The following is a 144179-nucleotide window of genomic DNA, read 5'->3' on the forward strand; positions in this document are numbered from 1 at the left end:
TTTGTTCCTCTGTTTCCTTCATAAGCACCCCAAGGAAACAAGGCCCCTGTACTGGTGTTTTGCAGCAAACCTCATTTCTTTCATGGCTTTCTGTAAAAGAATTTGATACAGGGATAGAAACTAACCTCAGTGAGTAAATGAAATATTGATCCATGCTCCTCTGGCCTTGCCTCCACCTTGTCCCAGGGCGGTGAGTTACTGACTTTTCCGTTTTGGCTGTAATAGGAATTATTACAACAGGCCTGTGCAAGTAATTACTTGGCATGGTAAAAAAGGAGGGTCCATCATATATTTCTGTAGAGACGTTCATTTCCATCAGCCCAGCAGTCTGCTTTTTTGGCTCTGTCTTTCCTACTCTTGATTCAATTCTTTTAACCATCATTAATCACACTCCTTGTCAGCAGAAGTTTATCAAAAGTATTAAGTGAGCAAGGTTGCCTGGCCTCCTTAAAAAAAAAAACCAGCCAACACGGGGCAGTAAATTTCAAAATATGGAAGGTTGGTTCCGTGATATATATGAGTGTCTCTTCAGCTAGAATGAGCCGTTTGTTTTAGTGATAGATATTGTAGTTTGAGCTGTGATAGAATCCTTCTCAAGTTTATATGTCGTGGGCTATCGTTTATGAGAGACCATGTGTTTCTAAATGGTGAAGGTCATGGCTGATGGCAAAAGTAAAAGCAGTGGTGATTCATTAAAAATAGTTAATAGGGCTTGCAGCTGACAGAGATAAATAAGAGCATGGGGTTTGCCAACCCGCCAGCACATAAATTGACATTGTGTTTCTTCAGCGCCAGCTTGCCACTTCCAATTGCCAGACAGCTGTGAGTGGACAGACAGTAAGATCCCCTCCTGTTAAAAACAGATGCAGAAGAACTCTTTGGAAACACAAATGCAGATGATGCATTGAAACTCACTTCCCTCCAGTGTGGTGTGGCTAATATTTATTTTAAAATTGGTGCTGATTTTTTTTACTGATCACAAATATGTTCATTATAGAAACACATGATGTAGAAAAATGAAAACCTTTTCTATTGTATCTGAAATGTTTAATTTCTTTAAAAAATGATCTGAAACAAAGTGTGGCACGATATTAGGATTTGATTAAGCTGAGAGATGGTTCTAGGGTATTTCTTATGTTACTGTGTGTACTATCCCTGCTTTTTGTTTGAAATAGTCACAACTAAATTTTTTTTCCCATTTTCCTAACTAAAATGAAGCAGCCCCCACCTACTGAATCCCATCTCCCGGAGAGAATCGGTTTTATCAGTATTTGTATATCCCTCCAGTTTATTTTTCTTTCCTATATATGTACATATACAAAAATAATATATTCAATATAATAATATATAAGCAATCCATTTAATACAATAATATGTAAAATAATATATTCAACATAATAGTTGAATATATACAAAATAATATATATTTAAATATTAGATCATGTTGAACACCGCTTGCAACTTGCTTTAACAACATTCTAATATTTAAACGTGAATATTTGGTTAAACTCATGGATTCATTCATTCATTCAGAAAATATATGGACGGTTAACCTACAGCAAAATATGCAAACCTTGAAGGGAGCATAGGGCAAGAGGTCTACTTCCAGTTTGCATTAGCATTTATCTAATAAATGTTTCTGCTCCTGGTTTTAATTTTTTGAAACCATACATTCTCCTTGCAAAACTTCCTGTGTAATTTGGAGATTCCTAAGAACCAGAAAACAAAGACGATTTTGCTGATTAAGATCAATAGAGTTTGACGATTCATTTAAGAAGTGTAAATCAACTCAGGAATGTGTAGAAATGGATACAACCCTTAGGCAATTTCTAAATGAGCAAGTATGGATTTTCTATACATTACTTCTAACAAAAAAGGTTTTAAAAACAGCATTGTTTGAGGATTTGTTGGGGTTTTGTTATTTGTGTGTTTTTGTTTGGTTTTTCCTCTCTCTCTCTTTAACTTGAGAAGACAGTGAAAAATGGCACAGTGGCTTGAAGTAATACTGGGAGATAAACATCTTCACTTTTCACTTTAGATTGCCTCTTTTCCCTAGAAAAACAAATTGTCTAGGATAGTTAGAGAGTGGTTGCTTCCTCCAATGGAAAATCATAATAACCAAACGGCATGGGGAAACAGTTCCTGAAGCCATTAGACATTTCAGAGCATAAAACAAAAGCAAAAACAAAACTACAAAATTTTACGTAAGGATATATGATAGAAGGAAAAAAAGTAGTAAAGAAAAAAAAAGAAGCGGGTCTTTAACTTCCCCACTTGGCAACCACAGCTTTTGTCTGCCCTGCCGGCAGAATCCACCTAGATAATTCCAGGCGGCTCTGCTTGTGTTTGCAGTCTGGGTAGCAATTCTGCCCAAGGAACACCCATCTCACAGAAAGGACCATCCCTTTCCATGATTTGAAAAGGCAGGGTCTTCCCTTGTGGCCCAGTGGTTAGGAATCTGCCTGCCAATGCAGGGGACGCGGGTTCAAGCCTTGGTCTGGGAAGATCTCACATGCTGTGAAGCAACTGGGCCCGTGCACCACAACTACTGAGCCCGCGTGCCTAGAGCCCATGCTCCGCAGCACGAGAAGCCACTGCGATGAGAAGCCCGTGCACCACACCAAAGATCCAAAACAGCCAAAAATAAATAAATAAAATAAATAAATTTTAAAATAAAGAAAAGGCACAGGTAATCCCACAGTACAAATAGGTTGAGGTTTTGCAAAATAAGTCCTCAATCTAAACTTGAGTTTTATACTGTTGACAATTTAGGTTTGGGGGCCACAATCATTACAAGAAAACTGCCGGCGTAACAGCAGTGCATTCAGTGGAGAAGGGTTCAGCAGTAAGATAGAAGAGCATTGTAAATGAACATGTTTACAGGGAAAAGCACTTAGCATCAAATCAGCTAGAGAGGACAGGGGAAATGTATTTTTCTTAATTCAAGGCCAAGTGACTATGGGCACAGGGGATGTTTTTGGATGCCATCATCTTGAAGAAGACAGTCACAGTGGTTACAAATTGACTTTTTATGGAGAAACTAAGACTGTTCCTAATCTATTGTGCTGATATGATACTTAGTTAATATTTCATGAAAGAAAAGTTCTCCCATTAGAGGTTGCAAATTGCTGTATAGTTATAGTACTTCACAGAACAGACTGTCTGCTTCATTTTATGGCAAAAGCACAAAATACAACCACCTTTCCCACATAACTTCTTTTGCAGAGTCCTTGTGGTAAATGCCTCTCCCTCCCATTATTTTTTTCTTTATTTCAAATATTAGTTTAATTTGAACAGAAAATCATATTGCATATTTGGTATAGGTTAATGACATAACAATGTAGAAATTTCACTGAAGCAGAGCTGGGGTACACGGGGGAGTACAGGTGAGCAAAGATACAGCCTTCATCTTCCAAACTCTGTTCTGTCTCCATGCCACTTTGACTGTGACTGCAAGCCATTAAACATGATGGCTATTTGGGAATCATGACAGTAATGAATTGGTGGGTAGAACAGCATCGAGTTCTCATCAGAGAGTATAGACTGAATGGGAATGGAGATTGAACTAGTTTCTCTTCCTCTCTCTTTTTCCGCTTTTCTCCATAATCTTTAATGAGAAGTAACAGAGCTAAGTTTCTAGCAGGCAAGGAACATGTTGTATTTACTTCTGAATTCCAAAGAACATCACAGGTTGGCACTAAATAAAGGTTGCCATGAAAAAGGCTTCCTTTGATTGAAATGTGCTGTGTAGCAGAAGCTGTTAGCACCCTGACATATCCCATTAGTGGTCCTCATCCCTGTGCACACCGACGGAGTCTTACTTCAGGCGCCTAGGACTCTCTGCCGGGGGCCTTCTCTGGCCACTGGGCCCTGCTCCACTGGGGGATGGAGGTGGGGACCATGGCCAGCTGGGATTGCCTCGGGGAATTAGTGCCTCAAGAAGCTACTCTCAACCAGCGATGAATGGGAGTTGGTGAATAAATCCCCCCCCACACCCCTCAGGATGGACAACTCCAAGGTGTATTTTACAGACTTTTCCAGAAGTCCCCAGTAGGACTGAACTTCAGTTACCCACACAGCAATCTGCTCATGAACATACCCTGTTGTCACTTCCTTTCCTTTTTTTTTTTTTTGTTTTATTTTTTGAGTTGATTTACCATGTTGTGGCAATCTGCTGTTCAGCAAAGTGACTCAGTTATACACATAGAGACATTCTTTTTTAAATATTCTTTTCCAATATGGTTTATCACAGGACATTGAATATAGTTCCCTGTGCTACACAGTAGGACCCTGTTGTTTATCCATCCTGTATATAATAGTTTACATCTGCCAACCCCACACTCCCAGTCCTTCCCTCCCCCGCCCCGCCCCCTTGGCAAGAACAAGTCTGTTCTCAACATCACTAATTATTAGAGTAATGCAAATCAAAACTTCCTTTCATTTCTTGTCTCACCTCCTCGTGGCGCCTCTACCAGGGATGGCATCTCCAATAAACTACTTGCGCTCAAATCTTATCTCAGGTCGTGCTTCTGGGAAACCCAATCTAAGACATGCTGCTATCCCAGGTGACCTGGGGAATCAGTTGATAAGAAATGATAGAGAGTCTCCTGTGTGCCTAACCTTGTGCCAGGTACCATGGGGCTATTAAGCCATTTAAGATATTTACTCTTATGCTGCTCAGAAATCCCTTGCAAATTAGCTTGGAAGGTAAGACATACAAATTTAAAACAATTAGTGGGCCAGACAGAATTATGTAGGGCTATAACAAAGTGTAAAGTGTGTTTTATAGATAATTGGAGACAAGGGCAGCGGAGCAAGGTTCTACAAGTGCAGTATGGATGAAAGTCATAAAAGAGTGGTTTGACTCGGCGGAGGCTAATGGGAGCTGATGCTGTGGACGATTCGGAGGCACTGGTGCATTTAGCACACGGGATGGGTAGGGCCCCAAGTGTAGTGTTCTGCATGCAGTGGGGGCTTCATAAGTGCTGTGTGGATGGAGAAATGAGCAGGCGAATGAAAAAGTCATCGAAACTGAGATAAGCTATGCTATATATGCCCCCTACTAAACTTTTGGTTTATATTATATAAATGCATAAGTGCAATCCTCTCTCACATGCTGGGACTTTATTTTAAGTATTAGCCTTCCCACTTTTCATCTTTTTCTCTTCTCCACCTACATCAGCGTGTCTCTCCCCATCAGGAGATCTGCCATTTCCTAGCTGGATGACCATAGCAAGTGATTTATTTAATCTCTTTCATCCCAGGGTCCTCATCTGTAAAATGTCCAAAGGTGGCCTATGACCCTGTGGTTTATTTGACTAGTGTCTCCCCCATCCCCCAAGAAAAACAGAATCCCAACCTCTCTATGTCATCTTATCCTCAACCCTCCCCTATACACTTTCATTGCCAAGCTCCTAAAAATATTGGAATTTGCCATCACTGAATTAGATGACATATAAAATTCTTTATAACAAAAAGTTTGGACCTAGGATTTTATGGCCTTGAAGAAGTCACTTAATCTTTCGGAGGCTCAATTTTCACTTTCAAAACACAAAGCTGTTGCTTTTGAACTAGAGATAATTATGTAAAGCACTTGGCTCATGAATGCTCAGAAAATTGTACATTTTTTTCATCAACTATATTGAGATATAACTAACATATAATAAAATGCACGCATTTTAAGGACACGGTTTGATGAATTTTGAAACGTGTGTACAGTCATGTGACTATTCCTGTCAACATATGGAATATCTCTATCACCTCCAAATGTTCCCTTGTTCCTCTTTGCAGTCAATCTACCCCTTCACCCCTGCCTCCAGGCAAGCACTGATCTGCTTTCTGTCACTATAGATTACATGTGTCTTTTTCTAGAGTTTTATATAAATAGAAGCATATAGAGTGTGCTCTTTTGTGTCTGACTTTGCTCAGCATAATCTTTTCGTGATTCATTCATGTTTTGGTGTGTATCAGTGGCTTGTTTCCTTTTAATAAATGGTAGATCTGGGGCTTCCCTGGTGGCGCAGTGGTTGAGAATCTGCCTGCTAATGCAGGGGACACGGGTTCGAGCCCTGGTCTGGGAAGATCCCACATGCTGCAGAGCAACTGGGCCCGTGAGCCACAGCTACTGAGCCTGCGCGTCTGGAGCCCGTGCTCCGCAACAAGAGAGGCCGCGATAGTGAGAGGCCCGCGCGCTGCGATGAAGAGTGGCCCCCGTTTGCCGCAACTAGAGAAAGCCCTCGCACAGAAACGAAGACCCAACACAAGCAAAAAATAAAATAAATAAATAAAATAAATGGTAGATCTTATTTTACTAGTGTAGCAAGAATGTTTTTTCTTTCTAGGGGCCTTTGGATATTATATATTTTGCAGATATAACTGTGGCCAGAAAGAGACAAACAAAATAGGCTGGAAAGATGAACAGAGGCCAGATCACTTTGGGCTTGCAGACTATGGGAAGGAGTTCAGATTTTATTCAAAGGGCAATAGAAAGTGTTTTAAGCAGGACAGTGGTGTGTTTTAGATTTTAGAAGATGACTCTGCTTGCCATGTGGATAATAGGTCGAAGAGAGGCAACGATGGCGTGAGAAGACCAGTTTGGAGATTACAGCAGGAATCCAAGCAGAAATCCAAGAAGTTGGCTGAGGGTGAGGGAGTGAAGGTGAAAGGAAGTAGATAGATTATAGAGAGGTAAATAGGTGCTCAAAAGTATAAGACTTACTCATTAGATGTGGAGAATAAGGATAAGGAAAAAGGAAGACTCAAGGATAAAGCCACTGAACTCAGAATAGTCTTCCTCAAGTAATTGAAAATCCCATTCACTTTAAGTATGGACTTTATCCATTCTGGTACCTTCAAACTTAGAATTCTTTGTCACTCCCTATTGCCTGTAGGAAAAAATCCACACTCCTTAGCGCAGTATAGGGCCAGCCTCCATCAGTCCCTTGTTTAAATGGCCAGCCTCACCTCTTCGCCTACATCTAGTCATACTGTTCATCCTCCTGGGAACATGGCACAGCTAACAAAACACATTCCATCCCCTCTGCCTGCAATGTCTTTCCAGCTGACATCCATAAAGCCTTCCGTATCAGCAAGGTGTTTCAGCACCCCACCTACTTGGCTCCCATAGCATCCTGCATACCTCTCTCTTTGTTCTTATCCCACTGTGTGTTGATTATCTATCCCACCATATAGGTCTGTATGTTCCATTAACTATGGGCCTTCTGAGATTAAAAAAAAAAAAAAAACAAATCTAATTCTTATTTTATATCTATATTTGCTCCCAGCACATCTCTTGCACATTGCAGTGACTCAAAGTTTCTCAAAAGAATAACAGAGATGGGGGAGGAATATTTGACAGTTAGTGGTAAATAGAATTATTTCTGCTGAATATCAAGATGTCATTTTTTCTCCCTAAATTAGAATCAAAGAACCCCAAAGACCCATCAGAAAAGACAGAAATATGATTCACACATTCACTAAATCATTCATTTGACAAATACTTACTGAGCACCTACTATGTGTCTATCATGGTTCTAAGTGTAGGAAGTAGGATCAACAAGGCCTGAATTCTCATAGATATGACATTCTTTTGAGAAGAGACAAAAAATAATCAAACATACAAAAATGTGAATAAGGTAACTTCAGACCATCATAAGGGCTGTAAAGAAAATAAAACAAGGGTGATACAGTTGAGATGAGTGACAGTCTCTGACTGGTGGTCAGAGAAAACTTCTGTGAGCCAGCCATGTGGAAATCTGGGAGAAAAGTTTTCCAGTCAGACAGACCCTGACTGCAAAGGCCCAGAGTGGGAGCCACTGCAGTGTATTTGAGGGGAAAAAAGTCAGTTATATACACTAAGCTCTATTCCCAAATGCCATGGCAGGGTTTATATTTAAGAAAATCAAAACAAACAAAATTGTTAATATATTTTAAAATGAATTTGAAATGTCATTAAAATTATACTGTATATCTATATATCCCCTACTCCCCTTTCTTAACTTATCTTTCATTACCAATAGGTTTGTTTTAAAAAATTTTATGGGCTGTATAGTATTTCCATGGATGTAACTATAGTTTAATCATATCTCTATGATAAACATAGATTAAACAAACTTCTACGGTAAATATCTTTAATTCTGAATATTTTGCACATACATGATTATTTTTCTTGTGACAGGTTCTTAGAGGAGAAACTGCTGAGTCAAAGTTTAATCCACATGACCAATTTGCCCTTTAAAAAGTTTGTAACAGTTTACTGCCCCATGAGCTGTGCACAGGTAAGTGGGCTTCCTTAGCAGCAATAATGGAGGTTAGACACCTGATCAGAGTTAGCTTGTTTTGTATCATATGCACAGAAGGAGAATTGTGCAAGTTACTTCCAAGCAAAGCCCCAAATATGATTGGAGCTGCCATCATTCAGGTTGCCTCCATGAGCAACTTTCCATTAGCAATTGTTTCTACCATTATTGGGGCTGTAGGTTCAGCCCTGAGCTATTTGAAGTAGCTCAAAATCAGCCAAATCATTCTCTGTGGACAGAATGAGAGGTACCCCATCCAATGAAATGCTCACATAGCTGTTTTCTGATTCAACTATCAGTTTTCTTCAAGTACATTATCTAGACAAGGTCTAAGAGTTCCTAAGATTTTTTGAAACTGATCACCATTAGTATAGGAAATAGCCAATTTATGCAAAGAAAAAAAAAAATCACTGAGGGCTCAAAGAGGAGCCATTGCTAAATCTACCAGCTTCTGCTTCTCACTGACTACCCTAACAAAGAATTGGGGCTTCACTGTCCTTGCCCAAATAAAGTAATACATGATAGTTCTATGTTTGAGTAGGAAAAAGTAATCAAAAAGCATTGCTCCTGGACATGAATCCAGGGTGCAGACGCTTGTCAAGCCCAGGCAGAGTCCCTGGTGTGCTGGGCAGTGCGGGTGGCGCAGATGGCCTGGTTCTGACCCCGAGGACACCAGGCTGCCTTGTGCACCTCAGGCCACTGCCCTGCCCCTCCGGCGGCTCTGGGTCCCCATCACCATGCACCAGCCAGGCGGCTCCAGGGATTGGGATGTCCGTGCCTCTGGGGGACCATTACTTCGCCTGCCACATGCTTGCGGGATCTTGGTTCCCAGACTGGAGGTTGGGCCCAATATCCTGTGGTGGGAGCTCCGAGTCCAAACCTCTGGACTAACAGAGAACCTCAGACTCCAGGGAAATCAGTTGCAGTGAGGCTTCTCAGAGGTCCTCATTGCAGCACCAAGACCCCACTCTATCCAACTGCCTGCAAACTCCAGTGCTGGACGTCTCAGGCCAAACAACTAGTAAGACAGGAATACGGCGCCACCCATCAAAAAAAAAAAAAAAAAAAAACTGAAATGACAAAACATATGTTACAGAAAAAGGAGCAAGGTAAAAACCTATAAGACCAAATAAATGAAGACGAAATAGGCAACCTACCTGAAAAAGAATTCACAGTAATGATAGTAAAGATGATCCAAAATCTCAGAAACAGAATGGAGAAAATACAAGAAACATTTAACAGGGATCTAGAAGGACTAAAGAGCAAACAAACAGTGATGAACAACACAATTACTGAAATTAAAAATACTCTAGAAGGAATCAATAACAGAAAAACTGAGGCAGAAAAACTGGATAAGTGAGCTGGAAGATAAAATAGTGGAAATAACTGCCAGGAAGCAGAATAAAAAAAAAACAATGAAAAGAATTGAGGACAGACTCAGAGACCTCTGCGACAACATTAAATGCACTAACATTTGAATTATAGGGGTTCCAGAAGAAGAAGAGAAAAAGAAAGGGTCTGAGAAAATATTTGAAGAGATTATAGTTGAAAACTTTCCTAACATGGGAAAGGAAATTACCAATCAAGTCCAGGAAGCACAGAGGATACCACACAGGATAAACCCAAAGAGAAACATGCCGAGACACATATTAATCAAACTATCAAAAATTAAATACAAAGAAAAAATATTAAAAGCAGCAAGGGAAAAGCAACAAATAACATACAAGGGAATCCCCATAAAGTTAACAGCTGATATTTCAGCAGAAACTCTCCAGGCCAGAAGAGAGTGGCAGGACATATTTAAAGTGACGAAAGGGAAAAACCTACAACCAAGATTACTCTACCCAGCAAGGATCTCATTCAGATTCAATGGAGAAATTAAAACCTTTACAGATAAGCAAAAGTTAAGAGAATTCAGCACCACCAAACCAGCTTTACAACAAATGCTAAAGGAACTTCTCTATGCAGGAAACACAGAAGGAGGAAAAGACCTACAAAAACAAACCCAAAACAATTAAGAAAATGGTAATAGCAACATACATATCGATAATTACCTTAAATGTAAATGGATTAAATGTTCCAACCAAAAGACATAGACTGGCTGAATGGATACAAAAACAAGACCCATACATATGCTGTCTACAAGAGACCCACTTCAGACCTAGGGACACATACAGACTGAAAGTGAGGGAATGGAGAAAGATATTCCATGCAAATAGAAATCAAAAGAAAGCTGGAGTAGCAATTCTCATATCAGACAAAACAGACGTTAAAACAAAGACTATTACAAGAAACAAAAAAGGACACTACATAATGATCAAGGGATCAATCCAAGAAGAAGATTTAACAATTGTAAATATTTATGCAGCCAACATAGGAGCACCTCAATACATAAGGCAAATGCTAAAAGCCATAAAAGGGGAAATCGACAGTAACAAAATAACAGTGGGGGATTTTAACACCCCACTTTCACCAATGGACAGATCATCCAGACAGAAAATTAATAAAGAAACAAGCTTTAAATGACATATTAAACAAGATGGACTTAATTGATATTTATAGGACATTCCATCCAAAAACAACAGAATACATTTTCTTCTCAAGTGTGCATGGAACATTCTCCAGGACAGACAATATCTTGGGTCACAAATCAAGCCTTGGTAAATTTAAGAAAATTGAAATCGTATCAAGTGTCTTTTCAGACCACAACGCTATGAGACTAGATATCAATTACAGGGAAAAAACTGTAAAAAATACAAACACATGGAGGCTAAACAATACACTACTAAATAACCAAGAGACCACTGAAGAAATCAAAGAGGAAATCAAAAAATACCTAGAAACAAATGACAATGAAAACACGCGATCCAAAACCTATGGGATGCAGCAAAAGCAGTTCTAAGAAGGAAGTTTATAGCAATACAATCCTACCTCAAGAAACAAGAAAAATCTCAAGTAAACAACCTAAACTATACCTAAAGCAATTAGAGAAAGAAGAACAAAAAAACCCCCAAAGTTAGCAGAAGGAAAAAAATCATAAAGATCAGACCAGAAGTAAATGAAAAAGAAATGAAGGAAACAATAGCGAATATCAATAAAACTAAAAGCTGGTTCTTTGAGAAGATAAACAAAATTGATAAACCATTAGCCAGACTCATCAATAAAAAAAGGGAGAAGACTCAAATCAATAGAATTAGAAATGAAAAAGGAGAAGTAACAACTGACACTGCAGAAATACAAAGGATCATGAGAGATTACTACAAGCAACTCTATGCCAATAAAATGGACAACCTGGAAGAAATGGACAAATTCTCAGAAAAGCACAACCTTCTGAGACTGAACCAGGAAGAAATAGAAAATATAAACAGACCAATCAGAAGCACTGAAATTGAAACTGTGATTAAAACTCTTCCAAGAAACAAAAGCCCAGGACCAGATAGCTTCACAGGCAAATTCTATCAAACATTTAGAGAAGAGCTAACACCTATCCTTCTCAAACTCTTCAAAAATATAGCTGAGGGAGGAACACACCCAAACTCATTCTACAAGGCCACCATCACCCTGATACCAAAAACAGACAAATATGTAACAAAAAAATAAAACTACAGACCAATATCACTGGTAAACATAGATGCAAAAATCCTCAACAAAATACTATCAAACAGAATCCAAGAGCACATGGAAAGGACCATACACCATGATCAAGTGGGGTTTTTCCCAGGAATGCAAGGATTCTTCAATATATGCAAATCAAACAATGTGATACATCATATTGACAAACTGAAGAATAAGAACAATATGATAATCTCAATAGATGCAGAAAAAGCTTTCGACAAAATTCAACACCCATTGATGATAAAAACCCTCCAGAAAGTAGACATAGAGGGAACCTACCTCAACATAATAAAGGCCATATATGACAAACCCACAGCCAACCCCATTCTCTATGGTGAAAAACTGAAACCATTTCCACTAAGATCAGGAACAAGACACGGTTGTCCACTCTCACCACTATTATTCAACATAGTTTTGGAAGTTTTAGCCATGGCAATCAAAGAAGACAAAGAAACAAAAGGAATCCAAATTGGAAAAGAAGAAGTAAAGCTGTCACTGTTTGCAGATGACATGATACTATACATAGAGAATCCTAAAGATGCTACCAGAAAACTACTAGAGCTCATCAATGAATTTGGTAAAGTAGCAGGATACAAAACTAATTCACAGAAATCTCTTGCATTCCTATACACTTATGATGAAAAATCTGAAAGAGAAATTAAGGAAACATTCCCATTTACCATTGCAACAAAAAGAATAAAATATCTAGGAATAAACCTACCTAAGGAGACAAAAGACCTGTATGCAGAAAACTATAAGACACTGATGAAAGAAATTAAAGATGATACAAACAGATGGAAAGATATACCATGTTCTCGGATTGGAAGAATCAACATTGTGAAAATGACTCTACTACCCAAAGCAATGTACAGATTCAATGCAATCCGTATCAAACTACCAATGACATTTTTCACAGAACTAGAACAAAAAATTTTACAATTTGTAGAGAGATAAAAAAGACCCGGAATAGCCAAAGCAATCTTGAGGAAGAAAAATGGAGCTGGAGGAATCAGGATCCTGGACTTCAGACTATACTACAATGCTACAGTAATCAAGACAGTATGGTACTGGCACAAAACCAGAAATATAGATTAATGGAACAGGATAGAAAGCCCAGAGATAAACCCACACACATATGGTCACCTTGTTTTTGATAAAGGAGGCAAGAATATACAATGGAGAAAAGACAGCCTCTTCAATAAGTGGTGCTGGAAAAACTGGACAGCTACATGTAAAAGAATGAAATTAGAACATTCCCTAACACCATATACAAAAATAAACTCAAAATGGATTAAAAACCTAAATGTAAGGCCAGACACTATAAAATTCTTAGAGGAAAACATAGGCAGAACACTCTATGACATAAATCACAGCAAGATCCTTTTTGACCCACCTCCTAGAAAAATGGAAATAAAAACAAAAATAAACAAATGAGACCTAATGAAACTTAAAAGCTTTTGCACAGCAAAGGGAACCATAAACAAGATGAAAAGACAACACTCAGAATGGGAGAAAATATTTGCAAATGAAGCAACTGACAAAGGATTAATCTGCAAAATTTACCAGCAGCTCATGCAGCTCAATATCAAAAAAACAAACAACCCAATCCAAAAATGGGCAGAAGACCTAAATAGACATTTCTCCAAAGAAGATATATAGATTGCCATCAAACACATGAAAGGACACTCAACATCACTAATCATTAGAGAAATGCAAATCAAAACTACCATGAGGTATCACCTCACACTGGTCAGAATGGCCATCATCAAAAAATCTACAAACAATAAATGCTGGAGAGGGCATGGAGAAAAGGGAATCCTCTTGCACTGTTGGTGGGAATGTAAATTGATACAGCCACTACGGAGATCAGTATGGAGGTTCCTTAAAAAACTAAAAATAGAACTACCATATGACCCTGCAATCCCACTACTGGGCATATACCCTGAGAAAACCATAATTCAAAAAGAGTCATGTACCACAATGTTCATTGCAGTTCTATTTTCAATAGCCAGGACATGGAAGCAACCTAAGTGTCCATCGACAGATAAATGGATAAAGAAGATGTGGCACATATATGTAATGGAATATTACTCAGCCATAAAAAGAAACGAAATTGAGTTATTTGTAGTGAGGTGGATTGAACTAGAGTCTGTCATACAGAGTGAAGTAAGTCAGAAAGAGAAAAACAAACACTGTATGCTAACACATATATATAGAATCTAAAAAAAAAAAAATGGTTCTGAAGAACCTAGGGGCAGGACAGGAATAAAGATGCAGACGTAGAGAATGGACTTGAGGACACGGGGAGGGGGAAGTGTAAGCTGGGACGAAGTGAGAGAGTTGCATGGACATATATACACTACCAAATGTAAAACAGATAGCTAGTTGGAAGCAGCCACATAGCAGAGGGAGATCAGTTCGGTGCTTTGTGACCACCTAGAGGGGTGGGATAGGGAGGGTGGGAGGGAGACGCAAGAGGGAGGAGATATGGGGATATATGTATACGTATAGCTGATTCACTTTGTTATACAGCAGAAACTAACACAACACTGTAAAGCAATTTTACTCCAATAAAGATGTTAAAAAAAAAAAAAAAGCATTGCTCCTGAAAGTTTTAAAAATTAATAGTCAAGTCATTATCTTCTCTCTTGCAATCACAGAAATATACAGCTGGGAGGGTTTTGAGATTATCATCTTGACTTACGATTTCTTAAGTTTGAAGAAGCAAAGGCCCAATTTTAATCTAAAAATATTTTCTGGAGTCCTGATTTGATAGTAATAACTTTTAGTTTGTTGTTTGAGAACATGCATCATGACAGTCTATAAATTCAGAAATAATTTTTAAGTTTATTTCAATATTCCAGAAAGAAATCTACATCCCTCTTAAAAAGAAGGATGTATATAAGCAAAACATATCACTTATTCAGTTAACAACATGGGTCACTTGTAATGACCTTCAAACGCATTTCCTGCCCCTTCTCCACTTAAGGAGGTTGTTGACTGCAAATTAGGTATTACTGAGCTCATAATTTAACCGATGAGGAAAATAAGTGCATGAAAGTCTTGTTAATTATCCAAATCACAGAGTTAGAAAGGAGCTAGAAGTGGACCCAGAATGCCTGGTTTTTCCTCTAAGGCTCTTTCCTGGGCTGAGCTGGAACCACAGCTAAACCATTTATTACCAGTGTGATCTTGGGCAGGTCACTTAACCTCAGTAAGCCTCATTAGCTTAGTGCATGAAATGAATAACGAATTACATAAATCATGTGGGTGCTTCCTCAGAAAGCACAATGCCTGACCCAGAACAAGTGCTCTGTACACATCTGCTATTTATTATTATTATTATTATTTTGATTATTCTAATTTCCACAATATCTCTGCTTCAGGCTTTGTAATGAACAAATTAAAGAGCCCCAACCTGCTTTACAAGTTCCTTGCCAGGACTCTTTGCTTATCAATTTTTTAATTACCCGATACAAACCTATGTAATTCAAGGCTGCAGAGATGCCTTTTAATTTGTTGAGTGGGAAGCAGTTCCTTCTCTGCGACTTACAAGCTAACCTTGCCTCCTGGGTATTTACATAAGAACACAAATTCATTTGTCCAGAAACTGTGGGAATAAATTGCCTTTAACTCTTCTCCTGCAACTATGTGCTATGCCTTTCCATCATTTGCACCTATCTCTTTGCAGAGTGAAACTGTTTTTTAAAAAGTAAAACCTTGTATGTCTTGTCTTGTAGGATCATGAACTTCGCTGAAAAAAATGCTATTATTTCTGCTATGAAAATTGTTCTATTTACTGGGTTTTCATTTAAATACATTGTTAAGGTAAAACAAACAAACAAAGCATAAAACAGCAACATTCTGATTTCTCAACACTACCGTTAGAGCATAGAGAAATTCGGAGATTTCCTCTCCGAATTGTTATGGTCAATTTTGTTGTTACGGTCATTAGAACTACATACAAGCAAAATGTGACTCTAAAACAAAGCAAAGCAGGAGCTAAGAATTGTGTTATATTTTGCAAAAGACTCTTGTGACTTTATTTCCAATTGCTTTTCTATATGCACAAGTGACAACATATCTGGAGCTTTTTTTTCTGGACCATACGTGCATATCACAAACTATCATATACGCTGGAGAAGTGCTTGTCGGAAACAAAAATAGGTATGAGAGAGAAGTATTCACTATTCCTTTGATGTAAATCTTAAACTAAACTGACACAAGTCATACTGGTTAAAAGGTTCGTGAATCTGATGCAATAAAATAGTTTGCCAGCATGGGACACGGTGAGCTCTGCGGTGATGGAGTCAAAAACTGAGTTAAGTGAGAAAAGAAAGGAAAGCCTGTGAACACGTGCAGAGACAATGTCCCAGCTGTGAATTCTGGAGAAAAGGACTGCATTTTGACGTAGAGAATGGACTTGAGGACACGGGGAGGGGGAAGGGTAAGCTGGGACGAAGTGAGAGAGTGGCATGGACATATATACACTACCAAATGTAAAATAGATAGCTAGTGGGAAGCAGTCGCATAGCACAGGGAGATCAGCTCGGTGCTTTGTGACCACCTAGAGGGGTGGGATAGGGAGGGGGGGAGGGAGATGCAAGAGGGAGGAGATATGGGGATATATGTATACATATGGCTGATTCACTGTTATACAGCAGAAACCAACACAACATTCTAAAGCAATTATACTCCTATAAAGATGTTAAAAAAAAAAAAAAAAAGACTGTGTCTTGCCTCAAACAGGGGCAATTTGATCTGAGACTAATCACTTCACCTCTTTGAACATTGTTTCCCATTTATAAAGTGGGAATAGTGATCATCTCAGCCAGTTTTACCTTTCAGGGTTGTGACGAGAATCAAACGAGATGATGAATGTAAACGGGTTTTGTAAATTATAAATGTTCACAAAATCATATAAGTAAAGTTATAGCGATTTAAAAGTCTCTCTTAATTTGTTTTCACATTCCAGGGGAGAAATTCGGTAGGACATAAAAGCAGACTCAATTCTAATTCTTTATTTTCACACATAGTGAAATATGTATCATCTGAGAGAGAAATAAAACAATGCTTTGATTCTTGCATCATAAAAAAAATAAAATAAGACCTCCTCTCCCTGCACATTGTGATCTAATCAGACTTTGCTGAGTTTCATTTCCTCTATGGTGGACATTCTTATCTGACTATCAAAGGCTGGGGTCACAATGTTGAAACTCTGTATTCACTTTTCTCTCCCACCTCTCCAACAATCTGCTTGATGTGATCAATATCAGGTCTGCCTTATCTGCCCTCTAAAATATTTTTCTGTTAATCACCAGATAATTCAATTGAGACAGTAATTGCTTCTTAAAAATAACTGAATGTATACAGTTTCCTTTTTGATGTGTACTAATACCCAAAAGATAAAGTTTCTGTTTTTTTATATATCCCTCTGTGACCTTTTAGAAATTATCAGCAGCTTTAAAAATATCACTTTTTGCATAAGTTTTTAGCATAAATTATCTAAGAAAGACAAACCATAATAAAATATGGTATTTCCAAATTTTAAACTAATGATCAACTTAAAAAAAAGAAAACCTTTTCATGCATGTGATCAGGCTGGGGATCAGACAGGGTAAGAAATGTCTCTTTAACAAGAGTCAGAGTATTCGGAAAGGAGAATATTATTTATTCTTTTCAGGCAAATCTGAATTTCTTCGTGTTCATGGCTGTCATCAGTTATACTTAATTTAAATCTCTGGTTAATATACGAGGTCCCTGGCTCCTGGGGGACATATTACTTTCTGAGCATTGTTTCAGAATGATTCTAGTGCCTATCTGCTCACAATAGAGCAAAAATAAAATAAGAAAAGAACTGAAGAATAAAATCTTACAGATGAGTTCTACAATCAAACTCAGATACAGAGTGTTTTCTTAGTGATGCTTGCATGCTTTTAGCTCACAGGGTGACATTCATGGCTGCTGTACCAGCAGCCAGTGTGTGTTTGGTGGCAGCACCCACATGTTATAACCCAGCAGGCACAGCCAAAATCATCACCGTGTGATTTACCGGGGAATCAGACTGCACTTGGTCCTTTTAAGAAGAATAGTGACTGTATGTGAAAATCACGAAGCACGCACTGCTGGGTGCACTTGGTGGCTTATTCATTATTCTGTTTGGTGGACTGGTGAGGTAGAAGAATAAAAAGAGTTATTGTTCACATTTCCATATGATTGACTCAGGCATGTTTAAAGGGTAGTTTTTGTACCATGGAGATGAAGATTTGATCCTACATGGCTCCTAAAGTAAATATTTATACTTAATTTTATCTAAATGAACATTGGACTCAACCATTTTTTTTTCTCCTGGTATTTTCTCTTCTCATTAAAATCTCTGATGCTGCTTTGTCATAGTTTCCACCCCAGCTCAGGGTCTCATGCTCATTATATGCTGGCTCTGAGTTTTAGGACAAAGGTCACTTAAAGAAGAGAAAATCATGTTGTATAAAACTTGGGGAGAAAATTTGAATATGGCAACCACAACTACAAATCTTTTATAACTATAATGAGTTTTGACTACTTTTGCTCTAGAGAAAAATTCAAGATGTCAAAGAAAATTCTTTAACTGGTAAACTTTTATTTCATAAAACACTGTCTTTTAACTTCTCACTGATTTATCTTCTTTTGGAAATGTAAGTGATTGCTTGATGACATATTGACTCTTGCCCAAGCCACAAGCCAATTACTTATCTTTCCAAATACTGTAGATTTATTTCATGGAGGTATAGGGATTGGGATGTATAGAAGATATATATAAAATTTAAAATTCATTGGGAAAACAGAATAAAAGCCATTTAAATGTGAAATCAGTTGTAAATGACAAGGTTAAAAAAAGGAGGTGAGTTATATCTTTTATGAATCAAATGTAAAAATTGAACTAGATTAATGAGAAAGATGTAATAGCAAAACTGTGACAATAACACCAATTGCCATTTATTGAACATGTTCTATGTGCCAGGTATGTACTAAATATAGTGTTTATCTCATATATAGACACATCCACAGAGCCTATTGGGATTATAGCTCAACTTCTTGAGCCATTTCATTTTTTTTTTTTTTAAGTCAATTTGCAAACCATTGTTATTTATCTACAGTGGCTAGGAAAGGAATAGGTTTTTTTTTTTTTTTAAGACAATCAGATGGGTTTTTAAAATTTTCTTATTTATGTATTTATTTATGGCTGTGTTGGGTCTTCGTTTCTGTTCGAGGGCTTTCTCTAGTTGTGGCAAGTGGGGGCCACTCTTCATCGCGGTGCGCGGGCCTCTCACTATCGCGGCCTCTCTTGTTGCGGAGCACAGGCTCCAGACGCGCAGGCTCAGTAATCGTGGCTCACGGGCCCAGTTGCTCCGGGGCATGTGGGATCTTCCCAGACCAGGGCTCGAACCCATGTCCCCTGCATTGGCAGGCAGATTCTCAACCACTGCGCCACCAGGGAAGCCCTGTCCATTTTTTAAGAGACTATGTGGTTCAGGAAAGATAACACAGGGACATAAGGAGAAATTTATTTCTCTAGAAAATTTTTCTGAAGGGTAAATTCCATAGGAGACAATGGGATAATGTATTCAAAGTGCTAAGGGAAAATAACCATCAACCTAAAATTCTATACTCAGTTTATTTATCATTTAAGTAGGATATAGAAACTTGCTCTCTGGCAAGATCATGGGGCAGGCAGGGGGATGGAAGTTGAGAAGAGTAGGATCCTCGTAGGTAGCAGTCAGTGATGATTAGGCCAATTGAAGGAACTATGGGCAACTTGCAGAAAGATTTCTAAGGGAGATCCCGAGATCCTGACAGTCACAAATATATCCTGTCATTTGTGATGAGTTCTTGGTTTGAAAAACTACTTACATTTTCTTTTTCTCCACTTTACCTTCTTTCCCTGCTCCCTGTTTCAGGCAGGTATTCACCAATTCTGTTTTTTGCTTCAGGAGAGGGATGAGGTAAATTGCTTATCAAACACTTTTCATGGTAGATTTTATTTCTAGAAGATCAAGACTCTAAAAATATTCATAGGCATAGACCAAAAACAAATGGACAAGATATAATGATATGAGGGAGAAGTTCTCTAAGCCTCAAAAGAAACGCCTTACCCCAGTCTCCCCATCCTGTCCTCTTGCCCCTATGACTTCTCATGCTAAGAGAACAGAAGGTGGGAGAGAGAAAGAGAAAGATTGAGGGAGGTCTGGAAGACTCAGGGTAGAGTGGAACTCCACTTCACCTCCTATGAGAGGTAGAGATAATGCAAGTCCTTAGAAAGGTTTGTGGAACTCAATATAAGAAATAACTTGTCTCCTTCTTTCTAGAAATATCACCAAATGGGCAACACATCATCACAGAGGCAACAGCTATGGTGTAAGTAGAGGGAACCATGGACAGCCTTATAAAAAAAGTTTCCTGTGGCCAAAAAAATAAAATCAGAGAATTTCCAGATCTGAAGAATTATGCTGCCTGGTGTGAAGGATATCTCAGTGGTAATCTGTGTGGATATATGACCTATTAGCATGACAGCACACTTCTCCCAAAGTCTTGGCACTGCAAGGCATTGTAGAACTGTGGAACCCAGTTTGGGGTTTAGAGAGGAGTAGGTAGGTTGTTGAAAAAGTGAAGAGGAAGAGGAGAAAGAAAGACAGTAGAAGGACAGAGGTTAAATCTTTGCCTGAGAATGAAAACTTAGGTATAATTATAGAAAATGAATGTGATAGTTCTTGCTTACCTGAGTTTTCATAGTGTGAATCATATCCTAAACACACTCAACCTGTCCAAGACAGGCTTACTTTTAGCTCGGTTGTCCCCTGTTCACATTAAAAAATAGTCATGGTTTTAAAGATTTAATAATACTTATAATGTAATTGATTTATTTTAATATTCAAATCGCACAACTCTAGACTTCAAGGAAACATGGTAGACTGACTGAGGGACAAAGGATGCCCTTCCTATTAAAAATACTTATAAATGAAGAATTAAATATCTCATAGCTGATTTTGAAAGAAAGAAGGGAAATTCCCAGGTGCCAGAAACAAAGAAATACAGGCCAAATAATAAGTTTTTTGATGCAGCAGCAATCAACAGAAGCTTTGGATGCACTTATTGTTCCTGAATGCTGAGGCCTGGGATTCTGATGTTCTAGGGGATAATGGAGACATAGGTCATGGAAGCTAGAATTGCATTTCCTGAAGAATCCCTGGAGTCTTAAAGAATCTTCCATTCAGGAAAAAGAATGTAGCTTAAGAATATAGTTTCTAGATCTCTAGATCAAGAAGGTTTACTTGGGTGAGAAAAAAATGTTACATGTGTGATGGAAAACCCGAGTTCTGCACCTCACCCTGGTATGTTGAACACATACACAGTGCCTTCAACGTGAAGGAAAACCAGATGGAAATTTAAAATTTTTTAATTCCAGGAATGTTAAGATCACTAGGGCTCTGGCAGAAGTGATTATAAAATCTTTTTATGGACGTTTTCACAGCACAGGATTCATAGACGCCTATTTACAAAACCAAGCAACGAAAAAATTCCCTCAAAAGATGAGCTCACAATAAAAGAAAAAATTAAAAATGAGATGAAAGTATTATAGAGACAGTAAATGGAACAAACAAAAGAATCGGCACTTAAAAAAGAACAGATAAATTCACAAAACTCCTAATATATAAATATATTTTCATGGAAATCAAATGCTCATAGAATATTTGTGAAAGAATCCATGGAAATCTGGCAACAGTTTGTTTCTGAGAAGGGAAACCTAGGGAATGGGGGCGGGAGTGGAAAGGACACTTATGTTATGCACACTATCTTTTAACAATATTTGGATTTTTATGGCATGTGTCTTTTAAAAAAATGCACCTTTTACAAAACAGTCTGGTGTAACAATATTATTATTAAGCAAAGTGGAGTTTCAGGGAAAAAAGATGATCATTTCTGATAAATTCTTCTTACCAAGGGGAATATAACCATCCTGTTTCTGGGTGCCCCCCAAATAGTTTCAAAATACATAACAAAAAACCCAAATACATTATCATAATAGATTTTTAAATTATACTTCTAGAAATTACTAAGTGAAATAAACAAAAATCAATTAAGGATACAGAAAATTTGAACAACACAATTAACAACTTTGATCTAACGGACATATGTAGATCCTGTACTCACCAAACAAAGATTATGTACTCCTCTCAAGGCCATTTGCACATATAAAAATTAATCAGTAATCCTTGGCAAAGGCATGTCAACATGTATTAATGAGTCATTTTCCTGTAGACCACACTCAGTGATGTAATAAAATCAGAAATCAATTAGGAAAACAAGGGAAAAAACCCAGTATTTGGAAACTGGAAAATACGGTTCTAAATAATTCATGAGTTAATGCAGAAATCACAGTGGGATTCATGAACTATTTGGAACTGAATGATAGTGAAATCGTTCCATATCTAAACTGCCAGCATGCAGCTAGAGAAGGACTTAAAAAGGACATTATAACCCTAAATACACAAATTTTAAAATAAGAAACACTGAAAATAAGTAAAGCATTGAGCTCAAGAAGGTAAAAGAAAAGAGCAATATACATTTAAATCAAGTGGAAGGAAACGATAAGTGCAGAAAATAACACAGAAAACGAAAAAAGACTTGAGATCTGAAAGTTAAATGCTGTGTCTTTGTAAAGACTAACACACTATATAAACTGACAAGATTTATCAAGGGAAAAAGAAATAACACGTAGACAAACAATATTAGGAACAAAAAGAGAATAATATTAGACATTGAAGATGGTTAAACAAAAAAAAATCATGAGCTTTGAAATTTTAGATGACGCATATAATATACCACCCCAAAAACAGGAATTACCAAAGTGAAATCAAGAAGAAACAGACTATTGTAACGTACACGCAATTATTGAAGAAACTAAACTAATGGGAACTTTATTCACCAAAAGAAAGTATCAGACCCAGACAGGTGCCTTCAATATTGGCATATAAGCATCATCTTATAGAATTATTCCAAATATTAGAATGAGAATGAAAGCTGCCCACCCATTTCTTTTGGGTCTATCAAAACTGGACAGAAATAGTATTTAATGGGAAAATTATAGACCTATCTCACCAATGAACACAGATGCAAAAAACTTAAATAATATATTAGCAGAATAAATACATTATTGTATTTAAAATACATAATGACCAAGCAGGATCTGTTTCAAGAATACAAAAATGGTTATAATTGAAACTTTGTCAGTTAGAAGTGCATTCAGGTTCAAGGAATAGGAAACTTGTAAACTTGTCTAGAATGGCTCAAACGAATAGGCATGTCCTTTACTCATGCCACGAGAATCTGGAGTTAGACGGTTGCTAGTATTGGATCAGTGGCTCATCAATATCAGGACTGATGATCTGTGATTCTTTAGCCTTTTTTTTCATGGTCATACGAGTACTGCTGCCAGCTCCAGCACTGGACCCAGGTCCAAGAAAGGAAAGGGAAGGAAAAGTGAAGGGATCGGTCTGCCATGTTTTCTCCTTTTATTTTCCTGGAGTTTTCCTGGCAGAATTCCACTTCCAGGTCAGCCAGACTGGCCAGAAGTCCACTTGTAGCTGAAAGGGAGGATGCTAAAACAGTAAAGAGTAAGCAACCTAAATGTTCATCGACAGAGGAATGGATAAAGAAGATGTGGTACCTATTTACAATGGAATATTAGCCATAAAAAAGAATGAAATAATGCCATTTGCAGCAACATGGATGGACCTAGAGATTATCATACTAAATGAAGTATGATAATACTTCAGACAGAGAAAGACAAATATCATATGATACCACTTATATGTGGAATCTAATTTAAAATGATACAAATGAACTTATTTACAAAACAGAAACAGACTCACAGATCTCGAAATCAAACTTATGGTTACCAAAGGGGAAACGGGGGTGGGGGGGAGTGATAAATTAGGAGATTGGGATTAACATATATACACTACTATATATAAAATAGATAACTAATAAGGACCTACTCTATAGCACAGGGAACTCTACTCAATATTCTGTAATAACATATATGGAAAAGAATCTGAAAAAGGACGGATATATACATATGTATATGTATAACTGATTCACTTTGCTGTACACCTGAGACTAACACAACATTGTAAGTCAACTATACTCCAATAAAAATTAAAGCAAACAAACAAACTTTAAGTGCATGAAAAAAAAAAACAGTGAAGGGAATAATCAGAATTAGCCTCCATCACTGCTACTTTGAACAGAACCAGGATTCTGTTTGGAAGAAAAAGAAGAATGAATACTGAGTAGACAACTAGTTGTGTCTGCCTTAAATTAAAAAAATTCATTATATTAACAATTAAATGAGAAAATACATATGATCATCTCATTAGTACAAAAAAATCATTTGGTAAAGTAATAAAAACTCCTAGTGAACTTGAAATGTTAGGAAATTTCTTTACCACGATAAAGGGCACATGTCAAAAACCTCTAGCAAACATCATACTTAGTGCTGAAATTTTAGAAATAATATTTTTTTAACATTTTTATTGGAGTATAATCGCTTTACAATGGTGTGTTAGTTTCTGCTTTATAACAAAGTGAATCAGTTATACATATACATATATCCCCATATCTCTTCCCTCTTGCATCTCCCTCCCTCCCACCCTCCCTATCCCACCCCTCTAGGTGGTCACAAAGCACCAAGCTGATCTCCCTGTGCTATGCAACTGCTTCCCACTAGCTATCTATTTTACATTTGGTAGTGTATATATGTCCATATATACACTACCACTCTCTCACTTTGTCCCAGCTTACCCGTCCCCCTCCCCTTGTCCTCAAGTCCATTCTCTAGTAGGTCTGTGTCTTTATTCCCGTCTTGCCCCTAGGTTCTTCATGACCTTTTTTTTTTTTTTTTTAGATTCCATATATATGTGTTAGCATACAGTATTTGTTTTTCTCTTTCTCACTTACTTCACTCTGTATGACAGACTCTAGGTCCATCCACCTCACTACAAATAACTCAATTTTGTTTCTTTTTATGGCTGAGTAATATTCCATTGTATATATGTGCCACAACTTCTTTATCCATTCATCTGTCGATGGACACTTAGGTTGCTTCCATGTCCTGGCTATTGTAAATAGAGCTGCAATGAACATTGTGGTACATGACTCTTTTTGAATTATGGTTTTCTCAGGGTATATGCCCAGTAGTGGGATTGCTGGGTCGTATGGTAGTTCTATTTTTAGTTTTTTAAGGAACCTCCATACTGTTCTCCACAGTGGCTGTATCAATTTACATTCCCATCAACAGTGTATGAGGGTTCCCTTTAGAAATAATCTCTTTAAAGTGATGAACAAAACAAGGATACCCATAATCTCTGATATGGCAGGGAATAAATAAATTACAGTCTCTTCATTCATTCACTCCTTCATTCATTCATTCATTCATTGAAATGCTATTCATCACTTAAAATAAATGCATTAGATCTTTATCTATCAACGTGGATACATCACAAACGTACATAAAAATATCAAGTGGCCAGAGAATGTATATTGTATGATGCCATTCATGTAAAGTTTGAAAATCTAGAAAATATTACTACATACTTTTTATGAACATCTGAATTTGTAGTAAATATAGAAGCCATAGCACCACTTCGTCTAGGGAGAGAAGGAAGGGAAAGACACAGGTGGTGGCTACAAGAAGGCTTTTATTGACTTGAAATGTTTTCTTTCTTTATTTTTTCAAAGATGTAAAGCAAATATGTCAAAATGTCAGAATGTATTAAATCTGGATTATGGGTACATGGTTGTGTCTTTTAAATTCTTTTCTGCACATTTCTGAGTTTCACATATTTTATAAGGATAAAACCTTAAAGAATGTCTTTCTTTTGTCCTGAGGTCCGTGGTCTGTAACAAGCCCTAGAAATCCAAGGGTGTTTTGCTGGTTTGTCTGATGTCCCTCCCATGTGAGACACCCAGACGCCAAGCTGTAAGGGAGTACGCGGATCTCAATTGCCCTGCCGGTTGCCCTGGACTTTTTACCTCTCACTTCCCACCCTCAACCAGCTTAGGCCCCTGAATTAGGAAACTACAGTTGGTCCTGATTCTTGCTGCTTCTACAGAACCCCGTAATAGTTTTCCTAGGTGGAAGGAAGGTACTTATCTCTTAGTTTCACTCCCAGAAGAGCAATTTATAGCAGAAACTAATTGCTTTAGGCCCCAAGTGTTATAACTGTGTACTACCCTTGTCCCTTCCGTTAGGCAGACGCATTGCCATTTTCTCCAAGACTGGATCACATTTCCCAGGTGGACGAAGCAGGAGACGCCCTATTAGCAATGCCTGAAACCAGCCGCTCCCTCCAACCCGCCGTGACCCCAAGGCCCCAGGAAAGAGCCTGCTTTCTCTGGGGATAAATAAGTACTGGTTCCTCTCTGCTTTTAGGTGCTTCCTGAAGCTAGCACCTCTGTTGTTACCACCACTGCCGCCCAGCAGGGGAGTGACAGGAAGTGGAAACTAAGCACAGAGGGTTTGAATACCTTACCCAAGCTCACATTGCTAGTCAGTGAGCTGGGATTTGAACTCTAGGAGTCTGATTCCAAAATGCTTACTTTTGACTACAAAGCTCTACTTCCTCTGGGTAATTCAAAATTTAAACCAATTTAGACAACACAAAATCTGCTTTAGAGTTGTAGAGGACATGGATTTCTCACCTCCTCATCATGCAAGGTGTTCCTCACACTCTCTTGCTTTCAGCAATGGTACTCTGGTTCCGCCAGGTACTTCACCTTCAACCAACGTGGTTTGAATTGGGGTTGACCTGGGCCTGCTTTAAAAATACATCCAGATTGTCTTAAATTAGCTAGCCTATCTCCTCCCTTGGATGGGTTTGGGGATTGGAGTCAGTGTGAGGAGAAGTTAGCTGGTGTTTCTGGGGAAAGAAGGATTCTTTGTTTACCACTCTAATTGACAGAGTAAGGATGTGAAGCCTGGATCTGCAGCCGCCTTAACACTCCTTGGGTCAGGACTGAAATTCACAAAGCCTGAAATGGAACCAACCCACAGGAAGCAAAGCCAATGAATCAGATGATCCTGTCTTTGCTTGGACCATGATCAAGCCGTACCTGCAGGCAGAGGTACCTGTGGACCTTTGAGTTCCCTGAGCCAATTAATTCCTCTTTTCACCTTAATCCATTTTGAGTTGGTTTTTCTGTCACTTGCAGCAAAAAAGCTTCTTAACTCATACAAAAGTAAACAGAACAAACAAGAGCAACAATAAAATACACTATGTTCTATAAGAGGTATAACCTATTTATTTCTACTCAAGGGGTGATGGTCAATCTGAATTAGTAAAATGACTGAATTCATCTGAAACTAAAAAATTTTTATTCAAGTATACTTGATTTACAATGTTGTGTTAAAGGCTGAATTTATCATTATTCAACAGCGAGAACAATAACAAAACAGCAGGAACTCCATTTCATTAACTTTGGGGATACACTAACAAAGTATTTAATGGCAAAGGGAGACATCCTGTGGATCTTAAGTAACTTATGTCTGTTTTGTTTTTAAGCAAATGACTAAGAATCACTTATAACTGACACCATTAGTCATTGTTGTAGTACAAGGGGCCCTGCTCAATGTAGTTTCAAGAATTTCAATTTCTAATTTCAAGAATTAGATTTATTCCTTAGGATGGCTAAAATGTATTCTGTTATATCATTAGGCTTCCCTTTAAAAAAAGTAACTCTGGGGGCCTTTTCAGGACAGAAGTTATATTTATTATTTGCTGGTTGGATGACCCAAAGCTCCTATGAATTTAATAAAGCTTTTAAATAAAGTTTTATTTTATCTATCACACGGCATTCATGTGCATTTGGAAAATAGTCACAAATAAATGTACTGGCTTGGTTCATGGCAAAGCTTGCCTCATATACAGATTCTCAAATCTAGGAGCTAACTCTATAAACACCCCCCTCCCCAACTGATGCTGAAGCCCAATTTCTTTCCCAGCTTTCCAGTTATTACCGTTGTTGAATCGGTATGGTCTACAACAGGGATTGGCAACTTTGTCTGTAAAGTCCAGGTAATAAATATTTTAAGTTTTGTGAGCCATATGATCTCTGTCATAACTACCCAACAGTGTTGTAGTGTGAAAGCAACCACAGACAACAGGTAGACCAATGGGCGTGGCTGCGTTTCAATAAAAGTTTACTTACCAGAGCAGGCTTGGCTGGTTTGGCTCATAAGCTGTGATTTGTCAACCGCTTGCCTAAAATAATGATATTTTAAGGTGCTGGGCAGACATCTCAAACCTGTGAGATTTCTGTTGCCTAGGTTTGAGTGGTTTTAAGTGGTCAGATCATTTGATTTGGGAATAAAAAAGCAAATATCTTGAGTCCTATGGACTATTTCTCTGGTTCGTATTGACTCTAATTATTCTTCCTTGTCAAATGAAGAGAGTATGAAGATAACAATTTAATGAGTACCACATGTACTTTATTTATATGACAGTCTTCAGTTCTCCCTATAACCCTAAGAAAGATACATGTTTAGAGATAGAAGAGCTTAGTGAGAAAGAGAAAATTTATAGATGTGAGGCAGTGAGTTTTGGATGCATAGACTTGATATCAAGTCCTGGCTTCACCACAATACTCCATGTGACCTTGGCTAGATCTCATGCCCCTCTCAACTTTAATTTCCTCATTTATAATTGAACGTATAAAATATGATGAAATTATATTGTAATTATCTTTGATAACATCACCTACATTTCAGAGACATTGTGAGGGTTTATTGAAGTGAGCAAAGAAAGCATGTAGCACAAGAACATGGTAAGCACTCATTAAACGTGAGCCCTGCCATGTTTTACACTGACGATGCAGTGGCTTGCTGAAGGTCATACCGTAGGATGGGGTGGAACTAGGATTTGCACTGCAGCCTGTCTGACCTCAAAGCTTGTGAACTTTCCATGGCATTAGACTGACCCCCAGCTATAAATTCGAAATGGTGGTATTTAGCTCATGTATAGAAATTGCCCAATCTATTAAAATACAAAATTTCCAAAGCTAGTCACATGAGGTGGATCCCCCGTGTTGGGCCATGGAGTTGGGTGCATGTTTCTAGAAGTAAACACGACATATCAGGTATACCTCGTGGCTCAAGCTGCCTTGGAATACTTGATCTGTCTTTCCTCCTCACACTGACACTGTGGGACATACTGTTGACCTGCTAAGTCTAGTTCAGATTCTCTTGCTGCCAAATTCCGAAACAGCCATAAAATGTGATCTGCACTCTTAGCCTCTCAGGAATCTCTCCATTACCTCAGAGGGTCTGGCCATAGACAGATGGGGTGGAAACAGGCCCACTTTCTTGACTACTGCTCTCTCCACAGAGGCAGGATAAGATCAGATCAACAGCTCCCAACTGTGGCTCATGACATGCCTTTGGTGATGTCAAGGACATTCTCAAACAAGACGAATTTAATTTATGAATACTACAGCTGGAGACGAGTAGAGAGATGATCTGGATTGACCCCCTCATTTTGCAAATGTGAAAACTGAAACCCAGAGCTGTTACTAACAAGCCCAACTCTTCTTAATTCCAGTCTCCGACCCTTTCCTCACACCACCTATAATTTTGGAGGAAAAAAGTCTAAATTAGGGTTGCCAGATTTAGCAAATAAAAACACATGATACCCAGTTATAGTTGAGCTTCAGGTAAATAAATACTTTTTAGTATAAATATATCCCATGTGATATTTAGGACAATATTTGGGACAGATAGTTACACTAAATAATCATTCTTTATCAAAAAATTCAATTCGAACTGAGCATCCTGGATTTTATCTGGCAAACCTAGCCTAAATCAAATAAACAATGTTAAGATTTCTACCTTCTGAAAAAGATTTGAAAGTGATCAGTTAGAAATCTGGCTGAAGTGGCAAAAAACTGAGTGGACAGGAAAAACTCAAAACCTCACTAAAAGAAGCTGAAAACAATCAATGGCTAGAAAAGAAGTAACATGAAGCTTAAGAACCAGGAAGGAGGGAAAGAAAGAAAGATGGGAACGGAAGGAACAAAGAGTGGAAGGCAGAAAGAAAAGACTCTAAGTGTGGTAGTCTCTCCTCTCTCCGTGTGAGCTCTGCAAAATAATGCTCAGCTCACTGTCTTTTCCTCCTTTGTCCCATTTACCACCTGCCCTTCCTACTCCACTGCTTTTTTTTTTTTTAACATCTTTATTGGAGTATAATTCCTTTACAATGGTGTGCTAGTTTCTGCTTTATAACAAAGTGAATCAGTTATATGTATATATATGTCCCCATATCTCTTCCCTCTTGCAGCTCCCTCCCTCTCATCCTCCCTATCCCACCCCTCTAGGTGGTCACAAAGCACCGAGCTGATCTCCCTGTGCTATGCAGTTGCTTCCCACTAGCTATCTATTTTACATTTGGTAGTGTATATATGTCCATGCCACTCCCTCACTTTGTCCCAGCTTACCCTTCCCCTCCCCATATCCTCAAATCCATTCTCTAGTAGGTCTGCATCTTTATTCCTGTCTTGCCCCTAGGTTCTTCTGACTATTTTTTTTCTTTTTTCTTTTTTTTAAGATTCCATATATATGTGTTATCATACGGTATTCGTTTTTCTCTTTCTGACTTACTTCACTCTGTATGACAGTCTCTAGGTCCATCCACCTCACTACAAATAACTCAGTTCCATTCCTTTTTATGGCTGAGTAATATTCCATTGTATATATGAGCCACATCTTTATCCATTCATCTGTCGATGGACACTTAGGTTGGTTCCATGTCCTGGCTATTGTAAATAGAGCTGCAATGAACATTTTGGTACATGATTCTTTTTGAATTATGGTTTTCTCAGGGTATATGCCCAGTAGTGGGATTGCAGGGTCGTATGGTAGTTCTATTTTTAGTTTTTTAAGGAACCTCCATACTGTTCTCCATAGTGGCTGTATCAATTTACATTCCCACCAACAGTGCAAGAGGGTTCCCTTTTCTCCACGCCCTCTCCAGCATTTATTGTTTGTAGATTTTTTGATGATGGCCATTCTGACCAGTGTGAGATGATATCTCATTGTAGTTTTGATTTGCATTTCTCTAATGATTAATGATGTTGAGCATTCTTTCAAGTGTTTGTTGGCAATCTGTATATCTTCTTTGGAGAAATGTCTATTTAGGTCTTCTGCCCATTTTTGGATTGGGTTGTTTGTTTTCTTGATATTGAGCAGCATGAGCTGCTTGTATGTTTTGGAGATTAATCCTTTGTCAGTGGCTTCATTTACAAATATTTTCTCCCTTTCTGAGGGTTGTCTTTTCGTCTTGTTTATGGTTTCCTTTGCTGTGCAAAAGCTTTTAAGTTTCATTAGGTCCCATTTGTTTATTTTTGTTTTTACTTCCATGTCTCTAGGAGGTGGGTCAAAAAGGATCTTGCTGTGATTTATGTCATAGAGTGTTCTGCCTATGTTTTCCTCTAAGAGTTTGATGGTGTCTGGCCTTACATTTAGGTCTTTAATCCATTTTGAGTTTACTTTTGTGTATGGTGTTAGGGAGTGTTCTAATTTCATTCTTTTACATGTAGCTGTCCAGTTTTCCCAGTACCACTTATTAAAGAGGTTGTCTTTTCTCCACTGTATATTCTTGCCTGCTTTATCAAACGTAAGGTGACCATATGTGCGTGAGTTTATCTCTGGGCTTTCTATCCTGTTCCATTGATCTATACTTCTGTTTTTGTGCCAGTACCATACTGTCTTGATTACTGTAGCTTTGTAGTATAGTCTGAAATCAGGGAGCCTGATTCCTCCAGCTCTGTTTTTCTTTCTCAATATTGCTTTGGCTATTCAGGGTCTTTTTTATCTCTCTACAAATTGTAAAATTTTTTTGTTCTAGTTCTGTGAAAAATGCCAGTGGTAGTTTGATAGGGATTGCATTGAATCTGTAGATTGTTTTGGGTAGTAGAGTCATTTTCACAACGCTGATTCTTCCAATTCAAGAACATGGTATATCTCTCCATCTGTTTGTATCATCTTTAATTTCTTTCATCTGTGTCTTATAATTTTCTGCATACAGGTCTTTTGTCTCCTTAGGTAGGTTTATTCCTAGATATTTTATTCTTTTTGTTACAGTGGTAAATGGGAGTGTTTTCTTAATGTCACTTTCAGATTTTTCAACATAAGTGTATAGGAATGCAAGAGATTTCTGTGCATTAATTTTGTATCCTGCTACTTTACCAAATTCATTGATTAGCTCTAGGAGTTTTCTGGTAGCATCTTTAGGATTCTCTATGTATAGTATCATGTCATCTGCAAACAGTGACAGCTTTACTCCTGTTTTCTGATTTGGATTCCTTTTATTTCTTTGTCTTCTCTGACTGCTGTGGCTAAAACTTCCAAAACAATGTTGAATAATAGTGGTGAGAGTGGGCAACCTTGTCTTGTTCCTGATCTTAGTGAAAATGGTTTCAGTTTTTCACCATTGAGGTTGATGTTGGCTGTGGGTATGTGGTATATGGCCTTTATTATGTTGAGGTAAGTTCCCTCTATGCCTACTTTCTGGAGGGTTTTTATCATAAATGTCTGTTGAATTTTGTTGAAAGCTTTTTCTGCATCTATTGAGATGATCATATGGTTTTTCTCCTTCAATTTGTTAATGTGGTGTATCACGTTGATTGATTTGCATATATTGAAGAATCCTTGCATTCCTGGGATAAACCCCACTTGATCATAGTGTATGATCCTTTTAATGTGGTGTTGGATTCTGTTTGCTAGTGTTTTGTTGAGGATTTTTGCATCTGTGTTCATCAGTGATACTGGCCTGTAGTTTTCTTTCTTTGTGACATATTTGTCTGGTTTTGGTATCAGGGTGATGGTGGCCTCGTAGAATGAGTTTGGGAGTTTTCCTCCTTCTGCTATATTTTGGAAGAGTTTGAGAAGGATAGGTGTTAGCTCTTCTCTAAATGTTTGATAGAATTCTCCTGTGAAGCCATCTGGTCCTGGGCTTTTTTTTGTTGGAAGCTTTTTAGTCACAGTTTCAATTTCAGTGCTTGTGATTGGTCTGTTCATATTTTCTCTTTCTTCCTGGTTCAGTCTTGGAAGGTTGTGCATTTCTAAGAATTTGTCCATTTCTTCCAGGTTGTCCATTTGATTGGCATAGAGTTACTTGTAGTAATCTCTCATGATCCTTTGTATTTCTGCAGTGTCAGTTGTTACTTCTTCTTTTTCATTTCTAATTCTATTGATTTGAGCCTTCTCCCTTTTTTTCTTGATAAGTCTGGCTATTGGTTTATCAATTTTGTTTATCTTCTCAAAGAACCAGCTTTTAGTTTTTTGTTTTTTTTTTAACCTGCTGTCCTTTTTTTTTTTATTTTATTTTTTATGGCTGCGTTGGGTCTTCGTTTCTGTGCGAGGGCTTTCTCTAGTTGTGACAAGTGGGAGCCACTCTTCATCGCGGTGCGCGGGCTTCTCCCTATCGCGGCCTCTCTTTTTGCGGAGCACAGGCTCCAGACGCGCAGGCTCAGTAATTGTGGCTCACGGGCCCAGCTGCTCCACGGCATGTGGGATCTTCCCAGACCAGGGCTCGAACCCATGTCCCCTGCATTGGCAGGCAGATTCTCAACCACTGTGCCACCAGGGAAGCCCCAGCTCTTAGTTTTATTGATCTTTGCGATTGTTTCCTTCATTTCTTTTTCATTTATTTCTGATCTGATCTTTATGATTTCTTTCCTTCTGCTAACTTTGGGGTTTTTTTTGTTCTTCTTTCCCTAATTGCTTTAGGTGTAAGGTTAGGTTGTTTATTTGAGATGTTTCTTGTTTCTTAAGGTAGGATTGTATTGCTATAAACTTCCCTCTTAGAACTGCTTTTGTTGCATCCCATAGGGTTTTGGTCATTGTGTTTTCGTTGTCATTTGTTTCTAGGTATTTTTTGATTTCCTCTTCAGTTTCTTCAGTGATCTCTTCGTTATTAAGTAGTGTGTTGTTTAGCCTCCATGTGTTTGTATTTCTTACAGATTTTTGCCTGTAATTGATATCTAGTCTCATAGCGTTGTCGTCGGAAAAGATACTTGATATGATTTCAATTTTCTTAAATTTACCAAGGCTTGATTTGTGACCCAAGATATGATCTATCCTGGAGAATGTTCCATGAGCACTTGAGAAGAATGTGTATTCTGTTGTTTTTGGAAGGAATGTCCTAGAAATATCAATTAAGTCCATCTTGTTTAATGTATCATTTAAAGCTTGTGTTTCCTTATTCATTTTCATTTTGGATGATCTGTCCATTGGTGAAAGTGGGGTGTTAAAGTCCCCTACTGTGATTGTATTACTGTCGATTTCCCCTTATATGGCTGTTAGTATTTGCCTTATGTATTGAGGTGCTCCTATGTTGGGTGCATAAATATTTACAATTGTTATATCTTCTTCTTGGATTGATCCCTTGATCATTATGTAGTGTCCTTCTTTGTCTCTTGTAATAGCCTTTGTTTTAAAGTCTATTTTGTCTCATATGAGAATTGCTACTCCAGCTTTCTTTTGATTTCCATTTGCATGGAATACCTTTTTCCATACCCTCACTTTCAGTCTGTATGTGCCCCTAGGTCTGAAGTGGGTCTCTTGTAGACAGCATATATATGGGTCTTGTTTTTGTATCCGTTCAGCCAGTCTACATCTTTTGGGTGGAGCATTTAATCCATTTACATTTAAGGTAATTATCGATATGTATGTTCCTATTACCATTTTCTTAATTGTTTTGGGTTTGTTATTGTAGGTCTTTTCCTTCTCTTGTGTTTCCTGCCTAGAGAAGTTCCTTTAGCATTTGTTTTAAAGCTGGTTTGGTGGTGCTGAATTCTCTTAGCTTTTGCTTGTCTGTAAAGCTTTTAATTTCTCCATTGAATCTGAATGAGATCCTTGCTGGGTAGAGTAATCTTGGTTGTAGGTTTTTCTCCTTCATCACTTTAAATATGCCCTGCCACTCCCTTCTGGCTTGCAGAGCTTCTCCTGAAACATCAGCTGTTAACCTTATGGGGATTCCCTTATGTGTTATTTGTTGTTTTTCCCTTGCTGCTTTTAATATTTGTTCTCTGTATTTAATTTTTAATAGTTTGATTAATATGTGTCTTGGTGTGTTTCTCCTTGGATTTATCCTGTATGGGACTCTATGTGCTTCCTGGACTTGATTAACTATTTCCTTTCCCATATTAGGGAAGTTTTCAACTATAATCTCTTCAAATATCTTCTCAGTCCCTTTCTCTTTCTCTTCTTCTTCTGGGACCCCTAGAATCCGAATGTTGGTGTGTTTAATGTTGTCCCAGAGGTCTCTGAGAGTGTCCTCAATTCTTTTCATTCTTTTTTCTTTATTCTGCTCTGCAGTAGTCACTTCCACTATTTTATCTTCCAGGTCACTTATCCATTCTTCTGCCTCAGTTCTTCTGCTGTTGATCCCTTCTAGAGGATTTTCAATTTCATTTATTGTGTTGTTCATCACTGTTTGTTTGCTCTTTAGTTCTTCTAGGTCCTTGTTAAACGTTTCTTGTATTTTCTCCATTCTGTTTCCAAGATTTTGGATCATCTTTACTATCATTATTCTGAATTATTTTTCAGGTAGACTGCCTATTTCCTCTTCATTTGTTAGGTCTGGTGGGTTTTTGCCTTGCTCCTTCATCTGCTGTGTGTTTCTCTGTCTTCTCATTTTGCTTAACTTACTGTGTTTGGGGTCTCCTTTTCACAGGCTGCAGGTTCGTAGTTCCCGTTGTTTTTGGTGTCTGTCCCCAGTGGCTAAGGTTGGTTCAGTGGGTTGTGTAGTCTTCCTGGTGGAGGGGACTAATGCCTGTGTTCTGGTGGATGAGGCTGGATCTTGTCTTTGTGGTGGGCAGGTCCAAGTCTGGTGGTGTGTTTTGGGGTGCCTGTGGCCTTATTATGATTTTAGGTAGCCTGTCTGCTAATGGGTGGGGTTGTGTTCCTGTCTTGCCAGTTGCTTGCCATAGGGTGTCCTGCACTATAGCTTGCTGGTCGTTGAGTGGAGCTGGGTCTTGGCGTTGAGATGGAGATCTCTGGGAGATTTTCGCAGTTTGATATTACGTGGAGCTGGGAGGTCTCTTGTGGACCACTGTCCTGAACCTAGCTCTCCCACCTCAGTGGCACAGTGCTGATGCCTGGCTGGAGCACCAAGAGCCTGTCCTCCACACAGCTCAGAATAAAAGGGAGAAAAAAATGAAAGAAGAAGATAAAATAAAATGAAGTAAAATAAAATAAAATAAAGTTATTAAAATAAAATAACAAATAATTATTAAGAAACAAAAATTTTTTTAAGTAATAAAAAAAGAAAAAAAAACGGACAGACCGAACCCTAGGACAAATGGTAAAAGCAAAGTTATACAGACAAAATCACACACAGAAGCATACACATACACACTCACAAAAAGAGAAAAAGGGAAATATATATATATATCGTTGCTCCCAAAGTCCACCTTCTCAATTTGGGATGATTCATTGTCTATTCAGGTATTCCACAGATGCAGGGTACATGAAGTTGATTGTGGAGCTTTAATCCGCTGCTTCTGAGGCTGCTGGGAGAGATTTCCCTTTCTTTTCTTTGTTCGCACAGCTCCCAGGGTTCAGCTTTGGATTTGGCCCCGCCTCTGCGTGTAGGTCGCCTGAGGGCGTCTGCTCTTCACTCACACAGGACGGGGTTAAAGGAGCAGCTGCTTCGGGGGCTCTGGCTCACTCAGGCCGGGGGAGGGAGGGGTACAGATGCGGGGCGAGCCTGCGGCGGCTGAGGCCAGCGTGACGTTGCACCAGCCTGAAGCGCGCCGTGCGTTCTCCCAGGGAAGTTGTCCCTGCATCACGGGACCCTGGCAGTGGCGGACTGCACAGGCTCCCGGGAGGGGCGGTGTGGAGAGTGAGCTGTGCTCGCACACAGGCTTCTTGATGGCGGCAGCAGCAGCCTTAGCGTCTCACGCCCGTCTCTGGGGTCCGCGCTGATAGCCGCGGCTCGCGCCAGTCTCTGGAGCTCGTTTAGGTGGTGCTCTGAATCCCCTCTCCTCGCGCACCAGGAAGCAGGGAAGAAAAAGTCTCTTGCCTCTTTGGCAGGTGCAGACTTTTCCCCAGACTCCCTCCCGGCTAGCTGTGGTGCACTAACCCCTTCAGGCTGTGTTCACGCCGCCAACCCCAGTCCTCTCCCTGCGATCCGACTGAAGCCCGAGCCTCAGCTCCCAGACCCCGCCCACCCCGGCGGGGGAGCAGACAAGCCTCTCGGGCTGGTGAGTGCTGGTCAGCGCCGAGCCTCCGTGCGGGAAGTGCGGGAATCTCTCCGCTTTGCCCTCCGCACCCCTGTGGCTGCGCTCTCCTCCGTGGCTCCGAAGCTTCCCCCCTTCGCCACCCGCAGTCTCCGCCCACGAAGGGGCTTCCTAGTGCGTGGAAACCTTTCCTCCTTCACGGCTCCCTCCCAGAGGGACAGGTCCCGTCCCTATTCTTTTATCTCTGTTTTTTCTTCCTTTTTTTTCTTTTGCCCTACCCAGGTACGTGGGGAGTTTCTTGCCTTTTGGGAGGTCTGAGGTCTTCTGCCAGCCTTCAGTAGGTGTTCTGTAGGAGTTGTTCCACATGTAGATGTATTTCTGATGTATTTGTGGGGAGGAAGGTGATCTCCGCATCTTACTCTTCCGCCATCTTGAAGCTCCTCTCCACTGCTTATTTCTCTGCTGTGCACAGTTACCTTTTCTTCTCTACTAACAGAACTATATTTGTTTTAAATTTTAAATCAAAGCCATAAATGTAGGTGATTTAAAACTCAAAGATTACTAAAGGTTTATAAATAAAAATAAAAGCTTTAGTCTTTTTCTCCACCTCTTGGTTCACTCCTTTCAGGAGCCACTTTTAAACTTGGCATCTATTTCTAAGGTGACTAGTTGGCCCTGTTTTCCCAGAACTGAGGGATTTCGAAGGACTTGGGATTTTCGGTAAAAAAAAACCAAGGACAGTTCCAAACAAACTGGGACTACTCATTGGTCATGTTATATCTTACTTCAGAGACATTTTTATCTCTCTAAATAATATCCCTTATTTTTGCTTACTTTATCAATTTTAGGCATTATCATTTGATTTCCCCCTTTGAGAAGTAAGTATTTATTTTGGTTATTTTCAAATGGCTGGTAAAACAGCTTTTCCAGATGGTTCAAGTTCACAAATTTGGCCTCAAAGGCTTCAGAGAGAATGTTCAGAGGGACTGTGTTTTCTCTAATCAGAGAAAACAAGAATCATGTTGTGTGTTTCAGGTGCCATTTTTATTTTCCCACTGAAATTATGTCCCCCAGTTAGGAATCCTTTCAAATATTCTTAACTTTAATTGCCTTTTTACCCCACAAAGAAGTCAATTTAAATTAAGCAGAATCCATCACTGTGATAATTTTTTAATTAGTAAAGATAATGTACTGTTCAGACATTGAAATGAGGTGTTCCCGAGATCATTTACAAAGTCTCGAAAAGTCCTCCTAAGAATGAACTGAAATTAATGAATCTCAAGAGTCTCACGGCCATCAATACCTTATAACTGAGGACTGGGTTCAATGGAAAAAAAATTCACAATAATAATAGTTACACTTTCCAATTTGAGTATTTAGTTCCTTTCATCCTGAGATCCTGAGGAATTTTATAAACATTAATTAAGCCTCACAGGTGTGATTTATTGGATTAACTCACTGATAGCCACCGAGAACTCTAAATGTACATAGTACAGTTTAAGGGAGCTGGATAGAAAAGAGGAATAAATTAGCACCCCAGGCAGACTGCCACCCTGGGCTACAGCCCCCACGATTTGGGGAAAAGTATGCAAAGAAGACATGCTCCTTAGCTCAAACTTCTTGAATTAACTCTGATCTCAAAACAAAGTGACCACAGTTTGATGTTTTCTAATTTCTGCTGAAATAATTCCCCTTCACAGCTCATTTGAGCCTCTCCTTATTGCTTTGTCCTCATTATACCATTGGGTGTCACAGACAGACATGGCTTGTGGAATGAGTGCCTTCGGTTCAACGAAAGAAGTTGTTATGCTTCGTGGAAATCCAAACATCTTTTTGGTAAAGTTTTTAGGACAGAGGAGGTAGTCATGGTACAGATTCAAAAACTAAGGTTTTATATTACAGGTTATTCAGACCCTTCTTGGGGTTGAAAGTAGGGAGAAAAGAGTCACTACACTTTGGGTACCATACTGTGAGCAATGTGTTGCCTTGATATATTTCTTTGCTCAGAAGGCAAATCGTTGCAAATTAAAAATAAATTCTCAGTGATAATTTTCAATAATAGATTGACTTTATGGAAGTAAAAAGGAAATTTCTGTCATCTACCCTGTGAACTGAGGGGTTGATTAATTAGCATGAATAATACAAGGACAGTAAACTGAGGGATATTTTCTTGTTTTAGCAAACCCTGAATTGAGAGGGGGGTCAAATGTGATGAGGTTAGGGAATTGGAAAGACAATTCCCCACAGTCTGACATTTTACAATAGAATTGGAACCCTAGACTTGAACATTTTTCCTCCTGGATCATCAAATTCCACTCCATTTAGAGAACTAAAATGACTTGAACAAGTTAAGAAAGCTAATTAGTGTCAGGTCCAAGACAGGAGCCAATGACTCTCTCTTTCCCAATTCTTGTAGCTCTGTTACAAAACCTCATGGACACTTTGGCTGTTTTCTTCTAATACTGTACTGTCTGAAAGTATTTTCTAGAGAAATGAGAAGTCAGGTTTGTTTATCTGACCAACATGGAACAATGGGTACAATTCCTGGAACTTCCTTGGGGGCGTGATAATGGTTTTTTAAAATGGCCTCTTGCATACACTAAGCAATGGAGGAAGGCAGCCAAACATCATGGATAATCCAGAAGAAGAATAATTCAGCTTTGGGTAACTGAGAATTTACTGGGATCATATTATTTATCAATGGTTCAGTATGAGATATCAATTCCCACTTATTCATCCATCAAAAAGGCCCCCAAAAAATAGTCAAGTGGGAAAAAAATGGTAACAGATTGTAATATTTAGTGAAACACTGGTATGATCTTGGGGAAAAGATCATGAATAAAAGTGTCTTTGGAACCAACGAACCATAAGCAGAAATTCCATCTACAACACCAACCCCCCAACAGATAATCATCCAACTACTGATCGAATTTCATAGGAACAGGAAGCTCACTGATATATGTGGCAAGACTTTCATTGTCACACAAGTTGGATTATTGGAATGTTCTTCAGTATAGTGTGCCAATATGATCATTGTATAGTTGTTGTTTCATAGGTCAGCCCTACACATATTTGAGGTTTGTTATTTTCCAGGGTGTGCTGAGTTTTCTCTATTGGTTTTCCTTTTTCCCACCTGTCCAAGATCCTTTCTCTGCCTTACATACACTAGTTTGGGTCCTGGGAAGCTGAACCCTACAGAATGCAATGCAGGGCTTTCTTACCAGTTGATTCCCATTTGGGTTGGTCAGTGGGAAGGACCAAGAGGAACCTGGAGGTGAGAAGGAAAGAGAGGTTAGCTATTTCTTTCCTGTACCTTCCTGACCTACATTTTTGGTTGTGTTTATGTCCTTTGTGACTACAACTCCTGTCCAACAGCCCCTCCTGCATGAATGCCCTAACCGCGCCCACACCTCTGTATGCAGTCACTTCATTAAAGTCCCTGAGCCATCTGAGCCATCTGGATCCTCTTTCCTGCTAGGACTTTTGTTAATACCCAGGTTAAAGAAACAGCCTCTGTTTCTTGAACTTCTCCTCAATTAATATACTTTTCTGACACTCTCATTATTTTAGTTGCTTTTATCTGGACACACTGTAGTTGGTCAAGTCTATCCTAAAGAGTTTAACCCCTAGCTGGCCAGAACAATCCAGATTTAACCTGCTAGTTCATCACATTAACCACCCTTGTTAATGGTACCTTTTCTCTGTTGATCCATGCTGTATTTTTCTGGGATTTCTTTTGTTTGTTTCTTTTGGCAGCTATATTACTCTGGTGCTTCATGTGGAGTTTTCATTCAATTAAACTCCTAGATTTTTTTTCCACGTGATTTTTCTCTTAAGCCAGGTCTCCCTCATCTTATATAATTTACTCCTTGTCAGGAGACTGAATTATTGCAAAGACCTGGCTGTGGTATTAACATGTTGTTCCCAAACGGACACAGAGCACAGGGCACAATATTTTTAAAACACTGTTAGAAAAGAACATTTTAGATTATCTTGTCCTAGATGCTATTTGCTCTCAGAGACTGCATCATAAAACTTTCATGAACCTTAACTTCCTTTGGCTTCCATGGCCTTATTTGTCCTGACCACTAACTGCATTTTCCTGATGCCCTTCATTTCTGTTGACTAGTTTTCCTTTTTCTCCTCTTCTAGTTTTAAGTGTCTTGCAAGGTTCTCTCTAAGGCCTTTATCATTTCTTTCTTTGCAAAACAGTGAAGACACATCTATTGAAGGCCTATTCTGGGTTAAACATTGTGTAAGTCACTTTGCAATCAATCCTCACAAAACCCTTTTGAAATATCTGTGGCCTTATTGGATCAATGAAGAACTGGACATATACACACTAAAGAAGTTAAGCAAGGAGAAGTTCTGCCTTTTAGAGACAGGCCAGATCATGTAGAAGGTACCCTAATGTAAACAAGCAGGACCCTATGGGGCCTTCCCAGGACAGGACCCTCCCACCCCAAGTCCTCTGCCTGCCTTTTGTCTGTAGAGAAACTTTAGTCAAAGAATAAGTTTAATCAGAGAAGTGAGAAAATGCAGAAACAAAGGAAAACAGTCAAGCAAGACAAAATAGTAATAGTTTAGCCATTAAACAAAGTCAAGGACATTTAGTTCCTCCTCAAGGGCTACAGATAATATTCTGAGCCACGTCCTTTGAGCTGTTTTGCAGATACTGAAACCCCCACCAGGTGGAAGAAGTTAACTGTATGCTGCCCACAAGCACATAGACCCCAGACTGGTTGGAACCATAAGGTTGATGATGTTGACTCCCAATTACCTCACCACCAACCAGTCAGAAGAATGTCCATGAGCTGATCACATGTGCCACAATCCCCAACTTACATAGCTAACAACAACTTACATAGCTATCTTATAGCCAGTCTCAAAGCAATCGGTACATGTGAAAAGCTGTATACAGCATGGGAAGTATACCAGAAAATGTCACATGTTTTGCTTTTCATATTTAGAAGAATATGCCATGCCACAGGAAGATTAGAATTCCCCCTTACCTTCAAGCTAGAATCAGATAACATTAAAGCCCACTTACTATTTGTTTTGGGAATCACGTTGGAAGGGCAGTAACAAATGTGAACTATGTTAGAGAAACCAGTGATGGGCACTCTGCTTTAGTGATAGAGACATTCATCTTTGATCCAAAAGGCACAGAAACTCTCATGAGGAGGAACAAATGGTGAAAGTTTGAATTCCTGTCACTACCATGCATCCTTTCCCCAGCCCCACTTCCAAGGATCCAGTGCTAATTTAAGAAGGGAATTTCCCCACCAAAAATCTCCATTTCTAATTTCTCAAATGTGGTTTAACAAGCCAGTTGCCTCTATTTGTTTTCAAACAGGAGTCCCTTGGAAATGATTTAAGACACATGTTGTGGTTCATTTTAAGTGTTAACTTGGCTGGGTCATAGGACCAAAACTAGATATTTGGTCAAACATTAATCTGGATGTTTCTGTTAAGGTTTTTTTTTGTATGTGCGTGTGTGGGGGTGAGGGAGATGAAATTTACATTTAAATCAGTGGACTTTGAGTAAAGCAGATTGCCCTTTACAATGCAGGTGGGCCTCATCCAATCAGTTGAAGGCCTGAATAGAACAAAAGACTGACCTCCCCTGAGCAAAAGGGAATTCTGCAGAAGACTGCCTTCAGACTTGAATTGCAACATCAGCTCTTCCTGGGCCTCCAGCCTGATAGCCTATGGACTTCAACAGCTACAGTGACTCTTTCTTCCTATGTCCTCAGCCTTCTGGCCCACCCTACAGATTTTGGACTTGCTGGCCTCCATAATTACATTAGTCAATTACTTAAAATAAATTTCTTTCTCTCTATGCATACATCCCATTGGTTCTGTTTCTCTGGAGAATCCTGACTAATACAAGGCACGAAGTACATTGTAGCTTAAAACTGTAGAAAGCATTATAGATGTAATTTATGGTGTTCATGTCAGGAGACAGGAATACTACACTTTTTATAGGCTTCTTTATTGTTATTGTGCTTCAGGTGGGAAAGGAGGAAAGGAGAAAATATATATTGAGTGCTGACAATGTGCCAAGCATTGTATAATACATATGTATTTATTTATTTTTATAAACACCATTGATTCTTCACAATGTTCCCATGAAGAAGATATTATCCCCCGTCTATAGATGAGGAAACGGAGACCCAGGAAGATTAAGCCACTTTCAGGAAGCCACATGGCTAGTGTGGAGCCATTTGACTCCAGAGTATCTCTCTGTCTTTCTCTCTATTTCTGTTTGTTTGTTGTTTGTTTGAGTCAATGCTTTTCCTACTCTTCCACACTGCTTTCTCAGGTAATGTGGTAAGTCCTGCTAGAAACACATCTGTATACTCCTTTGTGAATGGAAACTACCATTGCTTGGAGCTTACTATGCACAGGGCTTTTTCTATCGCTATATCGTCTTTAATCCTCATTTTAACTGTGCCAGTTAGGTGTTTCCATGTGGCACCCAGGGAAACTGAGCCCTAAAGTCAAATAACAGACTTCAGGTTACACAGCTAAGTGGGGATTTACCCCAAGGGTGGTTACCTGTTTGTCCGACTCCACCCTGTTCACTCCTACACTAAGCTGCATGCTCATTTCCTAGGAATTCTATGTCAGTGCTTTCCCACAAATCAGAACCCTTGGTTTTCAGGCAGAAGAGCTTCCATGTTGTTGAGTTTCCTTCTCACTAGCTGGAGGAAATAGCAGAAGGATTGCTACCCTTGCAGCATGCTATTTACTGAGCAGAAAAAGAAAAAAGTGTTCTGTAGAGAATACAGAATATGTGCTATAGCTTCTGTTGACATATTCTTTCTACTGACAGCAGGGTCTAGGGCTGCCTCCGCCCTGACTTGCTGCTTGATGTTGGAGCGGCAGATTTCACGGGCAGGACTCTTTCAGTCTTCCAGGCTCATTCCTATCAAGTTATCTGTCAGCAGTCCTCTTCCCTCTTCTTGTTTGGTGCCCATCTGGTCTGAAAAATAAAGAAGATGAAATAAGCACCATGTTGGGGTTATTTTCTCACCTCTACTATTTCCTAATCATACCCAGACATCATTGTCCAAAGCCACATACATGTCTAGAAAGAAAAGAGAAATGAGAGAAATGAAATAAAATTTCCCAAAAAAAGGTACAAAAATGATGTTGAAAGAAAGGTGAGTTCTTGTGGATGGGTGAAATGTGGACACCTCATTTCAGACATCTTGTGGATGTTTGTAAATGTGCAGAGAAACGTGTCTTGACGTGGGAGCAGTGATGTGCTTTTTGATGTATATGCCTCTGCAGACTTCGGGAAGGTGAGCGCATTTTTTACAGAGGGAGAGTGACAGAAATCTATCAACCTGGCTTATCATCCCACAATTACAGCAATTTATAGTGTGCTTTCCACAAGGTCACCTGCACCAGCAACCAAACAAAAGCTCTTTCTTCGCCTTTGTTCCAAAGAGACCTAATGCACTCACTGTAACTCAGGTTATCCAGGATATTTTTCAATTAATTTGCAACCACTTGGGCTTAGCGTCTCAGAAGCCTGGCATATATATAACATTTTTCATTGGCTGGAAACACTGTCACAACCACCATGTTATAGAAGAACAGCTTTTCCTGTTCAACTCACTTCCTTCAGCTTTTTCCTTCCTCTTGAGATAAAGAACTTGCAGGGAGAAAAAAAAAAAATTCCTTGAGATTTCAAGAAGCAGCTTTCCTTTCTGATAAGCTGCCTGTATTTTTCTATCATTGTCTGAAGTTGTCTGAAGCAATTAAAAGCATGGCTAATTCTTCTGAAAGGATATAGAAACCTCAGCATTCAGAATGGGACTTCGCTGAAACAGTGCTGGGTGCCAGGGTCTGGTTCTTCAACCTCCAGGAGCTGTTTGCAGGAGGAATGTGTGGAGACAAGGACTGAAATTTTTAGGTCAGAAATGTGCTCATGAACATTCTAAGGGAAGAGATTAGAAAGCTCCTCAGCTGGGTCTTCTTTTCTCTTCTCTGTCTCTGTTCAGTGCTTTGCTTGTCACGCAATCTTTTCTGTGACTACCAGCTGCGGTGCCTGCCCCCCTCCCCGTGCTGCTCACTCCAGCTACAAGGGCTTCTGCTCTGTTCTCCAAAGCTCTAACCCCATCTGATCATTTCCCGTCTCATGGTGCACATTTTCAGAGATTCTCAAATCCATCATCCTGTTGCCCTTCAGATTTGAGGAGAAATCTGTCATTCAAACATCTCCCAGCTGAGAGGGTTTTTCAATCTATTCCGCCCACTTGGCCACAGCGAATGTTCTTTTAATCTTTTTCAGTCTTTACCCACCTCTGGGTGCCACTGTCCCCTCACCCATTTTAATCTTTACTTGCTTTTGCTGCGATTTCTTCTGCCATCTTCTTTCAGCACTTGGGAGGATATTGCTGAGTGGTTAAGAAATAGTAGGGGCTCTGATGTCAGACCCACCTGGATTCAAATCCTGGTGTCATCACCTCACTTCTGCTTCCTCAGGTCTTTTTGCAACCATCATTACTTCATAGGATAGGTATGCTCAGATTTGGGAAGTGCTTAGTACAGGGCTTCACCACATATTTTAAACAAATATAAATGGTAGGAATTCTTGTTAACTCAGAACTTTCCCTCTAATCTCCCCTTTTTGTGTTTGTTTTGTTTTTGTAAAATCATATGCTGTGCGCCCTGCTATGTAAATGAAAATAATTGCCACCAGTGAAATGTGTACTAAAAATCTAGGAAATGATGTGCTGATGCAATGTGTGCATTTTACAATGGAGAAAACTGATGCCCATGGATATACCCCAGTGTCAGAGCTAAAAAGTGTCTTCTCCTCTCTCCAGGGTGACATCAGATGGAAGAAACAAAGGGACACACTGTCTTGGAGGATCTGAGATTGGCAAGCAAGGTCTTCACAGGAAATGGAATTGGTGCCACAGATCTGGACATGCAATGGATCAAGTCCAAGAAGCTAAATAGGTGGGGTTGGGAGGTGTGCAGTAGCCAGGGCACTGGGAGGCTGATCAGGGAAGAAGCTGTTTCCTCTCCTCTCCATTATTTGCTTTGGGTTACGGACACTCTTAGCTCCATGTGGGACGATAGTAGCCAGAAACTTTAACATTTTTACAAGCATGAACAAACTAAACAGCTATTAGATTCTCCCAGAAATCCCATGGTCTACTTGTAAGTGTCTGTTGAGGCCAAGTTAAGAATACCATCCAACTCTCAAGTACTTACTCATTTAGTAGTATTTTTCATAGCCTGGTTGAAATATTCTGAAGACTTTCTAATTTCTTTTGCATAAATCTATACCAATCAAACAACCTTTTCCTGATTAATTTCATTTCTCAGAGACATTGAAAAGAGGAAAAGGGTATTCTGGCTAAAGGAGAAATGTGTTGCCACACAGTATACCAACACATCTTATGCGTATGCATGCCATTTTGTCCTGATGAATTTAGGCCAGATCTCAGAACCCTTCCCAACAGGTACCCAGGTATTTCCCTACAAACTGACCACAGTTGGCATGTAACAATGCTCGCTTATATTCCGTGTGTTCTACCCTTCTCGGCTTCCCTTGAAAAGACCGGAGCTGAATGGCTCGTTCTACCCAACGGACAGTGAGTGGAAGTGATGTGCGCCGCTTCACTTTTTTTTTTTAACGTATTTTTTAAATTTTTATTTATTTATTTATTTATTTTTGGCTGTGTTGGGTCTTCGTTTCTGTGCGAGGGCTTTCTCTAGTTACGGCAAGCGGGGGCCACTCTTCATCGCGGTGCGCGGGCCTCTCACCGTCGCGGCCTCTCTGGTTGCGGAGCACAGGCTCCAGACGCGCAGGCTCAGTAGTCGTGGCTCACGGGCCCAGTTGCTCCGCGGCATGTGGGATCTTCCCAGACCAGGGCTCGAACCCGTGTCCCCTGCACTGGCAGGCAGACTCTCAACCACTGCGCCACCAGGGAAGCCCCACGTCACTTAATTTTAACTGCCTGAAGCCATCAAGAGCTAAGGTGATGCTCCACATACTCTTCTTTCACTGCGGCAAACTCGGAGGTCACGTGTTGCAGGACGCACAGCTTAAAGAGGGGGGATGGCTGCCTCGCGTGGACAGGATTTTACATGAACAAGACATACCAGTGTTGGGTAGCACAGCTGAGGTTTAGGATTTGTCTTTGAGAGCAGGAGAATCAGGCCTAACCTGATTAATAGTGCATCCCAGATAAACCTTCTTTGCCATTCCTCCTTCTTACTAAGATGATAAAGCAGCCAGCTTTAATAAATATATGGCCGGCTGCGGGTGAATGGAATCAACTTTCTGGACCTTGAGCTCCAGGGGGATGCCAGCCTGGACACATCCTGAGTCTGTGCCTGAGTTACTGATGGGCTTCCCTCCATGGCATCTCTCTCTTTACTTTCAACAGACCTAATTTTCATAGATGAAGAAGCAACGCCCTATGCGGTTAAATGGCTTGCCCAAGGTTACATACACTGTAGATTAGAGCTGGAAGCCAGCTCTTCTGACCCCAGACCTAGGAACTCCTCCCTCTGCACTGATGACGAGTGGAAGCAGTGGGGGTTCCAGCCGTAGATTTGCTTTCCTCGACAATGTGGAATAAACACCAGGCAACAGCGGTGCACACACTCCAAATTACAAAGACCATCAGTCTTAGGAATTATCTTTAAATCTGCAAGCTCTGCCTCCCATTAAGGAGAACTCCTTTTTTATTCCACCCCAAACTAGCAAGCCCAGATTCTCATTGCAGCATCAGGCATGACTTTCTCTCCTTGACTGATTGATTAATTAGTTATGTGTACTTGGGTTCAGCAGGGAGCCCAGTGACAACTGTGACATGAAAATTACCAGAAAGTTACAAAAATATGTAACAGTGTTGACTTGCTGAAATGTAGTATACCAGGGATTGATTAGAAACAGACACATACAACGATCACATCTTGAAATTACCTGTCACTGATGAGGCCTTGAGAAGAATCCTTTTGATTAGGATAAATTAATTCAGTTCCAATCTAATCACCTGCCAAGAAAGAAGTGAATATTCTCTATTCTTATTTCAACTTTTTTTTTTTTTGGTGGGAGACGGGTGTGTATGTCTAGAATCCTGGAGTTCAGAAGCACAAAATGATCTTTGAAAAACTCAAGGCCCTGCTAGAAATCCTCTAATGGTCTCCTCATGCCTTAGGGATAAAACAAACTTCTGAACATGGTCTCTAAGGCCCCATCTTGTCCAACCTTCAGCTTCCTCCCAGCCTCATCATATACCCCTTTTCCCCTCCTTCTCTGTGCTCTGGCCACACTGCCTTCTCTCCTGACCAGGTGTTATTTTGAACCCCCCTCCCCGCACCTACAACAGGGCCTTGGCACTTGCTATTTCCTCTTTCTGAAATTCTCTTATCAACTCTTTCTTATTCTTCAGGTCTCAGCTCACATCACTGTCTTAGGGAGGCCTTCCCCGACCTCCTCACTAGGTCAAGCTCTCCCTATCAAAGATTCTCCTGGAATCATGTACCTCACTTCATAGCACTTGTCATGGATATAATTTTACATTTGTGTGTGTGTGTGTGTGTGTGTGTGTGTGCACAATTACAGAATTAAAATTTCCTTCCCCAAATTAGAAATTCCATGAGGACTGAGACTGCCTCTGTTTTCTGCTTACAATGCTTTCCTCCAGCTCTGGCACAGAGCAGGCCTGCAGTTTATATGTGATGAATACATGAATGAGTGAATAGTTAATTGACTCAAAGATAGAGCCAGGTATTGATTTAATAAAAATCACAACCAGGCCTTTATCTTGTACTCTTCGGACAAAGAAAATGTATACGTAGATAAGAATCTTAAAAGAATCTGAAGCTTGGTGTGATTTCTAAGCAGCAGATATCCTGTTGCACAAATAAAATGGCAACTAAAAATTCCGTCCTTCAGATCTCACCTGCGTGATTCTCAGATGGTTTAGCAAACCTGAGGCATTTATAATTCAGAAGAGTCTGAAAGTTGTCTGGTGCCTTGCATGCCCAATAGAATGATTACCTTTGTGCTTGACAACCTCTTCTGACTGCAATACTATTATGAGCAAGAGGATACATATATTAATATTGGTCAGTTGTGTCAGTCAGGGGCCCAGCAAGCAAGAAGCACTTAGCTCCCTCAAAAGGGATGAACTAAATAGTGCTTAAGAATGTAAAACAAGTAGCTAGTGGGAAGGAGCCGCATAGCACAGGGAGATCAGCTCAGTGCTTTGTGACCACCTAGAGGGGTGGGATAGGGAGGGTGGGAGGGAGACGCAAGAGGGAGGAGATATGGGGATATATGTATATGTATAGCTGATACGCTTTGTTATACAGCAGCAACTAACACACCACGGTAAAGCAATTATACTCCAATAAAGATGTTAAAATAAATAAATGAATAGCGTTTAAGGAAGAGACTATTTACAGAGGTGTGGGCAGGCTTAGGGGAACCAACAAAGCATGGTGAGGCATCCAGGAATTAGCAGCAGTGGGAAGCTGTTACTACCCGGAGGTGTGAGGAAGCGAGGGAAGGGAACGGTGCAGAGAAATCTAATAAAAATGGGTGCCCCGGAGGAGGGGCCGCCATCAGGAGCTGAAGCCATGGAAGAACGCGGCCACTGCCAGGACCTTCGAGCCAGGGGTGGAGCCAGGGAGAAGAAAATCCTGGATCCTCTGTCCCCTGATGACCCGCTGAAAGCCAGAGCAAAGAGAGTTTGAGGCGGTCTCTGGAGGTCAGTTCCTGGGGCCCGGAGCAAGCCGAGAAGTGCGAGGTTGGCTTTGCGAGGGGGATGGGGGGGCAGACAGAGAGTGGCCAGGATGCCTTTGATTTTATAAAGCACTCCCTGTGTGCCACTGTTTTAAGCTCTGCGCATATTAATTCAGTCAATCTCTACAACAACCCCATAGAGAAAGCACCAATATTTTCCCCTCTTGTAGATGAAGAAACCGAAACATAAAAAGGTTAAATAACTTGCCCAAAGCCCCATAACTTGTCAGTAGGAGGAGGAACTAAAGTTCAAACCCAGGCATTCTGATTCCAGAGCCATTCACTTCACTCTAGCGCATCAGAATTCCGAAGGATAGTCTCCATCTGGGGGTGAAGATTCAAGGTTTCTGTGCTCTTGCCGGGAACAAATCACCAGTGCAGGAACTATATACTTCTCCCCAGAAATACAATAAATACTAACTAGCTCTTTGGAGATTGGGAAAATTCAGTTAATTTTATATATACTGGGAATATATTGGGAATCTATCTTCCAATAAGCTCTGTTTTGGGTTACTGACTAATTGCCGTGGTGATTCTAAATATTTGAGCATTAATTAGGCACTTTGATTAAGGATATAATTGAAACCAAACACAAAAAAGAAAAAAATATCTGTAAGTGTGTCCACACCATCTAGCCAGATATTAATATTAGAGATGGAGTTAAAGAATTTTTAGTGGAGGGAGAGAACGCACGCAAGATCTGTAAGCCTCACGTTCACCCGTTTGCTCCATGACTTTGAAATTCCAATATTTGATATAGGCTTGAGAATTGAAACTGAGTCTGAAAACAGAGTAATATCAATCATATCTTATTTCTATGTAAAATAATTTACAGTTGTAAAATTTCCCTTGCTGTAAATTTGGGGAATACAGATGTACAAAAGAAAGAAAAGAAAAACCAACTATAAAGTCATCATCTAGAAAAAAAAATAGCTCTGCACTTGGTGTGTCACCCTGACCGTGTCTGTGTGTATTTACAGAATTGAGATCATACTGAATGTACTGTTTTGAACTTTACCTATAATAATTAGTATTTTACAAGCATCTTTCTGTGTCATTAAATATTTTTTCTCATTTTATTTTCTATGATAAGACTTTCTTTTATAAGAATAGACCCCATTTTATCTATTTAATCCCCTAAAGCTGGACATTTTGGTTGCTTTCAATTTTTCTCCATGATAAACAACATCCTCACAACCAAACCTTTGTATTATTCTTGTAGGGAAAGTATCTGTGAAGTTATTTTTTCCCTATTTGACATTCTTGACACCACTAACCTAAAGTCAGGGATTTTCTATTAGCATCTGGCTGTTTTACATGGCTAGGTTTGGAGGATGACAGATCTTTGAGACTTTAATGAAATTGACTCAGCTCACCAGTATACATCAGAAGCTTTAATCTATATCCTAAAATCCAGTTTTGAAATGTCAGTTTCATTCTTGCTTAACTGAACTTAATACTGGATAATTTTTAAAAGAACCTAAAATTAAAAAAAAAAAAATACATGTAGGTCAAAATCATCTTTCTGCTAGGAAAAAAAAAAAAAAAAAAAACCTCTTGCACAGTGGGCTGAGCACTTTCAGTTAAGGAAATGTGGCTCATGAAAGCAGACCTCTTTGTTTCATTTGCTAGCCTAGGCAGTAGCTAGCTATATTAGCTTGCAAAAAAAAAAAAAAAAAAAAAAAATCCCTCACAGACCTGTAAGTCTATAAAAAGAATGTAAGTGTCATGCACTGTGGTGGCTTCTCTCTGAAGTCCTAAAGGCATTTTTAGATGCTTGAGCAGTTCAGTCATAAGATGAAAGGACTTTGATCTTTCTTGCTAACTTAGCATGAAAAGAAATTAAGAAACTGGTCCTTTATGATGATGGTATTAATTCTAAGCAAATGTACTTGCAAAATTCAGGGACATGTCAGTATCCTAAATGGAAAAGTAAAGTATGGGGGGAGGGGGGAAAGTGATCTAATTTCTCAATCTAAGGGAGAGACATCCAATTATCGGGGCCAAGGATGCTTCCTCATTTAGTACAACTGCTGAGAAAAGGGTCCTTCCTCCTAGATCCTGCTACGTTTTCCTGTTTTAGGAATATGGCTCAAGCTGCAGGCTACTAATTGCTACGTTTTGTGTTATTTTCTCATTTCAAAGACTCTTTGTCGAAGGTGTTTAGAAAAGTCTTGCTAGGCTATCAGCCATTTAAGATTCAAAATGAGGAACATGTCTTCCTTTAGGAAAAATAAAATAATACATCCTACTGTGTGCCACGGTTTGCATGGATTATGCCCTTATTCCCAAAACAACCGTAAGCGGGAGAATCCTCTGAGATCCTCTGAGAATCTGAGAGCTAACAGAGCATCTGCCAGGTCACAGAGCTAGAAAGTGGCAGGACCAGGCTTTCAACCAAGTCTGTCTGACCCTAAAGTTCATGCTATTTTAAATATACTCTCTCTATATATATATACCATAGAGTGACATACTTAGGGTGTACACCCTATTATAATGTACTATTATTGTAGCAGACAGTTATTCTTTTTCAGCTGTCTGGCATTCAGTCGTACTCTTCCCCAGTTTCCTTTTGGATGGCTCTCCTCTTTGAACATTGGTTTAATGGGAAGGCAGTTCTCACCTACCTCCCACTACAGTAGCCTAGAAGGTCAGATCATTCCCTTTCAGGCCCCCTGGTACAGCTAGGAGACAGTCATGTGACCAAGGTGCCCTTCAGATGCCGTTCTGAGAGGTTATGCTCATCAGAGCAGTAGATGTAGCCTAGGGATAAGATGTGGACTTTCCTCTCCAGCCCCAAGAGCCCCTTCATTCCGGTCCATTTCCTATCTCAGGTCCTCTAGCCCCTCATTGACTCTGTGAACGTCTCTCTCCCTCCAATAAATTCTCTTTCACCAAGTGGCAAGCGTTAGTTTCTAAGGTTTACAACCAAGAGTCTCAGCTGATATTATCTCTCACTTTTATGGGTAACTGGCCAGAAAATAACCCATGGTGCTGAAATCTGTAATAGAGTTTCAAGGGACCCTCTGAAAATTATTTCTGGGATATTAACAGCAATATATTCATTTAGATCAATAAGAGGTAGATAAATTATTAGGGCCAAGTATTGTGCTTAATGATTACCTTCACCCTTTAACCCATTTGTATTTGGGCTGTCCCCACTGACCATTTAGAGTTTTATAACTGTAAGGGACCCTGGTGATCATCTAGACTAACACCCTCATTTCCCTTTTATGAGGCTGCTTCCTCATCAGCCGTGAGAAGGATATCACATTCTCTTTACCCTTTGGACTTCAATACTCACAGTGTCACTTCCAAGGCATCCATTGTCCCTTTTGAACATTAGCCCAAAGTTATTAAGCTTAATGCACAGTTGCTTAATGCATAGGGAATGACAAAATGGTCACTGAAAGAAATCTATGCTTCTCATTTATTCTATTTTGTGGGGTTTTAATTTTAAGTGGCCTTTCCTGCTAAGTCTAAGGAGTTTTATTTTAAAATAATAATAATAAAAGGAAGGGAGAAGTATGTCATTAAGAAAAAAAAGAAGAAATGAAATCTGCAAATCATTTAAGTGATTTAGAATGGCAAAAGATAACTAACTGAAAACCAGAGAAAACAGCAACAGTTCATAATTCTACCTGGCAGCATAGGGCAGCCTGAAATATGGGTCTGACAGGCTGATCCTCTTGGGAGCGCCTTATTAGGCATTTACTGCGAAATGATTATATGCTCCAGTTAAACATGCGTCCATGTACTGTGATAGTAGGAGCACACTCAGGAGTAAGGCATACAGGGGCTGGGAGAACCAAAGTTTCTATTGAGGTTAGCAAAAGCTCCAGGACCTGACAGATAGGACTGGGTTAGGAGATGCCCAGATATATGGTTAAATATTATTTCTGGGCATGCCTGTGAGATCGTTTCAGGAAAAAGCATTTGAACTGGTAGACTGAGTAAAGAAGACTGCTCTTCCCGACATGGCGTCATCCAACCCACTGAGGGCCTGAATAGAACAAAAGAGCAAAGGAAGGTTTCATTCTCTCTTTCTGCCAGACTGAGCTGAGACATTGTTCTTCTAGTGCCTTTGGACTGGGACTTACACCACTGACACTTCCTGGTTCTCAAGCCCTCAAGCTCAATTGGACTTTATACTACCAGCTTTTCTGGGTCTCCAGCTTGCAGATGGCACATCATGGGACTTCTCAGTCTCCATGATCACATGAACCAATTTCTTACACTAAATCTCATTACAGCTAGATACATGAGAGAGAGAGAGAGAGAGAGAGAGAGATGATAGATGGATAGAGTGATAGATAGCTGGATAATCTCTTAAAGGTTCTGTTTCTCTGGAGAACCCTGACTAATACACTGAGCTTCAGCAACTGGTACTCACACAAGTGGTGGTACAGTTTTTTAAACACAGTGTCAAAAGATGTTGTAAGCTTAGAAGCAGTTAGGGGATTGTTTGAGGGAGTCCAGAGTTGAAAATTTCAGGCAGAATGTTGTAACTGCCAGTGAAGGTAGAATTCTTTCGTGGTTCTTGAGATTGTACTAATGTAGAAAGACTCCTAACTCAGGGTGGGGTTCTAAGAAGGAAGAGCTCAGCCGGGTCTCAGAGATCTAGTCAGAAAATGAGTATCTTCATTTTGCACAATAATTCATAGCTAATTTTACTACATGATAATGTTAACCAATAAATATCATCTATCATTAATCTTTAAACCAGAGTTCTAGTCCCAGAGGCAGACGGGGTGCTAGGCAGTATAGTTTTAACTATGTGGGTGCTGGAGACAGATTGCCCAATTCAAATTCCATCTCTGCCACTTATTAGGAGATTGGCTTCTGCACTGTTTAATCCTTTTAAAAATTAGTATCCTCATCTGCAAAGTGGTAGTAACATCAGTACTTACCACAGATGGTTATGAGGATTAAAAGAAGAAATGCATTTAAGGTACTGGGCATATAGTAGGTGTTAAAAAAATGTTAGCTATTATATTAATGGGGAAGCCTATGGAAAGGGTAGGTGCCTGCTATAGACTGAAGGTTTGTGTTCCCCCAAAACTCATATGTTAAATCCTAACTCCCAATGTGATAGTATTTAGAGGTAGAGCATTTAGGAGTTGATTAGGTCACGAGGGTGCAACCCTGGTGAATGCGATTAGTGCTTTTATGGAGGAGACTTCAGAGAGCTCTCTGGTTCCTTCTGCCACGTGAGAACACAGTGCAAACATGGCCATCTGGGAACCAGGAAGCAGGTCCTCATCAGACACTGAATCTGCTAGTGCCTTGATCTTGGACTTCCCAGCCTCCAGATCAGTGAGAAAGAAATTTCTATTGTTTATAAGTCACCCAGTCTGTGGTATTTTGTTATAGCAGCCCAAAGAGACTAAGTGCCTAAATCTATAGTCTTGGTTGGGGGGCCGGGGGGATGTTATAACTCAGAGACTTTAAACACATCTTGGGCTATCTCTACCATGACAGCTAGTGAGCCTGGTTGACCATATAACCTATTCTAAAACCTCAGGCTATATTTGCTTCCTACGCTATTTCCAATTAACCCAGAAACTGGGGCAAACCTGAGGCTGCCAGTCAGGTCTGTCAGGGAATGCAGATGAGAGCAGTGAGACAGGTCAAAAGCAGAGAGACCAAGTCAGGGGCTTAATGTTATGCTGCTATCTTTTTGGCTTTAGAGATAAGGTAGCTTTGCTGTGATTGTTTTAAATGGATAACCACACTAATGCCTCACCTGCTATAATTAGTTTGAATATTTTCATTTTGCACAATAATTCATAGCTAATTTTACTACATGATAATGTTAACCAATAAATATCATCTATCTTTAATATGTCCTGGTGGGCAATCGTTAAAATTTCCCATCTGATTTTTTGACTGAGCCAGGTGAACTTGATCAGGCAATTTGTTAGCAGAGCTGAAATATAGTCAAAAAGACTCTCTTGGCTTAGAGTTTGCATTTGTTTTTCTTTTATCTTTTCCCCAGTCATAAATCTTTGATGGGGAAGAGAGTGAAAAGGGAATGAAAAAAAAAGAAGCATTTGAAGGGATCTCTCACTCCCCACACATCCATCCTCGGAGCTGGGCAGCAAAGATTACAAATCATACTACACAAATCAAAAGTCTCTCACAGCTTCCACAGAGGAAACCATTGTCTAAATATATTCTTAGGGCTCTGTTCTCCCCCAAACACTGCTCATCATGAATGGGCTCTACTCAGAGGAACATGGCATTCTGACTTGGGAATCAATGAGAAATTATGAAAAGTACAACACTTTGCATTTTATGGTGTTGTATGAGAATGACAGAACTGGGAATCAGAAGCCTGGGAGTCCTCATGCTAGATGACTTGCTGCCACTCTGGGTCTCGGCATCATGGTCCCTAAAGAGGAAGAATGACTCGTCTTGGAGAACAAATGGTCTCTAAACACTTTTGGGCTATTATGTTATCTGATTTGCATGGCACAGCTTTTCCCATCATTCCCATTAAAGCTATCCATGTCCTTTTATTTAAAGCCTAAGCAGTATACAATTAAGTTTTATTAATTTTCATTTTTAAATTGGATTATTTAAAAAACTTGGGTTTACGTCTATTTATTCTTGGGTTCATATCCACTTATTTTCTGTTTTCCTCACCTGCTTTATTTTCTTTTGCTTCTCATTTCTTGACTTATTTTGAATAAACCCAATATTTGTAGTCTATGTCTTCCTCCTCTATAAACTGCTTAGTTATACATTCTTTTACTAATGTACAGCTTTGATTTATCACAAGTTAATGTAAGTACTTTTAGGACTTCACAGATAACACAGGGACTTTAAAATACTTTAACTCCATTTACTCCTTCTGCCTTTTCTGTTATTGTTATTATGTATTTTCATTCATACATAGAATAAAACCTCACATACTTTTTTGCATGTTCGATATTTGCTTATATTTATTCACCTATTTAACCTTTATTTTGCTCTTCATTCCTTCCTATATTCATGTTTCCTTCTGGGATCATTTTTCTTTCTTTTTTTAATTAATTAATTAATTAATTAATTAATTAATTAATTAATTAACGGCTGCGTTGGGTCTTCCTTGCTGCGCGCGGGTTTTCTCTAGTTGTGGAGAGCGGGGGTTGCTCTTCGTTGCGGTGTGTGGGTTTCTCATTGTGGTGGCTTCTCTTGTTGCGGAGCACCGGCTCTAGGTGCACGGGATTCAGTGGTTGAGGTACGTGAGCTAAGTAGTTGTGGCGCACGGGCTTAGTTGCTCCGCGGCATGTGGGATCTTCCCAGACCAGGGCTCGAACCCGTGTCCCCTGCATTGGCAGGCGGATTCTTGACCACTGCACCGTCAGAGAAGTCCCTGGGATCATTTTTCATCTGCACTTTGGTATTTCTTTTAGTGTAGGTCTCCTAGTGAATGAATTCACTCAATTTTTGTTTGTCCAGAAACATCCTTATTTGACCTTAAGTTTTAAAGAATATTTTTACTGAATATAAAATTACATGTTGGCATTTTTCTTTCAGTACTTTAAAGATATTTTCCCACCGTCTTCTGACTTTCATCGTATCTGTTGAGGAGTAACCTGTAAGTTTTAATGTAACTATTTTATGTTATTACAAATTATGCTATAATAAATGTATTATATGATAATACATAATTAACATAAATATATTATTTTACATATATAACCTTTAAGAATATATATATACATATATATATTTAATTTTTGACTGCTTTCTAGATTTCCTCTTTGTTTTTTCAGAAACTTTATATTCTGAGCTTGGGTGAAAGATTTTCTGTTTGTTTGTCCAAATATGCTTCTTGGGTTTCATAAGGCTTCTTGTGGCCAACATCTTTTATTAGTCTTGGAAAATGTTTACTTTTAACCCTTCAAATACTTTTTCTTTCTTTTTCTATTTCTCCTTTCTTCTCACCATGTCCCATATGTCCTTATGCTCTTTTCTACTTTCTATCCTTTTAGTTCTCTGGGCTTCACCCTCAATATTTTCTAGCAATTGGTCTTCCAATTTGTTAATCAACTTTCCTTCTATGTCTAATCTGATAATAAACCATTCTATTGAGGTCTTAATTTCTGCTACTACATTTTAATTCTTTAATTTATATTTTGTTTTTAAAATAAATTCCAGGTATCTAGTGAATTTATCCATCTTGACACCTATTACCTTGAACATATTAATTACAGCTATGTTAAAGTTCATTTCTAATAACACTGAAAAATGGATCATCTGCAGGTCTGTTTCTATTGTCAGTTTTTCTCTTGGTTCTTTTTCTTGTCATACCTGGTAATATTTTACCAATGGACAGACACTTTTTTATGATAAGCATTAGAAGCTCTTGATGCTATATCCTTCCACAAAGAGTTTATCTTATCCTCTGGTAAGCAGATGGAGAAGTAGCAGATAACTTTAATCCAACAGGCGCTGAACTGGCTGAAGGTTGGATTATAGTTTTCCAGACTTCTGTCCACCTCTAGTTTGTCTGTGCTCCTGAAGTGTCATCCTCAGAGATTTTACTAGTGTGATGGAACAACAACTATATGCAGTCTACAGTGCCTTACAAGAGGTGGAAGACATTACAAAAGACCTACCTGAGTCATTGTGCAACACAAAAAAACCACTATTTGGGGTCTAGAATAGGTGTGTGACATACAGGACCCCCATGGACATCAATAGTGACCAAGGAATCCGCTTAATCTGCCATGAAGTCCAGAAATGGTCTGATAAAAATGACATACAGTGGCTTTTCCACCTGCCTTACAACCCCACTGCTGCTGGGCTAATTGAAAGGGTGAATGGACTACTTAAACAACAGTTGAGATGGGAAACCCACTCTCAACATGTGGACGCATCCCAGGAGCAGTGTCCCAGTGCTTGTACCATGTTAACCCAGAGGAAAGTAGTCAACACAATCCGAGTTCAACTTTCCGTTGCATCTATCAGTTGGGACAATAGCTCGTTTTTGCCCTTGCCACAGGATCTACCCCAAGGGGAACACATTATAAAGTGGCCCTGTGTGACAGGTTAAGTCCCTGGTGGTTTGGGTTTGCTACCCCGTGGGGAATAGGATTAGAAAGGGCCTTACAGATTTCACCCATCTTCTACTCGGACCCACCTAAGACTACTACAGTAATTAATATGGGCCCCCTACTGGAGAAAATTACATTAACTTTGTTGGTCTATTGTTATACCACCTTTTCAGCATTTGGCACCGGCTGTGGGGACTGAGGATGGACAGGCGGTTTGGTACTGCAGCACAGGACAAACCACAGGCAGGGGTGGTTATTATCCCAGAATGTTGCTACTGCTTGTATTTTGTTAAATGGTCATGGTCTTCCCTGTACTGTGCCTGTTAAACATCTTGCATTTCATCCCTAGTCTGAGCGGAGGGAATCTGTTTGCAGACTGAGCAAAAACAGTGGCCTCACTGCGAAATGAGTTTGATCACTGGGTCTACAGCGAGATGCCATTGTTGTCCTCTGGACTTCCATGAAAAATTGATAAGCACCTGGCTACAAAGTGTGCCCACGTCTTGGGCTCTTGATACTCTTTTAGCTGTTGTTTGTATTGCATTTGTGGTGTTTGGTGCACTGCTATATGCCTGACCCCAGGGATATCGCAGAAGAGGGGCAGACCAAGATTGTGAGGGTCGTGCAGGGTATGTAGGGGTGGAGTGTGTGGTCAGGCCACTCAAGATGGCTGTTCTCTTCTCGGTACATCCCCTGCTTGACCAGTCCCTGATTCACTCACATGATTATCCCGTCATCTTAATTATAGGGCTTAATTATATGTTTCTGGCAACTGATAAGCCCACTGGACGTCAATTCCACCTATAACTGGTAGTCTCCTTCTCCCCTGAGGAGCAAAGACTGCTGCCGTGTCATGCCTGCCATCTGCCCACATGGTGTGGTGCCGCTCCAGGACCTTTGTGTAAGATCCCCCTGTCCAGTAACTCATTGATGTCTCAAAAAAAAAAAAAGAAGAGTGTTACTGTGATAGTTTTTAAAAGATGGTTGTGAATCCTTTGACCCCACTCCTATTGAGAAGTGAGGTCTATGACCCCCTCTCTTTAAATTTGGGCAGATTTGTAACTGCTTCAACCAACAGATTACAGCAGAAGTCATAAATGGCCATTCAACTTCTGCCTTGTGATCCAGGAACACTTGCTTAAAGCCCTGAAACACCATCTAAAATATCCAAGTACTCTGTGACTTCCGTGTTGGCTAGACCACACATAGGAATTCTTGTGAACGGTCCTATCTCATCCTGTCCTTTAGAGGTTCCTTCCCAGGTTCCATGTACATGCCTGAAGACGCCATCTCAGAAGCTGATCTCTCAACCTCACCTCTTCTTGCTCCCCGACTGAAATCCCAGACACCAAGGAATAGAGGAGAGTCATCACCACTGTGTCTTTTCTGAATTCCTGATCCACAGACTCTATCAGCATTATAAAATGGTTGCTAAACATCTACCTAGTCCAGTAAAATATACCTCCTTTGCTCCCATTGCTTCAAGATTGTACTCTCTGCTTACCAGCTGTTAAACCCATCATGAATTATAGGAATCTGTGCATCATGGAATCTTCAGTTGACACAAGACGATCTAGTCTAACCTGCCACCCAAATCAGATATTCCCATCTCTAAAATGTTGTTATATAACTCCTGCCAAGCAATTTATTGCTCTTGGCAAACTGAATTAGAAAATTTCAAGAAAATACAACCAGTTAGCAAAGACTGTCTTAAGAGTGATTTAATAATATTTGCTATTAGAGAGGGGCTGGGAAACGAAGAAGAATGAGACTTAGTCACTGGCCTCAAGGGCATCACAGTCTTTCATGGAGAAAACATACTCACAACTAACTATCCTCTAATGTTATAAGAGATAAAAATGTACAAAGAATGACACATCTATAAGGAGGAATAATTTTAGTTAGGTATATGGGAAGGTCCAACAGAGAAAGTGACATCTAACTTGCCCTTTTTCCTTAGTTGATGTGGTTTCCAAGTCCTTCCATGTCCTAATCGCCACCCCTCATCTGGACACTATCTAGTTTTTCAGTTTCCTGGGAAATATAAATTGCCTAATATTTTTAAATAGTCTACTTGAATGTGTTACTTCTATTTATTTTATTCTATTTATTCCATTCTAATATTTCATCAGCATTTTTATCATCTGGGTCATAGTTGGTCCATATACAGCTTAAAGTATATTTAAGAATCTTGGGACTTCCGTGGTGACACAGTGGTTAAGAATCTGCCTGCCAGTGCAGGGGACGTGGGTTAGATCCCTGGTCCGGGAAGATCCCACATGTTGCGGAGCAACTAAGTCCGTGTGCCACAACTACTGAAGCCCACGCGCCTAGAGCCCGTGCTCTGCAACAAGAAGCCACTGCAGTGAGAAGCCCGCATACCACAACGAAGAGTAGCCCCTGCTTGCCGCAACTAGAGAAAGCCCGCGTGCAGCAGCAACAAAGACCCAAAATGCAGCCAAAAATAAATAAAATTAAAAAAAAAAAAAAGAATCTTTTCCACCTGGGTTATTTTGAAATCAGGTTTTGGTGCCATTTGTATTTTGCACCTGCATTCAGGACTTTAATTCTACATCTGAGTCCAGTGTTTCAGCATCTGTAGACTTTTGTGGGGGAATGGGATAGAGTGGAAAATTTCTGATCTCAAATTCTAACAAATGAGCTCTTCCAGGTCTGTGTCTGTTGCAAATTTAATGAGAAAGCCTTGTGTGACTTTCTCCAAGGTGGTGATTAAAAATGTTGACCAAGACTGAACCATGTAAACTAGGCTTGGACAAAAATATATTAATGCATTTCTCCTCTTAGGGGACTGATTTGCATTTTAACAGTGGCCTTCTGGAGAATAGATATCTTTACCCAAAGAAATGATGTAGATGATAGGAATATTAGGCATGATAGATGGTCACTTTGGGAGATGTTATTAGGCATGGAGTCCTTTCATGCTTCTTAAATCAGACTCTCTGGGCAGCCTTCCATGCAGCCTATTTTGATGTGTCTCCATCATTCTCAAACTCTCCTGCATACTGGAATCCCCTGGAGAGCTTTAAAAAGTACAGAAGCCTGGGTCCCACCCCTAGTGGCCTGGTCTTTGGTAGTTTGGGAAGTTAACCAGGTGATTCTAATATGCTGTGAAAGTAGAAAACTGCTGCTTTTGCAGAAATTCATTAATTCTAGAAGAAAGAGTATGGGGTTAAAGGTCAAACCAGGATAGATTTGAACTCTGTTGCTTAATAGATTTTTGACTTGGACAGATTGCATCATCTGAGCTTCAGCTTCTTTATCTATAAAATTGGGGCTAATAAGACCAAAATGCAAGGTTATGGGAAGGATTAAAAGAGATAATGTGTTTAAAGTAACTAGTGCATAGTAAGCAAATTATGGATGTCACCCCTCTCGTCTTTCTTCCAAGAGTCCCCTGAGTTGATCTATAGAACAAGGTCAACTATGACTGGAAGACAGATTCGATGCTTAACCTCTCTTTGCTGGTGCCCCTCCAAAGATCAGATAACCTGACCTTTGGTGACCTGTCCCTGAACTCTTCTGCCTCATGGAATGACTTATTCATCATTTAAAATGCACAAAAGTAGCTTAACTGAGAAATAAAACATATAATTGACTTTAAATTGCCAAATAGAAATGTTTCACTTTCCAGTTTGTAACAGAAACTGGAGGGCCTCAGAAATGCATCCTATTGACTTGAGTTGTGGCTTTGTCCTGACGGCCTTCTGAGACCTGTTTATGGGGAAGAATGCACCCCAGCCAAATAGTCAGCATGCCATTGATGTGTATCAGAGAGACAGAAAAAGACTAAAGTGTTATAGTCCACTATTAGTCTAATAAAAAAAGTAGTTCAAGAAAAAAAAAAGAAAATTTTCACTTTCCAACTGTGGCCATAGAAGAGCATGCACTGACCAAGTTTCATCAATAAGCCCTTCTTTCTCATTAAGAAAACTTTTCATGAATGTGGAATTTTTTGTGGGTATGAAACTCAGCAAGAAAAATATGTACTAGACAAAGCTTTTATTATTTTTTTAGCTATTCCTTTTGGAAAATCCTAACCAAAATACCAGATAGAATAAGAGTTCTCAACATCTGAACAGCTAAATGGTTGTTTGAAAGAAAAGGTTAACTGATGTGTAGCATGTGTAGTGAAATTGTATGTGTTCTTAAGTTTTTGAAATGTAAAGATATAGAGTCAGAAGTCAGAGTATAGAATTTAAATTTCACTAAAGTTTTAATATTATTAAAGCCTATTGTTTCATTTACATCCTTTCCTCAACTCAAAGATACACCTGTAATTGTTTAAATAATATGAGCAAACAAACCCAAATTTATTTAATCTTATCTCCTCTCTTGCCTCTGTCCTCTCTTCTTATTTCATCTCATTCATTCCAAAAACATTTATTGAGCTCCTAGTATTCCTTAGGCATTAAGAATATAAAGATAAATCAGATACATGGTCCCTGACTTCGAAGAGCTCACAATCTAGCATAAAAAATAATCAAAACCAAACATAGTTGATGAAAACTGAAGAAGGTGTGTAGTCTAGTTAACAGTATTGTAGCAATATCAGTTTCCAGGTTTTGTTATTGTACTACAGCCATGTGAGTTGTCAGTGTTGGGGGAAGTTGAGAGAAAGGTACATGCTACTATTTTTACAACTTCCTGTAAGATAATTGTTAGAAAATAAAAAGTTAAAAAAATCCAGCATGGTAAGATAAATACTAGAGTAGGGCAGATTTTTTTCAGGATAACAATAAGAAAACATGATCCTACAAAGAGAATGATGGAAAGCTTCACAAAGGAGATGGTAGGAAATCTGGCTCCTGAAAGATGGCTAGAAAATTCCCTGCTGTCTTAGTTTCCTATGGCTACTGTAACAAATTACCACAATCTTAGTGGTTTAAAACAACAAAAATGTATTCTCTTGTAGTTCTGGAGGGCAGAAGTTCTGAATCAGTCTGCTGGGCTAAGTCAAGGTGTCAGGAGGGCTGGTTTCTTCTAGAGGCTCTAAGTGGAAAAACAATTCCCTTGCCTTGTCTAGATTCCTGAGGCTTTCCACACTCCTTGGCTTGTGACCTCTTCCTCAAATCACTCCAACCTCTTGCTTCAGCCATCACCTCTCCTATTTCATCTTTTCCCTGCCTCCTTCTTATAAAGACCCTTGTGATTACATTTAGGGCCCTTGTGAATCACCTAGGATGATTTCTCCAACTCAAGATACTTAATCACAGATGCAAGTCCCTTTTGCCCTGTAAGTTAACATTTACAGATTCCAGGGATTAGGACCTGGATATCTTTGGAAGTCCTTATTCAGCCTCTCAGATCTGACAAGGGCAGTATTTTGGGGGCTTTACAGCTGTGAAAGACAATTTGCCCAGGTGAGGAATGATTAGTAGTTTACCATGCCTGGAATACAGAGATGGGAAGTACTGGGATATAAGACTATGAAGACAGATGGGTCTATTGGTCAGCTTGGGCTACAACAACAAAACACCACAGACTGGGAGATTGAAACAACAGAACTTCATTTCTCACAGTTCTGGAGTCTGGAAGACCAAGAGCAAAGTATTGGCAGATTTGGTTTCTCCTGAGGCCTTTCTCCTTGGCTGGCAGTTGGCCATCTTCTCGCTGTATCTTCACATGACCTTTCTCTCTGTGCTTTAATAGCCCTCGTATCTCTTTCTCTTTCTTATAATGCCAAGAGTCATATTGGATTAGAGCCTACTCGTATGACCTCATTTAATCTTAATTATCTTTAAAGGCCCTATCTCCAAATATAATCACACTCTAAGGTACTGGGGGTTAGGACTTCAATATATGAATTTGGGGAGGATATAATTCAGTTCATAACAATTGGGATCAAGTTTTGAAGAACCTTGACTCTGACCTGCCTAGTAACCTTGATCTTGAGAGTTATAGTGAACTAAGAAAGGCTTTTAAGAGGATTAGAATGACAAAATCAGATTGTTTTTTAGGCCAGTAACTCTGAAAGTAGAAGGAAGAAGGAAGCAGCGACCTGTAGCAAGGAGAACAGGTAGAAGCTTGCTGGTATTTAGGCAGCACATGTCACAGGGGAGGTACTGAAGGAGGTAGTGTTGGCACTCTGTGAAGACAAGGGCAATGGAAACATCAAAATTGTCCCTGTTTTCTCCCACCACAGACTCATGGAATCCTGAATAAAATATTATAACAAAACTACCTTTTTGAGGGGGCTGCATAGCTGAATTTAAAATAAAGCCCAGTTGCCAGAAATCGGGCAGGAAATCAGAGCCACAGTGGTAAGAAGGGCCTGGCACTGCATGGGTATCAGATGAGATATTGCACCTATGATCTGGGAGTGGATGTTTTAAAGCCCATGTAGGGGATAAGACCCACCTTTGGGTCCAAAAGATTATGGAGTCTATAAATCCAAGAACTTCAAAACACTGTCCTGCCTATGGAAGAGGAACTAGATAAACTTGGATCCCTTATTCTGGGAAGCCATAAGAAGCTTGTGATTATCCAAGAATGTAGATGGAGGAGAGTAGAGGGTGTACTCTTTAAGAAATGGAACCACTGATCCTACTTTAAAAGACTTTAAAAGGTCTGAATTTATTTTTCACGTGTTGCAAGGGAAACCGAAACTAAGAAATTAACTTCAAAACTTCCTCCAGGACTGTTGAAACCCCTAGGGCAAAAAAGGATTAAAAAATGGAATGGACTAAAGAGAGAAAAAAAATGAGAAAATGAGATGACCAAACAACATCCCAACATCTGAATAATAGGAGAGCAAGAAGAAAAAATGGAGGACAGTCTAGCCTGAAAGAAATAAATCAAGAAATTTTCCGGAATCCAACGAGTATGAGTCAAATGGAAAGAGTCCACCAAGTACCCAGAGTAATGAATTTCAAACACTAGGGACCAAAGTTTGTTTTTTTTTTTTTAATAAGTTTTCAGAAAGAAAAACATAGAATTTATATAAATAATCAGAATGGTTTCAGGGTGTGTGTGTGTGTGTGTGTGTGTGTACACAAAAGACAACTAATCCTCTTCTTTCAAAGCACAAAGTCAATAAATAATGCTTAGTAGTGGAAAGTGGAGGAGTGGCAGTGTATGTATATTTTTTAGAAATGTAAAGTAAAATGCCAAAAAAATTCATCTAAAATAGTTGAAAGGGACTACCTTTGGATACAGCTGGGAATTGGTGTCTTTCTTGTTCTTTATTTCTATTTCTGGACCCTTGTCCCTCCCTTCACCCTCCCACCACACCATCTTTGGACCACACCATTTTTTCCTTCTCCCTGTTTCAGCCACCTATCCCCTAAACACTACTCTCAATCACTGAGGATTTTAGCAATCAGCTCACTGTCTTTCCCTCCACTGTTATTCGTGCCATTATCCCTGGAAATTTCAATATTTACACCCTGCCTCTCATTTCCTTGACCTCATTACATCCTACAAACTTTCATCTGTAAACCTCTCAACACCTTCCATGGTCTGATCCTAGGACTTGAAAGTATTAATAATTTCACCACTTCTAAAAGTTTGAGTGTCAAATACCCCATACTCTAAACATTAAAATCTTAATTAATGAATACTTACTCCTGGCAAATTGCAAGCCCTATTTAAAATTTACCCTTATGTTTTAGCAGCTAAATAGAGCTGTAGACAAAATAAAACAACACAGAACAAGATCAAAAACTATACAGACTAGTTTCCTTTTAAACTGACAACTCAAATCTCAAGAAAACCTTCAGTACAGTCTGGAAATCTTATTACAGTCTATTAATTAATTTGCTTTTCTATTCTCTAAGATGATTATCTCACCTTGTGCTCTATTTTCAAAACTCCAAAATTGTTTCTTCCTTTTCACTTTCAGCTAATGATGGTGCCTTTTTATTTCACTCAAGAAAAAAAATGGCACTTGGAAGAGGCAGTTTTAGTTTAAATCCTAGTCTTGCCACCCATTAGCTGGGTGAACTACCTGGGCCAGTTACTTGTTCTCCCTGGGACTCAGTTTCCTCATCTATATAAGGGGGAAGATAATAATAACAGTATCTGCATATGAATGAGACATTGTTTATGCTTACAGAGAAAGAAACTGAAAACTGCCTCTTTTTTCCATTGTCAAGTCTTCTGTCCTACCAGCCCATGTACCCCTGGACCTTGCCTCTCTTCTGATACATGTACCTGTGGACCCTGCCTTTCCTTGTGCATATATCCATGGACACAGCCTCCCTTTCTGTTACAGTGGGTGAACTGCCCCTGCACCTATTTAAGGACAATCCTTCTACATGTGCATTGGACCTCATTCCCTCTCCCCTATTCAATGACTTTGTTCCTGCAATTATCTCTCCTCTATCACGTCTCATGTGTTTTTCTCTGTCTACTAGATCATCCCATCAGCATACAAGCATTCTGTAATATCTCCCATCTTAAACGTTCTCCTCTGATGTGGTGGCTCTCTCCATCTATCACTCATTTCTCTGCTTCTCTAGGTAGCAAAACTTCTTGAAAGAGCTGTCTATATTTGCTTTCCTTTTCCGCCCTGTTTTCAACCAATTTCAACACTTCTTGTCAAGGTTCATCTTAGAACATTCTAGTGAATTTCTGGCCTTATTTCATTGAATGTTTCAGAAACGTTATCTTTCTAGGCTTCTAGATTTTACTTGGTGCCTTAGTCTTTTTAGGCTGCCAAAATAAATACCATAGACTGGGTGGCTTAAACAACAGAAATTAATTTTCTCACAGCTGTGGAGGCTGGGAAGTTCAAGATCGTGGTTCAGGCAGGGTTCAGTTTCCAGTGAGGGCTCTCTCCCTGGCTTGCAGTATTCGAGTTTCTGCTCAAATATCACCTCCTCAAAGAGGGCTTCCCTGAACACCCCTCCCCAGCATCTAAAGTCACTTTCTTTGTGTGGTACCACTGTTTTCTATTTTTTAGTAGAGCATTGGGTTTAAGAGTCTGGAATCTGGAGCAGGCTGCTTTGGCTGAAACCCTCGCTCCATCACTTAAAATGTGTGACCTTGGCCAAGATACTTAACTTCTCCATGACTTGGTGGCCTCCTCTGTAAAATGAGGATAATGATAATACCCCTGTCCTATGAGTTAAATGAGTTAAATGAATTAAAATATGCAAAAAGCTTAGAATGTTGTCTGGTGAAATTTAATGGCTCAATAAATGTTAGCTATTATTTTTTATTCATATATGTCTATTGTCCCCAATAGAAAAACATAAAAACTCCAAGAGGACAAAGACTTTCTGCCTTGCTCACCACGGGATCCCCAGAGCCTAGAACACTACCCTATGCATAAGAGATGTTCCATATGTAATTGCTGAAAGAACGAATGGTTTCTTGGAAGAATTTCAGGCAGCGTGGTGGATGGTGTCCAATGCTTCAGACAGCTCAGCAGATGAGGACTTAAGCCATTTGTCTATCAGAAGGTCACTGGTGACTTGGGCGGTAATAACAGCCGTAATTTATTAAGGCACCTTGCTAAGTGTGCTAATCTACACAATGACCCTACAAGAAAGCCATTATTATCACCATTTTATAGATTACAGAGCATTTCAGCAGCTCTGTGGCACAGAAGCAAGACTGAAAAGGATTTAGAGATGAACAGGAATTAAAGATGTGGAGACAACTTTATTATGACTGGCAGCTTGTTTAAACATATTAACCTATATGAGGAAAATGAATTTAACTGATCAGAGACATAATCTATCAGCCAATGTTATCAAAGAAACCAGTACCACTGATGAAACAGGAGTGAGTAAAATATAAAATAAATCAAATTTCTCAATTTTATAAGTTTTTTTCTCTTGGGTCATTTTAACTGCTACATCACTGATGACCTCAGTTTCAGTTGTTCTTTGGATCAGAGATGATATATAAAAATTGCTGTCTTGTTAAGAACCTTACTGGATGAGAAATATCTTTTTACAAATCAAATTGCTGAAGAGATTCCAACTGGATTTGGAATCCACATTAACTCAGCCTGTGGCAGAATGACTTCAGAAACAAGTCCCTGGAACATTTGAGAATTTCCAGCCTGCACTTCTGCGAAGATTGGTGTGTTCTTTAGAACATAGGTAAGGAGCTAGGAGGAAATTTTCTAGGTAGGCCTACAAAAACAAGCTTTCTGATAGGTTGCAGTGATTATGAACTACATTTCTGAAAGCTGGGACTAGGGTTTGAATGTTTATATTGATCTTTCTTGGATAATTAAAGACACAGTTGCCCATATCAGAGAATCTGCCTTCTTCTACCTCGTTTTATATAGGTGGTATGACCTGGATTCTTTTCTATGTCCATCCTGCCTGTCACTTTTCAGAAGCAATAGCAATGAAGAGATCTAACAGTCACCCTGGCTATGGAATATTTTTAAATTTTTGATTTTTTGTTTTAAATGGGGGGCTGAAATACTATTGTTTGTTTTCAGGGCAATCGAGGACCATGAGCAATGCTCAGGTGGTGAAGTTGGATCCAGAGAAGGCACGGTGCATATCCACCAATGTGTTCATTTCTTTATCTGTGTTAGTTTTCACGAGCTATGTCTCCCCTCAGCCCAGCCTCCCTGTTTCTGTTTTTCATCAGCTGTTTACAGTTCTCCATTTCCCTATTCCTCAGTCCTAGCTGTTGGAGAATTGATAGGCCTGCTAGGGGTTGGCAGGGGCCAATGGGTGTTTAGAAAGTCTGGTTTGCCAAAGTAAGAAAGCTCATTTCATAATGTATTTCTCACTTGGAGTAAGGAAAATTAAAGCTGAAAAATAAAGCTCATCACCAGTCTTTTTTTTTTTTTTTTTAATTTAAAGCCTCCGTATTGCTGGGGTGACCTTTCCTGTTCTGTCCTGTGTTAACATTGCCATATGAATTTTAAGTCCTCCCCTGCCCCTGTAGCTATGTTAGCTTGGTAGTTAATTCCCAGGCTTCTGTTCTGAAGTGCTGCACTGTTCGTCTCAGCTCCGGGCCACAAGGGGTTAACTGAGTCTCCAGCGCCTTCCAAGTTGTAAAAGGAACTGCTGAAGCTGATCAATGACCACTGTTAAGACCTGGAAACCAATTATAAACCTGAAATTTGTGATGAACAAAGCCCTGAAACACTGGGATGAAAACTACTGAATTAGTCCAGTTCATTAAAATCATTAATAGTCATGAAATGAAAACCACCAGAGTCCAAAAAGGCTTAATGCTCTATCCATATTAATTAGATGGGAGCAAATCTGAACTGAAAAGCAGCACATGCTTTGTAGAATTAGCAATTGGTCTCTACAGACTACACAGATCTCTATTAAAATTCAGTTTAATTAAAATTGATCACGTTAAGAAACTGATGTGGTTAATTAACTGAATTCCTGGACTTCTTTTCATACATTTCACAGACGCCTGTACCCTGCTTTCCTGGGTGACACTTCATGTTGCACAGAGCAAATCTGATTGCAAAGGTTAACTCTCTGTGTTCCTGGAGAAGATACAGACCACAGAGGAGGGGTGTGGATGGGGGAGAGAACTCTACACTTTGTAGAGGATCAAACCCCAAGCTAGACTCCTTTGGAAAATTTGCACCCTTCGTGGTGTATAAATTAATGTGTACCTGGCAATGACAAAGAGGTTCTCTCTCCCAGGCTGCCGTCTCTGGAGGAGCTGAGAAGTATTACCCCAAATTAGGAGAGTCGCTCTAACATCAAAGGTAAGACAGTGCAGAGCTGGCAAAGTGCAGCCATGCAGCTAAGGAGATACAACACTAGTCTTGCTGCAGGCATCTTTTTTACTGCCCTACACAGCTTCTTATTCTGTTGGGTTCAGAATCAGTCATTTTGTGTTTTTCCATCTGCAGAATGGGGCTGATGACATTTCTGGATTTCACCAGGGTGTTGTGGGCTGCCCTGGTCAAGTCTACTCCCCTCCAAGTCCACCAAGCATACTGCTGCCAATAGAGCCTTCCCCTCAACTGCTGTTTATTATGTCATGACCTGCTCGAGACTCTCCAAAGAACTAATGTACTGCCAATGGGAGAAATTCCAGACTCTGTAGATTTGAATTCAGAGCTCTCCATCATCTGCTCTGACATACCCTTATCTTCCTCACCTCTTGGCTTCCTATGAAATATACTCCCTTCTTCTGACCAAACTGGCCATTTACAGACTTTGACTTTCTCATTTTCTCTCCCACCTCCACTCCCTCTTCCTCTTAGAAATCTATTTTTAACCAGTGCACCCTTCAGGGTTCAACTTGAATCCCACCTCCATGAAGTCCTTCTGCCATCAACCTACCAAAAGGGATCTATCCCTCCCCTGTTCTCCCATAACAGGTATTGAATATTATCTCAACTGCCTATTTGCCTCGTCTTCCCCAGAGTCTGAAATAGTTACTCATGTGTACACATCAGCTCCTAAAAGATTTTAAGTTCTTGGCAGGTAGAGGTCATCGCTCATATTTCACTGAAAGGTCACAGGTCTTGGACATGATGTGTGCTTCATAAATGTTTGTTAATAATGAGGATGATGCTTATCTTTGATAGTTTCTGGAGATTTTTCTCAGAGAGGCAAGTTTGACCTTTATCTTCTAATGAACTGATAGAAATATTTGAATGTGATGTGCTAGTAACAGTAATAATGATAGATGACATTATTAAACTCATATGTAAAGCATTGGGCTAAGGACTTACATTTTACAAAGAAATCACCCCTTTACTCTGGTTTGTTGCCAGGATTGCAAGTGCCTTTCTGAGCATTCTCTTGATTTCTTTTGCATCTATGATTGTGTCTTCCATCTCATTTCTAATCTTGTATATGTTTGCTTTTTTTTTTTTCTAATTGGGCTTTCTGGATTTTTTTTTTAAATAGATCTTATCAAAGAATCAGCTTTTGAATATCTATGTTCTTTGTTTTTGTCTTCACTTAATCAATTTTAGCTTTTGTCTTTATTAATTTTCAATTACTGTTTTTTGATAGATTTTGTTGCTTAATTTTTTCTAATAATGAGTTTAAAAATTCTTTGTAAGTATTCAGTTCCTTTTCTCTCCTTTTTCCCTTTTTAGTCTTTCTTCTTTAATGATGAAGACATTGAAAGCCATACATTTTCCTCTAAATACAACCTTTATTATGATCCTTTCATTTTGGATGAAATATTTTCACTTGCACTCCCTCCCAGACCATCTGTAATTTCAGATTTGATTTCTTTTTTGATCCAAGGTCTTTTATTAATTATTCTTTCAATCTATTTAAAAAATTACTTATTCCCAACTTTATTATATTTTAATCATGGAGCATGCCCTATACAGTTTCTTTAGCTAAGAATGTAATTAATTCTTATAAACATTCTATGGATATACATACACAATGTATTTTTCCATTTAAAAGTTATAAAATTGTATTATTCAGCTCCTTTTTGTATGTTCTCATTTTTGGTCTAACACAGTTGTCTAATTCTGAAATAGGCAAATTAAAGGGTACCACTATATTTGTGTTTTAATTAAATTTTAATTGCTTTTCTGTGCATTTTTGCTTTATATTCAGTTGTTATGCATTTTGATGCATGAAGGCTTATGACAGGTATATCTTATTCTGCCTAGCATTTTTAAACTAAATTCATTATCTGATTTCACTAGTCACTCTTTTTTTCTTATTATTTGCCTTTGACTATTATCTCTTTGCCATTCCTTTACTCTCAAGCTTCTTTTCATTTTTTTTGTGTGTGTTTTTTGTCATATTTTTCTCTAAAATATTTTTGTATGTAGGCTCTTTTTTTAAAAAAAGTATATTACATCTTATTATCAAAGACTTTTCAAAATGTATACTATATCTTGTTATAAAACTTATTTAAGGCAATTTACAAAACTACATGGACTGTCAAAAAAGAAAATATCTGGGAAAATTAGTGCCAAAAAGAGAAAGTTAGAAAGTTCAGAGCCAAAATTTTTGCTCAATTCTAAAATGCAAAGTTTATGGTACATATTTTTCTATTAATTAATTTTTTGCCTCCATTTAGTTTTTTAAATTTTATTGTTCTTTGTATTTCAAACCATTGTAAAGATAGAAACAAAATCAGCTGATGATTGACCAAATCCATGTGCCCTTTTTTCTGAGATTTGATCAAGCAAACTACTCCAACCACTGTACCTTACCTGCATCCATTGACTTAGTATGGCTAATGCATTTTCCATTTCATTAGTGGTGAATTTCCCTTTCCTGAAACTCCTACTTTTCTGTTAATACTTCTCTATTATTATATGAAACCAAAATACTAACATTCCCCTCCCAACCTCCATCCCAACTCAAGAAGATCTATTTTCTCACAGTTTGTCTGCTGTCTCTTATTCTTTCTCATTTCTACCACCTTGACAACTCAGGTTTTGCTAAGATAGTTCAAAACTTTTAGTTCCAATCCATTATTATGTCTTCTCTGGAACTATAGCTCTTATATTTTAAGAATCCTTGTACTGCTCGTATATCTATGCTCTCAAATTTTGGCTGCATATTTTGCAAGGTTTATTGTTTTTCCTCCTCTTTGTCTTATCCTATCTTGAGTTCTCTGTCCTGACTCATTTATTTATGTTTTGATGAAAGTCATTTCCTCAAAAGGGGCATAAGGGCACTAAATTTTTTGAACTCTTTCTTGTACCTGAACATTTTCCCAACCTCCTAGTGGTTGAATGATTGTAAATCCTTCTCTCTCAATCATCTATAGATGTTATCCCAATGCCCGAGTAGTTGTTTTCCTTTGCAAATAGTTGTTATTTCTTCTCAAATAATACTTGGAACTCAGTGAGGACTTCTACTCATCAGACTCAAGCTTTCTTTAGCGTGGGTACTTTAAATCTATGCCTCTCTTCTGTTTTATTTTCTCCTTCTACATCTTCTATTATTTATGCTTAGCATGTTCCAAGTCTTTGACCTTTTTCCTCACAATTGCTTTCATTTGCAGTTTTGCAATGTTTCAGGATACATATTCCACTTGATATGCTGGAATACCAATTAATTCTCTCATTCAATTTATAAATTAAATTTTTAGTTCAAAAATCATGATTTCTAGGTCCACGGTTTCTTTTCAGGCTGAAATTGAATCTTCTAAGTGCTTGCATTATTTTAGTTGTATTATTTTAGTAATTGGCTTCTATTTAACAGCTCTATTTAGCTAAGGACCACATTTTCTGGATGTTCTGAGTGTTCTTCCTCTCTCTGGACATTAGGACGCTTTACAGAAATTATAGTTTTTCTTTGCCTATTCAGAGGGCTCAGGCTGAACTCATGGGGTACTCATTTCTGTGGGTGGTGAATCACAAAGATGTCTCTGCCTGTGGGGCTAGTCAAGTACCATCTGGCAGGTGTCAGTAACCAGTTGAAGCTCCCAGAGAAGAGGAAAAGGAAATTCTCCCTGGAATACTTTGGGGGATGACACTACTCTTCCTCTTGGAGTGCCATAGATTTCTAACAGCTATGTTCTCTCCAGGATTATGGATGTGCTGATGTTTGCTCCAGACTTCTCCACAGTTCCAGGCTCTGCCCACGGCTGGAAGAAAAAGTCTGGCTCCAACATCCTCTGTCTGTATCTACAGAGCCCAAAGCCACACTCCTACCCTACAGGCCCTGCCTGCTAGATGGACTTGGGGGAGGAGGATAGCTATTAGATAGGAACTGAGATTAGCGAACAGCTGGGACACATTCAGGGTGCCGTATTCCCAGCCTTCCCCTAAATACATTTTAAATGTTTTAAATATGAAATATAAAACTCATACAGAAATGTGCATAAATCATAAATGTCAGTGTAATAAATGATTATAAAATGAACTCTTGTATAAGTACTTCCAACGTCAATACATAGGATATGCCAGCAACCCAGAAGACCCCTGTGTCTTCCTTCTTTAACACAATACCCTTTCTGCCTCTCTAGAGATAAATAACTATCCTGTCTTTTATGGTAATTAATTTTCTTGCCTTTCTGAACAATAGTCATATACATGTCTCCTTTTGGTTCTGTTTCTCTGGAGAACCCTGACTAATTTAACCTATAGGCTTTCCTCTGAGCCTGGAAAGAGAGAGTTCTAGTGTCTCTTCCTCTTTTTATAAGGGCACCAGCCCTATGGGATTAAGCCCCACATTTGTGACCTCATTTAATCTTAATTACCTCCCATTTTATCTCCAAATATAGTCACATTGAAGGTCAAGTCTTCAACATATGAAATGGGGTGGGGGGGGGATACAATTTCATCAAAATGGTGCTGCTACAAACATTCTCAATATTTCTCTGATTCACAGGTACACACGTTTCTCTAGAACATATAATTAGAAGTAGAACTGATGGCAAATCAGGCTGCATATCTTTGATATGAGATGATGCCAACCTGTTTTCCAAAGTAGTTGTATCAATTTACAACAACTAGGAATTTATTAGAGTTTTTATTGTTCCATGTCCTTTTCAACATGTTGAATCGTCAGATTTTTAAAAATACATATTTACCAATCTGCTGGGTGTGTAAGGTTATCTCATTCTGTTTTTAATTTACACTTCCCTGATTCAAGGTTAAGCAATGTTTTACACAAGAAAAAAAAAAAAAAGAGACAGGCCTAAGGAGCCATTTAGAGCTAAGAGAGTGGAAGTAACAGAGCTGTGCTAAGTGTTTCATAGAGTAGTAATTCCTATAACAACCCTGGAGCTAGGTACTGCTATCACCCCATGTTACAGATGAGGAAGCTGAAGTTTAGTGAAGACACAGCCAGACAGTGTAGAACTGAGATTTGAACCCAGACTTGAACTTCTCAGCCCTGAGTGCCCTACGCTTTCAGAAGCTCACACAACAGCCATGTGGATGATTGTCTAGAGACAGGAGTTACTAATCTGAGGGAGAGCAGACACGAGGCTGCAGCAGTTGGTGAAAAATTTGAGTCAGTCACAAAAGTGTAGTTTGTAAAAGCTTGTTAGCTAAGGACTTAGGGAAAAAAAGAAAAATGTCAGATAAATTGAGATTTAGCCTGAACTATGCCATGGGGATTTGAGTATTCGTGGCACCTAAAGTGAGAGGTTTTTGAATTTTAAGACTCAAAGTGATTTTCAAAAATAACATTTAAACATTTCCTGATGTTAAAAAAAATGTGCATTTTTACCGTCAAAATTTTGGAAAATTCAGAAAGCCACAAAAATGAAAAGAAAAATCACTTAATCTTACTACCCAGAATTAACCATTATTAAGATTTTATTTTATCTTTCCAGCATTTTCAAGCCCATAAACATGTACTATTTTTAAACAAAGTTGAGATCAGATGGTTTATGCTATTTTGAGGTTTTTGCCCTAAACAAAATATTAAGAATAACTTTTCATGTCATCAAAAAATGTTTTGCACATGATATTTAATAGTAGTTTACTTTATGGTTGTATCACAATCCTTTTATAATATTTCAGATAACTAACTGCATGATGAAAATGCGCATAGATAAATTTTTGCTAGTTTTCTAATTATTTCTTTAAGTCATAGTGCAGGCCTGTGGCTCATATTCCACAAACTTAGGTTTGCAAAAAAATATATCATACCTGTGTAGTTTCTTTAGATCAACGCAAATTTGATCCCCAATCCTCTTACCTCTGATTGGCAGGAAATCAGATTGGCCCTTTGGATTTTAAAAGAATCTGAGAGGCTTCTGTGGTGCCTGGAACGCAGGGGAAGGACACAGTCACCCCACACCACCTGGGTCAGCATGGACAACACCCCCATTGTTCCTTGAAGCCATGTAACTACTTCTGTAGCACCCATGAGACAGGAAGATTTTTCCAGACCTCGGAACCTCAGTGCCCGGTGTCTCCAGGAACAAAATCCAGCAGCTTCTCTCTGAGCTTTTGTTACCATTCTGGGTGCTGCCAGGCAGAGGGTATGGGTCACTCTAACCTCCCTCTGCAGTTCGGGAGAGAAAAGCTCGGTCTTTACCTTTTCATGTTCTTCAAAGGCACTCTTCTCTCCCATTCTCCCTGGAACACTTAACATTGGCTCCTCCATGATTTTAGGCTTTTATGTGAGACAGAACGTGTTCTTGACTGTAAGCAACTTCAGCTTTCCAGCAAGCAGCAAACTTCCCTTGGGGAAAGGGGGTCTCAAGATTTTACCAACAGCTTGAAATGGGGAGGAGAAAAAAATATGAGAATACTACCAGTCCAATTACCTGTGATTCTCATCTTAAACATTTCCTTTTTTTTCTTTTTTACCACCTTCACGCATTTCATCCAATGCCCCCCACCTGCCTCCAATAACCAGCAATCTGTCCTCTGTATCTATGAGTTGGTCTGCTCGTTGTTTAGATTACACATATCAGTAAGCTCACATGGTATTTGTTTTCTCTAACTTATTTCACTTAGCATAATCCCCTCAAGGTCCATCTATGTTGTAACAAATGGCAGGATTTCAGTCTTTTATGGCTGAATAATATTCCGTTATACGTAAGTACCACGTTTTCTTCATCCATTAATCTATCAGTGGACATTTAGGTTGCTTCCATCCTTTGGCTATTGTGAATAATGCTGCAGTGAACATGGAGGTGCAGAAATCCTTTTGAGTTAGTGTCTTCGTTTCCTTCGGTTGAATACCGAGAGGTAGAATTGCTGGATCATATGGTAGTTCCATTTTTAATTTTTTGAGGAAACTCCATACTGTTTTCCATAGTGCTGCACTAATTTATATTTTCATTTGCACATTTCTAATATATTTTCTTGTCATATCTGAAATGCTTGTCAAGGTGATTTCTGTTTAGTGGAGTAGATAGAATATGAGTAATTGCAACACAAGGTGAAAAAGTAAAAAGTACCATATGAAAGACACCGATAGAGTTCTAAGGAAAAGCAGACAAACAAAAACCCTCAGGGCACCTCCTCATGGAACAGAAAGCTTGAAAATGGGTAAATTGGACACTTCAAGCAGAGAGAACACTGTGAACACAGGTATCGAGGTGGGAAATCACAAGTGTTTAATGTCTTGCTATGGAAAGTGTGGTCCATGGGCGAGCAGCCTCTGCATCGCCTAGGAGCTTGTTAGAAATGCAGAAGCTCAGGCCTCCTCCAGACTGACTGAATCAGAATCTTCATTTTCACAAGAACTGCAGTGATTTGTAGGCAATTAAGGTTTGAGAAGCATTGCTCTAGGGTGGTGATTCTCAAAGCGTGACCTCAGACCAACAGGATCAGCTCCACTTGAAAATTTGTTAGCAATGTAAATTCTCAGGCCCCTCCCCACCCCAGACGTACTGAATCAGAAGCTCCGTGAAGGTGGTGCCCAGAAGGACGTTTTCCCAAGCCTACAAGGTGACTCTGGTGCATGTGCAAGTTGGAGAACCACTGCTCCAGAGCAGAGATTGGAAAACAAAACCTAAATGTTTCAGGCTTTGCGGACAATGAGGTCTCTGTCACAACTACTTAACTGCTATGGTAACAAGAAGGTACCAGTAGGCAACATGCAAACAAATAAGCATGACTGGGTTCCAGTGAAATTTTATTTACAAAATAGGTGCTGGCTTTGGCCATATCCATTGGGTCACGTTTGCTTATAGCTGCCCTAAAACACAGACTTTGAAACTTGACTGTACATCTGAATCACTTGGGGGAGGGTCGTAAATCTTGATACCCAGTCCATGCCCCATACCAATTAAAGCAACATCTTTGTGGTTGGGCTGAGAACTCGATATTCTGAAAAACTCTCCAAGTGATTCGAATGCATAGCTAAGGATGAGAATCAGACGCTATAGGACGTAATAGATGGGCCCAGAAAGAGGGTGTGAGAGGACCAAGGGAGATTAAGTATAAAGGATGGCTGGGATCCTGAATGTGGAAGCCTTTTAAATGGGGCTATTCCCCAAGCACCACAATCACACGGGAATTTTAATATCCATATAGGTCAGGGTGCGTATTTTCATATTTTCTTAACCACGTGTTACTGCATTTACACCATGATATTAAAAATGAGAAACGTCTGAATAAGGGATAGGCAAAATGGCCTTTAATTCCCCAACAGCGAAATCCTGTTAATACCTTGCCCTGTGTCAGCAAAATAATTGTGGTTCAAGTGAATATAAAATACTTCCATTCAATCTTCTCCCTCCTCCCTAAGGCAAACGCTTTCTTATCATGGAGAAACAGTAGTCCTCAAACTGTCAGACTGCATCAGGGGAGCTGAACAAGAATTATAAAGCCAGGCTAAATCAAGGCATCAGCTAAGAGGGTAAAATTCATTTGCAGGTGAGCTTTTTAGCCTCTTCTCTGACCAGAGCCTCCCTGGTGCTGCTGTGCAAATGCTGGAAGAGAAGAGGCCAACACTTTTGCAGGAGAATGAACTGAATTTCTTTGGTAGCAGAAGCTGTCACTGACTAACTCAAGTGAAAAAAAAAAAGCATTAGCTGAAAAGATCTGCAGTGGTCCATAGATCTGGGTCTTTGTAACAGGATCTGTGGACGATCTCTTCATGGTGCTTCTTTCTAGGTGGATGAGCTTTGTCTACTTTCTGCCCTAGAGTTACTTCATCTAAGGTGTCAGTTTCAGGAAGAGACCATCTGATTGGCCAAGCTTGGGTCACGGGACCTTAATGAACAGTTCCACCTTGACTGATGGGTCCCCAAAGTCCAACTGGGATTCTTTCACCACAAGAAGGAAGAAGAGATGCTAGGAAGGCAAAACAACAGATGTCCACTACAGAGGGCAAGAATCAGTATTTTTAAACACTGCATCTAAGTGCAGTGTTTAAACTCTAACAGTTTGTCAGCATATCCACACATTGATCATGAGTCTGGAGTACACCATCTCTTAAAATTCAGAAAGGAAATTGCTCATTGAGTCATAAACATTGGAGCAGGAGTAATCTTAAAGATCCAACCCCTCATGTTACAGGGGAGGAAACTGAGGAAGATGGAATAACTTTCCCCTGCCTATTCCTATTTATATTTAATGTTATTCATGAAAAGCATACAATTAAACAAGAGTCCAAGTTAGACTCTTCTAGGTCATTCTGCCTGTGGTTGTGAAAGTGAATGTTTTTAATTTCCCTGAAGACTCTGTGCACACGTCATGGCTGCTCTTTTAAAGATGAAAAATAACAGGCTCTCACATTTGTCCAGAGGTTCTTATTAAAAGCACCAATTCCCAGGCCCCAGCCTCCAGAGATTCTGATTCAGTAGGTCCGAGTTAAGACCTAGGTCACTGCTTTTTTAAACGAGCACCTGTATACGGATGGTCTGTACATAACACCTGGAACAACAATGTGGTCCCACACGTAAATGTTTGCAGAGGCCAAAATGTAATATGAGTAAAGCTGGGTGGGTATAAGACAATAATAAGAAGAGTTGAGGATGGTAAGTGGGTGTGTCCTATCTAAGGGTACTCAGATTCAGTCTATTTTTTTGAACACCTTGCAAACCGAACAAATTCTATTTGCAGGACATATTCTGCTCTCATAGATGCCATAAATTGTAAGCCCTATTAGTGCTTTCACAAGAATTTTATTATTCACTGAACTTCTAAGATAGATAAAACAACTATTATTCCCAACTCCATGAATAAAAATTGAAGAGAGAGAGAGACGTAAAGTAACCCACCCAAGGCTAATGGCATCTGCTGAATATGTACCCACATCTTCTAATTCCTAAACTTAGGTACTTTAAAATATACCCAAGTAATGCACCCCTGCCCCCTTTATTTTTTTTTAACTCTTCTCTGTGACGTAGTTTGCGTAAACAACATTCCTTTCAAATGTGATTATGTCTGTCCAATCACAAACAGAGCAGGAAAAAAAGCCTAGCTATTATTTTTTAAATATGTGAAAAGCATGTAAAACATACATAATCCTTAGGATTTTAAATCATGATACAAAGCTTGGCACATCATTATATAAAATTACTACATGCCTCTTTAAGATTGGCCCAGTTTTCATCATTTTACCCAATAAAGTTAATATATTATTTTTGTATCACAGCTGGATGATTTAGAAACACAAAATATGTTTGGCACAGATTCACAATTCCTTAATAAAATAAAAGACAAAGTCTCCACAGCAGTTAGAAAATAAATATAATTATTTATCTTGGCCAAAGACTCCGAATGTGCTATGTCAGAGATTTAAAAAGCACTTTTCAAATAAGGTGGCTATTTGATGTTAAGCTTTGAAAGTGCTGGGCTGAGTCCCTCTCACAGTAATTGAAAATTCTGGGTGTGTGATTCAACACTTCAAACCATTGCAGTATTTCTATATGGTGCTGGAGTTGGAGAACAGAATTAGGACTAGGTTAGAGGTTAACTCTGTAACATCAATTTTTTACTGAACAAAGCTTGGTTCAGGAAACATGCTTTGACCTATCTTACCTTAAAATCTTGGTGATAATGAACCAAGTTATAACAAGGTTTTGCAGTACATAGAAGACCTTTTGTGGACGTTAGAATTGATCAAAGGAACAGAGAGAAATACAGCCCCTTTGGTTACAAGGAAACATATACTTGTGGTTTTAATTGGATAAAGGTAGGATTAAATAATTACAAAAGTATATTAAAATAACATTTAAAATAAAGTTTTATAACAAATGAGAGAAATAAGTCATTTTCTAGAACATGTAAAGAGTGCTTAAAAATCAATAAAAATATAAAAATCAACCAACTAGAAAGATGGTAAAAGGATATTGACAATTTACAAAAGAAGGAATCAAATGGTCAATACACAGATAAAAAGGTCTTTCTTTCACTAGAAATGAATTAAATTCACATTGAAACCAAAATATGATATTTCACCTATCAAAATGGTAAATATTGTTTAAAAGATATTTGAGGGAGGAAAATGTGCAGTGAAATAGGAATTATGAAATAATGCACGTGGAAGTTAAATTTGGTACAATAATTTTGGAAAGCAATTTTACAAGTTATATCAAAATTTTAAAATGTCCTTACCTGTAAGAAGATATTATAAATAAAACACTAGAAGTACAGGCCAATATTAATTTATAATAATACCTATTGCAGTATTTTTTATAATTGGAACTACCTTAAATATCCAATGGAAGATTATTTAAATAATCCAAGGTGTATCAATATGGTGAAATATTATATACCTATTTCAACAATCAGATTTTCAAAGAATATTGAAAACTTTGGCAAAATTCCAATCACTTAAAAGGAAGGATATAAAATGGTATATACAGTATAATCTTAATTTTGTTTAAAATATGTATTCTGTATTAGTGTGCTCAGGCTGCCATAACAGAATACCATAGGCTTGTGGCCTGAATAACAAAAAATTATTTACTCACAGTACTGGAGGCTGGAAGTTAAAGTTCAAGGTGCCATCAGGCTTGATTTCTGCTGAGAATCTCTTCCTGGCTTGTAGATGGCCCCTTCTCACTGTGTCCTCACAAGGCCTTTCCTCGTGCATGCACACTCCTGGGGTCTCTTCCTCTTCCTATAAGGAAACCAGTCCTACTGTATTAAGGCCCCACCCTTATGATCTCATTTAAACCCACACCATTCAGCAGCTCTCTGACATCAGCTGGATGTGGTACAATTCAACTCAGTTCTGACACCATTTGCCCATAGAGAGCATTTGATTCCACAGGTTGTGGGCTCAGTCCCACACGACCACCCATCTTCAATCACAAGTTCCAGGTTGTTACCTGTGCTTCTGATCAAATGGCTAAAAGTCAGAGGTTCCCATGACCGCTTTCTTGGATTGAATTAATTTGCTAGAGCAGCTCAAAGAGCTCAGGAAACCAGTTTACTCATGAATCAACAGTCAGATGAAGAGATACATAGGGTAAGGTCCTGAACAAAGGAGCTGCTGACCTTGTGCAGTTTGGGGCCAGGCATGGTGGCACGTGGAAGCTTTCTGGTTCACCAACCTGGAAGCTCTCTGTACGCTCTCCTTTTTTGGATTTTTGTGGTGGCTTCATTACATAAGCATGACAATTAAATCATTGGCCATTGGTGATTGATTCACCCTACAAGCCCCTTTTCCCTCCCCTGAAATCAGGGGATGGTACTGAAAGTTCCAACCTTCTATTCCAGGTTTGCTCCCCCGGCAACCATCCCCTATCCTTACCTGAGGTCCAAAAGTCACTTCACTAACATAACAAGAGATACATTTGCCCCTCTCAACACTTGGGAAATTCCAAGGGTTTTAGGAGCTCTGTGCCAGAAATGGGTCTAAGACCAAATATATGTTTCTTATTATAAATCACAATATCACAATTCACTTTGAGGATATGTAAACATGCTGTTTCTCATCAAACTTTTACCCAGTATTTTTAGCCAGTGGATTGATGATTCTTAGCTGAATCAATTATTACTATGATGGTTACCAAATGGTGATTTCTCTAATTTCATCATTCATTCCACATTGATTAGTTGGCATTCTATCATAAGGAAGAGCTTTTACTTCTCCCCTATTTATGTATTTATTCATTTGTATCAGTACTGACTCATGGATTCTTATCTTATTCAATAGTATTTAATAGGTTCTAATCTGCTATTATTTTGATGTTCAAATGGTCCCAATTGCTCTCCCTTTTTATATTTTCACTTCTCCTGTTGCTTCACTCTCCTCTTTTTCTTAATCTCTTCTCCAGTCACATATTTCCCTCTTTCTCTGTTTCTCACCTGCCATCCCCTTGGTTTCCTATCCCCACCCTACCACCTCTACTTCTTTAGTTTTGGTTCTAAGCTCATTTTTCTCCTTTATTCACTGGCTGGTCTGAAATGCATGGAGCTTCTCTTTCATCACAGCTTTTCTCCCTCATTTCCTTGGAAGTGCCCCAAACTTCGATTGCTACTGGAGCAAATCTAGTAGTTTCAAAAGATGGTACTTCTCTTGATCTAATCGTAAAGATGCCAACTGCAGTTAAGTGTCTCAGTATTTCCAAGGGTTTATAACTTAGCTATAAAAATTCACTTTAGGCTAGAGCTTGACATATAATCTTTCAGCCCAAGTGTGAATTTCTTTAACTGTTTTCCCTTTAATCCAACACCACTTGATTCAATGTAGCTTTCATCCTCTAATAATATATGTTCATGAGTTATTACTGCATCAATACAAATCATGTCCTTTGCTGAAGTAATTACTGCGGGTAAATAAGAAAAAGGATACAACGTCCGTGGTTCAAGGGTTATAAGATGAAAAAAGTATTGATCTTCTGTGATGCTTTCTCTGCTATCTATCCTTCGACCTGTAAACCCCCAAAATATGAATCCTGAAAAAAAATCTAATGTTTAAAAAAAGATAATATGTTATTTTTAAGATACTAGCTTCTCTGGGAGCAGACTGGGTCCAATTTTTGTTTCATGATACGGCTTCAAATTAAAGGACTTAACCTGAACTATTGTATTTTTTGAAGTAGGTAAACAGAATTTGTAGAAGGAAAGTACTTAGGAATATTTTTTGTGGGAGACTGAGTAACTAGCTGAGCAGCTGTGGACAAATGTTAGGGAGAGAAACATGCTATGGGAGAGAAAGGGTTGAATTTGAAAGCAGGAGCCTGGGATTCCAGGCTTGGTTTACTCACCAACAATCGGAGTACATCAATCACTTCAGCTCTCCCCTGATTCACTTTTCCTCATCTGTAAAAATAGGTAGTTTGGGACACAATGACCCTTAAGGTCCGTTCTAACTCTAGTATAGTTCTACAATCCTTCAGATCCATGAAAACAAGTGCTCTCCCAGTTAGTTTCAGTGGATAAAGCAAGTCTAGCCTAGGTTTGGGTGAGATGAAAAGGGTAGGATTGGAGGCGTTTCAGCCAGAGCAATTGATTTAACTAATCTAGGAAAGAAAGAAAAAAGAATAAAAACTAGGGCAATTTTGGTGGGAAAAGTTGTTTACTGATTTGCCTAGTTACTTGTTTAAACTCATTTAATCCATTTGATCAAAGTGGTCTCTTGTGTATATCGTCTCAAAGGGCAGCTGGAGGTAGAACTGTCTTTGAAATTGACTGTGCATACTTTTCTCTCTTTCTAGTCCTTTACCATCATATGTATAGGAGGAAGGATGCTCTTCCTGGGTAGAAGGAGAAGTGTTCAGGAATCTTGTAACAGAATCATCCATTGAACCTAACATAGTGCCTTAGGCTTAATAGGCACTAAATGGATATCTATTGCATTGAATTACACCCAATCTAAATAGTAGCCCTCTTAATTCTTTTATAGTTTCTTTGTGTTTCTTTCTCTTTGTTTTTCCACCTCTTTAAAACAAAAGGTGGTCTCAAGCATGTCATTGGTGCTCTTATAGTGTTACTCTATGCTCTCTCCCTAAATGATTTTGACCTATTTTCTGGTTTCATTTACCTCCTGAATGCCAATGACTCCTAAACTTTATTTCTGAGCAGACTAAACTTGAATTTCCAAGTCCCATTTTCAACCAGAGACCCATCAGCATCATAAACTCAGCACGATAAAAATGGAAATATTTGTTTTCACCAGGACATAAAGTGGTCTGTGTTGTGGTTAAGGTGATCACCTTTTGCCTGGTGAGTTGGCTGGACACTGTGGTATCATCTTGGATTTCTCTCTCTACTTCCTCTACTTTTTCCCTTCCCTAAATCTAATCAGACTGCATATACTAGTCAAGTTGATCTCCACTTCAAGATTCCTGTATTTAAATTCTGGCTCTGACAAGAGCAAAGAGACCCTAAGCAGGTGGATTTAACTCTTAAATTTTAGTTTCTTTCTTTATTGGTCTATGGTGAGGATTATAGAGGATAATGCAAGTGAAGTACTTACCTCAACTCTTGGCACATAACAAGCACTCCATAAATATTGTTATTATCTTTGCTTTTATTATACTTTCCTTTGGCCTCTGCAATCCCTTGACATTCCTGTTTTACCTCCTTGGGGCATGTACATCAAACTGTCCTGTAGTATCATTTGGCGTTCATGTGCCGATTTTACCCAGGATAGTATAAACTCCTAAAGTCCTAGGCTGTGCCCTCTGTGACCAGCTTTCCGATGAACAGAGAAGGCGCATGGAGGACCATGTCTCAGGGGCAAACTTCTCCTCTTGCTACATTTCAGTGACCAGGATTAGTCACAGGGCTTTGCCGTGGGGAGAGAGGGCAAGGACTTTTCTTCCTGAGGACCCAAGAGAGAAATAAAAAGGGGTGGAGAACGCACAGCACTATCCCACGGCGGGGGGGGGGGGGGGGGAATGGACACAAAAAGTGAAAGACGAGGTAAAGATAATATAATTTTCTTCCCCCCAGATGTCTACAGGTCTTTAATGTAATGTCTGCAGTGTCACAAACTTCAAACATTCCAGACACACTTAATAAGTTTTACATTATGTTACGTATCATTATTACTTTTTCTTTGTACAGATTTTTTTTTACTAAATTTTTCTTTAATAGATTTTCTGTCACTGCTGTAAATGGAAAACCAGTATTTTTCCAATCTGCATTAAAATAAATCATAAATACTAAAATAAATTCCTCCCTGTCTCACCTAACACATTGTGTACATCACTAGCAAGCATTCTACACTTGGGGAAACACTGCTTTAGTGCAGGAGAAACACACACATGTATACCCATCTCAGATGAGAAATGTTTACTGTTCAACACATGTGTTAAAGAAATACATACCACGGAAGAAATTCAACCCTGGAGACTTCTTCCTAAAGGAGGATTTTTCTTTTCTTTTTACCCTCTTTCTCTCTTTCCTCTTTCTACCATTCCTTCTTTCTTTCTTTATTCCTTTCTTCATTTCCTTCTTCCCTCCCTCCCTTCCTTCCTTTCTCCCAGTCTTTCTGTCAGATTTTGAAGAGGATAAAGTAGGGCAAGATCTGGGGAGAAATACGGGCTTTCTTAACTCCCCACAGTACTTTTCTTGAGCTTTAATGAATTCTGATCATGAGGGCAACAGCCCAGGAGAATTTAAAAATCCTGTCCAATTAAATGCCCTTTTAAGCTCTGGGATGACCTCACAACTCCCCTTCCCACCCCATCCCCAAGCCATCTTCATTCCCCAGAGGCAGCCTCCTCAGCACGCGGGGCTTCTCGTCACCATCTGTGACCCCTCTTCAGAACAGAAGAATGGGAAAATGTTTCATCTCTGACCGTAAGTGTTAACAGGAGCAGAATCGGTCAAGGCCCTTGAGTGGCAGGTCAGATCACACCTGTCAACCTTGGCCACAGGGCTGCAAAGCTGGAGTTGTTATATTTACCTGCCCTCAATTATGCTGAAACAGGAGGAAAGCCTTCTAGCAAGGTCTGGATTCAGTACAGTGATCAAAACCACTCAGTGAGAGTGCTTGTGAAAACAGTTCATTTTCCTATCAACAGCGTTTTACATTTATCCAGTAAATTTTATCTGAACCCTCCAACTCTAGTAAAATACAGCAAAGCGTAATAAATTTCACTTTATGGGTTTCACAGTTTGAAAACTGCTTCAGGGCAGTCTGGTTACTGAGGGGACCCAATGGGAGCAATTTCCAAGGGTTGTTTTCTGCACACAGGGAGCTCGGGAGACGACCCGATACCCTTTGGTGCCCAGTTCACTGAGGTGAGGCATTACCCCCGACCTGGCCATCGTTTAAGGCATGATACACGTCCTGTGTGTATACCTGCAAAGCTGGCTTTAAACAGTGAACAAAGAGAGCAATTAAATTACAAAGCAAAGGGCTGCTAGCTTGCCTGGGCAGCGAGCAAATGAGCTTCATTAAAGACTGGGATAGGGCTTCCCTGGTGGCGCAGTGGTTGAGAATCTGCCTGCCAATGCAGGGCACACGGGTTCGAGCCCTGGTCTGGGAAGATCCCACATGCCGCGGAGCAACTGGGCCCGTGAGCCACGATTACTGAGCCTGCGCCTCTGGAGCCTGTGCTCCGCAACAAGAGAGGCCGCGATAGTGAGAGGCCCACGCACCGCGATGAAGAGTGGCCCCCGCTTGCCACAACTAGAGAAAGCCCTCGCACAGAAACGAAGAGCCAACACAGCCATAAATAAAAAAAAATAAATAAATAAATAAAAATTAAAAAAAAAAAAAAGACTGGGATAAAGTCACTGACATACTACAACATAGCTGACTACCCCAGAAGGTCCCTAGGTCTTTTTCTCTTTTTCCAAGGGGTTTTCAACTGGGAGTAAATCAAATAACATTTCTTAAGGGAAACTCTTCCAACTGCCCCCCAACCAAAAATGTATCTGCAATTTACTCAGAGGCAGGCTTTCTTATTTTCAACTGGCCTTTCATTGACTGTTTTCCTTGTCTTTACAAATTGTTAAGACTTGAGAAGTTCTCCTACCTTAACGAGGCCTGGTCACTGTAGCATTTTGCTCCACATAGGACCTCCCTCTGTCTCCCCAGACTTCAACCATCAAATTGTGATTCCTATCATCTTTTGTTTCCACTTTTTTTCAAATCAGTTAGGATCCATGTTGAATCCTTGAGATGAAGCCACACTTGAAAGTCTTTTACCTTCATGTGATAATACTCACCACCATGTATTATTTGTCAGTCACAGTTGGAAGCACTTCATCTATATAACTTGGTTTCATCCTCACCAGGAGCCCGTGGGGTAGAGCTTTTCTTCTAGTTCCTTTAACAGGTAAGGACACTGAGGCAGAGGCCGGTCACAAAGCTAGCAAGTGGGAAAGCCAGTATCAAACTCGGTTACTCTCACTCTTATCTTGGGGTCTTCTCCTGAGGCTGTACTTCCTCCTGGGGAGTGCCTGGGTGGTGGGCACAATGTTCCCTGTGTCAAAGCAGCCAGAGGCATGAATTGGTAAGAACGAGAGCTTTAATTTTGACCTAAGGAGGAAGGAGTTGTCTTTGGAGAATGGAAGGAGCCTGAGGCAAAAGGGGTAGAAGAAGGAATGAGTCCAGATGAATGCTTCAACACCTTGGAATAGAAGGTGGAGGGCGAGAACCTAGAGGTTCTGGTTCCATGAAGGACTGGGAGACTTTGTGTTTCGGGAATCAAGTGATGCAGTTGAGCAGAGGTGGGGGGGCTGAGCAGGAAACAGAGTTTGGATGATGGAAATCCACTCCTTCCACAGCACGGCCAATTCCCTCCAGCCACAGGTCATAGGCACGCCCCCCGAGAAAGCACCAGCAGAAGCAGTTGTAAAGCAAATGACTTATGTGGCCTGCAGACATTCTCATTGTTCCCCAGAGAAGCCTTAGGCGCCCCCACTTCCCCCTTCTATGTCTTCTAACCTAACCCTGTTTTATATTCCTGGGTAGTAATCATCACTGCTTGATATGAACATACTTATCTTGTTTTCTCACCTTCCCTCTCACTGAGATGTCATCTTTGCGAAAGCAGGGATCGTATTTGTCTTGTTTTTTGATTCTCAGTGCCTGGCATATGGTAAGACCTTAGTAAATATTTGTTGAGCAAATGAATAAAAGACCTAGAAAGCCAAATCATAAACCCATAGACCAATTTGTCCCTAGGTAGACAGGAGATGCACCTGGAACTCCCAGAAATAATTCAGAGATGGTCAATTGGCATAGGGGTGGAGGTTGAAGGTACCGAGACAGAAGTCCTAAAGTAGGGACCAAAAGGCATCATCATTTTGGAATAGTAAAGACTTGAACAGTTTATTACAAACATCATCTCAATATAATTGCAACGTGTAATTATACATCACCATTTCGTTTTTGCAGATGAGAAAGCAAAGGCTCATAAAAAAATTAAATAAATTACTTGCCCCTGGTCCTATAGCTAGTATCTGGGAGAACAGCCATTTGAAATACTGTCTAGCTGTTTCTGTAGGTCATGCTATTTTCATTACACCACATTGGTTAACGTCTATCCTTGGGCCTGTTTCCCGTCCATGAAGGGGATGTAGGGGAAGAGACAACATGTACATAAATCTTTCAGAAGAACAGCTGCAGCTTGTACCATGCAGAGCCCAAATTAAAAAACAAAACAGAAGCAAACATGGCCGAAGTTCATGGCCTTTGCCTGCCAAGGCATAGCCAAAACATAAAGGAGATCTCTTTGATGTAGGTGATCTTAAATGCTCTCTTCATGGTCAGCTTATGACATAAAAATGTTTTTAAGCTGCAGTTACACAAAAATGATATTGAGCTATCATATTTCATGGCCCACATAACTGTCTAGGTACCAGAGCATGTGACTGATAAGGTCACTTGAAGGAGACTGTGGTGTTGAATATGTGAGGTCTCCTTGTTTAAAGCTAGCTTCTTTTTATTGTGGTTGACAATCAAAGGATTTGCCCAGTTTTCACTATCCTTGAAATATCTTTTCAGTCATCAATGATGGAGTCTTTGTCCCATCTTTCTTTCCCTCACAACCCCCATGAGAACGCTCAACCTTGTTTTGCTGGTGCAAAGAGAGTCAATGAGTAGTCAATGGTTGTAACTAATCAATTCCTTATCCCCAATTCAATTTCAACATTGGAGAATGAGGTGACTCTTAAAAGACCAAAGGGAAATACTTTTACGAACATTCCAGAAACTGTACACAGTTAGGATTCAAATGAAATCTTTAATCTTTTCTATGAAATTCCATTCTGTAGATAATTCTTAAAAAAAGTAATACTAAAAGCAGAAGAAGTCTTATGCAGAAAGCTGTTTATCAGAATAGTACTTATGGTATTAGAAAATTGCAACTAAACGTCTATAGCAGGTAAAAAGATATGTAAGTTACAGTTACATCCATATAGGGGATATTATTTAGCAATTAAAGGGATTATGAAATAACATAACAAGGAATTGCCCATGTTAAATGTCAAATGGAAAAAAAAGCAAAAAATAAAAGTGAATGTTAGGTATCAGAGGAACTATAAAAAATAATTTTATTACATGAAAAAAAGATTGGAAGAAAATACACCAAAATGTTTAAAGGGCTAGATTTGTGTTTTGGGACTATAGATTATTTTTCTTTCTTCTATCAGCCCATCTGCATTTTTAAGATATGCTTTATGTTTATACGAGATAAAGTACTCTAATAAAATTTATTTTTTTAACTGCATTTTTTGAAAGAAAGATTTCCAGCCCTCCACTAGGAAAACAAATTCATATCAAATAATTTGTATTCCTTAAAGATTATGGCTTCAGGCTGAGGAGCAGTCTGCATGAGAAGAATCACCCAACCTCTTTTAGAGCACTGTATATGAACTGCCAGATATCTCTGAACATCCTTGAAAGATGCAGGTGCTTTTTAGAAGTGTCCCTCATCTCAAAAGAAACTGGGAATTAACAGACCACAGTTCTCATATCTGAGTTACATTAGTTACATTGCTAAATGAGAGAAGATGCTGGGGGTGGTAGCCAGAATTCTAAGATGGTCCCCAAAATTCTTGGCCTCTGGTATGTACAAAGCTGCTCCCAGTTATTCAATCAAACACTAATCTAAGTGTTGCTGTGAAAGGATTTTGCAGATGTAATTAAATTCTCCAATCAGGTGACATCAAGATACAGAGAGATGGCCTGACCTAATCATATAAGCCCTTTAAATCTGGATCTAGAGTTCAGAAACTGGGAAGTCAGAGATTCTGTGCACAAGAAAGATTTGACATGGCTTTGCAGACTTGAAGATGGGCCATGTGTAGGAATGTAGGCAGCTCTAATAGCTGAGAGTGGACCTCAGCTGACAAACAGCAGGGAAACAGGGACCTACCTCAGTTCTACAGCCTCAAGGAACAGAATTCTGCCAACAACCTGAAAAAGCTTGGAAGTGGATTTTTCCTCAGAGCTTCCAAATAACAGCCCATTCTGGGCTCTACACTGATTTCAGCCTGTGAGACTAGGCTGAGGACCCAGTCATGCTGTGCTGGACTCCTGACCTACAGAAGAAATACATATTGTTTTAAGGCCCTAAGTTTGTGGTAATATGTTACTTAACAATACAAAGCTAGTATAATGGGTACAGAGTATTTATAGTGAATGAAGGAAGTTTTGAGCTATACAGAAAAGGAAAATTTTCCTATCTTACCCTCACCCCCAATCCATTTCCCAAATGCATAATTCGCTCCAGAACATTCTGCAGAGTGTTGATGATGATGGTTTTTCTCCTTTACAGAGGTTCAATACTAAGGAAATAAATAATGGTCATAATACTAATAATAGATAACACACAGTATTAGCATTTTGCTAAACACTTTATTCGCATTCTCTCATCCAATTCCTATGACAATCATTTTAAGACAGGAATTATTATTATCTGCATTTTTTCAGGTGAGGAAACTGAGGCTTAGAGAATTATAGGAACATAAATCTGTCTGATTCTAAACCCTTTGGCCTGGTGGGGAGTTATCAATGGTGTTCAAAGAATTCACTGTTCTCTTTGTGTTTCATGTACTCAGGTCTGGTGGTAAACATGAGAAACTGAGAGAAAGGAATGTATAAAGGAGATGGCAACAATTTAAAATCTCAAAATGAGGTTGATTTAAAGTGAAATTTGGCAACTATTGCACAAAAAAATTTTTAAATGCATTTTCCTTAGCAGGATAGATAATGCAATTGCTTAAATTAAATAATTGTCTAGGCTTGGTTCACTAAGATTTTTCAACTATTTTTTATCTGTGGGATTTTGAAAAATATCAGGGAAGTTTATTTGCTGAGAGTTAAGAGTCAATCACTTAAGTAGAAATTATAGATTCATTGAGAGGGACATAATAATCTGATTCTCTTTATTACATTATGGTAGTGCAGATATTTTAAAAACCAGGAAGTAAATTCTGTAGAGTAAAGCAACTCAAACACACATAAAAAGCATTAGAAGTAATTGCCACTGTTGACCAGTGAATAGAAAGAAGGATCATGTATCTCAGAAGGGCCAAGTGTGAGGAACTCACCCAAGAGCATGCTGTCCAGTAAAAATAGAATGCAAGATTCAAATGTAACTGTAAATTTTCTAGTAGCCACATTTAGGAAAGCAAAAAGAAGTGAAATTAATTTTAGTACTGTATTTTATTTAACCTAATACATCCAAAATGCTATCATTTCAACATGTAGTTAATATAAAAAATATTAATGAGATATTTTGCATTCTTTTCCATACTAAGTCTTCAAAATCTAGCACGCATTCTACACATAATACTTCCATTCAAACTAGTCACATTTCAAGTGCTCAACAGCCACAGGTGGTTACTGGCTCTCCTTGTACTGGACAGCACGGCTCTAGCGTGTGGGTTCTCCTTGGGGGGTGACGCCTTACACAAGGGAGCAAAGTTGAAATTGATTCTAGGGGATAGGGATCTTAGTTGTTTTATGTATAAAACACAGATATAAATACAGGGCACAAAAAGATATACAGATCATCTGTGGCATTAAAATTTTGCGGAGAGGGTGTGTATTCAGGGCCCTCCAGAAAAACAGAACCAGTAGGATATATGTGTATATATATAGTACAGCTGAGGGCTGACCCTTCTCATTCTGAAAGGATAAAATGCCATAGAAGATCAACTGAAGTAGTTTTGGAGCAAAGCACAAAGATCAAGCACATATTCCCCACAGCTGTGCTGTCTGATATGGTAGCCACTCTCTAAAGGTGGCAATTTAAATGTAAATTAATTGAAGTAAAATTAAATTAATAATAAATGTGGCACTAGCCACATTTCACGTGGCTACATGTGGCTAGTAGCCACAGTATTAGATAATGTAGTACAAAACTTTTCATCATTGGGGAAAGTTCTATTGGGCAACGCTGGTCTAGAGCATGATGAGTCAGCTTTCAAATCCCACTCCCTCAATTGCTATTTGTGTAACCTTGGGCAAGTTGCTATACCTTTGTCTCTGTTTCCTTACCTGTAATGTGAGCTAATGATAAAGTATCTATCTCAGGATGTTTTGTGGGAAGTAAATGAGTTAATGCATGCCAAGAGGCTAGAAGTTCCTGGGATATAATTAAATCATAAATGGTACTTGTTTTTTTTTAGTAATTGCCTTTCTATTGAGGTTTTTTTTTGGGGGGGGGGTGTTGTTTTCTTTTCTTTTCTTTTTGCTTCAGGTGACATTTGTAGTACTACTTGACCTGAAAAAAAAGAAATATAATGCCCACCCACCCAGATAACTTAATTTTTGCAGCTTAAATTAAATCATCTTGAAATAACCTCAGTCATTTGAGATTTTCTCTTGGTGACTCCATTATTATAGTATTTAAAATATGATTTTCATTTTGGACTGTTTCAGTGACAGAGAACTCACCCTCATCAAGATTTTAATTAATGCCTCAAATACTGCTGTACTATCATTTCATCAGTGTCATAATTTAGCTGTTATAATGTCAAGAAAACAAATTGCATTAATCAGAGGTGCTTAGTCACACAGAGGTAGCACTGGAACTGGCTAGGCCATTGGCAAGTGCTAGGTGGGAGGTAGGATGTATCCTTTTCTTTCAGAATTGTCCACTGAGGTCATTTTATATCATCGAATTCCCATCTCCTACCCTTGACATATATTTTCCCCCTCAGTCACTTTTCCAGTGGGTACAAACCTTGCTATTTCCTGTTAGAAACCAGAAGGAACTCGCTCTCTGAGTTGATAATACATTGCTCATAAAGTGTCACATCCATGAATATACCAGTTTGGCTCCTGCGTTCCAAGACTTGGTGAAAATAAGAATTTCTGCTCATTGGCATTGCTGGCTTTTGATCTGCTGAGTTCACCGACAGTCTGATTATTTAAAAGCTACCCAGAGATGCTTTCCAGGAGAATGGGTGAAGCTTTTGAATGCGTGAACATTTAGCAGTAAAGAAAGCTGCCCAAGTTTCCAATTCTACTTGGTAGAAAAGTAGTTTTTATTTGTTTAAAATAAATGTTCGATGCTGATCAGTTATAAGAATTCTACAAATTAAGTGCAGCAAAGCGCAGTGTCTCTTTTACGGAGTGGCTGCAAATCAGAATACACTTAGAGTTAGTGAAAACTGGGGGAAAAGCTGATGGGCAGTTAGTCTCCCATCTGCTTGTTTCAGGCCTGGAGAACACTGAGCCTACAGCATGAGCTGCTATTCTAGTTAGACCCTGGATTTAGGTAAACCTTTTCTCATATGTTATCCTAGAAGCTTGTAGAGTTTGATGAGGTTTAGTGATTTCTAAACTTTTTTTCCCGAAATTAATCTAATGTGGAACGTCAACATATCTTTAAAGGCGATAAGAGTGAAACTGTTCCGGTTAGAAATGAGATGGATCCCCTTCCTCCCCCTCACCCAACCACCAGCTTCCTACCAAATTGCTTTAATGCCCTAAAGCCCTCTCTCACCCTTTTCCTTTTCTTTTCTTTGGCCATACCGCGCGGCATGTGGGAACTTAGTTGCCCAAATAGGGATCGAACCTGTGCCCCCTGCATTGGAAGCGTGGAGTCTTAACCACTGGACCACCAGGGAAGTCCCCTAAAGCCCTCTCATATTTAAAATTTTGGAGCTTAAGATGATTCTGAGTCTTACCACTAAATAACCTTGCGTGACATCTCTGAGAAAAAATGCGGAATGCAGGGCTTCAGAGAATATTGTGCTGAAATCAAATTAAGGAAACGGAGTAGAAGGAACTATTCAGTTTATGTTACTTTGTGGAGAACACTCTTATCATCTATGGGTCATCTTCAGAAAAAAGAAGAAGTTACAAAGGTGAAGCCAAGAGACAAATTTGAGTCCTGATCTCCACTCAGCGGCGGGGTGTCCTTCAGCATGTCATTTAACCTCTAAGCTCTGTGTACTTTGATTTCTTCATCCGTAAAATGAAAGGATTGGAATAGATATACCCTCGTAACCAGGTATCAAGTTCTACAATGCTGTGATACTAAATCTAGACACATACAGGGGATCCAACGTGGGTTTGTGGGCAATACAAATGCAAGTTGAATGTTGGTAATTTCATGTGGTTAAACTACTAGTACCTAGAGGAATCCGGACAGTGACTTACTGATACTAAACACACACACATACACACACACACACAACAGTACCTGAATATTAAAATTTATTATACAGGACACAGTAGAAAAACAATTAAGGAAGGAAGAAATGGGAAAATTTTAGAAAATGTATTTTGAGTCATGTATGTATCAATAACTTTTTCAGGGAATAAAAGTAAGTTCCGTTACAGTAGCATAATGTGTCGGAGATGTGACATTCCCAGGTCATTTTCTCTGTAGTGTATGATGAGCCAAGGCATGGTAATAGGACCCTGTGTTAATTCTGTCTGAAAACACCATCTGGTTCTAAGCACTTATCTAGGCTATGGATGTTACAGCCTAGATGTGGTCACCATGATATTCAAAGGTCAGAGAGGGGTCTAATTACATGCCCCAGTACTTAAAGGGCAGATTCACCAGAGCATGAACATAATCACTCAGGCCAAAACAAGACCCATTTATAATTTTAATTATCAGTGAATCAGACAACTCTATCAAATACCAATTATTTGGCTGTTGCTGAAAATAACTGTCTTGTCTTGTTAGTCTCTAGAATAACCCCTTGAGGGATGTTGAAATGTTCCCCTTAATGTAAATATTTGTTAATATCCATCAAGCAGAATTAGACTCATTTAATGATGTTCAGTATTGGTCGTTTCTTCTATTTATTGTTAAGGAACTTCCAATATGGGGAGAATGCCATGGAAAGGCTATTAACATTGCACATGATTGCCATCCAGAAAGGTGTGTCGGGACACAAGGCAGGTTCTGCTCCAAAAGCTCACATTTTGTTTTCATTTAAAGAAATAGTTCACTTCACAACTCAGCAAAAGCTTTATTTGGGGTCTTATTCATAATTATCGCTCAGGGACAAACATTTTTTGTGTGTCTGTGCACCTGGGACATACAATAGGAAAAACAGGGAGCCTCCCTCAGGAGTTGACAGAGAAATGAACACGTGCTAAAGAAAGATTTAGCTTTGGGCTATAAATGATTTATTTTTCTTTACTTCCAAAATTATGTTTTGCATAAGGGATTCCAAGAAATATTCTACAAACAATTGATCTTAACTTGAAGCAGTGGTTACCCTGAACATTCTATTAAATGAACCATTGGAAACAGCCAATTCAGTAACCGTAGCATACCAGCAATTTCATGTGGTTCAACCTAAAAGCCTCTGGGAGAGACAAAAAACTGATAACATCCAGACTGTCCCAGTTTTTTAAAATGGACTATCCTGAGAATGAATACCTTTGAATAAATAGTTTGTCATCCTGCCCAGGGCTGTCATTCTGAGCTCTGCCCTCTTGAGAGCGCCTCTCAAAAACGGGTCTGACCCCAGCTTCCTGTACTCTGCCGTCATCACTCTCCCCTTTGCTTTTTACCTACAGCAATTAAGACACAAGTAATATGTTATCTCCATGGCTTTGATATTTCCATTTCATTTGCAACTTCAGAGCTCTTCAGTCATTTTTGACACTTATAATTTTTATCTGCAATTATGCTTTCATTATCCTCCTTCCTGATATTTTAGATGTCCAATAAGCCTCTCAATTTCCTTAATTAACAACTAGCCTTCCTTCTTCATGCTAAAGGCTATTTTTATTCCTACAATATTTATTACTAATTGGCACACATACACTTTTATACTAACAATAATTTTTCTGGTCTGCCCTTTATTTACCCTCTGTTTCTCTCGTCTAGAAACACTTCCTTCTCCTCGGTAATACTCGATTTAAGTTCTTGGGAGGGGCAACATACTGTCCATTTTCCTTGAACATAGTTTGAGGGCTTGCTCTTCATTTATGAATAATACTTTATGCTTCTGGAATGGTTGCCTCCACTCCCTCCCCCAACTTTTTTTTTCAAAGAAATATCACCATCAAGCCCTGTAACCAGAACACTTAGTTCTTTCTATGTGTTGCTGCTTGGTTTTGCTGTTTTTTCTTTTACCGCTTAAATATTTTGCACTTGTCATCCTGGCCTTGGAACAGAGAGTTTGTGGCTTTGGACAGACAGCACCATTGATACCGCTTCCCTGTACGTTTGGAGCACGTCTCAGAAATGCTGTCTCAGTTACAAGTTTAGGTTGCCAATGGCTTCTTCATGTGAGTGGACACTGGACTTCCGCTCGGTACATTCTACATTGTCAGAAATGCATGAGAAATTAGCGTGTTGGATGTGCCTCACCAGAACATGCCCTTTTAAAAACAGTAGGGCTCTCTTTTAAATATATATGCTTTATTAAACTAGAAACACATATTAAGTGCAGATATATCAGACAATAAAGATAAGAAAATGAAAATAAAACCATTTGTGTTACTCGCACCCAGAGATAACTACCACTCTTGAATATTTTTAATAAAGTTTTCTTTAATTAAGTCCCTTTCTCTACTTTCCAGTTTATATTTTTCTCTCTCCTGGTGTAAGGGTTCTTGTTTTCTCCAAAGATTTATAGTGTGTTTTTGCTTTTTCTTTCATTTAAGAAGTCTAATTTGTATTTATTCTTCAAGAATGATTTCTCCTAAATTCTCTGAATTTATCCCCTTTCCATTTAGCTGAATGAGTTTCTCTCCTTGGCTTTTCCTTCTTGACTCTGCACTACACACAAAGCTAACATGCTTGGAGACTCAGCTTTCCTTCTAGTCTGGATGAAAGTTTTAATTTCATACAGTGCAATGAGAAGCCATTAAGTCAGAGACTAAAAACCCTCTCCTGTGCTTGGGACAGAAATGAAGGACAACTGGTGATTATGATGAGGTGCCCGGTCTGCAAGTCAAGTGTCTGCCCCCAAAGCTGTGTGATTGGAAAATGTAGCAGGCACGAGAACAAAAGAACGCTCGAACTAAAAGTGTATTATCCTAAAGAGCACGTTGTTATTTAATTTGGGGTAAAGTAGAATGAATCATAATAGGTCAATAATAATGACTTATGGCTTCCTTCATATGGCACATTTACCATCAATGGTAATTTACCGTTAAAGAGTGGCACATTCCTTTTTTGTGTGTGCAAGAAAAATCAGCATTAGGTCATACTGAGAAAGAACACGTTCTCCTGTTCTTACATTTAGGATTTGTATTCAGTTATTCAGGCTAAGAATATCATATGACAGCCACTTTCTCCCAGCTTCCCCCCTCCCCATTCCCATTTAGAAAATACAGGAAGGATTAAAATGAAACCATTTATGACATCATTCCAACTGTATGCTGATGGACTACAGATCCATTCAGTGGAGCCATTTGGAAAATATTTCACGTTCTAGTCATTAGACTTGCTAAATGAGTTCAGACTCGGAATTATATGAGTTAAGAAAGAGAAAGGTAATATCTGCAGGCGACTGTACATAAATATATGTAATGTGAGCATATCATCCAGGCTCCTATTACCCTGATGTTTTAGTATGTTTTGTACTTGGCCTCCCTCCCTCTCTCCCTCCCTTCCTTCCTTCACTCTTTCTATATAAAACACTCTGATGCTTTACTTGAGGTATAGGTTGCTTGATTTTGTTTATTGACAAACTTATAGGCCATTATTGTTTTCACCAATAAAAAGCATCTCAGACCTGGACTCTTATTAGGAAAAGTGGAAAGTGATTGACCCTAATTTGTTTGGTATCAAACCCCACTTTCTTTCTCCGGGAAAAGAAGTATCAGTGTAAAGTAAACTACAAAAATACAATTCTGAAAGTTCAGTCTCTCCATCCATCTTGTAAGTATTTGGCTAAAACTCTCCTCCCTCTCAGAGAGATGCCAGATTAAATTATAGGGAACACCCTAACACTTTCAAACCTGCATATTCTATTTCTGTGGTCTATAAACTGGCTCACAATAACTTGATTACAGAAAAGTCTTGAGTAATTGGATGAAGTCAGGCTCAGAAGATTTGCCCAGTAATCAATGAAATCTAGTGCTTCTAACTCTGCTGGTTCCACGTTGCTTTTCTATCTATCCAAATAGCCTCTTCAAAGCTGAAGCTGCAAAGAACAAATATCTAATCCTCAAAACTGAGCTAATTTCAACAGCTTTCTGAAAGTAGATTGGATTTAACAGGGCTGTGCTTTTGGAAATGAATGGTTGATATAAATCAGAGGTAGTGGAAAGGTAACGTTTACCTGATTTGATTTAGCAGCAATCTGGTCCAGATGGCAACGCAGAATTTAAAGATATTGAAATATACGGTTGCAGCTGGAGACTGTATAAAACTAAATATAAATAATTCAGATGTGCTTATGCATTTAACAATGTCGGTTTTAAATATAGATAAGAGCCAAGCCTTTAGGCTAGCATTTGAAAACGGGAAGATGACTAAATGCAGGTGCTCTTATGTATGTGGCCATATTTCAATGCCTAATTTAGCTCCAATCTGAAAATGCAGGTAGAATTCACCAGATGTACCTGTCTGGCCTAAGGGAATGAAGCCCAAATTAGTATAAGGTTAAATCTGGTATATCAGAAGCAAGAGGTCTGATGAAAAACACAAGTCTGTAGGATGAACACCTGATTTAATGACTCAGAAATATACAACCTTTCTACCCATGCCAGGATCACAGACCTATCTTTTTAAAAAGGAAACAAAAAAAGATGGAACTATGTCAGTGTGAGTCAACAAAGCTTTGACACCCACCTGAAAGCAGATTGGAAAAAATCCCACGATGCCAGAATGTGGAGAAGAGTTTCTAGTGTTTGTCATGCCACTCATCTACCTGTCACAAAGAACCCTGAGCTTAAAGACCTGAATTCAGATCTTGCCTGTCACTCAAGAGCTCTATGGCCGTGGGCCAAGTACATAAAGAAGATACTAATCCACGTCTCCACGTCAGAAGGACCCCTGTCGGTAAACGTTACTATATATGAGCGCCTCTGTGCTGTGCTGTGTGGAATGGAATAGGTTGGCTTCTGGACACACAAGTCTACCCAGTGGGACTATTTTTTGTTTGGAAAGACGTAATGGGTCCACCCCTGATGGCACCCAACATAACATGGGGTGGCAGACCTGCACTGTGGCTGCTGACTCCTGCCTAGGCCACCAGCATGTTTCTTTCAGAGCCGAGGCCCACCCCTCCCCGTGGGGGTGGCTCTGGGTGTTTGTGGTGTCTGGTTGCAGTGTCCCCTACATACCTGACCCCAGGGGTATTGAGGAAGAGGGGCGGACCACGATTGGGAGAGTCATGCAGGGTACGAAGAGATGGAGCGTGGGGTCAGGCCACTCAAGATGGCTGTTCTCTTGCTCTTGGTACCTCCTGTGCCCGACCAGGGCCCTACTCACGGGACTGACCTTCCTGCTTACTTGCCCCAAACCCCAGCTAATGATTGTTCTTATCGAAGGGGTGGTGAGGGGCGTGCCTCTGCTGGTTTCCCTGGTAACTAAGCCAACCTGAGGTCAATTCCCCTATAACTGGCAACCTCCCCTTCCCCCAGGGAGTGAAGACTGTCCCCCTGTCCTCCTGCTGTGCACAGCGCACAGTGGGGTGTATCTCCAGGACCTTGCTTCAGGAGTGTAAGATTCCCCCACCCATGAAACCATTGATGTCTCTGTAAAAACAAACAAACAAACAAACAAATAAATAAATAAAATAAAATAAAATCCACATCTCCTAGGCAGCTGTGAGGTCTTATTGATCAAGGAGTATGAAACCGTGACTCCGGAATACTTGCAACTTTCTTTCCCTGATTTGGTCTTTCCTTTTCTCTCCTCTTCACTGTCTTTCTTTCAATATATTACCTCTCTGGGCCAGGGTTGGACTAAGACTTGTCTGAATTTGGGCTCTCCTGAGATTCAGAGAGATGGCAATTTTTGCCAATTGTGCCGACCTCAGATGATCTTCGCTCTCAGATCAATCCTACACACCTACACTTCTTCAAGGGCAATCTTTTGTACGTTGCTTTGGACTCTGAATCTTCATTTCTTTCCCTTAACCGAGGGCCTACTGAGAGGACCCTCAAAATAATGGATTGATACTTATAAAATCTTAAACTAAAGTTGGAGATAGAAAAAAAGCAATGACTACAGAAAACATTGTAAATGAAAAATTAACAAGATTTTTATAGGGTATCTGTGGAAGGGGAATGGTGATGATTAGGAAATGAGAATTTAAAGATGACTGTAGGCCTCACACTATCTTATAACCACACCTAGAATCAAAAACCTTGCTTGAATATGAAAAATCTTCTTGGGATATTAAGTGACTTGTGGAAGGTCACAGAGCTAATTATAATTTGGCTTAGAGAGTACGTTCCCTGGCTCTCAATACAGAGTCTGTTCATTCCATCTCCACAGAAGAATTGGGTAAAGAAACTCACTAGAGTCATGGAGAAAGCAAGATTGATCTAGAAGATTTTCATAATTGAAAACATGTCTTTGGGAGGATGCTGGAACCTTGGCATTCTTTCTAAAGTAGATCAATGTCATCATTTTTCCTGGAGTCTATTTTAGGAGGAGGAGCAGGAGGAGAAAAACTTTTATGGGAGGAGAGGAAGGTTGGGAGGGTTGGACAAGAGGCATTTTCATCTTGACACACCTAACATTGTCTCAGCTGCTTAAAATCATTTTATGATGTTTTTGGTATCACATGTAGTAAGGCAGTGCCAACAAGTCATAGCATTACATCATGCATGTCTCACAGTGCATTCCGAAGGCTCACAGCATCTGGTCCGTACTTCTCTTGTGGTCCACTGAGCTGCAGTCTGTGGTAACTATTCACTTATACCTCAGACTTTCCTACTTGACTGTGAGTGGGAAGGGGAAGAAAGATTTTTGTCTATCCATCCTTGTATCCCCAGCCCCTAATACAGAATCTGGAACAAGGGAGTCAAACTCTAAATGTCAGTTGAACAATATTATGATAAACTATTTACATCTGCATAGCAATTTAGTCATTCACTCATTCATTCATTCATTCATTCAAATATGCATCCCCAAACAATTCTAATTCTGGGATTACTACAGGAATTATGATATAATCCCACCCTTGAGGAACTAAGATAATCTTGTCATTAAGACTGTGAATTAAAAGGCAATTCCAATAGAGTGTAAAAAGTATTATGATAATGAGAATACAGGGGGCTTTATGTAGAAGGACCTGGAAACAGCACCCAGCTCAATCTTAGGGACAGAGAAGTCTTCTCTAAAGATGCAATAACTAAGTTGAGAGTCAAAAGACTGAAGGAAAGGAGGGAAGGATGGAAAGAAGGGAGAAAGGAAGAAAGAACATAAAAATGTATGGAGATTAACAGGTGATAACATGGTAGAAAGGTATTACTGGGGTAAACCTGGGGAGGCAAGAGCACATTCAGGAACTGCATAGTCTCCCATTTTCACGAGGACTTTCAATCCCGTTATCTCATTCGATCCCTATCGTCACTCTGGGATAGACAGTGCATTGGGGGTGGGGCTGGGTTAACTGTTATAGCTACTTGACAGGTAAGGAGAGGGAGACCCAGACTCAGACAGTTGAAATGACTAGTTCAGATCACATTTGCCAGGGGCTCCTGGTCCCAACTTCAATGCCCACTCTCCCATATCACAGTGAAAATCATTTTGGCCTTGCTTGATTCCTGAGTTTCATGCCTAAGTGATCCAGGCCAGGCTTGCCCCTGGGCCAGAAGGGCATGCTGTCCCCATGCTTGAGATAGCATTGACCTTGCTCAGCCCAGTGGTCTCTGGCCTCCGCCTAAGTGCACAGATGCCCAGAGGTTTTAACTTCAAAGACATGCCAATCCCAGAGGCTCCAGCTCTCCGTGGCTTCTCCTGGAATCCACACTCCCTGTGCCAGGAACTCCAGCTGCCATAAGAGGAACAGCTTGCTCCTGAGCCCATCCGAAGGCACCTTTGGGAAAGGCCCTAGGAAACCAGGATGATGGGAAAGCTCCTCTAGGCTGAGCTGACCTCTTGGTCCACCACAAACGGACACCACATTGCACCAAAGTCATAACCCTTCTAGGGTGCGGATGGTCACAGGGTGAATTTCAGTTCTTCCTCTCTTCCCTTCAGGATCCAATCAGCACCCACCTCCAGAGGAACTGTTTCTTAAATTCCATTAGAATCTATACCCTGCTGTTCATAACTGTTGCACGTTCAAAACATGCCAGATTCCAGGAGAACCTTTACAGAGCCCTCACTGTGTGGCAGGCACTGTTTTAATTGCTCTACATGGATTAACTTGTTTAATTTGTACAACAACCTGTAAAGTCAATAATAATATCCTCATTTTACCGATGAGGAAACTAAGCCAGAGAAAGTTTAGGTAACCTTCCCAAGACTGAATAGCCTGATACAGGGAACTGCCAGGTTATGAGTCCCAGCAGCCTGGCTCTGCAGGACACACTGAACTGATATTTCATCAGCTGTGTCACAGACTGAGGGTGGAAAGAAGGGGCCATGGGGCTGCACATGGACTTTCCCACCTCCCTGTGCACACTCATACCTTCCCTTTCCCCCGCTGCCTTGCTCTCTTTACCTTCTTCTCCATTCTCTCCCTTCTGTTCATAAAACTAAATTCCACTCATTTACTCACTAATGAGTAAATGCAATCTCCCTTCGGCTTCTCCTACCTCCCAACACCCACCAAAATCGGGCTGTATTTATTACTCCTTACTCAGTGTGTTCATGGGTATGCAGTAGGATGTTACTATGAGCCTGACCTCCTATACCCCCAAAAGAGGCAGTTCTTTCTTCAAGGGTAAGGGCTTATTCATTTTGCAAACCTACCACACAGCACAGAGCCTGACATACGCTGGCAACCGCACAAATGTTGAGTTGAGAAAACAGGGAAACATGCAAAGGCTGCCACTGCAAGAGGGTTTACATTTGTTCCTCAGCCCAAGCAGTGAGAAAAACAACAGATGGAAGCTGCCCCAAGCCATAGTTATCTTAATAGAAGTAAAATCCAAAGGTGGAGCAAGCCGACAGCAGGTCCTGGGTCCCTTGTCACCTGCAGTCTTCAAGCAGGTCTGGGCAGCGACATAAAGGAGAGGTTATGAGGGGGTCCCAGGTTCAGCTGGGGATGCAGATAAGATTCTGAAGAGAGACTCTGATTTCCACTGCCAAGGCCCCCATGAGTCTTGCCTGGGCTAGCACAACAGCCTGCGTGAAGGTTAAATTTTTGTGTGCATTTGACTGGGTTAAGGGATGCCCAGCTACCTGGTAAAACATTTCTGGGTGTGTCTGTGAGGGTGTTTCTGGAAGAGGTCAGCATTTACATTGGTAGACTGAGTATAGAAGATCTCCTTCACCAAGGTGGGTGACACCATCTGGTCCATTGAGGCCCAGAACAGAGCAAAAAGGCAGAGGAAGGGAAATTCTCTCTCTGCTTGCCTGGGACACACATCTTCTGCTCTCAGACATTGGCATTCTTAGCTCTCAGGTTTTTGGACTTGGACTAAATTATACCATCCACTTTCCTGGTTCTAGAGCTTGCAAATGGCACATCTGGAGACTTCTCAACCTCCATGTGAGCCAAATCCTATAATAAATCTCATTTATATATTATGTAGTGTATATTAATATATTCTATATTACTGCATTCTAACTGGTTTCACTTTCACAGCTATCCCCGTGCTAATGCCAGTTACTTCTCCCCCTCTCTCTCCCTGTCTCTCTGTCTCTGTCTCTGTCTCTCTCTCTCTCACACACACACACACACACACACACGGTAATTTCACTTTCCTACATAAAAACCTCCAAAGCTTCCCACTGTGCATAGCAGTTGTTCTTAAATTCTGTTCTGGCATAATTCCATGGCTTCCTGTGGAGTAGAAGGATGGAGGTAGAGAGACTCAGCCAAAAGGGTGCTGAAAACCCTCTCCTGCTTGACAGCAAAAGTAGCCTCACTTCTTACCTTTGCCCCCAAATTCCCCTGGGGTCCCTATCTCTATGTTTTTGGACAGGCTGGAGGTGGTAGGGATCCTGTCAATCACTTTCTCATTTTCGTGAGGTATTCTTCTCTTTAAAGGTTCAACTCATTTATTGTCTCCTTGGTGAAGTCTCCTATTAGCCTTCCACTGACTTTGGCACTTATCACAGGCTTAGCACCTACTACGTAGATATCTATCCCACTAAACCATGACTCCATGTCTTCAATGCCTTTCACACCTGCTGACACACAGTGGGTGCTTAGTAAATGCTTATTAAAATAAAGTGATGGTGATACCCAAAGAAGAGTGATGCTTACCAAAGGTTGTAAGAAAATCTCAGATCAAGTCTTCAGCAGCAAGATAAAATAGTAACATAAAATGAAAATGCATGCCCAGAGCCTACAGTCCAACTCAATGTTTTGCTCTGTTGATGGTCTTGAACTTTCTTGCCTGAGATTCATGACTGACCCCATAGGAGAGGAGAGAAGATGAGCAGGACTTGAGGTATAGTTAGGGATGGGGCAGCTTTCCTGAGCCTACAGAGCTGCCCTATTCATGCATGTTGTCAATTAATCTAAATCATACATCGTCCCCAGCTCTGTATAGATTCAAGGAAGCAAGAAAATAAATAGTCTGATGAGTAAAGGGAGAAGGTCAGAGAAATGCTCAAAGATTCCAACCTGAGCCTTTTCTAATTTAATGAGATCAGACATGGTGTCCAAGCGTTGTCATGACTAGAAGCAGAGTTTGCACCAGGTGTCACCAGGTGGAAATACCCACAGGGTAGAAGAAGAAAATGATGTCAGTTCTGCCAACTTTCCCAAGAGAAAACTGGACCCCTTGAGCTGTACTTACTCTTGTGGAATGTGCACTTGTTGTAAGTATATATGTATATTAGATTATGAAAGCTGTGAGATTACCCAGCAAAGATTAATTTCACTTCATCTCAGGAAGAATGTTTCCACTGTGAAAATCTGACAGGCAGCAAAGGAATTGTGACAGTGTGTGTGTTTCTAGAGTCCAAGGAGAAAATTTCAGCTGCAGCTTCTGAAAACTGCTCTTTCATATCTGAATTTCTAGCAACCAGTATTTTTATGTTATAGCACCAAGGTTTCTAAGAGTCATTCATACCAGGAACTTTAATTTACGAAGGCCAAATCTGAAGCAACTTGAAAGACCTCACCTTCTCCTACAGTGGTCCAAAGATGAGAAAAATGAAGGGAGCTTTGATTCATTAAAGGCTGTGGTCACCAGATTCCAAGATAGCCCCGCCTGATCTTCACCTCTTGGTATTCACACCTCTGAGTAGTTTCCTATTATTATTCATTGTAAAGAGTATGCTATGTATCTGTTATATCGGTAAAATTTATAAGAAATGAATGTATGTATATGTATGCATAAATTTCCTGCCCCTCCACCCCCAGAGCACTGGTCATTAAACATTTACCAGGATACTACAGAATAAAGGAGTAAATATGCAGCCTTATGTCAGGCTAATAATTTGAGACTATTCTTCAGGCAATGGGAGCCATCAGGGGGTTTTGAGGAGAGGCATGACATGATTCGATTTGCATTTCAGAAATTTCATTCTGGCAGGGCTATGAAGAATAGATTGGGGGTGGGGGGAGATGAGAGGAAGAGATCGCTTAGAGAGTCTATTCAAATTCAAAAGCACTGTATAGCACAGGGAACTCTTCTCAATACTCTGTAATGGCCTATGTGGGAAAAGGATCTAAAAAAGAGTGGATATATGTATATGTATAACTGTTTCACTTTGCCGTATGGCAGAAACTAACAACTTTTTAAATCAACTATACTCCAATAAGAATTTTTTTAAAACATATATATATAAACTTTTGAAAATTCTATAGCACAATAGAATTTAAAGAATCTTTCATTCAATAAAAAAAATATACTCTTTGTTCAAGCTGATATTTATAATCATGGATTAAATCTTGGCTCCTTAAAAAAGCATAAACAAAATTATTATTGCATAAAAAATATATAGTTGTAAAAAAAAAACCAAATTCAGAAGCAGTTAATAATATCCTTCATCCAAACGCTAGACTTTATGCTAAGCAATTTCTTATGCTATTTCCTGTGCTCCTTATAGCTACCCTATTGAGGTAGACCTTAACACAACAGAGGCAGTGGGGCTAGACAAAAAGGTAGAGACTTAAGAAGGAAATAGAATGAGTAGGGCTACTGACGCTAGCACAGATGTGGACGTACAGGGCTGTGTGGCAACCAGCCCTTCTAGTGAACAGCACGTCTGGTATCCTCTGAAGAATTACCTCTCCCATCCATCGCACGTACCAGCCCTCGCTACCCAAAGCGTAACCACATCACCCAAACTGGGCCGTTGGGCCTCTCTCTCCTTGTATAAAAATGCAAGGATGGGAGAAGGATGGGAAAATCAGTAGAGGACATTTATTTCAGAAGTAGTGCTTAGTGTAGCTGGCTAAATGGTTAGTTCTGCCTGTACCTAGAGCCCACTTGTTTCTGTCCTATTTCTAAAGCTAAATTCTGGCCTCCAAACATATTCTTTCTTCACTTAAGTTTTCCAGAATTGGCCTCTATTGTTCACAACCAAAAACCTCTCACCAATACAATGACTGATGAGAAGAGAGGGTATAGGACTGAGCGATGTTTAAGGAGAATAGTTCTAATTTTGAAATGTCACTGACACAAGTGACCATAATTTGTTCTATGGGTCTTTTTTTCTCTGGAGAACTATCTCCATTTTAACACATGTGTACGGTGAGTTTCCTGAGCTCACATAAAAGGGAACCTCGGCTCTTTTATTTCTCTCACTTTCCCGACCAGCTTCACTGAGGTGCATGTTAATGATGGTGTGGCAGACCCCTGCCCACGAGGCTCCGGAGCATGAAAGACACACCTATGTGTGTGTGATCTGTGCTATCAAAGGCCACGGGAACATCAGTGAGAAGGAAAATTGACACAGCCACAAGAATCCACCCCTCATCAAACAGAAGGTCTTGACAAATCCTCATTAGAGAGGGCTCTGTGCTTTGGCCTGATTGAAATTTTCAGTCTGAAAGGATCCCGAAGCAAAGGTCAAAGTGGCCTTGCAATCGAGTCTTTTAGCTTCCCTTTCTGTGTGAGGGGATGAAGGGAGACCTTCACATCAGCCAGGATCAGACCCTGGGCTAGCAGCAGTGCTTAATCAACTGCCCTAGGTCCCAGACAGGAAAATTCTGCCTGCTGCCGAAGAGGTATTAATGACGGAGACCATAAAAGGCAGCGACCTCGTATCTCTCAACTTTTCTGTCCAACCTCTTTTTGGCCACAGAACAAGAAGGCAGGTTGCCAGGCTGGTCACATCTGGCCGTGTCTATAACGAAGATCGAAGTGACCGACCTGTGAGCATGAGGAGGCCCACTTGTCAGTTTCTATCTCAGTCCCAGCCTCCTGAATGAGGTACAACAGGTTCTAGTGAATAAGGTACAGGTGCTTATCGAGGCAGGTCTGGGACTCTCCTAACAATACTTCCCATCATTTATCCTGGGGACCACTTGAAAAATAAGTATGGGTAGAGCTCCAGCCTGGAACAGCTACTTCAGATATCGCAGCTTTGCCTATAACAGTAGCTCCTTCAGGCATCAGTCTCTTCATCTGTTAAAAGAAAGGATGAACCAAATAATTCTAAGGGTCCTGCTCAACAATAACCTTCCCTGTGTTGGGCTGAACAGATTTGTATCTGTCACTGTCACCCCGTATGACAGAATGTGTCTTTCCTTAATACACAGATTCCCTAAACAGTGTAGAATGCTTTCCCTTCTTGACACCGTCTTTCATGTCATTATTATTATACCCTTTCTCTGACATTATCAATGTCCAGAAAGCAAAAGCTCGATGCCAGGGATAATAGGGCAAAAGCACCCGCCACAAAAAGCCCAAGTCATGGTCCTCTACTAACAGCCAACACAGCCACCACGGCTGGGGGATGCAATCTCCCGGTTAAGCCATTTCCTGGAGTGAAAACCCACATTTCTTGACAGAGCCAACCATTCAAAGCTGCCCTCTCTGCCCTTTCAAATTTAATTTGTTTCAAATCTTATAGGAGCCACGGAATTATTTCAGGATTGGAGTCAAGTGAAAACAGGTGTGCTGCTCTTTTATCCCTCCTCCTCCTCTTCAAAGGGGACTGATTAGGCGCCAGATTAATCAGACTGGCCAATGAGGATGGAGGAACCTCTTTGCTCTCCTGGGCACCAGTCACCAGAATGCTGACCCGTATTCCTGGAGGCCCCAGTGTAGGACCCCTGGCCCAACTGACCTTCTCATGCCCCATCCAAGGGCCCAGGCAGTGGCAGGACCTGGCTATGGCATCGTCCATCCTGTGCCAAGAGCCTTCTTTGCTTTTGTGCAGGTCGGTCTGGCCTTGAAAGCCAAGGCCTGGTGGTCCTGCCTTCCAAGATAAACCAGAGTTCTGTTCTTGGCTATCTCAGCATTTGCTTTGGCAGTTCAATTTAGGCTGACCTTCCTGATGTGTCAATATTTAGGGGGCTAAGCATGGAAAACATTCACAATGTTTAAAATTGTATAGAAAAGTCTTATTCAAATAGGAAAATTGGAGTTCAGCAAAAAGTCAAACTAATGGTAAAAATGATTCTAGCTGTGCAGTCCTGGGAAGGGGAGCTGTTAGAACTCAGAGACACCACTGATGGAGATTTTTTTTGCCGCAGTTCTTGCTGTGGAGGGCTGCAGGGCTCAGGCTGGGCCGTGTTCTCTCACAGGTTGTCTATACAACCTCTTTGCTTTTCATATTTTTTCTCATGGCTTTAAATACCATCCTGATGCTGTCACTCCCAAGCTTAAATCTCCATCCCATACTTCTCTCTTTAACCTAAGTCTTGTATATCAGTGATTGACTTGATATCTGTTAACATCCAAAATATGCAAATCCACTCCATCCTAAGCCTTACTCTTCCCTCAGTCTTCCCTATGGAAGCATCATCCCATCCTTTGCTCAAGCCACAAACCTTGGCATCATCCTTGCCCCCTCTCTTTCTGCATCCCCACATCCAATCTGTCAGCCTATATCATCTATCCTGCCTTCAAAATGTTTCCCAGGTTCAACCTTTTATTCTTACCATTTATATCACTACCATCCTGGCACAAGCTACCACAGTTTCCTGCCTAAAAATTGCAGTAGGTTCCTAGCTGGTCACCCTGCTCCCACTTTACCCCTTCCACCCCTACCCTGGTTGCACAGAGAAATGAAAAGGATTCTTTTAAGATATAAATCAGGTTATATCACCATCTGCTCAACACCCTCCAATGGCTTCCCATCTCACTCACAGTCAAAACCAAAGATTTCACAATGGCCTTAAAGACTCCCCAAAGGCACCCTGTCCCCTTTCCCACCATTTAGCTTCTAACCTCATCACCTACCTCTCTTCACCTTGCACCCTCTGTTCCAGCCATATTGGTATCCTTGATGGTCCTCAGACTCTCCACGTATGCTTCCACCTCAGCGCATCTGCTCTTGCTGTTCCCTCTGTGTGGAACGCTCTTCGGCCAGGTGTCTGTGTCTAGTTTTCTCCCTCATTTTCAAGTGTCACCTTAACAGAGGTGAGAATAAGCTCCAGGTGAAATTTCATTTTGTTCACTACTGTATCCCTAGAACCTAGACTGATGTCTCTTACGTAGGATCTGAATACATCACTTCTTAGATAGTTAACACTCAGCACCCTTTAAGCCTTCTGGCACCCTCAGCTTTCCTTTGCACGATTATGCCAGTTTTTTGGGTGGAGCATGAGATTCAGACCTGACCAATGATGTCATTTCATATCACTCCCTCCACCCTCCCCCCAAAAAACACACAAAATGGATTGGATCAAGGATGATCATGTGACTCAGTCAGAGCAGATGAAATGCAATGAAATTTCTCTGGCTTGTGGGAAAACAACACTATTGCTCTTTGCCATTAAACTGGGAGCTAACAAAACATAGAAGGGACCAGACCTGCTACAGCCATTTGGTCACTGTGAGGAGAGTGTGTGAAGCCTTTGAGATGTTCTGGTGGGAGGCATCCACCCATCTTGAGGACAGTGATTCCACTGACTGTGACCTACTTGTCCCACATAGAGAGGCTTTCTTCTTGGCCCCTGTCCTCTTGCTGAGCCTTTCCATTTCCACCATCTAGAACTGTGATGGTGTTCTTATCTGGAATAGGGACAGCAGATAGGTTGCCTGTCATATCCATCTCCAATTGACATGTGGTGGTAAATGGGAGCTTAATTTGGAGAAAGATACAGAAGCTGTAAACAGCTCAGTGGGAAAATGTGCCCTGATTGACTAGTAATGTCTGTTATGAGCACAAGAGTGGGGAATGGTGTGTGTTAGTATAGAATTTCTCTGAAAATAAAACATGAAAATGACACAAAGCAGGGATATGCTTTCATGGGTAAAGCATGAAAACTGAGCTAATTTCAGGAACAAAATCCTTATTCAATATGTATATGATGAGGGAACACAGAAAATAAAAAGTGTGATTAGACTGAGGGGAAATTCAGGGATGGTGTCTGGCAGGTGAAACAGGAATGGAAGCCAGAAGTACAAACGACCTGCAGACTGGTTTATCTGGAGCAGAGGGGACGTGTCAAGGAGAAATGTGAGATAAGGCTGGCCGTGTTCCACCGGGGACAGCATAATTGACGAGGGCCTTGAATGCTAGGCTGAAGTGGGGGGGGGTTGGTTGCAGGCAGCAATAGGGAGGCTCTGTAGGGTCTTGGGCAGGTGAGGTTGCAATAAGATTGATGTTTGCGGCAGATTATTCTGTCAGTTGAATCCAGGATGAATTGAAGCCGTGGGAATTGGCAGTGGGGAAGCCGGTTAGCATCCTGCTGCAGTGAGTCAAGGAAACGCATTCTGGAAAATGTCTTAAGCAGACCTGTCATGAGTATGACCACAGACTCCTTAGCTGTGTCCAAACCTGTGCCGTGGATATATTTAGAGAAGTTTCAGAACCTCCTTAGAGCCATCAAAGGAAATGACCTGAGCAATTGCAGAGGGCCCTTCAATTCGGTTTACTTGACGGTGGCCAGGGCAAGGAGCAAAGCAATTCTGGAGCAGCTGCTAAAGGTTCTGGTATGGAAGGAATTTGGTGCATTTTTTAATTGTGGCACACAGAGTTGGCTCAATAGGATCTCCTGAAGTTTCCACTGACTCATGTAAAGGGAAGATTTGTTAATGATGCAGTTTAACTCATGTAAGTGTAGGAAGTCTACTTAGGTCAGCCACGGTAAGGGCGTGGAGTACAAATTCAATGTCGGCAGGGTCCAAGCTGGTAAAATAACAAAGCAAAGCATGGTGGAGACTGTGGATATACTGTGGAGAAAGGGAGGCCATATTCCAGAAAAGCAGCGTTACTTAGCTTTTACTGACAGTTTCCATCCCTAAATGTGGGCTAACTACTTCAAAATTTTAAAGAGAAGTCCTCTGTCTAGAGTTGTATGTACAATTTCCAAATGTTTAAACGGTCATGTCTAATTTATTTTTCAAAATTAGTTGAATCCTCCATTCAGATCCCTCAACTCAGAAACTGCACATGCGGGTTTAGTCCCTAATATTGGGTCTAGCCCTTGATTCAAGGGAAGCAGAAGATGAGATCTGAAACAGACTAGGATAAAATCTGGCCTTTCCCTCCGTAATCATGAGCAGGAGATCCAACAGCAAGCAGCTTCCATTTCATTACCTGATGAAACGGAGATAATAAGGACAACATTAATTTAGCACTTACTGTCAAATGGAGATAATAAGGATAACACATTAATTTAGCACTTACTCAATGCCAGGCACTGTTTTAATGGCTGTACTTGTATTATTTACATTATTTCATTCTCACAGTCATCCAGTGGGGTAGTTGTTATTATTTTCTTCATTTTTCAGGTGAGAAGACTGAGACGCAGAAAGTTTAAGTAATATTTCCCTGGACCATGATAATAATAGATGAGAAGCAGTTGTGATGTTTGCAAAGCACATTTATAGATATCAGTTATTTTCCACCCTTTTTCCTAGTTTTACTGAGATATAATTGACACATAGCACTGTATCAATTTATCTTTGCAGACTGATTGATATGTATATATATTAGAAAATTGTTACCACAATAAGTTTAGTTAACACCCATCACATCCATCACCTCACAGTTAACAATTTTTTTTCTTGTAATGAGAACTTTTAAGATCTGCTACACTCTTAGCAACTTTCAAATATACAACATGATGTTCTTAATTATAGTCTCCATGCTGTACATTACATCCCCAGAACTTATTTGTCTTATAACTGGAAGTTTGTACCTTTGGCCGCCTTCATCCGTTATTATTGATATTTTTATTAGTAGTACAATGGAGAGAAAAAGTGGCTTTTAAAAATCGCAACTACTGGCAGTTGCTTCTGCTCCTAAGGGTGTGGCATGCTTCCTTTCTTGAAAGGGCTCTTTATTTAGGAAAATGCTGGGAAGTCTTAGGGTCTAAATGCTGAAGCTTCTGAGGGATGACTTGAAAGATGCATCCAGGCAAAGAGTGATGCTGAACCATTCTGAAAACTAGTGGGAAGGTTTGGAGGGTCCAGAGGAGCCTGAGTGGAGGGAATTAGGGGCCAGGAAGAAGGAAGGAGGAGGAGGGAGAGAGGAGGGCACAGAAGAAGAGGAGCTCAAGTCCCCTGGCCAGAGATGGGAAGACCGAGGAGACAGCCAGTGAGCTTGCTCTCAGCAGGACAGGTGGGGGACCTGCACTCCCTGGAAAATCAGACCAGAACACATTCACCTCTGTGACTGCTGAGACTTGAATTAAACACTTGCACTTGCAAAAGCTGCTTCAGGGAAGCAGAGGGAAATGGGCTGTGTCCCTTTGGGTAGGTGAGGAGCAGGGAGAGTAATAACTAACACTTACAAGTGCTTTCTGCTCATCTAATGCCAACAAGAACCTCTGAGGAGGTGTTCTATTAGCCCATTTTTACAGATGGGGAAACTGAGGCAGAGTGGATACGTGGATTGCCCAAAGTTACCCAGCTACAAGTGACTCCAGAGTCTATGATCTTAACCTCTATATTATCCTGAAAGAAGAGCCCAACAGCAGGAGAGGAGATACTTGTGAAATGAGGATTAAAAAGCAAGGAGACAGCAAGAGTAAAAGTGGATAAGAGACATGTAACCCCCCCCACCCCCGCCGCAAGAATCTCCAGGGACATTGGGAGGATCAGGAAGTGGGTCACTTCTTACTGGTTTTCCACTGATCTGTGAGGGGGGGGCTTGAACCATTTTAATAAAAACATTAAAACAAAGTGACCCAGCTTGGGCTCATCTTTGGGTGACACCCTGTTTATTTTCAAGACTCAAAGTATGCAAGTGACTCAAGTTCATCACTCTAAGTGAGTTCAGATGTAAACCTTGTCTTTGACCACTTGCCCTGTGCTGATGGGTCATTAATATATCCAGGTAGTGCACTCAAGTAGTGATAACTGCTTCCCCGAGTGTGAGGAGAAGGTACTAACACCACAGACACCTCCTACGCATCAGAGGAGACTCAGTTTAGAGGGTGTTCTGAATGCGGAGGGGAAGAGATCATGTTGTTAAGCAGAGGCCTATCAATTGCTTTCAAAGACACAACTAATGCCTAGATCTAAAAGGAGAAAATGGTGGAGCAATCATTAGGGAGGCTTTGATTGTATCTGGTCAGGGGGGAAAAGAGAGACAAAACTATTACATTGTTTTGAACTTTGTTAATTTGTGTAAAACATACTAATGTTCTTAAGGAAACGAAGATCTGCATGATGGACACTTTTTTTCCTTATTGATTCGCTAAGCATGGGGCATTGCAATTACCTTTAAGAAACGATTTAACTTACAACAATGGAAAAAAATCTTGGAACGAAAATGCTATCCATCAAAGGTAAAATAGTTGAGGCTTGTCACAGAGGAAAAGGAGACAGGCATGATCAAAATGCAAAGCATTTAATCCTTAAAGAGATCAGGCGATCCCAGGATGTGTCATCTCTAACATTCTTCTCTTTTTTTTGCTAATAATCCACCAAGCAAGCGTCAAAAGCTTATATTTTACTGATGACCCCTTATCAACGTTGCCAACATAGAAACAGCGTCCTTTTTTCTCTCCTGCTTCTGCTTTTTTTTTTTTTCTCAGATATGACAGTGGAAAGTGGAGGGGAAAGAAGGCTCACCCATGAATGATGACCTCCTTGCAATATCCCCACGCCGAGCCTCGAGAGTTACTTTCCAAATCCCTTTTTCTTTTATCAGGAGTGCATTGCTTTTGCACTTAGCATACACTTTGCATCCACGTTTTCTTTCTTGGAAATTATACACGTGAAGCAACTACAAGGGGCGACTGTCCTGAGTGACTGGCATATGTAGGGAGTATTTACAGAGAATCAAATCATGTGACCTCAAAAAAGACGAGCTTCTTTTAGGTGGTATTTTGTTAGACTGATTGTGAGGAGGTAAACTCGAGGCAGAAGGGAGGCCAGGGACTCAAAGTGAGAAAAAGGCACTTATGGAAGCTCAGAATTAAACAAAGAAGTCTTTTTGAGTATTAAGAAACAAAAACAATGGATCCGGAGCCATGGAATGGTGCCCAGTGGCCCCAAATGCTCATTTGCTTTTAAGGTTGTTTGGGCTTTAATTAGTGAAGCCTTGCCCAGAGGGATTAAAAATCTTGAACTTTGAGAAAGAACAATTTTGCAAGGCCAAATGGGAGGAAGGCTGAGCGGATACAAATGGCAGTGCAGAGCTCTCAGCTTGTTTAGCCAAGGATTAGAACTCTTAAGTGCTAAGGTGGGGCGGTAGTTTTATTTAAAAGAAAAGTTCAGACCACTTTATTCTGCTTTAGGCACGAGATCAAATTTACCATGAAGAAACTTATAGAAATGATGTTTCTCTTTGTGTCATTTTAATCCTTTTGCATTTATCAAGAATCAATAGCTCACTTTTCCCCCATGCTCGGTGCCCCGAAGCATATTGAATGTCATATAATTCTTCCAAAGCTCAAGCTATTGGTATTTTATGTGTCTGAACCCTCTGCATAAAATGCCCCTCTCTGCTTCTACCTGGTAATCTCCTGTGTCCCCTCATATCCTTTTCTCTCTGAAATGTCTCTGAATTTTGTGTCATTTACTTAAATCTACCTCTGTGGTTACACTTATCATATTGTGTTGCAATTATTTGATAACAAAAGAATGCATGTAGCATATATGTACATTTTTAATAATAATAATTTTAAAAAACACATATGTGCTAACCAAACAGCTTAAGAAAGAGAATATTGCCAATAACTTAAAACTTCTTTCATGGGCTTCCCTGGTGGCGCAGTGGTTGAGAATCTGCCTGCCAATGCAGGGGACACGGGTTCGAGCCCTGGTCTGGGAAGGTCCCACATGCTGCGGAGCAACTGGGCCCGTGAGCCACAATTACTGAGCCTGCGCGTCTGGAGCCTGTGCTCCGCAACAAGAGAGGCCCACGCACCGCGATGAGATTGGCCCCCACTTGCCGCAACTAGAGAAAGCCCTCGCACAGAAACGAAGACCCAACACGGCCATAAATAAATAAATAAACCCAAAGTTTAAAAAAAAAAAAAAGTGCCTTTTAAAAAAAAAAAAAAAAAAAAAAAACTTCTTTCATGACTCACCCATCCCTCTGCCAACTTACGCTGCAGAGGTAATTACTAAAGAAATTTTATATTTGTCCTAACTTTGCTTTTCTTTCTAATTTTATCACATATGTATGTATCCTTAAACAACATATTGTTGAGCATTGCCTGTTTTGAAACTAATATAAGGAGAATTATATATGTTTTTAGGATTCATCAATTTTGATGAATGAATCTTGCATTCTTAATGGGGTGAAAATTGGTTCTAGGAGTACAGAAAACTCTTACTCTTTTAATGTATAAAGCAAATATATACATAGAGTATATAAATATAGTTTGTCTGTGGCATTAAAATGTTATGGGGCTATTAGGAAAAAAAGTCTAAAAACACTTCTGAGGGGTGTGATAATGAAAAAACATTGAGAAACAGTCTGCGAGTCATATTTTCATTGCTGTATAGTATTACATTAGATGATTCGACCACAATTTATCTATTTTAATGTTGATGGATATATGGGTTGTTTCCATTTTAAAAAATTAAAACAGTGTTGCTCCCACAAATTTGATAACCCAGATGAAATGGCCCGATTCCTTGAAAGACACAATCTGCTAAAACTCACACAAGATGAAATAGACAATCTGAATAGGCCTATATCTGTTAAATAAATTGAATCAATTATTAATAATCTTTCAAAACAGAAGACACCAGGCCCAGGTGGGTTCACTGATGAATTATACCAAACATTCAAGGAAGAAATTATACCAATTATCTATAATCTCTTCCAGAAGATAGAAGCAGAGGGAATACTTCCTAACTTATTTTATGAGGCCAGCACTACCAGCATTTGGTAATTCTCAACAAAATTAAAAAGTCAAATCCAACAATGTGTAAAAAACTTATGCACCACAGCCAAGTGTGATTTATCCCAGCTATGTAAGACTGGTTGAACATTAGAAAATCAATTAATGCAATTCATGACATCAACAGACTAAAGAAGAAAAAAAATCACATGATCATATCAATAGATAAAGAAAAAGAATTTGACAAAACCCAACATCCATTCATGAAAAATACTTCCAGCAAACTAGAAATAGAGAGGGAACTGCCTCAACTTTTGTAGCCGTAAAGAACATCTACAAAAAACCTACAGCTAAAATTTTCTTAATGATGAGAAACTTGAAGATTTCCTACTAAGATCAGAAACAAAGAAAGGCTCTCTCTTCTCACCACTGCTTTTCAACTACATACTGGAAGTACTAGCTAATGCAATAAGATAAAGGACGAGTATTCAAAATATACAAAGAACTCTTAAAACTCAACAAGAAGAAAACCAACAACCTCAATAAAAAATGGGCCAAAGACTTGTCACCAAAGAAGATACACAGATAGCATTTCATAAGCATATGAAATAATGCTCCACAACATGTCAGCAGGGCAACACAAATCAAAACAACAATGAGATACTACTACACACCTATTAGAATGGCCAAAATCCAGAACACTGGTAACACCAAAGGCTGGGGAGGGTGTGGAACAACAGGCCCTCTGCTACATTGCTTGTGGAAATACAAAATGGTGTGGTCATTTTGAAAGACAGTTTGGCAGTTTATTACAAAACTAAAGGTACTCTTACAATACCACCCAGCAATCACAAATCACTTGGTATTTATCTAAATAAGTTGAAAACTTATGCCCAAACAAACCAGCCCACAGATGTTTATATCAACCTTATTCATAATTGCCAAAACTTGGAAGCAACCAAGATATGCTTCAGTAGGTGAATAGATAAATAAACTGTGATACATCTAGACAGTGGAATATTATTCAAGACTGAAAGGATATTATGAGAATATTATGCCATGAAAAGACATGGAGAAACTTAAATGCATATTACTAAGTGAAATAAGTCAATCTAAAAAAAGTTATATTATATATGATTCAACCTATATGGCATTTTGGAAAAAGCAAAACTATGGAAACAGTAGAAAGATCAGGGGTCACTAGGGGAGGGATGGATAATTAGGCAGAGCACAGGGGATATTTAGGGCAAAGAAAATATTACATATAATACTACAGTGGTGGATACAGGACATTGTACATGGGTCCAAACCCAGAGGATGTACACCAAAAGTGAGCCCTACTGTAAGCAATGGACTTTGGGTGATAATCATGTGTTAATGTATGTTCATGGATTGAAACAAATGTTGCAGGATGTTGATAGTGGGGGAGGTTGTGCGTGTGTCTGTATGTGGGCAAAGAGCATATGGGAACTCTACACCTTCCTCTCAGTTTTGTTGTGAACCTCAAACTACTCTCAAAAGTAAAGTCTATTAAAGAACAACAACAGTTGTTTAGGAAAATTTAGGAAAAGCCTAGAAAATGAATTGATTCATTGTATGGTACTCGCATGTCCACGTTTATTAAGCAATGCCAAGTTATTCACCAAAATAATTGTCTCATTGTACACTGCCACCAGCTGTGTGTGAGTTCCTATCACTCTACATCTTCACCAACACATGGGACTTCTGTCATATGTTAAAAGTTTGCCATTCTTCTGGATGTCATATGGAAATTTACTGTGGATTTAATTCACCATTAGCTGACTATTAATAAAATAGAGCATCTTTTCATACATTTATGCAAATGCAAGTTTCCTCATCTGTAAAAAGTTTATTTCTTTTGCCTATTTTTAGTTGAGTAGTTTGTCTTAATGGTTGGGAGGGATTCTTTATGTTCTGAATACTGGTCTTTTATGGCTAATACCTGCTACAAATGCCATTTCCAGCATGTGTTTGTTTTTTCACTGTATGGTATGTTTTGATGAACAGAATTTCTTAATGTAATTGAATTTGTCAATCTTTTCCTTTATTTTTAATATCTGCTCTTATTTTTTAACATTTTTCCTCCACTTTCTTGGGTTTTTTCCTGTTCTAATTCAAAGGTTTTAATTTTCAGCCTTCCTTCTTTTCTTATATAGACATTTATAAGGTATTAAATTTCCCTCTATGTACTATTTTACTTTTCCATTATTTTTCAGTTGTATTTTTTAACTTCCATTGTAATTTCTTTTGCCCATGTGCATTCCCCCAATGCATAAGATTATTTTAATTATCTATTTGTTATTTATTTCTAATGTATTGTGTTATGGTTAGGAATGTGGTATGATACTCTTTGAAATTTGCTAAGCCTTCCGTTATGGCCTAAAATGTGATCTGGGCCCCATGTGTGCTTGGGAAAAAATGTGTGTTCTCTAGTTATTGGTGTGGTGTTCCATAATGTCTGCTAGATCAAATTTCTTAATTGTATTGTACAAATCTTCCATATTTTATTCCTTGACAGTGTGAGCTATCAATTACTGAGAGAAATGTGCTAAATATCTCCTAGTCTGATGGTGATTTGTCCATTTCTCTTTTCCATTTTGTTGATATTTACTACATATATTTGATAGGTTATTAGGTGCATACAATTTAGAATTATGTTATATTCCCATCTCACTGTTGCTTTTTGCCTTAAAGTCTATTCTGTATAATGTTAATATAATGACACCATCTTTCTTTCTGCCAGTATTTGCCTGCAGTATCAGTCAGCGTTTGATTAAGACAACAGAAACCTTAAATATCTAAACAGAGGGAATTTAGTTCAGGAAATGGGTTATACACATAATAGAAAATCTGAAAAACCCAACAGAGATGATGAGACAACTTGGACATTAGCAACAACAAGAAGCTGCTACCACACATACGGTGGGAAGCCAAGGGGGGATACAGTGACATCAGAGCCCAGAGTTCACGGCCACTGAGCAGAAGTGGAACCCCAGTGACCAAGAGGGTGCTGTAGCAACAGAGGAGAGCTCCCCCAGTGCTGGAGACTGTCTTAAGGAGAGAGTAGGGAAGAAGCCCCTGGCCACTGACTTTCACTGTCAGTCCAAACTCAGCTTCTCATTGACCAAACACAGACAGAAACCAGCCAGTCTTGGGAAAGCAGCTACTGGGCCTCAGCATCGCTTTGATTTGACCAGTGGGAGCATCTTTACACTGGCTTCTGTGTCTTTTTGACATGTTCCAAGTGTTCTTTGAGCACTGCCTTGCGTTATGACACAAAAGATATTCCAGGCTCATCTTGTTCTTTCCCTGCTGCCCTCCAGGGAGATCTTCCTCAGCCTGCTCTGGCTCTGACACATTATGCAGGGCGCCCATCCTGAGAAGAGCTCTCCTTACCCACTTGGACCTGATATCTCTTGCTTCCCCAGAGCAGGAGAGTAAGGCCATGAGTCAGGGAAACAGCTTGGGACCTTTTCAGACTTCATCCCAACCTTCTAGGTCTGGCTCCTGTGAACTGCGTAGATGGATTCTGGTTTTGAGTCCGATCTGATCATTTATATCTTTTAACTAGAAAGTTTAGTTCTTTTTTATTGATTTTGATCACTAATACATTTAGATTAAATTCTACCAACTTACTTAGTACTTTCTATTTGTCCCCCCACCCCCCATTTTTTAGTTTCTTGTTTTGTTCCTTTCTTGCCTTTTCTTACATTGAACTGGTGTTTCCTCCTTTCCCTTATTCCATTTTTTTCCCTTTCTGCTAGTTTGGATGTTAAATATTATATTTCTATCCTTTCAGGGATTACCCTCGAATGTTTAACACACAGTTTTGGCTTAACAAAATTTAAAAATAAAATTCTTCCTTTTCCACTTCTTTTTCCATTTTCCCTCCTCTTCTCTCTCCTTCTCTCCTCTTCACTTTCTGCTTCCTCTCTTTTCCTGCCTTTCCTTTCCGTTGTCAAGCAATTTGTTTCTAAATGTATAAGGTGGTCCTAACAAGGTAGGTGTTCCACTGGGGTGGAAGTGGCAGAGCTCAAGGGGATAAAGGCAGCATCTCCATGGGTGTGCAGGGGTGGCCCCATGTGCTGTGACAGCCCATGTGGGGAGAAGGGTGTTCCTGTAGGAGGGGTTCCTGGAACAAGTCTTACAGTCTGCTCAGAATGAGTAGGGTAACCCCACGGAAAAGGAGTTTGTCGAGGGGTATTGGAGCTTGAGTGGGTGGGTTGGCTATACCCTCCGGAAGGAGACCTAAGCAGGGAAAAGAGGTATCCATGTAGGGGGCAGAGGTGGTGGGGGGTAAAGACAGGCTTCTGGTTCAAGGTGTTAAAATTCGAGAGGGTGAAGAGGGTATTCATTTATGTGGGAAGGCAGCCTGCCGGGGTGTCAAAATCTTAGCTGTTAAAGAGGGCTTCCCGCCAGGATTGGGGCTCTGCATAAGGTGTCAGAGCCTAAGCCGGGGTGGGGGGAGCGTGGGGGGGTGGAGGGTGGAAGATCTTCTTGTAGGGGCTGCAGAAAAAGAACAAGATGAACCTGGAACGTCTTTTTGTGCCATAAAGTAAGGAAGTGTTCAGGAATGCTGGGGACATTTCAAAACAACACAGAAGCCAGCTTCAAGGGTTTCTCATTGATAAAATTGAGGATAATTTGAGCAACAAAATAAATAATAAAAATCATGGATTACAAGCCATTTAATAAAATAAGAAAGCATGGGTCCATAGGACATAAATAAATAAATATTACATTGAAAATTTGATGAGGAATGGGCTATTTAATAATTTTATTACACCTTCCGTCAGGTACTTATTAACCACCAAGGGAAACAAACACTCACTGTGGAAAAGCTTGGCAGGTATCACTTTAATCCAGTGATCAGATTTAGCATCTCCAGAAAAGGACAGCCACAGGACAGAGTGCATTGAGAGCACAGCATCCTTCTATGCTATTTCTGCCAAAGAGGCATTAACTTAAATCAGATCATGAGGAACCATCAGACAATTCCAAATGAGCGATATTCTTTAAAATAACTTGTCTGTAATTTTTGAGTGTCAAGGTCATGAAAGTCAAGGGGGAAAATGATTGAATTAGACTAAAGCGACATAACCACTAAAGGCAACCCATGATTCTGAACAGAATCCTTTCACTATAAAGGATATTTTTAGGACAGTTGGCAAGATCTGAATAGGTTTGAGGATTAGATGTTACTTTACTGATTCTGATGGGTAATTGTGGCTATGTAGGAGCATGTTCGTTTTCGTACGAATCACACACTTAATTCAGGGTTAGTGGGGTATCTGGCCTGCTACTTACTCAGGGGAAAATGTTATTTATAGTGCCCTTACAACTCTTCTGTAAATTTGAACATAAAATTTTGTTTAAAGATAATTGATATTTTTACCCTTCCTTGAATCATTTTGAGGGAGCTTAGATCACTAACTCCATTCATCTCCTTTTTGATTTAAATACTACTGTGCAGGGTTTTCATTATATTTTTTTAGTCCAATGGATTAAACATTATCATTACTTTATACATCAGGGTATCTTTAGATTTTCTCATATGTTTTCTTTGCTACCAATTACTTCTGACACCACAGACCTTCTTTCTGAGATTATTTTCACTCTCTCAGAACAAAGTCCTTCAGGACCTCTTTTAGTGAGAGACCATCTGTTGGTAGCATACATATCTTTCTGTTTATCTGAAAATATTTGTACATAACCCTCATTCTTGAAATGTAGCTTTGCAGGTTATATAATTTTAGAGGGACAATGATTTTCTTTCAGCATGTTGAAGATATTATTTCTCTGTCTTCTGGTGTCTACTGTTGCTTTAAAGAAGATGTCATTCTAATTGTTGTGTCTTTGTACTTAAGCTGTCTTTTCTTTCTGGATAGTTTTAAGGTTTTCACTTTGTCTTTGTTATTCTACAGTTTCACTACAAAGTCCATTGGCCTTTCTGAATCTGATGATTGGTATCTTTCATAAATTTTAGAAAACTGTCTCTCCCCATCTCTGTTAGCAACTGTGGAACTCCAATAGGCATTTATCTTTCACAGTTTTCAATTTTTGCATTACTCAAAATTCTAATACTCTTTTTATTTTTAAACATATTAAATAATATGTTATAGTCTATGTCAGATATGTCAGATAACTCCAACATCTGTAGTCTTTGTAGGTCAGATTCTACAGTTTGTTGCTTCTATTGACTTTCAATCATGGTGGCTTATTCACTCATATATTTAGTCATTTTTCATCATTGACACATGTTCCTTAGAACAATTTATCTATGGTAATTCTTTTGAATTCTTTAAAGTCTAGTCTTCCAAATTGTATCTCCATTGTTTCTGCCAGACATCTGAGGGTACTGTTATCCAAGACCTTTTAAATTGCATTTCAACTTGTGGTTTTTCAGGCCCAAATCTGGTAGAGTGTGGGTTTATGGTTATAGATCCTTAGGAGAGACATTTCTCCCACTTCTACCAAGAGCCAAGATCCAGAAATGTATATACTCCTACAATATCTCTTTATTTATTATTATTTTTATTTTACTTTTATTTTTCAAGTTCACATCCTGGGGGTATTATCCTACAGGGTTTCTATTGGATTTGTATAAGAGTCAGAAGTCTTTCAAACACTTCTCCTCCCATTCTCCTCCCATTTTCCCGACCAGGAGGCCTCCTATATATAATAGGATATTACTTTGAGAAGGAAAAGGAGGCCGGTAAATATCAAGCCCAAATTTTTCACTACTCTAGCATGGTAGGATCTGGAAATCAGACTTTATTTGATTTAAGGCAAACAAAATACTGCCCTAGGCACTAATCAAGAAAAATATGAGTTTCCTCACTTTCAGCATGAGGTAGTTTCCTTTGCTTTCATCTTCTATAGCAATGTGAATCAAAGAATCTAAAGAAAACAATAACAACAACAAAATAATAAACTGGGGAGACAAGACATCTAATATAAGACAGCAGGTGATGAGAGAGTATTTCCCCCAAAACCATCAGTAGCTATTATATTCCCTTCTGCAATTTCTCCCAAATTCCAAACGTGTTGATGATTTATTTACACAAAGAAGACTTAAACAAAAGTAGTTGCCAAGTAGATTGTAAGTTCTTTGAGAGCAAGAATAATACCTCCTGGTTCTAGAGAGAAAAACAAAAAATATAGATTACTTGATTGATTGATAAAAGTATATCATATAACCTTTCATTGAGAGGAGACAATATAACACAGAGATAAAGCACACTGACTGTGAGTCAGGTCTCCTGGTTTCAAATCCAAACTCAGTTACTTGCAAGAAATATGATCTTAGGTGAACCTTATCTAAGCTCCATTTTTAATCTATAAAACAGAAAAAATAGCAATGGCTTTGCTATGAGGAGTTCCTAAGCTAATTTGGGTGAAGTGATTACTATAGAAAGGAGTATGGAGGTTCAGAGAATCTTTCAAGGAAGCAGTTGTAGAGAAGTGGGCTCTGACCAGAGCCTTGAAAAATGGTGAATATTTGGATAGTCAGGAAAAAAAAACCTAAGAAACTTCTCACATAGATGCATTCAGCTTCCTGATTCCAGAGGGGTTAGCAAAGCTCCTAAAGCCACTTTGTATTTCAACTTTTATCCTAATTCATGGAAGAAACACCAAGCAGTACTTATATTCTCAGACTCTGGATACATTGCCTGGGATCAAATCACAGCATCATAGGTCTACCTGGCTAATTGCCTATGTAAAAAATAAATACATAAATAAAGATGAAACCTCAGATTTTTTAAATCTGAAAATCAGGAGAGTACTTACTTTACAGTGTTGTTGAGAGGAGTAAATGAAACAACCAATGCAAAGGGATAATATAAAGTAACTATTCAATAAATATTAACTTTAAACTCTTATTAACATTATCATCTCCCCCTAGTGTTTCCTTCTCAAGTCCTCACTCTCTGGAGTATTGCTACACTTGCCTGCTCTGCCTTCCTCATTCCCCCTTTGCCCTAGGAGGAAGGACACATACCCTGATTAAAGGGGGCATCCCGCAAAGACTGACTATGAAGGCAAGTCCACAATAGATGGAGAGACAATGCAGTCTTGTTCAGAGCAACCACCAACAGTGATGACAACAGCCAGCAACAGGCTCGGGTCAAAGGTCAGCAGTCCCTCTGTCACTCCATTCTTTTTCTGGCTCCCAATGGAGTTCACAGGAACTCAATCTCAAATCTCAAATCCAATCAAAGCCCATCCATACAAGCCCAAAGTAAGACACAAAATGAACAAATTCACAAGGCAAAACAAAGCTCTCACTCAGTCTTCTGAAAAGTAAGTTCACCATCCCTTTGGTGGTTGTGGAAACACGGTGCAGCCAGCAGCCAGGTGGGAGACACTGGGGGAAATTGGTGATTCAAACCTTGGAGGTGGGGACTACAGGTTAGCAGGAAAGCTAGATGGAAACCCTGGACACCCTCAGGAAACACCAGAATGACAGCGGCCATGTATCTCCAGGTAGGCATCTGAGGAAGCTTTAAAACACTGTGTGAGCACAGAGGGTGTTTCTGACAAAGCTCCTTTCTTGTCTCTGTCTCATGGAAAATAGGAATATCAGCTCCCTTGGAAGCCATTAGTGTAGTTGATGCCCTTCCTACACTGCTCAGGGCACGTGCATGACATTTGTCCTGGATGCAGCTGGAATCCGTCCTTTATGGTGCATTTTATCCCTTGATGCCATTGTCTGCTGGGAGATTGCCCAAATACTGAAAGTGTGTAAGCAATACTTTTCAATTACTGTACATACGTTCTGACACTCTGTGAGGCCTTCACCAATTTGCTGCACAATCTGTCTTGATAGTATCCACAAAGCAGGCATCTTGATAGTGTGGACAAAGTAATTTCTCTCTTTTGTTGCCTAGGAATCCTTTTACAGGCTCATTTCTCTAAATGAGCTATGCAGATGAGCATGTGGGAGAAGCTTGAGCGGTCTCTACTAAAAGAGGATGGGAGTGGAAATGGAGAAATGTGGACAGGGCCCCTGTAATGAGTTTTGGCTAGCAGATACTCTGCTCCAGGGAAGGATGTGTCCAGATCAGGGAAATCCAGCAATCACATCAGTATGAATGACTCTGCTAGGTATACTTGGTACCCTGCTCCCCTTTAATGTGGTTGGTTAATTTGTCTTGGGGAATAATCACATTGTGAAAGCAACTATTGCCAAACATTGTGCTCAATATTTTAAATATATGATTTCATTTAATCCTCAAAGTAACCATATGAGGTTGATATAGTTGTCTCTATTTTACAGATGAGAAAATTGACACTTAGGCTTAAGGAATTTTGGTAGAAGCTGGAATTCAAACACAGGCTTGGGAGAGTCTAAATCTCAGTTTCTCGAAATATAAAATCTGTCCTCTTCTCTCTGCTGCAGCTTGGAGTGGGTTTCAGCGGCTGAGGCTGCCACAAAGAGTCTTAGAAGAACAGAGGCAAAGGATTTGGTCACTTTTTATAGTTCTTTGGATAATAATGATACATAATTCTCTTGTTAAAGTTCTATAAACTTATATTGTTTCAAGACAAAGTTATTTCTCCCTGTTCTGACCTGTCCTGTGTATCACCAGAGGAGTCTGGTCTAGTCACCTCTCTGCTTGGAAACCTCCCAATGCCTCCTGATTATCCCCAGGCTCAAGGCCATGCTTGGGTGTCCAAAGCTGGCCACACCCTGCCTTCCCAGGCTGACTTCCTACTGCTCTAGTCGCCAGCCCCGGGGTTTCAACTCTCTCTGTGAATCTCTAGAGAAGCCAGGATTTTAGACCAGAGCAGCTCTGCTTTTAACATTTTGTGGGTCTCCACAGAGTCTCATTTCAAGAAAGATTCAGAAGTTTTACAAAGTTTGAAAAGTACTTCTCTAACCCCACTATACCCCAGATCATTCACCTGGATGAATGAATCTCCGTACTGTACATCTCTGCTCAAGCTCACCCTTCTCTTGAACCGCTCTCCCTTCCAACACTGCTTTTCAATATCTTACAAGTCCTTCAGGGCTTGGTTGGGGTATCACTGTCTCCATGTCCTCGATGTACGTCCATAGCTCCGTGACTACACTGTTCCTGCGGAACTTGCTGCATCAAACCTTGTGGCGTGATAGCACAGCGAGACCAGCTCGGTGCTTTGTGTCCACCTAGAGGGGTGGGAGGGAGGAAATATGGGGATATATGTATATGTATAGCTGATTCACTTTGTTATACAGCAGAAACTAACACACCATTGAAAAGCAATTATACTCCAATAACGATGTTAAAAAAAAAAAAAATCCTTCTGGAGCGGCTATTTGTGCTCTTCTCGTCTCATCTCTCCCACTCTACTCTGATGGTCTATCCTAGGGTTGGGCAGAAAGAGATTATGTCCATATTCCCATAACATCTGTGCATTACCTCAGCATCTACTATTTATGTTCTGATCATGCCAGGCACTTGATAAATATGTGCTGATTTGAACTTAACTGATATTGATAATTGGGTATCACTTTAAGCAATGAGTTTGGTGATCTGATTGGTAAACACCATCTTTAGTTCTTGAAAACTTTCATGGTTTAATTATGTCCCCCTCAAAAAAGATATGTGGCAGTTCTAATCCCCAGTACCTCAGAATCTGACCTTATTTGGAGACAGGGTCTTTACAGAGGTAACCAAGTTAAAATGAGGTCACTAGGATGAGCCTTAATCCAATATGACTGGTGTCCTTGTAAGAAGGTGATATTTGCATACACACATAGAAGAAAGATGATGTGAAGACACAGGGAGAAGATGGCCATCTACAAGCCAAGCAGAGAGACCTGGAACAGATCTTTCCTCCATAGTTCCTCAGAAGGAACTTGATTTTGGACTTCTGGCATCTAGATCTGTGAGACAAATTTCTGTTGTTTAAGCAGCCCACTGTGTGGTACTTTGTTATGGCAGCCCTAGCAAACCAATATAGAAGTCAAGTGTTACAGGGACCAACAAAAGCATCCTGTGCCTGCCTTTATAAGCCTTTCCAGCTCTCAGCTGTAAGGCAGTATGAGCTATTTTCACTTTCTTCCTTCAAAGGATCTTTATCCAGGCATGGAGGTACGTGTTTGTGTGTGTGTGTGTGTGTGTGTGTTTACAGATATCCTTCCAGATATTTCTTTCTTCAGCTGGAGGTCTGCTGAGGGCCAGGCACGGTGCTGATGCTGGGATATAGCCCAAACTCATTCATGGATTTAGTTTTGTCTCTCTCCAAGTTTCCAAATTCCTTAAGCACAAGAATGGTGACTTTCACTTTTCTTGTATCCTCACTAGCCACACTCTATCTATATGCACATAGTGTGAGTGCCAAAATAGCTGTGATTCTATACTTCCTCTGAATTCCGCTGTGCGATATCTATCCCTTCTGACCCTCATCACTTTCTAAGTCTACTTACAGTTATGTGTACGTGCTTGTTTCATCTTTCCTTCTAAACTGTAAAATTTCTGAGGTAGAATCCATGGATGAACAATACCTAGTACTCAGTTATAAATGCATATTAAATGATGAATAGATAAGGGGGGGGAGGGAGCAGTGGCTAGACACCTAATCTTGGAAATAATAGAGAGGAAAACCTAGTCCAAAAGAAAAAAAGGAGGTGGATCATCATTCTTTGGCTCTTGATTTAAATACATGATGCTAAGTTACGCCTGGGGCTCATTTATAATTATTTACAGCCACAATGTCAGAATCTAATGGACAGAACCTAAAGATGTATGAGGGGACCTATGGAATATTCATTTTGGCTGTCACTGACTACAGAGAACTTCTAAGAAAAGCCATTCATATTAATAATAATAACAACAATAATAATGATTCTAATAATAGGTAATGTTTATTGATCTTTTGCTCTGGGCCAGCCACTATACTAAGAGTTTATACACATCATTTAATTTAATCCTTCCCAAAACCTTATAAGATAGATGACATCTTTAAAATATAGCTTCATGAGATGTTAAGTAAAATACTGAAGGTCTCAAGACAGGAACTGGTGGAGGTAGAATTCCAACCCAGTTGGTACAGTGCCAGAGCCTAAGCTCGTGACCTCTGCTACAAAGACTCATTCGTAAAATTTCCTTGCCAGAAACAGCCAAAAGCTCTAGTCCTGTTTGCAAGGTTGTCTTTTGTGACAAAAATTATGAAAAAGTTTTGTTATGCAATGTATACTGTTTTGTTTTACAATGCATAGTTTCATGTATATCCATCTGTATCTAATTAAAGAAGTATGAGCAGAGATTTTAATGGGGACACCTTGGTGAGGGTAGAATACCAAATATTTCATGTAAAATTTGGTTTTTCATATCTACTGGTGGTCAATGAATGTTAATTTAATTGAATGCATTCGATTTTCTTGAACAGCCAAGAGTTATTTCTGGATGGCAGCCCTTGGATGCCATTTGCACCTCATGATGATTTAAAGCAAAAGACCAGAATCATCATCATAATAGAGATGGAATCGGTATGAGAACAGGGAAAGGAGGAGTAACTCTGAATTGTGTCTTATAGAGTGGCCCTTGCAAACATTTCAAGGCTTTTAATTTAGAAGTCAATGCATTCTTTTATTCTTGCCTAGAATTTCATTTGTTTATTCAGCAACTATTTTGTGAGTACCAGGCACTGTCATGCACCCCCTGGGGACACAGTGGTGAGCAAGACAGTCAAGTTCTCTGTCCTCACTGAGCTTACAGTCTAGAGGGGGAGACAAGTATTAAAAAACAGGTGGATGTAGTCCTGTGTAACAGGGGCAATGATGGCAGAAATCGGGTGCAGTGGGAGCACGTGGGGGTAACTTACCCAGGCCTAGGAAGCCAAGGAAGACTTCATAAATTCTAGGATCTTCCAGTAAATTTTTTGAAGAACTGAAAGTTTTTAGATGAAAATGAAATATTACTTCATAAAGCATATGACTATTAAATTAAAGATACTTTTGTTAAGTTTGAAAGATGGCAGAAAGTCTTTAAAATGTTATCCAGGCTAGTTATCCAGGTAGGATAAAGGTCACCTCTTGGAGGGTCACGTGAATACAAGGGTCACCACCTGAGGAGGGATTGTACCAGAAGCATTCTCTTCCTCCTCCAAAGGGATGTTTTCTGAGTTCAGAAATGCTGAATGCTGGAAGAGGGCCTTATTGTCTTTCTAAATCTGGCCTAAATGACACCAGGTAGCCTGTTAATTGCTTATTTAAATGCCTTTTGTGTCACATTTTCTGCTGGTGTATACAGCTTTTAATCACACATCACAGCCACTGGAGTTACCTGACAGTAGTGCCTCCATACCAAGTTTTCCATCCTCGGATGCAATTTCAGAACAGCACTCCATCAGAAAGAACAGCTGGATTCTATCAGAACATCTCCTAATACAGAAACATAGTTCCTTCACCGCGGAATATTCCAGTTCACAAACGCTGAGTGTTTCAATGATATTACAACCATATAGTTCAGTGCAATTTAAAACGTATTTGTAAAACAGTATAGTGGATTCACCTCCAATGCATAGATCCAGCTTTCTGTGTGTTGAGATGCCACCTAGTGGACTGTATTACATACAAAAAGTAAAACTAATCCTGTATGAATTGCAACTAGCATTTTCTTCCTAAAATTTGAGGTCCGAGTGACAAATCTTCTTAGCTAGTGAAAGCTCTAAATTTTAAAATGTAACATCATATATTCAGCATAGGTTCAGCTTGAAAGGGACCAAATTTGGAATTCCCTTTAAACATTCTACCAAGGAAGATTTAAAAGGAGAGTATCAGAAAATATCTGCATCAAAGGGATTGGTTTTGAGTTATCATTAGTGGTAGTGGAAAGAGAAGCTGATGCAAAATAAAAGTAGCCTGTTTTATCTAAGGTGATTAAGATTTGGAGCAAATAGAAAATTCAGGCTTCAGAATTTGAAGTAGTTAACAAATCTAAAGATATATAACGATTCACAACTTCTTACAGGATTAGGCATCTTTAATGCCTCTCTGTATTCAGTGAGGGCTGATGTTCAAAGAATGTTTATTGACTATCTACTATGTGCTGAGCACAAAGATAGGGACCGAGATAGAATAATGAGCAAAACTGAAGAAGAAGCAGAGAGTTACTACTTCAGAACATTCTGGATTTTGCCACTTAATTTACAGCACTGTCACGATTTCACCCATGTTTTCTTTGGTGTAATCCTAAGGGAATTGATAGGTCTGTTACTGAAGGCCAAAGAGTACTCTGCTAAGATGATATGAGCTCAACGACTTTCCAGAATTCCAGGACTCTTTGGAGAATTGTAGCATCTACAGCAGGAAGCTTGTTGAAGCAGTTTGATCTTTCCTTTGACTTAAGATCAATCTTACCATTTGCTACCATGGGCTTCGGGAGAATTCTTCGTACTCACCTGGGGTTGGCTGTAAGTTGCTCACCTTTCATGGAGTGCTCAAACCATTTCCATAAGGACCGGGCATCAAGCAGTTAAAAGGGCTTGGGACAATGGAAAAGACCAATGTCCACCAAACTGAAAATTCAGTGCACACCTTAATTCAGATCATTCCCCAGGATTACGTGAGTGAAGGAGGAGAAGTTAAGGGGCTGAGCTGAATGTCTGTCTTGCTTTTCTATCATCTTGGTGGAAGCAGTAATTGCTTTCAACTCCCCTTTGGCTCCCCAAACCACTGTATGGAAAACAACATCAAAACTCCCAAGAAATCTAAATCTAAAGAGCAATCTGATGCTTTAAAGAGTAAAAAAGAGTTAATGAAAGTGTAGGCAAGATACTTCCTACTCTCCCACAACCTTCCCCTACTTTTGATATACTTTTAGTCCTGGGATCCAGCAGTACAATCTCTATCAAAGATGTATCATGCAAGCAAAATGTACCAGTAATGAGAGCCCTAGCTCTGCAGGTCAGCAGACAGATTGTTAAAGGTTGGTGAAATCTTGGTGAGAACAGGTCAGGAAGAATGGCAAAAAAAGCTAATGGAGTTTCAGTGATATTAAGAGAAGTACAGTGAAGTGGATAGTGTGTGAGCTCTGGTCTCAGAGACACCCAGATTTGAATCTCATTACTACCACTTACTAGTGGTGGGAATTTGGGGTGAGTGACTTAACTTCTCAGAACCTCAGTTTCCTCATCTGTAAAAGGGGATAATAACAGAATCTCTGAAAGAGTTGTATGGAATAAATTAAGTATCGTAAGTAAGGTGCCCATCACAGTGCCTGGTATATGGTGAATGTAAATTTAGCTCAGTTAGTTATTATTATGACTTATGATCATTAATACTTAGTGCTGTCATGGGCTTTATTTGGATGATGCTTGGCTACTGCATTCAATTCTAGATGACACACTGTAAGAGGGCTACAGTGAAAAATGAGAGAGAATTCAAAGAGCTTTTGACCAGCTATATCATGAAATTATGTTGCCCAAGGTCTACATGAGAAAGTTATGCTGGAAAAGCATCACTTTAGACTTCAACTACTGAAAGGCCTCTCATATGGAAGAAGGGTTAGGCTTGTTTCTTGTAGCCCCAGACACAGAATTAATCAGAGTGACTAGAAGTCAGAAGCATATATATTTCGGGTAGATAAGGAAGAATTCTCCTTAGAATAGGCTGTCTGGGAAGGTGGTAAATTTCCTGTCCATGGAGGTGCTTAAATCGGGATGACTAGTTGTCATAGATACTATGTGGTGGGGGAGGGAGAGAGGGCTGCATTTCAAGCACTGGATAATAGCTGGCTTAGGAAATTGTCCAGATCTCATTCAGTCCTGAGATTCTCTCATTCTAGGATAATGAAGAAGAAGAAAAAGATGAGAAAGAAGTGATAGAGGCAAGAGATGGAGGAAGGCAGCCATCCCTGGTTCCTTCCTTTTCTCCTTTACTTCTGGGTGGTGTGGGATTTAGCGTTGGCTGCCGCTAGCCCCTAAAACACCTTGGTCCCAATTAGAAAACGGTATCTGCTCTGGGCTGACGCAACACCACAGTTGCCGGGGTCAGCGAGATGGCAGTGTCTTCACGAAAATTACAAGAAGGAGCCTCTTCCTCTGGGCAGACGTGTGATGAGAGGAATGAAGATGAATTTCAGCCCCACTTGCCTTCTCAGCTGGGCACTCCTGTGCAGTGGACAACCTGCACCATTGCGTGCGGCCATCCGAGCTCTGACCTTCTGGTCCTTTCACTCAAGACAAACTGGCAGCCGCCTTCAAGTCTTCTTCAGCCCTGAGAACCTAGGAATGCGACTCCAGCAACACGATCATTACACCCAAGAGCGCACGGCTTAGAGTGAGAATTCTGTGGAATGTATTGTAGAAGGTTAGATCAGTAATGATGGACATTTATGGGTTTTAGTTGCCAGAGTACATTTTCCTTTCTTATAATATCCTAATTTCCCCTTGTGTCCGTGATTGAGGTAGGAGTATAATTTCAGGGACGGATCTTCTACAGATTTTCTTTTTCCTGCCCCCCTTGCGCAGCCAGGGATTGGGCATGTAAACTGAGCTTAGCCAAACAAGTACCATCTCCCCTCTTGAGACTTAGTGACCTGGGAATGACAGGAAGTCATTCACATGCCTGGCTGTCCTGGATGCCGGAGGGTTTCTGTGTCCCCTGCTCTGCTTCCTGCCTTCTGCTTCTTGGGCTTCCTGTTTCCAAGGCTGGCATCCTTCCATCCTGTAAGCCTCCTGTTAACCTTCCAGTGATCTCCTGGTTGCTTATGTTGTCAATAGTAAATTTCTGTAGCTTGCAGCCAAGAACTCTAATTAAATACCATATTAAAGTTGAAAATAGCAGGCAACTACTAATAATATGAAAGTCTTGCGAGTCAAAATCTCCACTGCTAAAGACTAAACTCTTTCCATGCTGGAATTATGTATCACCTCCTAGTCCAAACTCCATTCCTAGAATAACAATAATTATCATGTTAACTTTACACTGATTGAGCATTGATTGTTAGGCTAAGGGTGTTATATACATCGCCTCATTTAATTCTCACCACAACTCTTTTAAAATAAATACCAATATTATACTCATTTTAAAGATAAGGAAACTGGCTTAGAATAATTTACTCAATATTGAGTTAAGAAGTGGCAGAGGCAATATTTAAACCCAAGTCCAGGTCACTTCAAGACCTGTGCTTATAATCACTCTAATATTCTGCCTCTTATCTCCCCTTACTGACTTATATATAGTGAACACATTCATTATTTCCTCATATAGTGAAATAGTCACAATAAATCAAATAATAGGAAGTTGGAAAAAAACATATGTATTTACAAATTATGAACTAGCTTTAGGAAAAGACTTACATTCAGCTCATTTACATTTCAGCTTTTGCTTTCAACATGTTCCGGTCAGGAGTCCATGCTCCCCTCCCCCTGCCCCCCCCAACCCCCCGCCATTCTTGGTGCATGGGGGCAGCCCAGCTATCTCAGCTGGGTCTTTCCTGCCTGTTAAATATCCACTGGACTGAGCACTCTTCAAGCTCCCAGCAAGTTCATTAGTTACCTGAAAATACCTACCTCATCTGTCATCAACACTCAAATGGCCTGCGGGATTTTTCATTTCCACTCCATTATCCAAATCCTTTCTAGCATTTACCTCCCACATCTGGAATCAATCCTGACCAGAAGCAAAGTGCTGAACGGTTGGGCTCCTCCTGGGGCAGCCTTTCTCCAGAGGAGTGACAAGAATATGTTGCGGATGAATTAGCCATTCTCTTCTAGAGGAAGCTGCTGTGGCAGAGGCAGCTTTCATGCATTTTAATTTGCTCATTTACCCCCTTCGTCTTTACTTGTTTAAGCAAAATATTTAGTTTAACATTTTCAGTCATTACAGCCTAAAAACACACGTACTTTAAAACTAGATTTATTTGAGTTGCAAATTGTGGGAATCCTTTAAAAATACCCCAGCTCATTATCCTTTTATCTGTCTCTGTAGAAAAGATTTTAGATAGAGTCTCAGAAAACATCACTGACTTTCAAGCCTCCTACCGCTGCCCACACCACTGTTTCTGTCTGTCTGATACCCACTCAAGAGAGAAAAGAGAGTACCAGTTTGCCAATTACAACGAAGTCAATTACAGGATTTTGATTTTACGCTATTTTTTTTCCTTTTCTAAGCAGCCTGGAGGCCAACATCATAGACTTATAGAATTGCTTTCAGGTGATAATTTTCAGATCCTTGTGAAGAAAAGAATTTAACTCGAATTTTTCTTTTTTCCTTCCTTCCTTCCTCCCTCCCTCCTTTCTTTCTTTCTTCACTCCCTTTGTCCTTCCTCCCTCCCTTCCTTCCTTCCTTGTTTGGTGGGGACTGGATAGGAAAAGGTGACCTCAGGATGCTAAACCTCCAGACGCCTTTCTTTGGAAATATCTTCACGGAAAAAAAAAAAAAAAACCCCAAAACAAATGGTGATGAAAACTGCTTTCTCACAGCCCCGAGGAGAATATGTGCATGCATATGGAAAAAGTCAATCTCTTGATTAGATAAACTGCATTATTTTAGTAATACAGCACATCCTGCCTTTAATTTTAAATAACTGAAAGATTTTTTTTTTTTTGTAGTTCTAGAGGAAACAGCAATAAGAAACATCCAAGATATCCAATATATATCAAGATACAGCCCTTGGCACCTGCAAGGAGATTATCTATGCTGATGAAGTGAAATATTACTGTGGATAATAGAAAGTTACAGAACACACGAGAAAAAAAATAATAGGAGGCAATCAGGAAGCTAGAAAAGCAGTTTTCTAGGAAAGAAATCCTGATTTAAGATAGTGAGTCTGGGCATTTTTGTTCTGCTTTCTTTAAGGTCAATAACTGAGCCAGGAAGAGGTTCTGAAGCAGAGTTAGCTGTAAGCAATTGTGAAGGGTCTGGGCTGTGCCAGTCATCGTGCCAAGTGCCTCGTCGACTGTGATGGCACCACCATGCAGCCTCACACACGTGCTGGGCACGGCGAGGAATGCAAACCAGCGACCACGACCAGGACCCGCTCTGTGCTTCTCTTACCCACCGGGCAATGCAATGGGGAAACCGCTGAGAAAGCAAATCCGACCTCCAGATTGAAGGAACAAAAACAATGTGAACAGTGAGCTCTTTGAAAAGAAAACTGCTTCCCTATGGTAGAAAATAGGGGCAGGGGGCCCACGCAGGGAGCCCAGCAAGCGGGGAAGGTGGGCCCTGAGGAGTGTGATATTACAGAGGAACATAATGGGGTTGACTGCATACTTGTCTAATTACTGGAGCTATTAAAATCTCTATAATTTAGATTCAGGCAAAAAAAAAAAAAAAAAAAAAAAAAAAGCCTATATAAATGCACACACATGCTCCTGATTGGATTTTATGAATCTACTCCTCTCGATTCTAAAAGGACACCACCCTGCTGTGTACATGTGGCAGCTAAACCTGCGTGACCTTCTCCCCCACCCGGCCCTGCCCCTGCCCCCCAGACTAGTGTACTCTGTTACTGTAATAAGCAGTTAGGTTAGATAAGGCGACGGGTGATGGGATCATCTGTGCTGAAGCTGAATTATAATGCCTCAGTCAACGGATTTAATCTAAACCAAATGCTTTGGGATTCTGAAAGCTCCGGGAACAGAGAAAATGTAAGTTTTATATTTGCCCAAGTTCAAACAGAGAGCGGTCAGAGAGATTCCAGAAGCTCAGAGAGTGGTAGCAAAAAAAATGTTGTTTCTCCTGAGTTCAGTCAAAGGAACAAGTAGAGTATACTTTGTATTCACCTCTTCCTTTTCTTCCTCCTCTGTGCACTTTTTATTCTCGACACAAAGGAGGGTTATCACGTAATGCCAAACTGAACTTGATCAAAGAAGTACTTAGCACATAGTAGGTGCTCAAAAAATTAATACTTCTCAAATGGACAAATGGAGTGGTAGTTAGTATAGGGGTTGTGTCCATGCTTTTAGCGTCAGGCTTCATTTTGCCCCTTCTTCAATGCCTCAGTTTCCAGATCTGCAGAATGGAGCTCTAGTAATACTTGTGAGGCCTAAACAGGTTATGAATGTTAAGAACTAGCATAACGCCTGATACATAGCAGGTGGTTTCCTAGCTAACACTCATTGCCTCTGGCTCCTGTGCTTCCACCTAGTGGGCGACACTTCCCCTCCTGACAACCTGGTGGTGATGGTGGAGGTGGCGGCAGTGATGATAATAACGTTCTCCTGAGGCACCAAAAGAGATAAATATAAACAATAACATTTCTGACGACAACTCAACATTTATCATACTTTGCCTCCGTTAGAAGCCGGCATATCTAAACGCTTAGAGTTTTCTGCTGAATCAGATAATAGTTGCTGGTCTATATTCAAGACACAGATAGGATAGGTGAATTTCCCAAGGTCACACAGCTTGATGAGAATAGCAGACATAATTCCTTATTTACTAACTCAAAGTCCACTGCTCTCTTCCCAAAACTGTACAAAAAATGCTTTCAAAGTAGCAAGTTAGTTATTATTCTCTGAAAATATTTTTATAATTTATAAAATTTTTATAAAAAATCATAAAATGGTATTTTTATATTTTTATAATGATATTTTTATAACTTTCTATCCTTTTATCCAGTGTTCATTCCTTCATAGCGTTTATCATTGGTTGTTTTCTTACCTCTTAATTTGCTTCCTTTTTTAATTGGCTGTGTGCTTTCACTAGGCCAGTAAGGTCCACAAGAAAGAAGACGCTGCCTTGTTCAGCACTGTAGCCCAGCCTCCAGAGCAGTGCTAGCATATCACAGAAATTCCATAAATATATGTTACGTGAATAAACAATGCCAATTTCCTGAGTTTAGGGTATTCCCTGCTGCTCAGATACTTGAGTAAACCAGAATCCTATAAATATATGTCATCAATACCCCTTTAAAATAATTTTTGCTAACTTTCAACTACAGCATTTGCCCCCCCCCCACCTCCCCTATTTGAGGATCAGAAGTTCCCTTCTCCCAACTTACATGACTGTCATGTAACCCTTCCCCTACTGGCCACAGGGCAGCTCTGAGATGTCTTAGGTTGAACCCATGAATGAAAGAAAGCCCATAATTTTGATGCCTTAAATCCTGGGGTGCGGTGGTCCTTCACTTCTGGTGACGGAGCAGTCCCCTTCTTCGTTTCAGCATTAAAATTCTATAAAATAAAAATTATACTATTTTGGATTATTAGTCTGTGATCTCTTTCTTTCCCCTACAATGGTGTTTACTTCTTTTATATCTGTATGAGATGTATGCCTAATTTTGAAGACTATTCCTTTCTTCAGGTCAAAAGGAAAAATGCTTTTCCATGCTTTATTTCATTGGATGCTAAAAACAACTTTTAGAGAGTAGAAGGAAATGTTATTATTCTCATTTCACAGATGAGAAAATAGATAATGTCCCATGGTAGAAGAAGCACAGGTAGAGTTGAAACTCAGGTGCTCATTTGATATTTAACAAAGATTTAATGAGCACCTCCTGTGTTGCAGGCTCTGTGCTGGGCTCTGGGAACAAAGCAGAGAGCAGACAGAGCAGCTTTGCAGGGCATCTTCGGCTCCAGGTCCAGTGCCCTTTTCTAATCTGAGAACTCCAGCCAAGGACAGTAAAGTTAAATCATAATCCAATATATTTTCATATAAAGATTTAACAGTTTTAAGGAGGTTTCTAAACAAAACCTTAAAGGGAGTTAAACAGCATTTTAACATCGTTTCTGACTGACTGCATAGAACACTTTGACTAAATTAAGTGAAGTAGAGTTGAAACATGACTTGGAATAAAATAATCCAAGTATCTAAACGTTTGGAAATGTCACCAACTTATATAAAAGGGAAGTGCACGACCAGAACAGCAGTGGAGAGAGCTGGGTGTTCTCAAAATATTCTGTTTCTCTTTGGCCAGGTAGCAGTGAATTCCGGGCAGGTTCTGGACACCTGCGGCCTCTCTTCTGCTGAGTTTCAGCTCCCAACTGCCAGGGTTGTCAGTGTTCCCTATTATTCTCCTGACAGACAAAAGGGAAACAGCAAGTATTCCCTTCTGTCTAAAAGAGTAGCAAGTAAAAATGGCTTTGTGATTGTAAGAAATGTCGACTTAATTAGCTTTTTTCTTCCAGGTAATAAGTGTTTTCTCCAAGGAATGCCCAAAATTAACAACACTCTATGAAGAAGTTTTTATTTCCTTATCTCTTCCCACTTAAGATCCATAGATGCAAAAATCACACTCACGAGATGATAAGAAATCTTCATGGTTTATTGTTTTTGTAGATAACGTTACCACAGTGAAAGTTAGAATCTGCATCCGCTGACATTTTGAAATCTTCCTTTGAGAGGTATGGCTCCTATGTCCTCCCAAACCTTAAAGATTATGGAAATCAGAAGTATCTTCTCTTATATCAAGAGTTCTTTGTTTGGAAGTTCGCTAATGTTTTTCAGGTAGGCCTGTGAACCCCATGAAATGGTATGAGAAAAATATTTTTTGTATGTCATTTCGTAAGTTGATGGCTTTTCAAAAGATTCTCAAAGGAGTATATGAAACAAAACAGTAGGAGAACTCCTTTACAGTAGTCTATTGAGGCTTTGAATGTTGTCAATACACTCATAAGTAATTTCACATAATTTTTGGATGTTTCTTCAAACTCGGCATTTGAGAACAAAATATATAATCATCACTGATAGATTTTAAGAATATGTGATGCCTAGTTTACACCACGACATTTACTCCATTTGCCCAATTTTGAGAAGTGTTTCTTGCCTCTGAAAAGCAGAAAGGACTATCCAACTATAACTCGATTTAATTTGACTCTGAGGATGGTAGTTCCTGAACAGCTGACCGAAATAAAATTCTATAAAGCAGACCCTCTATTCCCACTGAACTGCTGTAACTTTGGTTTGTGGTTTAGCACAAGAGTGGAAGATGGCTGAACCTTGTCTTCCCGTCACGTTGCTCTGGCAGTGGGACTGCTGGGCATTATCACTGAGCCCTGTCCTGAGTAAATAAAAATAAGGGTCTCTGCCCTCTAAGCAATTGTTATCTAGCTGGGGAGACAGAACATGTGCTCAATACCTATGCAATTTTTTTCCCAACAGGCCATGCTATAGAATGGAAAAAAATAGAGAATGTATGTAGGTTTTCACTAGAATACAAAATCCCTGTGGCTAACGCTGCCCTTGATTGTAATACGTCTTACTATGAATTTATAGATAATCTATCAGTGTTGGTAATTCTTCAAAATCTGCCCATGAAAACTCCAGTTATTTTGAAGGACAAATTCTAGGACTAAATTTTTAAATAAACTACACAGATTTCTTTCATATTTTCCTAAGTTCAGAGTCTTCAGCAATCTAAATTGGACTTTCTGTCACAGTCTTATGTTTCCAAGTAGGTGAAGAAAGTTTTCTTTCCTGTATGGGAGAGAGAGAGAGAAAGAGAAAGAGAGAGAGGGGAAATAAATATATCATACACACACATATATACAGTTTCTTATATACATACATACATATATAGGAAGTTCAGTAGAAGTTGCTATTTTAAAAATGTTTATCAGAATAGGTGCATTAAAGCTTGATAAGGTTTGTAAAATTTATAGAGGCATCTCCTTCAAGGCCTGATGTGAGTTATGAAATCTAATTTTGTTTTCATAGCTCTGTGATAAAATTTTATCAGTGTTATAAAAGGGGTCTTTACTAAGACTGACCGGAAATCTGAACTATCTGGCTAGGCAATAAAAACACATTCCTTAGCTGCAAAGTGTCAGACAAGCAAGGTTTAACTGAAATTGATCGATAAGTCTTCCTTTGACAGTTGAGTGCATTCACTTTACCTCATAGGATAATAGTTTTTTTTTTCATGGTTTTTCCATTAATATCAGACTTCAGTGTTAGTAAGAAACAAGAAAGACATAAAAGGGAGAGAGACATGCCATCACGAGAGAATGTTGCGATCTTTAACGTTAGAGCACTTGTGCTCAGATGAAGTGCTTGTGTGAGTGAGGGTTCAGACTTTCATTACTGATTGTTATGGGTTGAATTGTGTTCCCCCCACCAAAAATTCACATGTCAAAGTCCTAACCCCCAGCACCTTAGAATGTGCCCTTATTTGGAAATAGGGTTGTTGCAGATGTAATTAGTTAAGATGAGGTCATACTAGAGTGGGTTGTCCCCTAATCCAAAATGACTAGAAAATTTGGACGCAGACAGGTACATGGGGAGAATGTCCCCGATGAAGGTGAGGCAGAGATTGGGGTGATGATTCAACAAGCCAAGGAATGCTAGATTGTCTACAAACCACCGGAAGCTAGGGCAGAGGCATGGGACAAATTCTTCCCTCACACCCTTTAGAAGGAACCTGTCCTCCTGGCACTTCGATCTTGGAATTCTGCCTCCAGAACTGTGAGAAAATAAATTTCTGTTGTTTAAGCCACCCAGCCTATGGTACTAGGCCTAACAGCTAATACATGGATGAATACAGCCATTGGGGTAGAGAAGTGAGACCCCCTAGTGGCTTGCTATGTCCTGATGAACCACGCATGTGGCAGTGCTCTCCCACCGCCCACCTTGGGTTGGGCATCCAAATGTAGCTCACTTTGCCTAACTCAGCTGTCATCAGAGAAATTTTCCAAGCAGGCAGTGACTAAACCATAAAATTATTCCTTGAAGGCATCCAATGAAGGCATCCCATTCAGTTTTAGAATTGCCGATAACCATACCTGAAATTTCTACAGGCTCTGAGGTTAGACAGATCTGGGTACAAATATCAGCTCTGCCACTTATCAGCTGATGGCTTTGGCAAGATATTTCACCTCTCAGAAACTCAACTTCCCCATTTTTAAAAAGTAAAAGGAGAAGTAGGAAAAACCCATCTATTTCCAAGGGTGGTCAAGAGTATGGAATGAAACAGACAACAACAGTGTAAAAGTCCAACAGGGTGCCTGGCATGTGTACACACTCTGACAGCGTTAGTGCCCTTCTCTGTCCATGTTTATAATCGATCTTATTTGATCCTTATACCAATGGACTTGCCCAACAGTGCAGGAGGCAAGACTCCACTTAGGCCTTTGACACCAAGTCCAGAGATCTTTCCATAGGAGGAACCACTTCCAGTCCTTGGCCATCCCTAAGCTGTGTCCTGGCCTCCCTCTGTCACTCTGGTGAAATTTGGATTGGAATTCTGAGGCTGAAGATGATCTGGATGCAGGTTCTAGTAAACACCTATAAAAAGGCTCTACCAAGCAGAAGGATAGGCTCCTGGAATTCTGGCTGTCACAACTCTTGTTGCCCAATTGCATCTTGCTACTGAATCAGAATCAGACCTTTAAAGTTGGGTGGGACTTTAGAGATGGAAGAGTCTACTTTCCTTATTTTTAAGAAGAGGAAGCGGCAGCTCAGCTGGGTCCTCAGCCAGTTGACATCTAGTTAAATGGTCTTATGAACAACAGGCTAATTTTCCTCCAATTTTGTTGTGTCCCCAGTAGTCACAAAGTCAGCCCAGAAATGGAAGAACCAGAATAGATCCAAAGATATGTAAAATATTCTCAGAATAAACCTTTGCCTGAAGAGCAATGTGGCTTTAGTGAAATCAAGGTCCTTCCTAGCTCTATGATGCTTAGACCAAGTTAAGGTGAAAGTGGACTTCAAAATGGTGCTGGGACTGCCATATATTCAGTAAAAGGGGTGGGGGCATCAGTGAGTGCTCTTTCACACCTGCTCTCTGGCGGCGGTGATGCTTGCTCATCTTAGCCCCCAGCACCTCACGGCTCCTGGAGGAGCTCATGGCAGTTTCAGAGCAGGCAGAGGGGCCGAAGAGCAGTGACTCTTGTTTGGAAATCTCCTGAATTGGCTGACTCCCATTTACATGCTGTTTCTGGCAACAGAGATCAGTCTGGGTCACCTCTCTGCCACTGAGTAAATATGCTGAAAATTATTACTATTTCAGACAAATGTTTAACTATTCTCAGATTATCTATGACACCACAGGCCAAAGTCACAACAGTCTAACCTGGGAGTGAGTTTACTTTGTGATTTATGGAATGAGAATTCTGGGCGCTCTGTGGGACTAATTTAATACGCAACATTCAGATGTCTGTCTTATAATGCCATTCGTCTTTCCTTAGCC

The 144179-nt window shown here is 39.7% G+C and overlaps 1 protein-coding gene across 1 annotated transcript in view; it reads right to left on the minus strand.

Annotated features, from left to right (window-relative positions):
• Positions 1 to 141334: 141334 nt before the first annotated feature.
• The window catches only part of DCDC1 (doublecortin domain containing 1), a 445514-nt gene continuing 442669 nt past the window's right edge, over positions 141335 to 144179 (minus strand). The window contains exon 38 of the mRNA XM_036860073.1: positions 141335 to 141469. Within this exon, the coding sequence (XP_036715968.1) occupies positions 141410 to 141469 (60 nt within the window). The 3' untranslated portion in view covers positions 141335 to 141409. The remainder of the gene's footprint in view (positions 141470 to 144179) is intronic.

Source organism: Balaenoptera musculus, chromosome 8 (genome assembly GCF_009873245.2).
Source record: "Balaenoptera musculus isolate JJ_BM4_2016_0621 chromosome 8, mBalMus1.pri.v3, whole genome shotgun sequence".
Taxonomy (NCBI): domain Eukaryota; kingdom Metazoa; phylum Chordata; class Mammalia; order Artiodactyla; family Balaenopteridae; genus Balaenoptera; species Balaenoptera musculus.